At 42.0% G+C, this 144,179-nt stretch overlaps 4 protein-coding genes and 1 non-coding gene across 11 annotated transcripts in view; 2 read left to right on the forward strand and 3 right to left on the reverse strand.

The window, feature by feature from the left end:
- Nucleotides 1–2,096: 2,096 nt before the first annotated feature.
- Nucleotides 2,097–5,290, reverse strand: LOC148687339 (uncharacterized). The gene has a single exon (XM_088661091.1). It carries the CDS (start codon nt 5,185–5,187, stop codon nt 4,435–4,437), a length of 753 nt encoding a protein of 250 aa, XP_088517217.1. The 5' UTR covers nt 5,188–5,290; the 3' UTR covers nt 2,097–4,434.
- A 4,328-nt stretch (nt 5,291–9,618) lies between these two features.
- SH3D19 (SH3 domain containing 19) lies at nt 9,619–81,412 on the forward strand. Of its 3 annotated transcripts, none has more exons than XM_035114009.3 (22): nt 9,949–10,335; nt 28,486–28,525; nt 36,990–37,030; nt 40,452–40,492; nt 41,617–41,659; nt 43,020–43,167; nt 43,360–43,567; nt 44,199–45,167; nt 50,664–50,771; nt 52,255–52,367; nt 54,094–54,152; nt 56,886–57,144; nt 57,576–57,644; nt 57,735–57,875; nt 58,615–58,687; nt 59,959–60,089; nt 70,220–70,278; nt 72,590–72,777; nt 73,043–73,086; nt 74,340–74,526; nt 76,220–76,317; nt 77,413–81,412. In XM_035114009.3, exons 4-22 carry the CDS (start codon nt 40,477–40,479, stop codon nt 77,527–77,529), a joined length of 3,030 nt encoding a protein of 1,009 aa, XP_034969900.1. In that variant the 5' UTR covers nt 9,949–10,335; nt 28,486–28,525; nt 36,990–37,030; nt 40,452–40,476; the 3' UTR covers nt 77,530–81,412. The 3 variants fall into 3 exon arrangements, with proteins under 3 accessions (XP_034969898.1, XP_034969900.1, XP_034969899.1); XM_035114008.3 differs by lacking the exon at nt 9,949–10,335 and adding an exon at nt 26,936–27,074; XM_035114007.3 differs by lacking the exon at nt 40,452–40,492 and having other exon boundaries at nt 9,619–10,335.
- A 1,209-nt stretch (nt 81,413–82,621) lies between these two features.
- Nucleotides 82,622–87,975, reverse strand: RPS3A (ribosomal protein S3A). Its single transcript, XM_035114013.3, has 6 exons — nt 87,906–87,975; nt 86,708–86,811; nt 86,147–86,334; nt 85,300–85,508; nt 83,081–83,190; nt 82,622–82,780 (listed from the first exon to the last, which is right to left on the reverse strand). The coding sequence occupies exons 1-6, from the start codon at nt 87,965–87,967 to the stop codon at nt 82,659–82,661; spliced, it is 795 nt and encodes a 264-aa protein (XP_034969904.1). The 5' UTR covers nt 87,968–87,975; the 3' UTR covers nt 82,622–82,658.
- Nucleotides 82,957–83,023, reverse strand: LOC118084590 (small nucleolar RNA SNORD73). The gene has a single exon (XR_004692512.1). It is a non-coding gene; the product is annotated as a small nucleolar RNA SNORD73 (small nucleolar RNA).
- A 19,477-nt stretch (nt 87,976–107,452) lies between the features above and the next one.
- LRBA (LPS responsive beige-like anchor protein) overlaps nt 107,453–144,179 on the forward strand; it is a 358,996-nt gene continuing 322,269 nt past the window's right edge. For 3 of the 5 annotated variants that reach the window (XM_035113955.3, XM_035113959.3, XM_035113958.3), the window contains exons 1-5: nt 107,453–107,816; nt 108,258–108,620; nt 141,641–141,872; nt 142,015–142,115; nt 142,725–142,820. In XM_035113955.3, coding sequence (XP_034969846.1) covers nt 108,381–108,620; nt 141,641–141,872; nt 142,015–142,115; nt 142,725–142,820 — 669 coding nt within the window. In that variant the 5' untranslated portion in view covers nt 107,453–107,816; nt 108,258–108,380. Of the gene's footprint in view, nt 108,046–108,257; nt 108,621–141,640; nt 141,873–142,014; nt 142,116–142,724; nt 142,821–144,179 lie in introns of all 5 variants that reach the window. The other 2 variants (XM_088661093.1, XM_088661092.1) reach the window with 2 other exon arrangements.

Genomic DNA, 144,179 nt, shown 5'->3' on the forward strand with positions numbered 1-144,179 from the left:
GTATTAACCCCTGTAGTGGAACAAGAAGGCACAGTCTCTCTTCAGTTCAAAATAAAAAACACTTTTTGTTATGTTGTGAGTTAGCAGTTTCATGCCAGAATTTCCCTTTGGAGTTCCTTTGCTCAAGGATGATACCTTAAAGTCAGTAACCTTGCATGTTCTGGTAGACTGAAATCTTCTACTGTTTCTGCATATTGCCAGTGCAGGTGCCAGATTTGTGATAACAGTATTGCTGGCACATTATAGCATGCATCACATAGGAAGTGCCTGGTGTAAACACTTAAGGTCACACCCAGGACTCTGCTAGACTGGTAAAGAAAAAGTGATTTATATGAGTTTCATGTGTGATAGATATAACATTGTGCCATCAGATGGCAACGTGGAATCCTGTTTTTCTCTACCTGTTTTCCCTGTTTAAATTTATACTTTAAATTGAAGCACTTCTTTGATGAGTATAGATCCAGTCCCACAATGTATATTTAAAGCATTCCTATAACATTTTAAGTTGTGGCTTCCTCCAAAGAATGATGGGAATGGTAGTTTCTTAAGGGTGCTGGGAATTGTAGCTTTGTGGGCACACTTAAGAGACTACAACTCCCATGATTCTTTGAGGAAAGTCACGACTGTCAACGTGGCGTAAGAGTGCTTTAAATGTATGGTGTGGATGACGTTCATACCTGCCAAGTTCCGGCCTAATAAATAAGGGACTGGACCAGAAGTAGCAGACCGGAAGTAGCGCTGCCGCCATTTTGGAACTGGGCGGAGCAGCATCAAAAGTCGCATCTGAGCATGCTCCGCCCAGTTCCAAAATGGCCGTCGCGCCAGAATAAACCAAGGAAAAACAAAAATAATCCGTTTTTTCGGCTGGGAACAGCTGGAAAAACGGGGGTTTCCCAGGGAATACGGGAGACTTGGCAGCTATGATGACGTTAGCTGTGAGCTTCTGTGCATAAGCTTCATGTAGAAAGTTATGCACAGAAGCTCACAGCTATGCATGTAGAAAGCTTCATGTAGAAAGTTGGGATTTGTAAGCAATAATGCAAAGGCATCCGTGTTGCATCACTGAGAATGAGAAGACTGATATACAACTTTTCCAAAATGGGGGGGGGGGGTTGCTTTAAAATACCAGATTGGTCTTTCCACTTGTAAGAACTGTACGAGCATTCCTATTAAGCCATCTTTCGAAATTATCATGTCAGGTCTTAAGGCCTAAACTTTGACTGAAACAAACAAATTTGTATGTTTAATACAAATAGTTTGTATATAAACGTTGTTCTAGCTCTTCTTGTCGCAATATATAGGAGAGTTACTCCCCGGTGCTTATTTGTACACTACTTTTTGTTTTGTATAAATTTAAAAAGTGGCACGCATCATTACTTGGGCACCTTGCACCAACCCAGACTTTCTTCCAGTTATTGAAATCATGATGTTATATGATCATATATGAAACCCATAAATTCTTGGTCTGTCTAGCTCAGGAGTGTCTGTTCCATTGATGGGGAAACTGTGCCTCCTCCCAGATGTTGTTGGACACCAACTTCCATCCACCCCAGTCAGCATGGCCAGTGCTCAGGGAGAATGAGTTGAAGTCCAATCTACACTGATTGGCATCAGTTCTCCAGGGTTTCAGACAGCCCTACCAGGAACTGAACCTGTATGCAAAACATGCACTCTATCATTGAATTAAGGCAGGGTTCCTCAACCTTGGCCCTCCAGATGTTTTGAGACTACAATTCCCAGCATCCCTGACCACTGGTCCTACTAGCTAGGGATCATGGGAGTTGTAGGCCAAAAACATCTGGAGGGCCGAGGTTGAGGAAGCCTGAATTAAGGTCTCTCCGTACTTATGCTGCTCAGAGTGTATGCTGCTTCTGAATGGAAACGAATCCATGTAGGAAATGTATCATATGAAATAGTTCTAATTTTCCTAACACATCAAACCCCCATCTCAAGGCCCGCTTCAAAGCCTTATTGTGGTGTTTCGCAAATCTGTAACTTGTCATAATACACAGGAATCCAGATGATGGAGGAGACAAGAAAAGGCTGAAGACTATGGATATGTCATTGTCAAGTTTGTTTGTTTTTATTAAATAAATAAAAAAGAGCCAACAGGCTCAGTGAACCCACTGAATCCAAACAAAAATTAAACCATCAGTGCTTGCCCTCACGGAACCAGAAGTTATTCATATTAGTTAATCTGCTGAACCAACCATTCTTCTGGACAAAGCCTTGTGTTTAATCAAGTAATATCATAATAGTATCAATATTATTGTCACATTCATAAGTAACATTTTCCATAATGGAAAGGCCCCTCTTATTTCTTGGCTTTTCTACTTTCTTAATCCATTAACCTTTTGTTCCTTTGTGTACAGGGATTTCCCTTCCACATTTTGATACATTAATTCTAGCTTTAGGCTGCCTTGGAGCCAGAAATTGATTTAATATTTAGGCTACGTAAGCAATTCTTAAAGGGTGGCAGCTCAACTCTTCCTGCCATCACTGCTAAAGAGACATTTTCAGAACTCTAGGTCAGCTTGTAGAAGTGCTATTATGTTTGCTAGCTCTCTCAAACAGAAGTAGAATCCTTATTTTACTAATTTCCAATTAAAAGTTTGAGGTGCGACTGCTTATACGGTTACGTAAAGTGCCACTACTGTATCGACAAAGGAAGCTCAAAAGAGTAAGTCTTAGTAGAACAACGAATCAGCAAAGTAACTATTTATACTTCTCAGACCACAGCTTTGTGCATTTTCCTTGTTCAGGTGATTGCAAGAACCATCAAAAAGTCCAGTCAATGGATGCTGGATGCCCTTTCTCAGAGGAAGAGAGAGCTGCTACAAAGCCATTCAGCACACAGTAATCTACATTAGCAATATAAGAAGACATACATCATTACTATCATTATTATCATTATTACTATTATTTATTAAAGTTCTGTACAGCCCTTCCTCCAAGGATCACAGGGCGGTGTACAATTAAAAATAAATACATATATACCATAATAACAAACGAAAACATAACGTTCCCCCCAGTTTCAAAGGCTATAGATGAATTAGACAAAGGCCTGGGAGAAGAGAAACATGTTTGCCTGGCACCTAAAGATATGCAGTGAAGGCGCCAGGCAAGCCTCCCTGGAGAGAGCATTCCACAAATGGGAAGCCACCATAGAAAAGACCCATTCTCATGTTGCCACCATCCAGACCTCTTGTGGAGGAGGCACAAGAAGGCCTCAGATTATGATTGCATGGGCCGGGCCAGTTCATATAGGGAGAGGCTGCCCTTGAGGTATTGCGGTCCTGAGCCATTTAAGGCTTTATAGCTAAAAACCAGCATTCTGAATTGAGCCAAGATACTAATTGGCAGCCACTGCAGTTAGGCCAGGACTGGTGTTATATCCTCAAACCATCTTGCCCTGATAAGCAACCTGGCTGCTGAATTCTGAACCTGCTGAAGTTTCCGAACAGTCTTCAGGGGCAGCCCCCCACATTTAACATGTAGTAATCTAAACCTAGAGGTTTCTAGAGCATAGGCAACAGAAATTAGGCTGTCCAGACAGGGGCACAGCTGGGTCACTAGCAGAAACTGATGGAAGGCACTCTGCACCAGCACCACTGAGGCCACCTGTACCTCAAGCAACATAGGAAGCTGCCATATATGGAGTCAGACAACTGGTCCATCTAGCTCAGTAATGTCTTTGCTGAGTAGCAGCCACTTCCAACTCTGTGCCAGTTTCTCCCATGGAATTGCCTGCCCTCTTTGGGCTGGCTCATCTACTTTCCTACAGTAGCACTAGAATTGGTAGCCCCTGCTCTACAAACAACAGCTGTGACCATGCAGTCAGCAAACCACTCCTTGTGGTTTTTATATTCATCCCTTTCCAGTGTTCCCTTTTTATTCGGGTCTTTATTTTATTATTCTTTTCTCTTGTTTTCTGCATTTGAAAACCGTTGTAGCTTTAAGAGACACCTGAACTAACAATTCCTATCTGAAGTACTGCGTAGTAGAAATTCTTAAGCGTAAAGGTTGGTCAAAGGATCAAAACCAGAATAAACAAATTCTGTTTTAACTCTCTGTCTTAGCTAAGTCCTGTAATAACATAAATAGAATTTATTTGCATTACTGCTACGGGTCCAGACAAAGAAAATAGTCTATGAAGGCTGAAGCATAAGGTTCCGTGACAATTATAAATGGGAAAGAGCAACTTTGACAATCTCTGCGATCAGTTCTTTTGTGTCACTTTTGAGATTTCTATGGCTTTTATGATTGACAATCTCTGGCATTAGAATTGTGTTAGAATTGTGTTTGAATTTGTTCCAGCTTGGCCAGCAAATGCATCAGCTTCTCTTCGTCCGGCTCTTTTTCGTCATCTGAAGTGTCCAAGTTCCTGACCTCCACCTCGTCGTCCTCTTCTTCATCCTCCTCATCATCTTCCTCCTACAACTCATTTATTTCGACATTGGGGGTCTCCACCTCACCTTGGAGTCTCTGAATCTCCGTGAAGATCTTGGTCTGCTGTGCACAGGCAAATCTCTCGTCTTCCAGCAACCCTGCTTGCAATTCGTGGGAATCCCCTTTATGCTTGAGGGCCACCTCCCGGATTTGTTCCAGCCTGGCCAGCAAACACATTAGCTTCTCTTCATCCGGCTCTTTTTCGTTGTCCGAAGTGTCCGAGTTCCTGACTTCCACCTCGTTGTCCTCTTCTTCATCTTCCTCCTCCTCATCTTCCTCCTCCAACTCGTTTATTTTGACATTGGGGATCTCCACCGCACCTTGGAGTCTCTGAATCTCCTTCGTGAAGATCTCGGTCTGCTGTGCACAGGCAAATCTCTCGTCTTCCAGCAACCCTGCTTGGAGCCTGGCCACCTCTTCGGAGGCGCAGGAGAGACGGTCGTCAAAGTGTAACACCACCAGCACCTTGGGGGCAGACTGGCTGTCCCCGATGCCCGGCCGCTTCATCTTGATCTCGGCCCGCAGGGCTGTGACCTCCATGTCGTACTCATCCTGGTCCCTCTGCACACTCTCCAGCTCGGCTTTCAGCAAGCAGATCTCCTCCTGCAGCCTGGCCACCTCGTTCTCGTGCAAGGCGGCAGTTTCCTCGGCGTCCAAGCGCAGGCTGTGGATCTCCTCATTGGCCTCCACAGCTTTCCCCTCCTGCAGCAAGTCATGCTCTTCCTTCAAGGAGCACATCTGAGCTTGCAATTCGTGGGAATCCTCTTCATGCTTGAGGACCACCTCCCACTGGACCGCTTGGAGTGCGAGCTGCGGGAAGCCAACGAGATCCACAGCCTGCGCTTGGACACCAAGGAAGCGGCCACCTTGCACGAGAAAATGCTATCCACCCTGCAAACTGCATTCCCAGTGAACTTTTGGCTGCCTTGGCCTGTAACTACTTCCAAGAAGAACAAGAGACATATCTGCATGCTACGTAATTAAGTGAACGTCATTATGGCCTTCTGAATCTTTTAACTCTACTAAATGAAAACCAAAGTAAACAAAACCTTACTGCTTCGGTAATCACAAGCTCTTGGAATTTTTATGGGTGTTAGAATCATTGCGTTCTTTAGTTTTATCTTAGGAATGTAGACTAAACTTCTACAAATTTGTTTTGCAAATCTATGAGTCTCTGGGTGTTGGCAGCTTCTGTGCTAGTTGTGGAGCAAGTGGTGAGACTGGGATTTATTTTGCTGTGTTTCCTGAGCCTTTTCTGATTTTCTTTATACAGTATGTCATCTTGTAGGTGTGTGCAGGTACCCGCAACAGTAAAGCTCACTTTGCCAAGACAAATGCTAATGGAAGCAAGATATGTGGATGTATAGAAAAATGAAATAGAAGCTTCTGTTTGCATTTCCTGGTAACTTCTTGTTATCACTGAATGGCTCTGGAGAATATCTCAGAAAATGCTACAGTTATCAAAAATTCATTTTTTGATGAGCCTCTTACAAAGATCAGGAACGCCAGACTGTAGCAACATGAAATGCAACTTGTCACCCTCTCAAAAATACTGTCTTCACCCAGTGGCACCTGCTGCCTACTAGACTTGGTGGAGCTGCCAGGAGGTTACAAGGATATGGCCAATGAGGTAATGGAGACATTGCCAAGTTGCTCTGGTTTTCTCCCCATCCATGGGCGTAGGCAGGGGGGGCGGGGGGGGCAGCTGCCCCCCCCTAGAAGCAAAAAAATTAATGTATTTTATAGACCATAACCAGCACTTTTCCCCTCCAAAAACTGAAGTGGAAAGGGCTTTGCTTTAGCAAGAGCAGCTAAGTCTCCGCTTGCTGGGGGGGGAGGGGACACAGCAGTAACAAAAACACATCAAATAAATAAAGCAAAGTGGCTACCAGTAGTTAAGCAGTTAAGACAATGGAGCATATATCCCCAGGCAAGATTCGATAGCTGACCATTTCACCCTATTGTTCTTAAGTGGGAGTTGTTAATGAGCATTCAGGAGCATTAAGAGTTCTATTGGCGATTTAATGAGGGTGCAGACTCAGAGGATTCAATTTGACTAAGGTGGCTCTGCAAGGCTAAAAAGAAGTGAATAAGAAAGGGGGGAGGCTGTAGCTTTGACAGACACAGTGATGTTTATAAAAAGCATTGGTGTTCCAGTCTGCCCCTCCTCCTGCAACTGTATACTGTAAATCAGGGGTGGCCACCTCCCAAGAGACTCTGATCTACTCAGAGTTTAAAACTGGGGGTGATCTACCCCCTTTTGGGGGGTTCAGGTCAAAGCTGTTGAGTTTTTTTTAAAGGAAGGGAAGCCCTGTTTTGGGGGGTTTAGGTCAAACCTGTTGAGCTTCTTTTAGGAGGGAGGGAGGCCCATTTTTGTTTAGGGCTTCAGGTCATAGTTCAACTTTTTTGAGGGAGGAGGAAAATTTTGGGTGAGCTTTTTTTAGGGGTGCCAGTGACCTACCAGTGATCTACCACAGACATCCAGTGATCTACTGGTAGATCACAATCTACCTGTTGGACGTGCCTGCTGTAAATCAAGCAGAGAGAAAGCTGCTTACAAGGCTCCTGTACATGCAGAGTTCCAGCATCACAGCGTCACCCAGAGGCACCCACAAATATGAGTTATCCCTCTCTCTATTTCTTCCTTCCTTCCCTCCCTCTTCCATCCTTAATAAAATACGGGGGGGGGGCAGATAAGCCCCACATAGAAAGCCCATCAACATGGGGGGGATGACTCTTTCAAATACGGTATTTACCAGTAATTGGGGGGGGCACCTAGGCCTCTAGGAGTTGGATGCTATGCCTAGGAGTAGGACAATTCAAGAAAGCAGAATGATGCATATGCTATGGTAATATATCAATAGAATCATAGAATTGTAGTCGGAAGGGACCACAAGGGTCATCTAGTCCAACCCCCTGCAATGCAGGATTTTTTTCCTAAGGTGGGGATTGAACCATGGTTGAAATATTATGCTGATATGCAGCAACGCCTCGGAGCCGTCGTGGCTGCGGCCGTGTCTTGCCTCGCCCTCGCCCGCCCTGCCACCCCCTCTCGCCTGCCCGACCCTCCCGTCCTCTCCAGCCAAGCAGGGTAGCCGCCAACGCTACCAGCCCCAGAAGCACAAGGTGGCCGCTGCTGCCACCGCCACGATGTCATCAGGCCCGCTGGCCCTTTAGCCCCGCCCACTTCATGGCCCCTCCCCTTCCATGCCTTGGCCCCGCCCCTGAACGACCATGGCTTGGCCCCCCCCCCTAGTTTTGATCCTGGCTACGCCCCTGTCCCCATCCTGCTCCCTTGCAAAAAAATTGTACAACTACTTGGCACCTACACTGAAAGGTATCTTACTTTGGTTCAGAAGGCATCTCTGCTGTCACAGTTGCTCCTCTGCTGGGAGAAAAGTTATAGGGTCTCCACCTCTTCTGGTTCTCTCCCTATCTTCCTCCTTTGCAAAGAAACAGTGGCTCCTTAAACATTTCCGTTTTATTAACACTTAACACCTAATATACCGTAAGTGTTTTTCCTCAGTTCATGAGGACTGTAATCTCATCCACATTATCCCAGGGAAAATGTATCAGTCTACTTAATTTGTATTTACTGTTCACTGGGACCAATACAGCCACAAATACCCATACCATGTTAACCATGGGCTGCTTATTCCTTTATCTTCCTTGCAGATATTGTGTCGGCTGCTGGGCTTTGCTTACTCATTTACCACTGGTAGAACTTCACAGTGTTAATGAGCTCATGACAGCCACCTCTCCTGCTTTGAATGGCGTCTGCCATACTGTAGATCAGGGGTAGGCAGAGAATTGGTCTACTGGTAGTTTTCTGGGTGAGTGAAAGTAGTTTGGCAAGTTTTTCTGACTCCCAAATATTTAACAATAGCAACAACAAAATAAGTATCCCACCACCTAATAAAGACAGTTTGGTGTAACAAGGAGCTGGTTTTTCTGTGAATGGACAGTGAGCTCAGTTCAGTTCAGGTACTTGAATATATATATATACCGGTATATATCAATCTCTGCACTCAGAAGCCACCATGCTTTTTAATTCTAAGTGCATGTTTTTTTCAAACCTGGCTGTAGTTGGCAGCTCTTCAGGGTCTAATAAAACAAAAAGCAAATTCCACAAGCCTGAAGTCTGCCTCTCCCTGCTCTGGATACTGGAGAATAAGTGGTAAAAGGGATAAGAAGCCTCATTGGAAGGAACTATATGTTGTTGGAATAAGCTAGAACTGGCGTGATGGCACAAAGAACCCTCTAGGGCACAAAGCCTCTAGGGCACCACCAGTATTTCTAGGTTCTGTGCTTTGCAGTTTAAGAATTACATTCCGGTTTTTCTTGCAGTGTTACACATATCTTCGCATTCCAAAAGATCCTGAGGCTGGAGTGGTGCACCTTTGTGGGGACATCAATGGGTTGTACTAACATGGTGGCAAGCAGGATGCCACTGGTGCTTCTTATGGGAAACTATGTTAATTAACTTTGGAGGGTTCTGGTTAACATCTCTTGGGTAGCAAATCCAGGGCACAACACTTGAAACATGTGAAGAGAGCTAGGAGACCATGCCATGAAATCCAGAAGCCTATTATGCCAGGCTTAACCACATTATAGCCAAATCATACCCTTCTGTAACCTCCTTAAAAACAATAACTGAGGGTTATTGAGCATTGACGTGTTGGCAGAGGTGGCTTTTGGTTAAATGTAAACAGCACAGGTGTTGATATGATGCCATGATTCCAAAACAGGTAAATTCCTGCTTGTGGGCTTCCCTTGGGCATCTGGTTGGTCACTGGGTCAGCATATTCACAATCAGTAAAGTGAAAAAAGTAACACAGTAATCGCACCCCTTCCTAGCCGGCTGATATGGTCTTGAAATAAAATTGTCAGCATAACTTTTGTGAAAATTATTTATATACTTACTTATTTATAAGACTTCAGTGATCCCCCCCCCGGGGGCGAGCACATTATCTGCCTGGCCCGGGCCTCTGCCTGGTTCTGCGAGGGCCTGACTGAGCAAGGGCCCTTCCCTAAGACTAAGAGCCTCTCAGGACAGGAGCCATTCACGATGGCAAGGCCCTGTTTTATTTCTTCAAGCGATTCAATCACTGCTAAGGAGTGCTGTTGTTTTTGCGTTGGGAGGAGCTTTCTGAAATGCCTTTGGGGAGCGCGCATTGCCAGAATCCAGAAGAGCGAGAGGGGGGAAGAGGGGGTCCCAGATTATACCATTAACTGGGGTGGGGTGGTGGGGATGCGCTTCAGAGACCACCTCTCGTTGTTGCCTCTTTCCCTCCCTGCCCACCTCAGCCACGAGGCCGCTCTCCCCTCGCATTCCGCCGCTCTGATTGCTGCTCGCTGCTCCAGGTACCTCCCCCTCTTCGCCTTTTGTTTTAGTGTCAGGCAGCAGCCCAGTTTCCTGTTGATACCGGAATGTTGTGAATGGCCAGGAAAACGCCACCTTCTTCTGCTTCCCTCTGCCTTTCTCTTTCTCTCCCGGCCACAGCTGGGAGAGCCTCTCTTGGCCAGCGCTCTCCCAGCTCTTGCAATTCCCTAGCCGAGACCAGAAAGAGAGAGAGGCCTTCGCAGCCTCCCCGCGAACGCGCTTGAAACTTTCGAGGAAGAGGAAAAGCAAGAAGCGGCGGCGGCGGCGGCGGCCGCGCAGGAAGGACGCTTTGCCTCTCCAGGCGGCGGGCGGCGGGAGAGGCAGGTGCAGGCGAAAGGGCAGCTCCAAGCCACGCCATGGAGGAGCAGACGGATGCCTAAGAAAGGGGTCGTCCTCTTTCTCCCTGTCGTCGATGGCTGAAGCCTGGAGGCTGGAAGAAGAAGAGGAGGAGCTGAAAGAGCTCGGCAGGAGGCACAGGAGACCCAGCTTGAACCCAGCAACAGGTAGGCGCGAGAGGGCAGGGAAGGTTGCGCCGAGGGAGCCCGGGAGGCGAATCCCGGGGCAGGGGTCCGAAGTGGGGAAGAGAGGCATGTGCTGGAGGGGTGGGGGAAGAATTCAACGCCTTCAGGAGTCAGGTTCACGCAATCCAACGAGCTGCAGAGTTTACTTCGATGCACGTTTTTAGGGGTTCGGATTGTCTCTGGTTGCCTTTCCCGACAGCATCTCCACATGCTTAAGTCTCTCTCTGGAAACTGAAGGGATTGCAATGTGACATGGCAAGGGGTTGGGGGACAGTCAAGGTGTCTCTGGTGATAGGATCAAGCATCCTTTCTGAGTCTGCCCTCCTGTTTCTGAATGTGCATTTAAACTCCTTGACATCTGTGGACGTGCAGTGCAGAGATCAGAACACACTTGTGGTCATGTGGGCCTGGCCCTCAAATCCAGTCAAGACATGGGCTATTACGTTGCACCTTAGCTGTGCCCCAGCAGCATACAGTTTGGACTCTGTCAGAAAGGAGTGCAGGCGCACTGTCTGGAATATATTTGGGGTTCCCCCCACCCCATTTCTCACTGCATGCAGCGGTTTGATCTAGGGATTGGTTTGAAATTACTGCCTTCCCTGTGGTGCCCTCCAGATGTTTTAGACAGACATCAGCTTCAAGCAGAATGGTCTGGCGTAATGGGAGTTGTAGTCCAAAATATCTGGAGGCTCCATTTGGGGAAAGGCTGCTGTAATAGATAGGCAGAAGTCTTGTGGATGGGCTCAGTATAAGTGTTTTGACTGTGGTGTTGCAAGCAACAGAGGGTTATGATGTCTGGGTCAGGGAATATCCCTCCCAGTTGGCTGTTAAAGGGGGGGAGGACGTTGTTAGGTCTTCATGGAAGAACGTTCTGGAACAACATATCTTATCTCATGGTGAGTCAGATGTAATTCATGGTAACTCATGGTTCAGTGAAAGGATCATATTCCAATACTGTACATTTTTTCTTCCTGGTTGGTGTAGTCTACTGTACACTTGAACTTTCCCTTTAGTTCTTTAGAATTCTGAACATTTATGGCACATCCAATGTATCTCTAGTCAACATTGCTAAGTTTTTCACCAAATATTTTTGTCCTTAACTATTTCTCTGTTTTAAGACCAGAATGTGGCTCTTATGTGAAATAGGTATTCCTCCTAATCTTAGCAGGAGAACACTTAGTGATATAGGACATGTTTTGCATGCAGAGAATTTCTGGTTTAGTTCCTGGGATGCAGGTTGGGCTAGGAATCTCCCCTGTCTCAAACCCTGCAGAGCCACCGCCACTTGGTATAGACTCTGAGAGTAATGAGCTAGATACGCCATTGGTGTATTTGTGTAAGCTTTCTATGTAACTGCATGCCTGAGCCAAGCCACACATAAAAGGAGAGGGAACACTGAAGGGTCATCTACTTTGCAATTTGGCATACTTCAAGGTTTGCACTCTGTTGACTTTGGACTGCTAGCTTTGCTGACTTCCCAGAATTATCAGTAGTTTCTGTGTTTGAACAGTGGTAGACTATTCCATACCCGAAAGGTGTTACTGTATTTTCTTTCCTCACCTCTTTGGCAGGGAACTTCCCTGTCTGATACCCTCAGAGGTATTTAAGAAACCTTCACTGATAGTTATACAGCTGTGGATTCTTATTAAGCTGGAGCAGCATAGTTGCAGAAATTCATGCTATAGATTGCAGACTTGTAAAGAGATTGTCAGATTTTTACACACACACGCACACACACACAGAGAGAGAGAGAGAGAGAGGGAGGGAGGGAGGGAGAAGGAGACCCCTCTGTCCATTCACTGGCTAGAAGACTGACTTGGGATCCTTTGTGTTTATGGTGGATCACAGGCAGAATCTATTTTATGCTCTTGTTGCCTACCGGTAATTAAACAGCCGCATTTGGAGCATTTTGCTGGAGCCACCTTGGGCTCTGTGTTGTAGAAGGGCAAATGCAACTTCAGCAAACAGTTTTAATTAATAAGCCTTCTACGCATACAGTTTACTTTCAGCTGTGGAATCTTGTTCCATCCAGACCATTCTCTGGGTTATTAGTGGCATGCCTTGAGGAAACAAAGTCAAGAATCTGTGCTAGAAAAAGGTACAATCCAGGAGCTACCTGTAAGTATCAGGTGGTCAGTGACTCATGCCACTATCAGTAGTAAGTGAAGAGTCAACTGGCAAGGAAGCAGGCCATGAGTAACTGCTATGCATTAAAACAGAACTATGTGTAATGCATGACTGGGAAAACTCAGGCCTAAGGCAGTTCTCGAGGCTGCTCTTCCAGATCCTAAGGACTTTCTTCAGACCGCTCCCCAGGTCACACCCCCTTATCCCAGACCACAACCCACACCGGACTTGCTCCATGTTCCTTCCCAGTAATTTTATCTAGCTGGAATGTGTCCTTGGACTGTGATACCGCCTCTTCCTTGCCTAGATGGATTGTGAATGTGTGTAAACCTCTGGCTTTTTGTATGGCCTACTTTAAGGGTCATGTTCATTGCTGTCTCAGTCTTCCCTCTGGCCCTGTCCACCGCTGATATGTGGCCTCCTGAAGATTGTGAGGAAATGTGGCTCTCAAGCTGGAAAAACGTTCCTCATGCCTCATGTAAAGCTGCCCCATGCTGTTTGTGCAGATGTTCCAGGCTGCGTTTCCACAGAAAATTTCCTCAGCATGATCATAACTGCTTGAATGTGTGCAGAATTGTTGCCTAAATGGTTGTAGTCCTAAGCATACTTACTAAGGAGTAAATCCTTTTGGCCTGGTATTTATTTATGAGTAAACATTCTTAGGATTGTGAAGTTAAATGTGTTGATGGATGCATCTGTTGTCGTTTGTTTAATGTCCTGGATTTAGCTCTGGCCTTGTGGTGTCTATGAATGTTGCAAAACAGGCACTTGCTGTGCTTATAAACCCCCTGTTTACATTATGCTGCTGTTCTAAGGCTGTTATTTTTAAAAAGTTATTCTTTATAAACTCATCAGTCACCTTTCTGTTGTTCAGTTTTGTAAGGGCTAGAAAACTGGCAAAATGTGTGCTTATAATTTGTGTCCAATTTCCTCTAAAGCAACATTCAGTTCATAGCAGCATTATTTTATCTTAGCTCCCACATCAAACTTGTTCTAACTTGATTTCTAAAATGCTAGCTGAGTCTTGGACAGCAAAACAAGATTATATCAGAGAAATTAACTCACCAGTCAAAATATAATCACAGAAATTGCACAGGTGATGGTAAGTTGGCTGAAGTGAAATCAGAGTTGGAATAGAATACAATTTTGAAAAGCAAATTTGCTCTATGTTTTAAGCTACTTGGTGGTGTATTATTCTAAGAAGAATCCTGAATTCTAGATATACGTATATTCCTGTGTATAAGACTACTTTTTAACCCAGGAAAATCTTCTCAAAAGTAGGGGGTCGTCTTATATGCCGGGTCATATTTCTTATACAGTGGTACCTCTACTTACAAATTTAATGCGTTCCAAACATTCCATTGAATTAATTAATGCGTTCATTGAAAATGCCTACAGTCCTTTGCACACTGGGCTATATGCTTGTGAAGATTTACAGAACTCTTAGTTTCTCTAGCATAATCCAAATAATGGAGCAAAATCACAAATGATAAAATTGCATGTAAAGAACCAGACTGGAAATCGGATATAGTTATAAAAACAATTGTTTACAAAGGTTTATTTGAACCATTTGGCAGTGAAAAGAACCTAATAACGTTCAAGTCTGAGAACTCATATAGATAATTAAACCAACCTATGGCAAGTTGTCTCACTTAGGGTTTGCTTGAATTATGTTTCCAAATGATCAGCGGCAGAGCTTCATGCTCCACCACCGGGGGCGGAGAGCAGGTGCGCTGCCCTCAGGGACATGGTGTGCGTTATGGGGTGGGGCGCAGCACGCGTTTTGGGGGCGGGGTGGGCAGCTGCAAGGGCGCGTTCTGGGCCCGCCCCCACCGCCCCTATCTTCCTACGCCCCTGCAAATGATAAATGAACTTTCTACAACCACCAGGAATGGAAGATTGCAAGATGCCCATTTGTAACAAACCAGAGCTGAATATAATAATGATTTTGAGTCCCATTCCCAACACCCACAGTTCCTCCAGAGCAGGGGTTGAGGAGCTGATGTGCCTGGTAGTAGCTTCTGTGGTGCCCGCAAAAGTGAATATCTTCTCAAATATACACAAAAGACTGTAACTCTTCCTGAGGTTCCTGTTTGAACAACCCCTCCTTAGACATGCCTACCTTGCGTTGGATGCCAGGATTGGACACCCACCCTCCATTTTTTCTGAACAGAGGGAAGGTGCAAAGACTTTCCTTCTGTGAGTAAATATGGCAGGGGCCATTGTTGATGCCTCCCTGTTTCTAATTGATGGGGGCTACTGGGGGACAAACCCATGCCATTTTGTGGTTCTGCCTCCTTTTATGGCCGCCTTTTTGTTTTACGCCACAATCCATGGCAGCTATTTTGTGACTAGAGCCTTTATCACTTCATCAAGTGCCCACTGGCCAAAAAAAGATGGCAGCTCTTCTCTGGAGCACCAGAACCTTCTTCTACCAAGGAATAGGGCAAGGTATTTTGCCAAATAATTTATTTGGGGCGGATTTTGCTTCTGCTTGGGATATGGCTGATGACAAGTCAGACAATGATTAGAGACTTTGTGCCTGTGTGCAGTGTGTTGTTGTTGTTGTTGTTGTTACATCTTCACCTCCAGCATGTGACTGAGCTATTTGGATTTGTTCTGCAGCAGTAATTAAAAAAAGATAGGATCAGAGAGTTGCAGAATACATGATGCACCCCACCTTCTTTGCTGCTTTGTAACTACCTTTCTGCATGGCACATGGTCCTTCCTCTTAACATTTATGTGATCCAGATTGTATGGGTTGATTTGTGAGGAGTTGCTTGGTAGATAACCTTCCTTTTAGGCAGAGGGTTAGATGATGTGTGCCTTTGATCCCTTTCAGCTCTTTGATTTCATGATTCACTCTTGGGTAGCAGTGATTATACATACGTACTGAATACCTGGCTGCATCTAAGCTAAAAGAATTATACTTGTGAGTCTGCTCCAGAATCCAAGGAAGTCAGTAGGAAGAATCCATTGAAGTCAACTGGCTGCAGACCAAGCACTGTTGGAATAAATTAAGGATGGTAACAGAGGCTCTTTTGCTGTTATCTGTTTGCAGCTTGTCCTTGGAAATGAACCAACATCACTAAGCATAAAGTCTGTTTTTATTTTACAGAAAAGCACTTGTCTGCTGACATTTGTACCAGGGCGCAAATGGAACCATAAAAGTTGCATTTTTCAAGCATCTGTTAAAATAAAAAAAAAATCATGCTGAAAAATGAAATATTCTTTTTTTAAAAAAAAAGGTTAAAAACTTATTAACTAGGAGAAAGCTATCTTTTTAAAAAGAAAATAAACGCAAATCAAAGTTGGCCTCTCCTATATATAATGAAAAGTATCTTGTTTATCTGGGCAGAGTCAAATGAGTTGTCAGGTTGCCCTTTTGGAAAGTGTTGGACTATGAGGAGTATGACCGTGCTCCAGATAAAGTCTTGTTCACTCCACATGCGCACTCCAATAATTTACATTAGAACGCTCTTGCTTCTGTCCACAACAAGTATTTTAATGCTGAAGAGATAGCATGGAGTATTGAGAACATGGTTTATTGACGTATATTCACAAACAGATGCTGCAATATGAATAAAGGAGATATAAACAGTGGCATAGCGTGGGTTGCATTCTATTGCCTAACAGTGTCTACATCACCCAGGAGATCACAGCTGCAGAGATAAGAAAAGAGTTGTTCCGTTGTCTGGAGAGGTCATTTCCTAGTTTGCATGAATAAGCCATTTTCAATGGAGCCTAGAGACGGAAGTGCACAGCTGTATTGCAGCAGCACTGGGTGTTGAAATTTTGCACCCCTAAGAATTTTGCACCCAAGGCAACCGCCACTGTGGCTCCCCCGCATGCTGCACCCCTGGATATAAAAGCTCATGTAGAATTAATTCATCTTCCCCTTCTGAAGCAAGCCATCGGGTCTTGTGAAGGTGTTGGCTGTAATCTAACACTAACCCGGGCTTTCTTTCAACTGGGATCTCTGACCCTTGGACAGGCATTCAGCCAAACATGTAAATACTGCAAGTGTTCTTAGTTCCAACCTTGGCCTTCCCTGCTAGAACTGGAAGGGACTCCTAAGCATGTTTAGCTGAATGTGCTTAGAACCTTCGTTGCAATCTGGAACCTTGAGTACGGACCCATTGTGTATGGAACCATGCCAATTGCACTGTTTGTGCCCTCGTGCATTTGGCTGAATGCCTGATGTCTATTCCACTGTAGCCCCTTGTTATATTTAAAAACAGTTTGGGGAGGTTCATGCATGATATGGAAGAGGCTGATAGGAGTGAGCATGCAGTTGTGCATTTTAAGCCTGATCACCATGTGTATTAGATTTGGAATTTTTCTAGTTTCTGAGCTGGTTCAACCTTTGGTACATCACTTAGAGGTGCATTACTTACGACAATCAGCTAAATGCGCGTGAACTGCTTTTCTTGAAAAGCACTGTGTGTTTTATACTATGAGGTGATACGTTGGCCTTTTTCAACATGCAAGTTGAAGTTGCTGCCATTGTGTGTAATACTGCATAAACTTGGTGTTTCTTTTCCAGCGCCCCCCTCCCATATCACCTGCTCCATCATCACCTGCTTCTTGACAGGTGGTTTCAAGAAAGTAAATTATGAGGTGCTCCCTGGTTAAAAATACAGGGTGGATTTCTCTCCCCTTTCTGCCTGCTCCATGGGTTTGGTTGCCAGTTAGCAGCTCAACAGAGCAAGTTCCATGCCACTTCAGGAGAAGTCTTGTTAAATAGTTTATTTCAAAGCCTCAGATTGCCTGCTTTTAATAAACCCTTTAAGTGTGCGAACCTTCCTTGTTAATGCATGTTCATTTGAGATAGGTGGGAGATTAAGGATCCCTCGCAGCAAAAGCATAATGAATGAAAGGCTGTTAAAATAACTGTGCATTGTGGACTTGTGCAGCAGCTTTTTCAAAAGATCCCAACATTTTTAGTAGACTTCTTTATTTCTCCCTGCAGAAAGAAGTCTGCAATGGTTATTTCAGTATCTAAGTTTGCATACCTCTCTCTCTTTCTCTGTTTTTCTGAAATATTTTAAAAAGTATGTTTACATTTCTGAAGTTCTCTTGTGGTCAGAAAGATCAAGTTCAGTGTTTTATATAGGACTTTACAATTCACATTACCGTAAATTCAGTTGAAAACTGGTAAGTTGGTGTGTTAGGTGCAAGTTTCTAATGTTTCTTTCATAGTCTAGTGTAGGGGTGTCCAACGCCCAAGAGACTGTGATCTACTCCCACTATAAATAAACTGGCAGTGAGATATCTACCCATTGGATTGACCAGAGTTGTTGAGCTTTCTGGGGGGAGGCTTCGCCAAAGTTGTTGAGCTTTTTTTAGGGGGAGAGATCAGAGTTGTTGAGCTTTTTTTACAATAGTAAGTCAGTGGTTCTGAAAAGTAAAAAATTAAGGCATTTGTGTGGTTGTCTTCAGGGAGTTCCATTACTGATTGCTGGAAAAAACAGACAGGTGTTACATTATTCACTTCACAACTTAATCCTCTAGAAATATGGCAGACTATTGTAGCATTTGAACAGATGTAACAGCAGGTTTGTTTTTGTTTTGAATTTGCATGCTTGTTAAGTATAGCCTATGGCATTGTAACATAGACTGAAAAAAGAAAAGCTGTTAACAGAACACTTTCCTAGTTTTCCCCCCTCTTGGCAATATTGTAGCTTTACTGCAGGGGTCCCAAACTAAGGCCCGGGGGCCAGATGCGGCCCAATTGCCTTCTAAATCCAGCCCTCAGATGGTCCTGGAATCAGCATGTTTTTACATGAGTAGAATGTGTCCTTTTATTTAAAATGTATCTCTGGGTTATTTGTGGGGCATAGGAATTTGCTCATACAGTGGTACCTCGCAAGACGAAATTAATTCGTTCCACGAGTCGTTCCGTGTTGTGATCATTTCGTCTTGCGAAGCGCGGTTTCCCATAGGAATGCACTGAAATTTAATTCATGCGTTCCTAATGGGCCGGATGTTTTTCAGGGGAAGCAGGAGGAGAGCAAGGGAGAGGCTCCCTCCCTCCTTCCCCAGCAGCCGGAGCCTCGCGCCCAACCAGACAGACAGCCCGTTCGCGCGCAGGCAGGCAGACTTAAGGTGAGTGAGGGGGGACCCGGCTGCTGCGGAAGCCGGGCGATGACGGCGGCAGAAGCGCGAGGCGGCGGGCTCCGGGCCATGGCAGCGGCGGAAGCGCGAGGCAGGCAGGCTCCGGGCCATGGCAGCGGCAGAAGCACAAGGTAGGTGGGCTCTGGGTGATGGCGGCGGTGGAAGCGCAAGGTGGGCAGGCTCTCTGTCTGACTTTCTCCTCCTCGCGGCGCCCTGCTTCGTCTTGCGAAGTTTTCTATGGCACGGCCATAGAAAACTTCGTCTTGTGAGTCTGCCAAAAAAATTGCAAAACATTTTCGTCTTGCGATTTTTTTGTGCCGTGAGGCGTTTGTCTAGCGAGGTACCACTGTATTTTTTTTTTCAAAATATAGTCCGGCCCCCCCACAAGGTCTGAGGGACAGTGGACCGGCCCCCTGCTGAAAAAGTTTGCTGACCCCTACTTTACTGCTTCCATTATTGGCCTCTTTCACACATAAAGTAAACCATAATCAATATTTTACTGCAAATATACTGATCTTGTCCACTTTTCTCCTCCCTGCTTACACTGAGAACAAGCAAGCAACAACCCTTGGCTTAGCATAATGTCCAAACTACAGTTTGCGGTTTGTTTCACTCTCCAAAAACCACAATAGTTGATCCTTGGCTTGCTTATTCTCGTTCACTGGAGCAAAACAAACCATAGTCTGTGGCTTGGATGTAATGCTGAAGTAAGGATCATCAGCTTTCCCACCCCTAGTAAACTATGGTTTACTATTATGTGAGAAATGGACCATAGTGACTGTGGACTAATTCGCAAGATGCCTGGTGTGGGTGGTACTTTCCATTGTACTCATCACAAAGGAATGCCAACTAATGTAGCTACATAATACCATTGCCCATTTTGTCATGGTAAATAACACTGTTGGTCAGCAGCCATACTGAAGCAGATGTTTAGATATTCTGTGGAGGAGGCCCACGGAATGCCTGTTTGGGACTTTTAAAGGAATGCCATACTTTTCTTTGGTTTCCTGATGGGTAGGTTGCCAGCTTCTTGGAGGCAAAATAATTAGTAAACAATGGGCCTTGTTAGAGTGAGCTGTCACCATTCATTTAATTAAGGAGTCAAATTCAAAGATATAAGCTATGCTAAAGGTCAGTGTTGGATAGTTTCCTTGCTTTTTATATGTTTGGTAGAACATTTTCAGCAGTTCTGAGATAATGAGCAGTTTGTAATCCACAGCTCTATGCTACTTCGTTCTTATTACCGTAATTTGAGGGGAAACAGCAGTTGGTGCATCGTGCTAATAATTGTTCGAAACCTATCCTTTTATTCTCCTTCACCGTATTGTAGAATTTATTAAGAGGAAACTAAAGTTAATTGTGAACATTTTGCAGACTCACTTAAAATTGCATCTTAACTCCCTTCCTCCCCATCACCCAATATTCAAATAACTGTTGTAATAGAGTGCAGGAGTGTAAGTGATTTAGCTTAATTGGAAACCTGTGAGGTACTATAGCTCAGTGATGTAACTCTAGCACAAGTCCTGCTTATGGACAGTCCAGGTCCAGCAAAAACATTTAAGGTAGCAAACTTTGGAAAGATCTGAGGTCTGAGACCTTGGAACTGGAGCAGCTCCCCTATGATGAAAATTTACTGTACAACATTTTGGGCTTTTTAGTCTGGAATAGAGGAGGGATGTTGGTTATTATGCATGGTCTCGTCTAATGAAACTTGAATATAGGACAGACAAAAGGAACGTCGGGTAGTTAAGCTGTGGGATTTGCTGCCACGTGGTATAGCGATGGGCACAAACATGGATGGCTTTAAAAGGGGTTTAGAGAAATTCGTGGAGAATAATGCTGCCAATGGCTGCAAGTCAATATTGGAGGCAGTATACCTCTGAATACCAGTTGCAGGGGAGCATAAGTAGGAATGATGCTGTTGCCCATGGTTTTGGGCTTTCCATGTAAATCTGGTTGTACATTTTGAGAACAGGAAGCTGAAATAATGTGCCTTTGGTCTGATACAGCAAAGCTCTTCTTATATTCTTATGCAGGCAGTCAGCTGTCTACTCTTAGGCAATATTCAATGGGACTTGCGTACTTCTCAGTGGAAATGTATCACTGTGGAACCATGAAGTCCCCCACTCCAAGTCATGGTTGTGCTATAAACTCACCTGGTGAACATAGGCACCCTATCCTCTCTGTCTCCAAATCCCAATTCCCTGCCGCCAATAATAGCACAATATCATACGTGTGGCAAAATTTTCATACCTTACAACCACTATGTAATTAAATGCTAAGCCTGAAGTTTCCCCACCCTGGATTTAGAGTGCTGTCTGCACTATTAACTATGATGCTGTCTCTCCCTGACTGTGCTGCATTTTTCAGCAGAGTAACCCAATCCCTGATAGTGGTCCATCCAGGTATTAAGGGGCTACGTAAGAGAAGATGCATTTGGTGACCTTTAAGGGGGGAAAGATGGGGTCATGCTGCCCTCATAGGGCCAGTGCCATATGGGTGGGATCTAATTGGTCCTCACAGCACTGTTGCAGCAGCAGAGCCATCCATCCACTAACAGACGAGGCAAGGGGAATTTTTGCTCAATTTCCTCTACCTCTGTAGCTCCCCCTTCCCTGCAAGTCTTTTCTCTCCCTGCCTCCTTTGTCAACAGACACTTCTGCTGCGTCAAAATACCAATTGTTTATATAGCCCTGCGTCTGTGGAAACACAGTCCTTGTTAGTTTAAGGCAGGAATCGGAAAGTGTGGAAGGCAATACTTTCTTGAAACTTTCTTCTGAGAGATCTGCACTGGCTCCCAGTACGTTTCCAAGCACAATTCAAAGTGTTGGTACTGACCTTTAAAGCCCTAAACGGCCTCAGTCCTGTATACCTGAAGGAGCGTCTCCCCCCCCCATTGTTCTGCCCGGACACTGAGATCCAGCACCGAGGGCCTTCTGGCGGTTCCCTCATTGCGAGAAATGGGGTTACAGGGAACCAGACAGAGGGCCTTCTCGGTAGTGGCACCCTCCCTGTGGAACGCCCTCCCAGCAGATGTCAAGGGAATAAGCAACTATTTTACTTTTAAAAGACAACTGTTTAGGAAAGTTTTTGATGTTCGATGCTGTATTGTTTTTAATATTCAGTTGGAAGCCGTCCAGAGTGACTGGGGAAACCCAGCCAGATGGGCGGGGTATAAATAATAAATTATTATTATTATATATGTTGTGCTGCTGTCTGCTTCCCTGCAACATCTTGTTTCTTCACTGGGTGGACTGAATACAGGTAGGTAGCCGTGTTGGTCTGGATCGAAGTAAAATAAAAAAAAATTCCTTCAGTAGCACCTTAAAGACCAACTAAGTTTTTTATTTTGGTATGAGCTTTCGTGTGCATGCACACTTCTTCAGATACGGGTGGGCTGAACTAATCCTTGCTTGCAGCGAAGGAAGATGAGTGAGGGATGTGCCCTGGGCTTGCATGAGCTGGGCGTTTGGAAGAAGTAGATCTGGTCTCCAAAATCAGCCTTATGAAGATCTGTTCACACAGTGCCAAAATGTAACCTTTGTCCAGTTTTAGCAGGGTATGTTCTTAGTTGTCTCCTGAAAAAGGAACTGTTTTCATGTGATAACTGATTAAAGCCACTGTCCTATAGGGTATACTGTTTCCTATAGGGGGAGGGGAGAGAGAGAGTTTGCAAACATGTTATGGCAAAGCCTGGTTAAAGTACAGTGTACACAGCATGGTATCAGAAGCATTAGGGAAGTATGCTATAATGTTCCCTTCAGGGCAGGCTTTATCAAGGGTTGCAAATTAACTAATCCTGCCCACTGTTCAGGTTAAGATTTTGCAAAACCCCTGCTGGTACACAGCTTTCTAGTACAGTTTTGCTCTTGCAGTATACAGAAACTTACAGTTTCCCTCTCCTCCACATTAAGTTTTTAAAATGAAAGTGTTGTTACATACTAATCACCGTAAGACCAAAATGTGTAGATGAGCTATACAATTAGGATGCAGTTTGTTCCAGTTAATGTTGTGTATAATCTCTTATTATTTATTTCTCATAATTGCACCATCTTGCAGTTTGTTATATGTAGGCTTGTCCACTTCCATAACCAAACAGAAATAACTGGTGTCCAAGTTCCTTTTCTGTAAGTATGTAAATTAAGCAATCACTCCTAGGTTGCAGCATGCAACTTTAAAGAGACACCACAACACATACTTACAGTACTCGTTGGAGACTAAATGGGATTCATTTATGAGTAAACTTGCATAGGATTGCTCAGAACAGAAATTTCCAAAAGGATACAATGTACTTTAAACCATGGGCCAGATCTAGAGAACAACATGCTATCCCATCTACTTCTCCCCACTGAAGCCCTGCCCCACCTGAAAAGCCTCCTTGGAAGGTCAAATGCAATGTAAGATGGTGTACTGGTAACTACTGGTGGAAGGAGTAACTGACCAACATCACAGTAGAGGAACCGTGCATGAACAGCAATATAGAGACATAGAAAGCTGTTGTGCTGAGCCAGATCACTGGTTTGTCTGGCTCAGCCTATGATAACTTTCCAGAATTTCAGACAATAATCTCTCCCGGTCCTTCCTGGACATGCCAGTGATTGAAGCTGGGACCTTCTGCACGCAGAGCTGTTGCACTACCACTGAGCTACAGCCCAAACTTCTCCTACAAACTTCTTCCATCCTTTTGGACAATTTTCCACTGTCTCATCTTGCACTGTTCAGGAGTAGTATCAACCAACCTGCCAAAAATGAGTTTCAAGGGGGCTGCAAACTTAGCTTTCCCCACCTGCTTTACAGTTCTCATCACTGGACCAATTAGGGAAACAATGGATCATACTTGTACAGAACAACCTTATGCATGTTTTCTTGTAGAAAATCGTATTTAGATCCCAAGTAAGTGTGCATTGGATTGCAGCTTTAAGCAGCATGTTACAAGCCAAACTAAGTATATATGGTATTCAGTAATTTCTTTACAGAAAGTAAGATTAATTATTTTAATAAGATACTGGAAATAAATGCCGAACTTCCTTCTGCTCCAGGTTTTCTGGATCCAGCCCAATGTCAACAACAAAATGGACTTTGTTGTGAGCTGGCCTTGGAGTTTTATGAACTGAATGTTAACATACAATAACAGAACTACTGGGATCTGCTTTGTAGGTTGGCACCAGCCCCATCAATTTGCACAGGGAGAGTATTTCGTCTTTTATTAACTGCGTAGTCATTGTTTATATGCTCCATTTTTTAAAAAAAGTACTCAAAGAGGTGTACAAAAAATAACAGTATAAGTACAATAATAACTTACTACTTAATAAACTTTAGAATATTGGTAGAGCACTATCGGTTTGACAATTAATTTAAAACATGTCAAAGAAAATTAAGTGAGCATAAAGCTTACCAACAGGCTGTTTAATTTCCAAAGCTGTCTTAAAACTAATTACAGCAGTAGCCAGCAACCCACCCATTTTAAATACCTCCTAGACCATGGGTAGGCAAACTAAGGCCTGGGGGCTGGATCCGGCCCAATCACTTTCTAAATCCGGCCTGTGGACAGTCCGGGTATCAGCATGTTTTTAAATGAGTAGAATGTGTCATTTTATTTAAAATGCATCTCTGGGTTATTTGTGGGGCATAGGAATTCATTCATATCTTTTTTTTCAAAATATAGTCTGGCTCCCCCACAAGGTCTGAGGGACAGTGGACCGGCTCCCTGCTAAAAATGTTTGCTGACCCCTGACGTAGACTCAAAAGTCCAGAAACCCCCCCCCCCTCACAGCACTTCTGGCAGCTGTTCCCTTATCAAGGCTCCTGTAACAGGTAGATGAGGCATGACAGGTGTAAGCAGTATGTGTCAGGGGCTGGCAGGACACTGACAAGTGTGCACCAGGAGAAGGGGGGATGGAGTTTGACTCAGGAGATGAGGGCAGTGATCTGTGGGGGCCTGTATAAGCCAAGAGGCAGGAATCAGAGGCAGGGGAAGCTTCAGAGCTGGTGGAAGAGGAGGAAAAGGCAGGCCAGGCAAGTGAAGGACCGGGTGCTTCCCACCCTTCCCTGCACCGCTGTCTCTTCGAACCAGGAGAGAATTGAAGCAAGAAGATCAGAAGCAGCTTCCATGCAGGTGTTGTCTTCAACAATGTACAACACATACTATAATCATTTGCTAGGAATGGAAAGATAACATGTGATATGCTCTGCCAGAACTTACTGGCGTACTGCTAAGATTGGCACATGCCTGATAGAAAATCCTGAAGAATGTTTGCATACCATTGAGAAATTATTATTATTATTATTATTATTATTATTATTATTATTATTATTATTATTGTGGTGGTGTATCACCTCCATTGATGTGAAAAATGCCAACAAGAAACTGTTTGCAAAGTTGAAGGTGGCATGGTGGTTCCACTAATGGATGCTGCTGCAAAGCAGCATTTAAAGAGAGTAGCCTGTGAGAGGCTGGTCACACCTGGGGCCAGACAGGGCTTCCTTCATTCATTCTCCAACACACTGGGTCTGCACTCAGATGATGGGCCTTATAGAAATCAGTCCCTGAGGTTTCTCAGATTTGCTATGAGCTGCCCTCTTGTGGCCACACAAAAGGCTGTCAGAAGTGCTGCAAGAGGGGGGGGGGAGAGCTTTCCATGCACAGTTCTGCTCCCTTGTGAGGGAAAATGCTCCAGCAATTAAGTTCAGTAACCTGAAAACATTCAGCATAGATGCTTATTAAATTAAAATCTAATGTCGCCTTTTAAGTGCCAAAGTTTTACTTTATTTTTATGAACCGGTGCAGAATTATATATCCAGTTCACATGGGCATATTACCGTATTGCAATCAAATACTGTATCTGCAAATGACTATTGTTTGGTTGTTCAAAGATACCTTGGTGTGTTTTAACTATTTCAGGAACTGTGACCATATAGTCCTGCTTCATACATGAGTCACCCTGTGATATACCACACTCAGAGAGAGAAAATTATTTCAGTTGGCTGCACATGCACATACATATGTGATTCACGTTGTTGTTGTGGGCACACCTCTGTCTTGAGAGACAATGGAGTAAGCCTCCAGGGGTGAAGTGAAAACGCTGGGTTAGTAGCGCCAGTGCCTCCACAGGGTGCAAGCCTGGGCAGTGTGTATGAAGGTCCTGGGCTGACCAGACCACAAGATGCCCTGCATTCAGTCTCATGGATGTCGTCCAAAGGAAAGCGGAGCAACACATTTGGCCTAAGCTTGGCTGCAGGAGTTGCTGGAAAGAGGTGTAAAAGGCACCATCCAACCATTTTTGGGACTCCACTCCAGATTTGTGTAGGGTATTGGTCTCGTCTGCTCAATCCTCCGGAGCTCGTCGTCACGTGCAGGGGAAGTTCCTGATGGTTTGAAACTCGGCGGCTACCCTCACATGCACCATTGTAAATATATGTGGTGTATTTGTTGGTTTGCTATTTATGAAAGGTTTCCCGTACAATTTCACTTTATTGTATTGTCAGACCTATACTGACTCTCCAGAGCTGTAGTGCTGTCTCCTCTCAGCATGACCCAAAGCCACCAGGGGTGGAGAGCATAGCTGCCAAGTTATCCCTTTTTTTAAGGGATTTTCCCTTATGCTGAATAGGCTTCCTCGCGAGAAAAGGGGAAACTTGGCAGCTATGGTGGAGAGGCTGCCTATGTATTATGGTGTACATAGCAGTATCACTATCTAATCCTTTGGACTTGACTTTTGGCACCGTTGTCAAAAAACCTTGGCCGCTGCTACGCTTCTTGAAGAAGTACATTTGTTTTCCAGATATGGGAAATATTTCAGATTCCAATGTGTCAGACTCACATTTTTATGTGCCTGAGATTTATCTGTCCTCTTTCTGTATATATTAGCAGCAAGTTGTGGGACTAGTACAGCTATAAAAGTTTGGTTTTATAGAATGATTATCCTGTGTAAAACTGGAAATCTGTGTGACTTGCCTTTAAAAACAACATTCTTTCTTGCCAGAATCAAGTTAAGTAAAATGTATATGCATTGTTCTGAATGCATATACTGTAAGCTGCACAGATTTTTATTTCTTGAGTAATTCTCTTTTTTTAAACTCATTTTTTCTTTAAAAAAGAGTTTTGACACTGTTGTGTTTCACGTGCTGTCCGTCCTCCCGTTTTAAGCAGCAAATTGCAACTCCATCTGAACCATTTCCTGTTTAAACAAAGAATGAAAGGGGAAAGGGAATAACATTAACTTCCTGAATGACAGCATTCCAGTTCTGAGACTGGCCACGATGCAGCTGCCAATCAGAAACAGGCCTTGGAGGGAAGCTCTGGGATGCTGTTTACACGTTCTGTGATTTCTCCTTCTCGCTTCTGATGTCGTCCAACTTGGAAAGTTCTCTTGGTTTGTTGCTGTTACATGTCTGTGTAAACATCTAGGACTTTAATTCCCGCATCAAATGGAAATCAAACTAAAAGGAAAGGGCTGCTTGTACCTCTGTAGCTTCAGGTAAGATGATTGCCAGGTTAAATTGTTGTGATGAAAGAGAGAGCTTTTCCTGTGTCTCTGAGCAACTTTTTATGATTGTGGCTTGAAAAGTTGTCGTTAAGCAGTAATGTTAATTTTGATGAAATACAGTGAAAAGCATGTCAGAAATAAAAGGCAGAAGTGTCGTGTTGCTGTAGTATAGATGTAATATTGGTGTTTATAAACTGAAAATGTATTGGTTGCCTAGGAATAGGTGGTAAATCAAAATAGACAGACCAACTAGACTGAAAACTACAGCAGAACTAGAGGCAATATTTTGTCTGTGCAGTGTAGATGAATGTGCTTATATGTTGTCTTTGTGTGCATAGTGTCAACATTTATATTAATGCAAGATAGTCGGGTTTTTTTTAAAAAAAAAGAAACCTAATTTGGCATGAAATAAAAGAACTTTTTTGGTTAAGAATTTCATTAAGTTAGAAAAGCATTTTTAGAAGATTGGTTTTGATATAGAAAAGAGACATTGATTGGTATGCATCTATTTTTGTTGGATATATAAAATATAACATACTTATATAGCCTTCCAAAAAGGAACAGAGGGGAAAAATTGTGGGCTGATGGAAATAAAAGGCATTAAAAATAGATGAGCCTTTGTCAATAAACTGAGGGATCCAACCAATCGAATTTGTTGCAATAGAACATTGCGTAATTCTCTTGGGATTTACATACTGGGAAGAGTATCTCCCCAAAATCCCTATCACACTATAGTGATTGGGTGGGTCCAGTTATAATGAAATGAACTACATACCCGGTATTCCGTCGCCTGTGCGATGAAATCATTGTTTGGATTTCTGAAAATAAATTTTAAAATGCTTTGAACCACAGCATGCCTATAGAAGCAACAACGGTGCAAGTTAACTGGGCTTCATCCGAAGTCTTGTCAGACAAATTGGAAATGCCTGTTAATGGTGGCTGTCTGTGCAGAGATGTTTTTAAGAACATAAAAAAGGACTTCGGTTAAGGCAGTCTGTCTTTGCAGGAGTTTTAGCAGAGTCTGCCAGCTGTGATTCATGGAATGGTGTTTTTTTTTTTAATGTGCTGACTAATCCAGTGGTTTTCTTTTCCATTACTCCCTCGCTTTCTTTGCGAAACAAAAATCTGTTGCTTTTCATAACGGCAAATGTCGAGCACAAAAGGCAAAGTTGGTAAACATGGGCAAAGTTGCGTTCCAAAAGGCTGCGCTTAACAAATGCTGAGATCGCAGGCCTCTTCTTTGCTCTCAGGCAAACGGCTCTTAAAGAGGGCAAGCAATCTCTACCTTCTTCTTTACATTTTTTTAAAAAAAGAAATGTAAAGTGAATCATGATGGTGTGCTTTACTTAAGCAGTGCTAAATTTAAACTAACACATTTCCCTGTATGTCTTCTCTCTTCCAGATCGTTCTGAAAGAAATAAGCCCGACCACCGCTCTTCAGGGTGAGATCTCTGTTACTGCTTTTATTTCTTTTCAGTTGTACTTTTTGTGTGCTTTTGAATAGGATGGAAATCTGGAAAGTATATATATATATTTTAAAAATCAGTTTTCTGTTCTAGTTTTCTATTCTGTTCCAGTAATTTAAGTAAGTACAGACTGTCGCATTGAACCTTTTAATTTTTTTTATAAAAGACTAAATGTTTCATAGGGTCCAGATGTGTTCTCTTTGTACTTCCTGCCCCCATTTTGACTTTCTCATCACTGTACAGAAAAACACACATAAAGGCTTACTTTAAAAGGTGCACAGATTTAGCAGTTGGTGACCAAATATTTTTTGATAAGGTAAGAATTGAAATAACAAGTGGACTCCTCTTCCTTGGGGGTTTCAAAGCAGAGGTTTGATGGCCATCTGTCATGTATGATCTCATTGAGAATCCTGCATTGCAGGAAGTTGGGCTAGTTGACCCTCCGGGTGCCCTTTCCAACTCTGCATTTCTGTGATTGTAAGTTCTGTTTTTAAGCCAAAGAGTGAAACTAGGCAGTAATTATTGGGGTTCAGCATTAAGGTCCACCACAACCCCAAACCCAATATTTAAGCTATAAGAGGAGTGTGCACATCAATAACATCTCATAACTTTTGGATTCTCATTTGAGTTACTTGTTTACCTCAGAATAATTCAACTAATTGTTTTAAGACCTGAGGCTGTATCTAACGCTGCAACTCTGCAGGTACAAGGTACTTTTGTGTATACAGTGGAATTTTGACCCTTTGGGTTCCTTTCCAACCCTACAATTCTGTGATTCTTCTTCCTCTCCTCCCCACTCCAGACCTGAAACAGATTGGGGGGGGGAGCAGAGCTGGGGAGGAACGAAGCAGTGCAGCACTCTATACATTTATCCTAAATGATCATGTTCTTTCTTTTGCTCCTGCTTCTTACCGGTACTTTTTGTACAACATTGCACTTCCTTCCCCCTATTCATTTACCTCTTTTTTCATAGTCAAACTCTTCCTTTTTTGCAAGAGAGTAAATGAAACAGAATTAATATGGAACTGAGAAAGCTGCACTCACGCAATAGTCAGCTGACATCCTCTCCCTCAAGGCCTTTCCTCTACTAAATTCTGGGGCCGAGTTAAGTTTGGCTTCTTTCCAAAGTCTCCAGCAAATTCCTCTTGGTCAAATCTCACAGCCAGCACCCGTCTAAGCTATGGTGGACAAACAAATTGTGTATTTTAGGACAGGGCCGACCTTTAAAAAGTGCTAACAGGGTAATGATGCATGCTGTCACAGGTCTCTGTTGTTGGTGGCAATATTGTCAACGAAGCAGCTTGAGGTGGCAAGACTAGGAGGAATGTTAAAGCAGCAAAGAGATCTATGCCTGCTGCTTATTCTCCTGCTTTGTACTGCCCCTATCCCTCTCATCTTTAGGATTGGGTTTCCGTACGTATTCTGTGTCTTATAAATATTCATCCTGATCATGCAGATTTTAATATGGAAAAATGATGGAACACAGTGCGCCATGCTAGAATCACAGTGTTCGACTGAAAGAGCCAAGGATCTGTCTATTGCCATAGGCTTTTTAAAACCCCAAAGAGCAAAAACAGGTTGGGGTGATCTGGCTGGGGTGGGGATTTGTTTCTGTTTCCAGTAATGGTAGTTAACGAGGTTCTGAGTGTGATATGTGTGCTATTCACAGGAATGAATGCTAAACAGTTTTAATGTATTTATTGTAAGTCAGCTATGACACTTGTTGTTGACATCATCTCTCTCAGAAGACAGACAGGAAGAATGTGCCTTTGGGGGTAGAATCAAACCATTGGAGAGTTACAGTGCCTGCTGTGGCTATAGAGGAAAACATGTTTTGTTGCAGTGGGGGCAGATGAAGGCATCCAATTTTGCTGCTATTGGTGGTTTTTATCTCTGTGCGCCTCCCAACAGTTATTCCTCCTCTGGTTACTGCTGTGCATACATGACTTGACTGCCTGTCTCCAGGCACCACAATTGTCTACAAAGGATTCTCATACATCAGGGTTAATGTTGCCAGCATTCATGTCACGCTTGCAGACATAATTGTAACACAGAGTTGTTCTGCCAACAGACCTAGTGCCTGAAGCCAGCTCCCTGCAGAGCATGTCCTTGCTGTTCCTACCATCTTCTGTTCTGCATACATGACCAAGCTGGCATAGACATCACTGAGACAGAAGTGTGAACATGCTTGGAATGTGGGCTTGGGATAGAACAGCTTTGTTTGAGACTCTTTTATGTGATGTGAATCTTTCTGACGCAGCACATGTGGAAGGCATTGAGACCTCGCCTCCTGGCGGGTGTAGGTTGCCCATGTCTCACTTCCATAAAGCAGCATGCTCAACACACAAGCCTAGTAGACCTTGGTCTTGGCCATTAGTATAACATTCTCTCATATCCTTTTGTAGATACAATTTGTCTAGACAATTGGTTTGTGCTTGTAAAAGTTTCCGTCAAGGCAAGATACGGCTCATATTAGTGAGAACACCAAAGGCATAAATGGACAGTCTGCTTGTCTGGAGAAGAGGGTTGTTTTGGAATGTTTTTTGCACAATCTTATGTCTACATCTGTCAGCCGAAAAGCTAGAACCTTAAAGGAGGGCGTGGAATCCTGTAGGGAGAAACATAACCAAGCTATAAGGTGGTATTCAACTGAGTAGACCCACTGAAATGAATAAACATGACTAAGGTCCATTGATTTAAATAGATATATACTCTGAGTGAAAAAAGCCCTTAACAACTTGTGAGCAGTTTACCTATGAGATCATCTTACTACATGTGCCCACTCAACTGCTTCAGTTGCTGGAATAGGCACTACTATAAACCATTCCATTGTGTAATGTGGCAGAACCTTCACTTTGGAACGCCCTGCCTGTTGATATCAAGCAGATGCCTTCACAGTATTCTTTTCGGCACCTGCTAAAGAGACTCTTCTTCAGGCTGGTCTACCCAGATACTTATTGGGATACGGGTGGCACTGTGGGTTAAACCACAGAGCATAGGGCCTGCCGATCAGAAGGTTGGTGGTTCGAATCCCCGCAACGGGGTGAGCTCCCGTTGCTCGGTCCCAGCTCCTGCCATCCTAGCAGTTCGAAAGCACCTCAAAGTGCAAGTAGATAAATAGGTACCGCTCCGGCGGGAAGGTAAACGGCGTTTCCGTGTGCTGCTCTGGCTCGCCAGAAGCGGCTTAGTCATGCTGGCCACATGACCCGGAAGTTGTACGCCAGCTCCCTCGGCTAATAAAGCGAGATGAGTGCCGCAATCCCAGAGTCGGACACGACTGGACCTAATGGTCAAGGGTCCCTTTACCTTTACTTACACAGGCGCACGCTCCCCCGTCCTCCGGCCCGCTGCGCGATCGGCGCGGTGGGAACCGGCCCAAACGCCGGTAAGTCTGGGGACCCCTGACCTAAAGGATAAATGATGAATGAAGTGGGGGGAAATGAATGTGTTGACAAAGTGCAGACTTTCAGAATGTAATCTCTGTAATGGCTGCTCCTATTGTTAGGCATTCCCCCCCTCCTTTCTGAGGCAATGGGAAGTTCAGAGATATTGCTATGGGGTTTCTTGAGATATTACTGGAGACTGTGCCTTTTGTATCATGTGCTTATTTATAAGCATAAAAATCAGCATTGAAAATGGTCAAGCAGCATTGATTCCCCAGAGAGCATTCCCCTTTATGTCCTTCAGTCAGCCAAAAATCTCAGGCTGTGTCTATCTAGTTGGCTATTTTGCAACTCCACACTGCTTTTCTTTCTCTGCCGCATAAGCATTTGCTGCAGAACTTTGGCCTGTTCCCCCATCCTGCCTTGTAGTAATCTCAATCTTAATGTGCCATGTAGGAAACATTTTTGAGAGATAAGTGCTTTCTGAAGAAACATCATCAGTAAGCAAGTTAAAGCAAAGAGGCTTCCCTTTTCTGTCTCCTCTAATCCGTCCCCAAGAAAAAGTTTGTTCCAGAGGGTCTCCCAGTCCAGTTGGATACAACCCAGGGATTTGTACTTTTTAAACAGACACTTAAGCTTAGAACTAGAATCTGCTTGCCTTTTGCTTTTTAAACAAAATATATTTGAGTTCTTTTAAAGCTTAACATTTTAAGGATCCCCAAAAGTTTTTGTTTTGAAAAGTGTACTTTCAGAAATCACTTTGTTAAATATAATCTGTGGAGTACTGTATAATCTATGGAATTTTTTTAAAAAAATACAATATTTGTACCTATTAATCTTATTTAATGTTATTTTTAAAAAGCAATTGAGAGCTAAGAAATACGCAGGAAGGGTGACTTGAAATAATTTTCAGAAAATTCAGCTCCATTAAGAAGATGCATACTAAACAATACTGTATCCACTTTCCAGTTTGCTTTCAGCATATTATTAGAGATACATGATGTTTTCCAGGACAAAAAAGAATTGTGATTCCTTGCTTGGTATTTTACCTTATAGTACAGTACTGTATATTATTATCTAGTCCAGATGACTTTCAAATAACTGGAGTTTTGTTTGAAAAGCATCGCTAAAATGAATGGAGAGCTGTAATTTAGGAATGCAGACATTGGAACAGAAAGAGAAGCAAATTTCCAAGTCAGATTATTTGATGACCTCCTGACACCATAGAATAGAGGCCCTCTCATAGCTAACATTTTAGGAAATTGTTTACTGCAGGCAAAATTACTTTCTAAAGGCTGCATTGAAAGTACATTTAAGTGCCCAAGAGGCACCTCTGCTTTGTATATTTTGATACGTGCAATTAACATACCGTATTTTCCCGTGTACAAGACTAGATTTCCGCCCTAAAAATAATGTCAAAAATTAGGGGGTGTCTTATACATGGATATATCTCCCCCATTTTCTTAAATATTAGTCCCCCAAAATAGGGGGCATCTTATACATGGAGGCATCTTATAGACTGAAAAATACGGTAATTTGGCATTTCATTTCCATAACCACAGTAGGTATCAGATGCAGTTCAGGGACATGTTGTTGGTATATTGATCTTGAATAGTCGCTGGAGGGTAAGGAGATGAGTTGGGGGTGAAGGAAAACCAGTCTTTAAAACTGTCAGTATCAACTGGGAAATCAGCTTGGGCTTCTTGTATTTGCTTTTTGTTTCTGATTCTTTAGCAGCAGCATCCCTCCTTTCAAACATCTCTCTACGACCGTGTGCTGTCTGTTCAAAATTTGATGGTGGATTTTATGTTAGATGCTTTTTATGTTCTCCAACCAGGATGTTTGTAAGACCTGAGAATTCCCATGCCCCCCTTCCTCCTCCCAGACAGGTGCAACTGACGCTCATAGGGTTACTTCAGCCTAAATAATTTCTGGCTGTCCTGCTGTAAGTGGAAGTGGAGGAAAGATAGTCAACATTAACAGTTTTGGTGATTGCATTTCAAGTTGGGATGTAAGAGGGTTTTTGCTTTGTTAGAGGTATTTTTCTTTCTGGTGAAAATTCCTTTCTGGGGCATGGCATGGTAGAAATGTAGTCATGGAGAGTTAGCACAGCAAAGTTTGGCCTTTCATTAGTACAGCTCTGCATGCAATGTTGCTGCATCTGGAAAGGCAAGTTTAGAAGAGGTGTGGTTGTGTTACACTAATTTAGAATTTCTGAGCCAGGCGTCTTCTTCAAAGGTCACACGCTTACAAGTTTGTGTTTCTAATGTCATAAAGGGTGTAACTCAACTGAGTCTGCAGCTATTTGGAACAAGTTGTTACTGTGTGGAGAGACAACTTTTGCTTTTTGAAATACCGGTTCATCTTAAAGTATCACTGGTAACAGATTCCAGAAGGCTAGCTAGGTTAGTCTGTTGCAGCATAAACAGTGTCTCCTTTAAAGAGAAAATTCAAAGGCAAGAGGAACTGGTTGCTGGTTGGTTGATCTTGCAAGCTCATTTAGAGAACTCCTATTTGCACGTGACAAAGACATGTTGGGCTCTGGTGCACAAAACTATGCTGCATGGTATCATAAATCTGCCAACATTTTATAGTGCCATGGGACTTTGTTGCTAAAAATAATTTGTTTTTTTTCTTCTTTTTCTTTTCTATTACGTACAAATTGGGCGGAATACCATTTTTGTGTGTGTGATGTTGTTGTTTCTAAGACACATATGTGTTATTGTGGTGATGTTGGCGTGCAACACATGGTGTCTAATGTAAAGCTTTTATCCCAATGATTACTGTTATTGTTGCACGATGTTGAAATGGGTGAGGGCTTATGATTAATGTGAGCCTTTTAATAGTGTGCTGGAACCGCAAACGATTCAAGCCCTCTGCCCTCTGCTTGAACTAGTGTTTAAAAGCTAAACTAATCAGGGTAGACTGCAGCTAACACTCATGAAGGGCAATACATAATTATATACGCTCACAGGAATATTGGTATACAATGGAAACATCAACTGGAATATAGAAAGTAAAAAATGCTTACGGCCCTTCTTTGCAAACAAAAGTTTAACTGGAGTTATAGATTGAATTGTCCAAGAGATAAAGGGCCAAGAAACCACCCAATGACTCACTCCTGTGAAAGCCAACTCAAATCAATCACAGGGCTGCTTAACCCTCTCGTTCATAATGTGAACATCAGCAGATGTTTTGGCATAGTTTTCTCCCCTGTCGCTTGGGTCATGCTTGGAAAGGATCAGCTACGGTTTGCAAGGCTTGTGTGTGTTGCTGTTGAGGGGAAAGATCCTTTCGTCTGCATCACAGGATCTGATTTTTGCCTAGAGCTGGCAGACTGTACCATCTGTGATCGATGGTGAGAATACCATTTTTTGGGGTGTGTGGCAGGAGGGGAATCCTGTAAGAAAACAAGAAAACACTTAGCACACCTGATTCTAATATAGACTGCTGCCTGTCGTGCTACTTTTCTACTTGCAGGGAGTTGGGGGTTCATTAAAGGAGCATTCAAAAACGTCATCTACTTTCAATGTTCTACCTCCACTGTCAGAGGTAGTATGTTTCTGAATACCAGTTGCTGGAAACCACAGGAGGGGAGAACGTTGTTGCATTCTGCTCTCATTCTTCAGCAGAATGCTGGACTCAATTGGTCACTGGCCTGATCCAGCAGAACTCTTCTTATGTTCTTAAAATGTGCTACTGCACTTTCAATCTGAAGTGTTGCATTCCATTGTCCCATCTTAAGATTTCTACCATTCATTCTGCTGCATGAGAGAATAGTGATCTGGCAGACCTTCTGCGCACATTTAGAGCAGGAGGTTTTTTTTTATAAAAAAAATCTTCCCGTGTTTTGGAGTACAAAACTGAAGTTTATTTAAAAGGGAAGGCACTGACTGTCCCAGGCTCCGTTGCTCTTCACTCTGGGGACAAGGAAATTAAAATACATTTTGCTTGTGCATCAGTTGTACAGGGGAAGATGGTTAAAGTAAAGGAGGGTGTCCTTGGGATCTGTTATTATGTTTTGGATCCAGTTGCTTTTCTCCTCCTCGAAGCAAAGGAAATAAAAACTGAACCTAGTACTGAACAGGCCTAAAATAGGACTTTTATCCTTGTAAGATAGATATGGGATTTTAATTTTAAGTCCTTAAATGACTAGGGCATCAAGAACTCATAGGGGTGCAGAGGTAGAGCAGTGAAAGAAGGATTTTTTTATTGCCTTTCTTCTCCGTGTGAGGTCAGGGGGACCTGACACACCAAAAGTTGAGTAATTGTTATTGTAATAATGGGGGAAAGTAGCTCTGGTCCAAATTAAGTAAAGAGACTGAGGCTGCCTGTGCTCATTATCTCAGAGCAATCCCTGCTTTATTCCAAGGATTTATCCCTGAGTTTAATGTCTTGTTTCATGCTGTTGCATATCCCATTAAAATACTGGTTTTCCTGGAGCAGCAGGTTTTAAGATTGGATGCATACAGCTTTTCCAGTACCCAGTGGAACAATCACTACATATTTGCTGGGGCTTTCATAGGCAGTTTTGGTCAGTTTGTGAATTTCAGTCCCATAAACAGGTGTTGGCAAGCTTGAGCTCATAAAGGAGCCTTAGCACACGGGTATAGGGGAGATGGAGCCCATTATTTGAAAGAATAGTTCTACATAGTTCCATTTTTCCTTGCACCATACCCTCTAGATTTTCCATTGAATATTTTTTTTTAAATTTCCCATTAAAGGAATGCGGGCTTTTGAAGGAAGTAGTAAATGGAAAATGTCATATTAGCTGAAAAAATGACTTTGGACTGCAGTCAACCACACTTGTTAAAATTATCAGAAAGAGCTAAGATTGGTCTTCTTTTGGTAGTGTGCAATGATTCCACAGTGGTTTCCCTACTTTTACTTACTACAGTAAAAAAAAACCTAGAATTTCACTTCGCTACAAAATGAACATTTTTATAGGTAGTGATAATTAGGGATCTGTGTAGAAGAATTCCCCTGTTTTTCCATTACCTTTTTAGGACAATGGGTACTGACGTTTTGTTTTGTTTTGTTGTCTTGTCCTTTTCAAGCCAAGGCCCCCTGTCATCCATTAAAGCAGCAATCAAGAGAAGTAAGTATACTTTCAGACTGCTCCCTGAACTGAGCAGGTGTCTTTACTTTTATGACAACAAAAAATGACTGTAGCTTCATTAAGCAGATTGCAAATGCGTTTGTTTTGTCTTGTAGTTGTTGAGAAGTATTGCCGAACTAACATTTTTCTTACCTGTAACCATGGCTTGAAGTTGGCTTGCTTCCACAGTTAAGATAAATACACAAAGGACTCAGCCAGTTAGTCTGAACTGGAGACTAACACAAGCACAAAGTTTCCAAACTCCTTCTCACTGCTGTGCTAGAGAGGCAGGAGGAGGAGGGAGTGTACAAGTTCAGGGCTCATAAGAACCTAGGAGCCTAGCCAGACTGATCTTGTCTCACATTATTTACCCACTACGGCTAACCACTGTGCTTTTGAGAAGCTTAAAGGAGCACAGGCTGCTAGGTAAGTTAAAATGATTGAAAGGAAAGGTCTGTCCCTCTGTGCTAAGCAGAATGGTTGGCTGCTGTTGGGAATCCAAGAAGGCAAGGGTTGGGTGGTAGCTTGTCTAGGTAAGCTAATGGAAAGTCCTTACTTTCTCTCCCTGTCCTAAGTGGCTACATTAAAGGCCATTTTCTATTCTTCTCATGAGGGAAAGTGGGAGTGATGCTGCTCCACTTCGTTTTGGCTTGACATAAAACTATCCTCTTACTTTTCAGTCGATGTAGAACTACCTCAGGAGCACTGTTACATCAGTATTGCAAAAGGTCACTTACATACAGGCTAGACCTGTTTGTGGAGTTGGGAGAAGAAGGTTCTTCCAAAGAGAGCTTCCTCTCCTTTGAAGGAAGGAAGGAAGTTCTCTTAGTGCTTGCCTACCACCTCTTCCAGCTGTACAAACAGTACTCTGGCATGAGTAAAGATGAAGCAGCTTTGGCCTAGAAGATTGAAATATGGTCTGTGCCATCTTTGATATGTGGGATGGGATCACACCCTACTTTGATGAATGAACTGTAGGCTAACCCAAGTCTGGCCAAGTTTGAAATGAAACTATCCCACTTCCTTTCTCCCTTTTCAATCAACAATTCTGAATTCTCCCATTCTTTATATCAGTACTTCATTCTCTGTAACTAGCTGGAGTTCATGCTTACAAGGAATTACTTCCCTTGTTTCATTTGTTTTGTCTTGTACTAACCATATTTTGCATGTATCACAAATGTATTCCCCACGACTGTTTCCATAGAAGAACAATTTTTTCCAAACTTTTTTTTGCCTGTGTCCAAGAGTTACTCTAGTTTTTGGTCCCTATCATTACTCTTTAGATAGGTGGTGCTGTGGTCTAAACCACTGAGCCTCTTGGGCTTGCCGGTCATAAGGTTGGTGGTTCGAATCCCCGCAATGGGGTGAGCTCCTGTTGCTCAGTCCCAGCTCCTGCCAACCTAGCAATTCGAAAGCACGCCAAAAAGTGCAAGTAGATTAAAAGGTACCGCTCCAGCGGGAAGGTAAATGGTGTTTCCATGCGCTGCTCTGGTTTCAGTGTTCCATTGTGCCACAAGCGGCTTAGTCATGCTGGCCACATGACCCAGAAATAACTGTCTGCGGAGTGGACAAACGCCAGCTCCCTCGGCCTGTAAAGCGAGATGAGTGCCGTAACCCCAGAGTCGTATGCGACTGGACTTAACTGTCAGGGGTCCTTTACCTTTTTAGGTGAACTAAATACAGTTTCATAAAACTAGGTATTGAAATACCATATTAAGATGTATAGACAATTCAGTACGAAAAAATCTATGTTCTACAGGATTCCTGTTCTGGATATTGAATAAATTGGCCTGGAAAGAAAAATGTTTCACATTCCTTTTATCATGCACCAAAGTTCCTTTTCCCATGGATAATATTATGAACTGCCCTTGCAGTAGCAACTGATATTGGTAATACTGTACTTATATGCCACTTGCTTATAGACGACTTAATCCATATGCCATAGAAATCAAAGACTATACTGTGCTACTTTAATCTAAGATGTGGTTTGGCTTGTTATAAAGTATGTGTCTGAACCTAGTTTTCTGGGAGCAGGTTCAGCATTGATTTGAGAAGGTTTGAATCCAGGAAAAATTGCAAAGTACCTGCCCAGGTCTTAAGGCATACTCCGAACTCCCAGCCTTCATCTCTTGTATCATTGCCAACCAGGCCACAGAACAAAAACTAGAAAAGAACTTCTGCTTCAGAAATAAGAGTATTTATTATTTATTTGAATTCATATCCCACCCTTCCTGCCAAAGGAGCTCAGAAAACAGATCCACAACTTAAAACAAAAACAAAGCAAAATTACAAGGCACTTAAAGCATTCTAAAAATGGTTACAGCTAAAAACATTGCCCCATCCAGTGATGTTTGGGTTGTGAGGACCAGTATATTTCAGCCACCCAACACCTGGGTAAACAGAAATGGTTTCAAATACATCCTCAAAGTTAATAATGATGGCGGCAGAAGCACCTCACTAGAGATGGTATTCTGCTAATGGGGAACTACCAAAGGCCTTGCTGTGAGTCAATGTCAACTGGGCAGTGCCTCCAACAAGGCCTGATCTGCTGCTCATTGGGTCAATATGATTGATATTGGGGGAAGGTACTCTTTGGGCCGCAAGTCATTCAGGATTTCATATGCTAACACCTTGAATTAGGCCCAATAGCTCACTGGCAGCCAGTTCTCTACTTTATAAGTCAACAGGCTCCTAAATGGGTGATGTACATCCAGCATCACATAGTCCCATTGGTCAGTGAGTATAAGGGCGGCATAAAAGGAATGTTTTTAAATCCTCGTCTAAATCCAGAAAGGCTTCTATGAGACAAAAGGTCAGTAAGAGAAGGATCTAAGCATCTGTTGCTGATACCTGCTTGAAACAATCCTTTTATCTCCAGTGGCCTGTTGCCATTCTTCTGAATAGCAGAATCAAGCACAGCAATTTTGAATCATATTAGATAACTTTTTTTTTATTCTTGGGAACTCCAAAGCAAGGTCAGTTGAACCTGATGAATTATACTGTTAAACCAAATAGGAAGGTGCTGATCTCTTTTGAGGTGGAGAAAAAAGCCATACAGTATATTCCTGCGTATAAGACTACTTTTTAACCCAGGAAAATCTCCTCAAAAGTCAGGGGCCGTCTTATACACCAGGTCATATTTCTTATACGGCGACTATATCCCAAATTCTATATTTTAACTGGAAAAGTTGGGAGTCGTCTTATATGCCCAGTCGTCTTATACGCCGGAATATACGGGTACATATTATTATTTTTCTAAATTTTAAAATTGGCAAATGATTGCTGGAGTGTTCCTTGGAGGCAGGGGGAATATTACGGTGACGTCTTTGTGTGACTAACAGTAGAAACCCAGTGGATCTTTACTACCAGCATGTTTTATTCTTTCTTTCCTCTGCTGTAACCCCTTCTTTTTTTCCTTCAGCACTCATGAATAGTGCACATCAAATATGCCCCGTGGAAGAGGTATGTGTGCGCTGTCCTTTCCCAGCTGGTGCGTTGCTGATTTTTGCTGATCCATCTGCAGTGGCATAATTAGGCTGGCTTGCTTGTGCACAAGAAGACCAAACTTTCTCTCTTAAATTCTACTGCTGCAGAAGCATCCTCCTGGTTAATTCTTTGTTGTATTATTTATATATTAAGACGTATGCAAAAGGATGCATTCAAGTACGGTCAAAATAATGCAAATAAAAATAGGGTGAGGTGAGGCTATAGTGCAGAGATGCTTGGACTACACACATCTCTCAGCATCCTCACCATTGGCCATGATGATGGGGCTGGTGGAAGCTGTAGTCCAAAACATCTGCATGGTACTATATTGTACCTACTGTAGTGGAATTGTTTTACTTAATAAAAATGCATTAAAAACATAGCTATCATTAACTTTGTTTAATAATCGTGATAATGCCTGATATATAATAGAGCTGGAGTGACTGCCATGCTCCCTCTCTGTCTTTTGAGAAGAAGAGCATTAGGAGGAACTTCTGAAGAGTGGGACGAGTGTACAAAGCAAAACAGACTCTCTCTCTCTTTAAATTTAGAAGTCTGGATTAAAATGTAAGCACCCCAAATTCTGGTGATTTCTAAGGGGGAATTGTGAACTTCATACATATACCCTCCATTTAAAGCGTTCTCTCAATAATTTAAATGATGGAAAGCAGTTCTGGGCACACGTACTTTTGCAGTTAAAGATTTTCTGTCTGTCTGTCTGTCTCTTGGAAATTAATATGGCTTCCTGACTGGAGCATTCCTTCTGTGTTTTTTCATAATCTTGTTGTTCAAGCATGCTGCCTTGTCTTTTAATACCACATTATAAAACCAGTTTCAGATTTAACATTTTTATGTTGTTCTCAAAACCATGAGATGTGCTTTGTGAAAATTCTTTTCATTTCAGTCGCGATGCCATTCAAGGACTAGCCTTAACAAACATATTTTATGTTGAATTTAACAATCCCTGTGAACGATTCTTACTGATAAACAAATTTCACTACAATCAGTTTTTCCCCAGTAATTTGTCAAGAATTTGGGTATTGAAATATAAATGTTAACTGTTGACGTCTAAATTAACTGTTGACATCTTTTCAAACTAGCTTCTCGGACATCTGGCCACAGTGAACAGCAAAGAGAGAGAAGGTAGGATGTGATAATTGATATTTCATTCAGTTCTCCTGGTAATAAAATGTGTTTGAGAATGTATGTCTAATCCTGCTTTTGTTGTCAACTGGTCTCTCTTTCTCTCTAATCTGTGCTCGTGTTTCTTTATCACTCTCTCACAAACACATTTGCCCTGTAAAATTCTTCCAGTAGAGTATGCACTGGACTGAATTAACTGAAAGTATGCCTCAGTGTGAAAAGAGTTGGCCCTGTTTCCTATGCTGAGTTCCTTTGGAACTCCCAACTGCTCAGATTGTGTTGGCTGCTTCCTGATGCATGCTTCTACAACCTTTTGTTCCAGATTAATGACATGGAATTAACCAGGAAGAACTTCACCTGTTCCTAAACCTGCCACTTGGCAAACATGATTTTAAAAGGTTGTGGAAGATCATCTTTTTATCCATCTTTCTCATCTGCAAGTAGAAAAGTGTGCTAAGGGACAAATAATCTACATTTACATGTTTTGGTTTTGTATTCCTTGACTTCTCACATTTCCCCCTTTTCCTTTCCTTTTCTCTTCACTTACTACTTTCCTCCTGTTTTCTTACGACATAAAAACTTTTCATTGTAAAAATTGAGCTGTTTGATTGTTGCCTTAGCCTTTATAGCAAGTGCAGGTGGTTTTGTTTTGTTTTTTACATATGAGTTCATAGGAGGACTTACTGTACTATCAGTCAACCAATACTTTAAAGAACAATAATTTTTTAATATTCATAATAAATCATTTTTCTAGTGATAATATTTTAAGCTGCAGTGCAAAGTAATTCCTGTGTTCTTTAACCTGTTAATACCATTATCTGATGCTCTCTGTTTTCATCCTGTGGACTCCGTTACACTCCTCAAGTATGAAATATATAATTTGAAATGCAAATACTTAATATTAGCATGGGTGGTTTATTAGGAGATAAATACTCTGTATATTGCAGGGGTTCGTGTGCATGCAATGAGTGCCAATGTATGAAAAAAAGTACTGAAATCACCCTCCGGAGGCTCTCTTTTGGTAGTGTCTAGATGCATCATTGCAGTAACCACAAAATGGTTCTCCAAGTACCATAGCAACAGATGTCCTTAACCCCAGATAATTTGCTTTTAGAATTGTTATGGTCTTTCATAGGTGGACATATCAAAATGTATGGTAATCAAAATGACAGAGGGCAAAGATCTAAGAATTCTGTTGATATCTGTGGAGTTCTTGGTTATTTGCAGAAGGTAGGAAACTGTCGACTGATAGACTGGGTGCCCAGAGGGGTCCTGTTCTTGTCTGAAGATCTACATAATACGTCTCCAAATTACACGAATAGCCATTGGTTTAATCTTTCCTTTTTTTTACCTTTTTCAGGCGCCCTGAAATCACAATAGTTGCAGCTGAGCCGCTTGGGCCATCCTCCTGGTTTCCTGGTGGAAATCATGTCCCTCAGCAAGGGCTAGGTTTTCAGTCGTCTCACACCCAGGCCCCTTGGAGAACAAATGATCTTGTTTCAGCCGAGGTGAGGAAGTCGAGGGTTTCCCTCTAGGCTGATTTTAATATGGTGGCTACGGTACGGTGATATGACTTCAATATCAGAATTAATCATTATCCTCAGCACTTGGGGCATGGAACAGATTTGTATGCATGGGGAAATGCTCCATTTGCAAAACAAAACCATGCCATGTGGGATTTGCATGTGTTTCTTTTGCAGCCCCCTTCCTATGAGCAGGTAATCAAAGAGATCAATCGAGTGCAAGTCAACACCCCTAGCAACAATAATGCTGCCAGTGCTGTTCATGCAAGATGCACCGCTACATCTTCAACACAGACTGACTTTCCAGAACAGATAATCAGCAATTTGCCAGGAACAAATGTGAAAAGTAATCTGCAGGGTCTCTGTGAATGCGAAAGCACTCCAGGTATATAACTCTTACTTGTAGCTGAATTACGTTTGGAAGCAGCTGCGTGGGTTCAGCTGTATGAGGAAAACCCTATTATGAAGAGTTCCCTAAAGAGTGGTTGGGGATCCAGTTCAGACCAACAGAGCATCCCTCTCTTATTGTTTTATATGAGTGTGTTGCATTGCTGTGGTTGAGTTTTCACAACTGGAGCCCATTCACACAAATGACTTGCATGTGAACATGTGCCGACAAGAGCCAAACCACTGCTCACAAAAACGAATTAATGGCATCACAGGGGGGGAACGGGGCATAAATAAATGTGATTAGTTAAGATGTAGCAGAATTAGGGATGCCACACAACAAAAGAAATGTTAGCTGATTAATATGAATTTTTTAGTTTGTAGATTAAATTTGCATATAGGTGGAAAACTATTGTTCTGAAGGAACATACCTATTTATTTGTTTTTATGTCTGTGTTGTGTTAAGCATTTTCTTGAAAGAATACCCTTCCCTTCCATGTGAGAAAATGAAGAATGCCTCTTTTTAGATGGTGTTTGCAATCTGCAAGTTTAAAAAAAAAATAAGATCTTGTATCTTTTCCCCCTCTAAAATTTGTTCAATGAATTGGAGGTACCGTTTTGTTTTGCAGCTGTACCCATTCCTCGAAAGCCACCCAGACCTTCATCATCTCTGCTGATCAGCAATCCTCCCAAAAATGAGGAACTTCTAGTTGTGTTGGAAGAGGAGCAGGCATGTCAGGAGAAGCCTAATGCTGTAATATGTCCTGTTCCAAAACCAAGATCAAAAGGCAATCTGAAACCTGTTGCTAGAGATCCACAAAGCAACGCACAAGACAATCAGGAAGAAGAAAGCCAGTCAAGGACTGAAAAGGACACATCGGCAATTCAGCTGCTGTCCTTACTAGATGACAGCCTTTGGGACACTCCAATGGACAATATGGATAAAGATAAGAGCCAAAGTAGCATACTATCTCGGATTAAAGCTTTTGAATCGCAAACAAACACCGAAACAAAGAAGCCAGAAATATCTCCACGCTCCTTAGGCCCCAAACCCATAATAAGTGCAAAAAAGCCTGCGGTGGCCCCAAAGCCAGTGGCCAACAGAGCTTCGGGTGAGTGGGATTCGTGGACAGAAAGCAAACTAAAGGTCATTTCCCAGGAAAGGCAACCGCAACCTCAAGAAGCTGGGAGCAACATAGCCAAGCCTGAATTGCCAAAGAAACCAAAATCAGGCATTGTAAAAAGCAGTAGCAATGGACTGCTTAGTTCAACAAGCAAGTCAACTTCAGAAAATAGTAATGGACAGAGAAAATCTCCCATTCCTGCTCCTCGGCCACTTGTTCCCAAGAAGTCGGTTTCGTTTGAAAGTCCTGCCCTTCCCATGCTTCCACTAAAGCCAGTAAGTGCTACTCCTAGGCTCTCTGTAGCTACCCAGTCTAATGCCTTTCGATCCCTGGCGGAGCCCCCTGCAAGCAGCCTCTCAGCACCTCCAGGGCAGAGCAAGCCACCTGCGGAAGGAGACCTGATTAGCTTTGATGATGATGTTTTACCCCCTAACTCAGCTGGGACTCCTCAGGAACTTACGCCGTCAGAATCCGGTAAGATTTAAGAAGAGGAAAAGATATCCTATAAGAATGATTACAATTCTGAATATGCATGCCTATTTTTATCACAACATTGGTACTGTATGTTTGGGGAACTTATCAAATCAAGGTCAAAAATCATTCATTTGAGCTGTATACAGGTGAGTGTGTCTTCCTAGAATCTGGAATTAAAGTTTGATTCCATAAGCTTGCAGGCTTTTAAGGTAGTGGAACTGAAACATTACCAGTAAAATAATATTCCCCTAATGTATTTCAACTTCTTCTCAGGCAATGTAGATATGGGCTTGTTAAAACCGTGTGTTAAAACCATGTTTATGAAAGACAATCTTACTCGGCTACGAGTGATTGCCAAAGAAAAAGAAGAAGTGAGATATGCAGTACAGGAGAGTTCCGCAGTTAATAACAAAACCCCAAACCCTGTGGTGGCAAAAGCAAAAACAAAACAAAACCCAAAACACAGCCCAGTGAAGATTGAGCATGCTCAGAAGCCATTGAATGTTGAGTGTCAGCTGCAAAAGAAAAACAGGGAAACGGCCAGGGCTCAGAATGGAATGTGCTGCTTCTTCCTGTTACAGCAGTGGTGGAGAACCACCAATCCACAGCCCAGAGTCCTAATTTGACCCAGCAGTCTGTTTTCCCAAACCACACTCACCTGTATCACACTCGACATCAGGTATGGGACGGGTAAGGATGTGGCTGCGAAAGAACAATCAGGAGCTTAAAGTTAGTCACTTAGAGACCTTTTTTGTAGTAAATAACTAATAAGTCAAGTAGACAATAGTAGTAGCAGCAGTAGCAATAATATCTACCTTCCTAATAATAATAATAATAATAATAATAATAATAATAATATGCACTTCTAATTGTTTCTTGGGAAGTGGCGCTCTTTCTTATTTGAAGAAACATACAGGACAAGATCCTGTGTCACGCCAGCAAATGAGAACTTTCCCCACCTCCCAGTCTGCTTGGGAGGGTCCGCTAATGCTCTGCAGCAAACTTTAGGGTGCACGGGGGGGGGGGGGCAACAACATTCCATTTGCTGCAATAGGATCTTGCTCATAGGATCTTTGCTGCAATAGGCTCTTGCTCATAGTTTTCCAAATACTTTATAGGGGCCATATGGTGCCCCCCCCCCAATAATATTGTGTAGACTTCATGCAGAGAATCTATGTTTTCAAAACTGATGGGGGGAGGCTATTTTAGCTTCTTGCCTCATTTGCTACTAAATGCTTTCAGTTGTGTGGGTTGTAAATCTGCGCTGGTAATAGGGTATAGTTGTCACAAATGCGTCTGTATTAATGATGTTTAAGGATTGTGTGTTCTTATTATGTCCTGTGCAGTGAGTAAGTAGATGGAATTTTGATGTACTACAACTTCCTTTCCTTATTGCCTTAATGAGCCCTTGGCAGATTACAGCAGGAAATAAACTCTTGATGGTTTTTTTTGTATATACTTGAAACCGGTAACTTGAGTCTGATGGTGTTTTTTGTTTATTTTATTGCTGTACTTTTAAATCAGATTAAATATAGCTGGTCCACATTTCTTAGGAAAATGAAACATGCATCGCAGAGCAGTGTACTGAAGAAGAAAAGCCATATGCACCTCCTCTCATCGTAGTCAGCATATATTTTGCAGAGAGATGGTGACTAGAAGTCTTGGGTGCCATGGTTGTGAAAAGCTTATATTGTGATATAATAATTATTATTATAATAATACTGTGGGGTTATTGTTTCTGCTTGTTACTATGCAGAGGGCAGGGAGCTCAGTATGACTGGCTCAGCAGTGGCAAACATGTGGTCTTCCAGATATTGCTGGACTCAAACAGCCAGTAGCCCCAGCCAGCACTGCCAATGGTTGGAGATTATGAGAACTTTAATTCAACAACATCTAGAAGGCTACAGGTTTCTCCATTCCTGATCTAGATAATGGTGCCAAAATAGGAATAGAGCATGCTGAAAGATGGTAGGATATTCTGCATCTGTAGCTTGTAGGAAAGATAGGAAGCACCTTAATATCTTATAGAAATGTGGCAAAAAGCATTTGGGAAAAGCAGCTATTGTGTGTGGGCAGGGAAATACTTTTTAGGAAAATTCCATACTACCCCTTCTCAGACTTGCGCTAAGTGCTCTCAAAGCTTCATACAGTAATAACCCTTTGTTAGTAAAGGTAGTCAACTCCAACCTGTGTGAGGTTCACACTCCTAAATAGAATCAGATTATTGCTAGAGAAAAGAATTGATCTTTTGCTGGTTATCGCTGGATTGGAGAAGTCTTTAGCGAGTGCATTAAGCATTTTGCTTTCTCATTTTTATGGATTGTGCTCAAGATAGCACTGAGTATTTATAGGTTGCCAGCCCCCTTTGTTTGCAGCTGCATTCATCTCTCTAATAACACACTTAGATGATGAGTGCCAACAGGAATGAAGTTTAAAATGGATCCACTGAGAAATAAGGAGATAACAGCATGTTCAGAGAAATCCCAAAGTTTGCAGAAATAAACAAAACTTTAATTTAATTTTATTTATTTATTTAAAAAAACCATAAAGCTTAGTGGGTAGCTACCGTGTTTCCCCTTTTTTAAGACACCGTCTTATAACTTTTTTCCCTCAAAAAAACACAAGATGTCTTATTTTCAGGGGATGTCTTAATTTTTTATCAGATTTTTATTATGGACCCACCCTGGGGAGCAACTTCTTTTAAAAAGAGACAAGGGAAAAAGTGCCCTCTGTTTTGCAACACGCTGCCTAGGCTGCAGGAGGGAGGGCACTCTGTACCTGCCCAGAGACCACCACCATCACCCTCACTCCTAGCCACCAGAACGCCAGCCTTGCAAAATACATCCTCCCTGAGAGATGATGTTTATGTAAGGAGCATTCACCGTGCATGTCCAAAGGCAACCAGTGCAAAGGCAGTGGTGAGGGAGGCACTTTGTGCATGCTCAGAGACCACCCCATCCCGAGCTATAAACCCACTCCGGCTTTCCAAGATGCCTTTTCCCCGGCACTGGACTGGGGGATGGGAAGGGGGTGTCTCTCTGTGCATGCTCAGAGGCAGCCCCGTCCCGGCGTCGCTATGGAAGGGGAGGGCACCCAACCAACCACGATCCAGATCTCGGCCACAACGAGGTGCCGTGCGCCGGCAGTGGACTGAGCCGGAGCCCCTGGCGCAGGCCGGTGCAGGCCAGCGTGGAGCCCACTACTGGCCCCACCGAGCGCAGCCACGGGCCTATCGCCCAGCCCGCCTGCCTGCCTCCCGCTTCCCTGCCCACAAAATTCCGGCAGCGGCCATGCAGCCCACGATGCTCCAGCGCCGCGAAAGGGGCCAGCAGCGCTCCTGGTGCCGTCCGGCGCCCTGGCAGGGCCAGCGGGCCTCCCGCCGCCGCTCTGCCTTGGGCTGTGCAGCCCACAACGTTCCGGCAGCGCAGAAGGGCCAGCGGGCCTCCGGCCGCCGCTCTACCTTGGGCCACACAGCCCACAACGTTCCGGCGGTGCGGAAGGGCCAGCGAGCCTCCGGCCGCCGCTCTGCCTCGCCGCTCCGGCTGGGCACTCCGTCCGGCGCTGCAGAGCGCTCCACTCTGCAGCCGCCTGTTCTGGCGGCGGGGCAGCAGGCCGCCTCGGCCGGGCGAGGAAGACGTCAGGCCGCTGGCTGGGTGCTTCGCCTGGCGCTGCTGGGCGCTCCGAGCGCTCGGCTCTGCGGAGCGCTCCACTTTGCAGTCGCCTGTTCCGGCGGCGGGGCAGCAGGCCTCCTCGGCCGGGCGAGGAAGACGTCAGGCTGCTGGCTGGGTGCTTCGCCTGGCGCTGCTGGGCGCTCCGAGCGCTCGACGCTGCGGAGCGCTCCACTTTGCAGCCGCCTGTTCCGGCAGGTAGCTCGCCGCTGCAGCAGCCGGTTCCAGGCCCCGCTCGCTGGCTGGGTCCCGCTGTACACGGTATGGAGGTATGTCTTATTTCCGGGGGGTGTCTTAAATTTAGCAACTGCTACAAAATGCTGCCATGGCTTACTTTATGGCTACGTCTTAAAAAAGGGGAAACACGGTAGTAAAGATAGCCCAATGTTCCTTAGCCATGGATTGTTAGGTGTCAATTGGAAAAGGAAAACAGAAAGGCAGGGCAGTGGAAATTCTTCTTAGGACAGAAGCCCTGAGCATATTATTCATAATTAATTCAGTGTACATGCTTCCCTTCCTCCCAAAGGCTCTCAGGGTGATAGATCATGTAAGGGGGTGGGCTTACAGGGAACAGCCACCCTCATCAAATCCAGCTCTTCGAATGGCTCGGACAACAGCGGAGGGACAGGAGACAGGAAAGAGGAAGTGAGAGGAGCGGACCGGGGCTCAGACAGCATACAAGAGCCCTACCTGCAGCCTGTGATATCAGCAAGGAAGGAGGGGCCGGCAGAGAGTTCCAGCGGGGAAACAGCAGAGGGGCGTCCTTTCAAATTCACCCCGGAACTGAGGCGATCAGCGGCTCGCAAACGCGGGGGGGGGGAGATTTGGGGTCCCCAAACTACTCTGCTGGGGGAGGAGCCGAAAAGCGCCATTGGGAGAATCTGATAGTACTGAGTAGACATGTTTTCATGAAGCTCTTGCCTTGTAAATAGCTTTCACAATAAAAGCACTAAAGACAAGATGGTTTGGAGTGTCGTTGCTCGAGGGTAGCCAGCACCCGCCCTGACAGATCTCTTAGGAGGAGCCATAGCTCAGTGGCAGAGCACCTGCCTTGGATACAGGAGGCCCCAGGTTTAATTCCTGGCATCTTCAGGTCGAGCTGGGAGAAAACCCTGCCTGAAATCTTGCAAAGCTGCTGCCGGTCAGTTTAGGCAGTACTGAGCAAGATGAACTAGTGGTCTGACTCAGGGCCATGCAGAGCTTGTTCGAGACCCAGCCGGGGGCGGCAGGGTTGTAGGCTTGGTAGAATCAAGTTATAAACTCGAAACAAAAATGCAGCGGGTCCCTGGCAAGAGCTCCCAGCCAACTTAGCCCTCTGAGGCCTGGGGCAAGTATAGCCGGCTGCCTGCCCCCCTGCACGGGCCTGGTCTGGACCCACTATAAGACAGCCTCCTATGTTCAACATTTTGTTTTATTTGCAGTTGTTTACGAGCCAGTTTTTGTCACTAATCCAGTTCCGGAAATGGAATTGACAAAAGTAAATCAATTCGTTTTCCCCACAAAATCGTTTGATACAGCAACATACATTTACAGTAGTTCAAATGGGAGGGCAATAGGCGACCTTCAGCAAACATTCAGGAGCAAAGGGTAGGATTGTTTTCAGGGGTAACTCTCCCTCATACAAAAAAACTCTGCATGTCTCCACAGTCAAGATGGCTACAGAATTATTGTACAGTAAGGGTACCTCTCCCCCCAATTTCTGGCACACAAGTTTATCCTTGCAACAACATTTCCATAATGAATTAAGTTCATGGCATTTTTTCTGGAATCATGGCATTTTCTCTGGAACCGGAGCAAAATAACATGCTAAATTTTGTGTTTTCCCTAGATGTTGTCATTTTGCCCTCCAAACAAGAGCCTGCAAAAGAACAGGCAGTTCAACCAGCTGTTGTGCGCAAACCCACTGTGATCCGAATCCCAGCTAAACCAACAAAAGGTAATATCTGAGGGTGAAATCCAATTATATTTGTCTGTGAGCAGAACAGATTTTCTCTTCTCCTACAGGTGCCTGTGTTCCCTAAAAAATCTGCTCTGGAGGGTTGGGGACGACGACGACGACGACCATCCAGAGCAGAATTGAGTTGGGCACAGGAGGATTGCAGGTGGAAGAGAGAAGGAGAGGCTCTGCTGCACAAGTGGAAGTATTCTGACATGACATTGGATGCCACCCCTAGCGCTTAACATTTTCCTGCTGTATTATGCAATGGTTTAATTTAGGAATCCATTGTATGCCACTGGCATATGCTGAGACTTCTTACACAGTTCCTTGCACAATGCTAGTTTTCTAACACATGGAGAGATCATTGCTCAGTCACAGAGCACAAGCTTTGTATGCAAAAGGTCGTAGGTTCAATCTTTGGCATCTCCAGTTTAAGTTTACAGGAAAGACCCTCTCCTGAGACCTTTGAGAGCCACTGATTGTCAAAGGAGACAGTTCTGGGCCAGGAGGACAAATAGTCTGGCCTGACAAAAAGCAGCTTACTAAGAGCTGTGTGCCTCCTTTATTCTTTAGTGCACTGGTGTAAAGATTTAGCAAAAGCTTTCTCATAATGACAGAACAGTGAAAGGCTTCTGGGTAGAGATACCTTAAAACTTACCTATTCTGTCTTAGAGTTCATTCCATGCAGTGAGCTGTTGCTTAGCAACATACACATCTGCCTTCATTAGAACGATACCTCTATTTCTAGGGTCTTTAGAGTCACATTTAAACAAAACTGCATTGTTTTTTAAAGTTCAGGTTGACTGAACAACACTATGAATACTGAGTATTTTATTTCTATTTTTCATGTGTGTACCCTTGCTCTTTATCTAAAGAGTTCAAAGTCACTGCATATATTTGGTAACATACAAACAAAGTTTGAAAGTGGAATATTTGACCATGTGCCTATAATGTTTGTGGTTACATTTTCCTTTTTTTCCACAAGAGGAAAAATTCATCCTATATTTATCCCTTCAGATCTTGATGATCTACATTTCTTGCTATAGCTTTATGCCCCTCTTAGGACCTGTTAATATTCATTCTTTTCCCTATTTGCCATCCTCTGGCCCAATAAAACAGTCATGCTCCAAGAGGAAGCAGGCAGTTCATTTGTGAAAGACACACTCTTTATAGTTCTGAAATGGGAGGTGTGGAGTAGTATCTTTATGACCCTTTCCAGCATCTGATGAAAAGTCTGACATAATGCATCCTCACCAGGGCATCCGTATCCCTAGGGAAGAGGTCCATACCTTTTTGTACATGGGACATTGGTTTTGTTGTGGTGTTCATGTGTCATTTATTGAAAGGGTGAAACAACCTGGCCAGGATGAAGAGATTTTGTGATTCCATTTGATCGATCAGATCCACTGATGTTTATGTTTTTGAGTGTATCTGTATGATGTTTATGGCAATGTTTATAAAAGCACTCATGTTTTTTCAGCTTTAAATGAAGTTCCAGAGAGCCCTCCTCCACTTCCTACAGAAAAACCAATAGGGAACACATCTGGCGTTTCGGCTGGGAAACCCAATAACAACAAAGCAACAAAAAATGTGGTAACTCAGTCTTCTTTGTTTATAATCCTTGAATTATCCTTTTGTACATAAGGTGCCATTTTAAGAATTAAGACTAAATTGTTTTCTGTTGAACTAATGGAGAGAATTCTTAATCATAAGAGCAGTTCAACAATTAAACCAATTACTTAGAAAGGTGGTGGTGGACTCCTTCTTGCTGGGAGTCTTCAAGTAGAGGGTGAATAGCCATCTCTTGGAGTTGGCATAGCTCTGAAATTTGTCCATGGATATGTATGTGTGTATGTATGTATGTATGTATGTATGTATGTATGTATGTACCAGTATGTATGTATATCCTGTAGCTTACAGGATGACACACACAGCTCCATGATTCCATCTTGGTTTAATTTCTCTTTTACAACCCTGTTATGCTAGAGCATTAAGTCCCAAGCTGTGTGTCAGAGCACATTAATGTACTGGTGCGAGATCTTCTACTGTAGGGGTCACCAGCATAGAGGCCCTCCATATGTTGTTGGACTACAGTCCCATCCAACCCTGCCCTTTGTCCATGCTGGCAGGGGCTGATGGGAGTTGGTATGAGAATGAAGCCATCAACTATTTTTGCCTCAGAAAAGAAAGGATGCCTTCATGGAAACAACTGCTTTGATACAGAAGGCCATTCTCTGTGTTGGAAAAACACAGTTGTATCATCTGTAGTTTCTGTTTCCATTCTTCAGCGAAGGCTGTCCCCATATCCTACAGTAATGCACAAGATTCTACTAAGAATTTTTATCTCTAATGTGATTTCTTTGAACTAATTCCACGTACTCTTTTGAAAGTGCATCATATATCTTTAGAAAGAAAGATCTTCTGTCCACCCCCACCCCCTGCCCTGCCCCACTAAATATCACAAAGATGGAAACATATTAGTCTTTTCTTCACTAGGGAAGAATTTGGCAGTAGCTTTTCTTCAGTCACATTGGGTTATTGTTCAACATTAGACGCTCTTCTTCTTCTTCTTCTTCTTCTTCTTCTTCTTCTTCTTCTTCTTCTTCTTCTTCTTCTTCCTTCTGTCGTTTAGTCGTGTCCGACTCTTTGTGACCCCATGGACTATAGCACGCCAGGCACTCCTGTCTTCCACTGCCTCCCGCAGTTTGGTCAAATTCATGTTCGTAGCTTCGAGAACACTGTCCAACCATCTCGTCCTCTGTTGTCCCCTTCTCCTAGTGCCCTCAATCTTTCCCAACATCAGGGTCTTTTCCAGGGAGTCTTCTCTTCTCATGAGGTGGCCAAAGTATTGGAGCCTCAGCTTCAGGATCTGTCCTTCCAGTGAGCACTCAGGGCTGATTTCCTTCAGAATGGATAGGTTTGATCTTCTTGCAGTCCATGGGACTCCTCCAGCACCATAATTCAAAAGCATCAATTCTTCGGCATACTTAGAGACATACTTAGAGTAGACCAAATGAAATCAGTGGACTACTTGGACTGACATTGCCATTGTGTATTGAGGCCCCTAGTTTACAGTAAACGGGCTTTACTACACTTTATTCTCAAATAGTTGCCCTACATCTCTCAAAATACTAATAACACAAGTTGTGCTAATATTCACCAGGAAACAGTCCCGGGGGTGGGGGATGGGGGACGACACATGCAAATAATAAAATCTCTGTAGTGAAATCTTAATTTAAGTTTTCATTTGAAGTAATAATAATGTTCAACTTTCAAATCGTGTTGTCCAAATAATAATGCAGATTTTATATCCCAATAGGAATCTGAGCATTCTAGTTTGAAACAGTCATCAAAGAATGAACCCATAATGCCCCCAAGGTGAGTAAAGTATCAATTTGACCAATAACCATACAAAAAGGAGTAGAAAGAGATGGGGGAAAGTCTGGGTGTAGTACAGATGCTGCCGTGTGTGTGTGTGTGTGTGTGTGTGTGTGTGTGTGTAGTTCACACACTGGTCATGGTCACTGATCCCTCATAAGAACGCATTCAAATCTTTTTTCATACTGCAACAGTTTCATTTCCTTTTAACTGCAATGGGAATGAACCCTCTATACTGTTGACACTGCCTCTTGAGTGGAATATGAACTGCTTCTGTTACTCTCTCTTTTGTCCCCATACATTAGCAAAGTCAGAGCTATCCCAGGCTCCCTTGAAATGTATACGGGAATATTAGATGGAGAATACTGCATGCCCAACTGGTTTTGCTCAGGGGGACAGGAATAATTAAACTACCTTTGCCACAACCTCTGGTTCAAATGCAAAACTAAGTCAATATTCTGCAAAGGTGAAACTAAATTCTGGCAGTGTTATTCTCCTGGGGAGGAATGTCTATACCAGAGGCTTTGTTTGGGCATGTTCCAGTTCATGCACTAGCGCTAACCCATGGTTTAGCCTAATACACTTGCCTCTTTCTATAGCTAGGAATAGCAGCAGATTACTATTGGTCAAGTGTGAATTAGACAGCAATAGGAGTGCATCTAATAGTAAGTTGCTCAGTTTGAGAGCAACCCAGAAAAGAACACTCCGGTCATATATATTATTTAAAAAACAAATCGTATAAACACTGTTACACATGGGAAGCTGCTTGCCTGAAGCTGCTTCGAAACAAGATCCTCATGATTTCAGCCATGCCAGTGTGCAGTCCTTCTTTTTCATGAGCTCCCCACGAGGGGAGCTGCTTCCACACAAAGCAGAACAGCATTTATATGGTTCCACTTTCAAATTGGTAACATAGAGCTAGTGCAAGATAGGAATTGGGCCCTAGGGAAGCTTTTATGATGTTTAACTCTCTAGCAGATAACCTGTTCAGCCAGCTATTCCAAGCAAGGATACAGTAAATTAGAAAGTCTACCACGGCTCTTCTGACACGACTATCCTGGATTAGACAGCTTGAACCGATCATGGAACTGGATCAGTCCAGTCTTGCATAGCAAGAAGACAGAGCTGTCTTCCAGCTCTGAAATCTTAAGTTGCAGGAATGATGATAATAGGAGTAAACCCGAGAGCGTTGTTTCAGGAAGACTCAGCTAATCCCAAAGGAGATGAGTCATTGTTGCTGTTGATATAAGCATGGCTTTCTCCCTCTCTCTCTCTTTTGTCAGCTTTGGTTGTATTACTTGTTTAACCTGTTGCTTTTGTGTTTGTTAAGATCGTAATAAAAATATACTTTGCCTCTCTCCTTTCGGCTTAAACATTTTGTTTTTAAAATATGTTTAAGATGGTGGCGATGTTCTTTAAATATTTTTAGAGAAGTAGTTTTAAATGTTTTAAGGATTATAAGGATTTTTTTAATGATGTTGTGCAACTGCCCTGGTCAAATATAGAGAATTAGGCACAACAGGCATCATTATTGAAATGAACGCTGTAAAAATACGTATCAAAGCCCTGCCGCGTTTTTCTTATTTATTACTATTTTGACAACTTCCCATTAAGGTAAAGGTAAAGGGACCCCTGACCATTAGGTCCAGTCGTGACCGACTCTGGGGTTGCGCGCTCATCTCGCACTATTGGCCGAGGGAGCCGGCGTATAGCTTCCAGGTCATGTGGCCAGCATGACAAAGCCGCTTCTGGCAAACCAGAGCAGCACATGGAAACGCCGTTTACCTTCCCGCTGTAGCGGTTCCTATTTATCTACTTGCATTTTGATGTGCTTTCGAACTGCTAGGTTGGCAGGAGCTGGGACCAAGCAACGGGAGCTCACCCCATCACAGGGATTCGAACCGCCGACCTTCTGATCAGCAAGCCCTAGGCTCAGTGGTTTAACCACAGCGCCACCTGGGTCCCAGTAACTCACATCAATTGAATTGTTTAGTGGCCAGCAGAATGGCATTTGTGAGCTAAAAAAACTATTTGTTCCCGTGGTGTTTTAAATACTTCAGTAGATGGGAACATATTTACCAGTACAGTGGTATCTTGGTTCTCAAACTTAATCCGTTCTGGGTTCCACACAGTCACAAAAACAAAAAGACGCAAAATAAATAGCAAAAACAGACAGACTTCAGCATAACACTCAAAACAGAAGTATGGCACTCAAATTGGAAGCCTAACACTCAAAATAGAGCACGTTCGGATGCTGAAAACAGTTCGCAAACCGGAATACTTACTTCCAGGTTTGCAGTGTTTGGATTCCAAGTTGTTTGAGTGCCAAGGCGTTTGAGAACCAAGGTACCACTGTATGGTGTAAACATTCTTTCTAACTGTTGATAATCTGATATTCTGTCTAGCTGGTTCAGCAAGCTTGCACATGAGGCAGCTCAGACATGAGACAGCTCACTGCCCTCAGCAGCTTCAAACAAAGCTCTTTAATTATGGTCTGTCTTCCTGTATTAGCTGGTTGTCTGTAATCAAAACTGGTCAGCAGAAATTGAATTTTCTGTTTAAGAGACTAGGCTATTGGGGATAGTGCAATGATTGTCCACTGCCCCCTCAAAAAATGCTTCTTGCTTTTTTCTAGGAGTTTCAGATAATCCAGCCCTGCAGTATTCTTCTACATATCTAAATGAACTATACTTTCTGTTGCATGGTTTATATTCCTTGTTAATCACCTTCTAGGCCTGGTGATGGAAAAACCACGCCAGCTCGACCTCCTCCACCCAAGGGTGCCCCTGGAAGGCCACCACCACCAAAGTCCACCAAGGCCTCATCACAAAAGGGGAGGTTTTCTCGCTCCTCATCTGACGTGAACCTCCATAAACAACCAGGCAAATCAGGGCCAGGAGTCAAGAGAACAAAGAATGATACTGCTAAAAATCAAGATCCAGCTTTACCTCCTCGACCCAAGCCAGGCCATCCTCTCTACAGTAAATACATGGTGAGGAAAACAACAAAACTGGGGTTTGATAGAAGCCACCCTGTAGTTTTGTAACTTATGTAAATCATAATGTTGTCTGCTTTTAGGTTGTTTAATGGATTTGTGGGTTTTAAAATAAGTGTTATTGTTCCTCACTCTGAGATCTTATGATGAACAGCAGGATAGACACATTTTTAAGAAGCAAGCAAGCAAACAAACAAACAAACAAACAATGAATTAATACATTGCAGTTTTTGCACAGAAATTTGTGCTCCAAAAATATGGTTGATTCTGTATCTTTCAAATGCTTAATGCTTTTAAAATATTTTGTATATTTTATTTAAAATCCTTTAAATGTATTTTGATTTTCTTTCCAATGTAATAACATTAAATTGTGTAGCAAATTGACAGGAGCTATTTTTGACTGAAACGTTTGAGTTATTTGTCTTAAGCTTCCTGTGCCTCATGGAATCGCCAAGGAAGATATCTCTCCACAAGATCCCGGCCATCTCTCTTGCAAGGTAAAGCTCTTTCTTGTGGCTTATTCATGCATATGCACATGCTGCTTGCTGAATCGTGAACCATCTAACGGCCTTTTGTTAACTTTAAAGCGTGGAGATGTGCTTGTGCTGGTAGACCATGTTGACAACAGCAGCATTGAATGTCAAAAGGGCGAAGAAACTGGCAAAGTTCATTCATCCCAGATGCAGATAATAACTCCACTGGATGAGAGTTTGAAAAGCAGACAGAGGGTATGAATTTTAATATATATATCAAAAACTGCATAATTAGAAAAATATAGACAATTATAGAGAGCTGTTCTGCACAGGACCTATAGCTTCCTATACATTTCTGCAGATCCTAGCATGCTTTGTATTTAAAAATTTCTTACTCCAGGGCAACACTATTTCACTGGAACAGCAGTTGGTAAATCCTAATCCAAAACATAATTTTACTATCTTAGTATAGGATGTTAAGCATCTCGTGCTATTAGGCTACTCTTAGAAATATACCAGGAGGCCTTTATCTGTGGCTCTTAACAAATTAAAATGGATTTTGTGTTTTGAAACGGTCAGCATCTTTTGCTCATACTTCCCAAGGGGATTTACTGTTACTGTTGGTGCTGTGGAGTTAGCCTCTCCGAGAATTAGTTAGAAAACTTTGCAAATAAGGAAAAGGCTTAGACAGGCACACATCTCATTTACAGTAACAAAGCAGCTGCTTGCAATTTTCAGAGATGCGATTTTCTTTTCGCTGATGCATGTACTGCACTGGTTTAAGATCATTGATTTTCAATGAGATCAGGTGGTATTAAAATCCAGATTAAATGAGAAAAGAAGCAGGCCCCACATTTTATGTCTTAACAGCTAACAACATAAATCGGTGGAAGGTTATATTTAAATCAGTGATGGATGCTCCACACAGAAATTAGGTCTCCCCACAAATAACAAACACCAAGCATCACAATTTCCAAATCTACTGTGTTTTAAGGATTCGGACAATATGCGGAAGATTTCTGACCCACGTGTTCCTCATGCGATAGTGCTGCATGATTTTCTAGCAGGTAAGTGCAGTTCAGTGGTAGCAGTGTAAATGGAAACAGTTTAAATTTTGGGCTCTTCTTTCTTTTTGAATCATGTTTACAGATTTTAGTTTACTGGTCCTGCTGCATGCCAGAACATATTGACAGTGCTAGGCTGTAAACAGCAACATGCTTGAAGCAGATTCCATTCATAGTTTTCAGTTTATTGCTTATAAGCAAACACAACTAAAGTGATTGCTGCAAGGGACACAATGCAGTGGCTAAGTCAGAAAGTTTCAAGGGGATGAGGATGATGAAGAAGAAATTGAAAGGATACCTGTGTAAGGCAGAAAGTGTACACAGGTCTGCGATGCCTAGAGAGTCACTCACCTTTGTAGAAATGGCTAGATAACCATAAACATGGTTACAAACCTGGTTTGCCTGGGGGCATCGCAGGTTTGATAGGCTTCTGGGGTTCCTTTGTAGGCAGTTTTCAGAGGGACATGGTATCAGAGATATATGGGTATATGGGAGAACAGGGGAAGGAGGCCCAGTACGAATTACTGCAGCTTGCCTCTTGTGCACAGTTACTGTTTTGACATACAGTGGTACCTCGGTTTAAGTACACAATTGGTTCCAGAAGTCTGTACTTAACCTGAAGTGTACTTAACCTGAAGCAAACTTTCCCATTGAAAGTTATGGAAAGTGGATTAATCCGTTCCAGACGGGTCTGCGGAGTACTTAAACTGAAAGTACTCAAACTGAAGCGTACTTAAACCAAGGTATGACTGTACAACGTGGGTAGATGTGATGTTCTGGAACTGCCAACACAGAAATGGTCCATGGCTTAAATAAAACTGCACATTCTGTGGATTGCAAGAAGGTAAGTACAGAAGGACGTGCCCCCCAAATTTTCCAAACTCCACCTGCCTGCCTCCCCCATTTCCCCCCCTTTAAATGTAAATAATTGGCTTCATTTTGTTGATATTAATATGCCTAGGAGAATCTTGGGAGGAAATTTAGAATCATAGGATGACAGCCAAGTAAATTAGACCCATTGATTTAGCAGGCAGGTTTTATGTTCGTAGGGAAGATGTAACCCAGCCCCTCTCTCTGTGCCATTGTAAGGGGCTGTGCTGGCTCCAAACTCCATTATTTTCCCTTCTCCCAACCCTAAGTAGTTTCATGTTATAGTATTTTTCAAACTCTGGCTTGTTTTTGCATACAGTGTTTGTTTTAAATGAGGCTTTTCTTAGCAATATTCAATATACCAGGCTACAACATGAACAGGTATACTTTTTTGTTGTCCACAGAACATACTGATGATTTGGACCTCTATTCTGGGGAGACCGTTTATCTTCTGGAGAAAATAGATGACGAGTGGTACAGAGGAAAATGCAAGAATTGCACAGGGATCTTTCCTGCCAGCTTTGTCAAAGTTATTGTAAGTAGGCCACTTCTAGTGAAATATGGTGCATTCCATCTATGTACACATCCCAGCTCTAATTTAATTTCTCCCCTGTGCATTTTATTGAGCATGCCATATAGATAAATCTTGCTTGAGTGCACAAAACCAGATATCAAGTTGCTTGTGAGGTGCAGCAAATCTATTTAATCTCACAACTCTGCCTGGCAGTTTATGGGCATCATTTTCATGATAATTTCAAGTTAAGTGAGAACACATCCTTTACTTAATTCAAGTGTGCTCATAAATCACCCAAGAGCATATTGTGCAGTTTCTCACAACAGCAGCTATGTTACTTTAGGGCTTCTTCTTGGTACAGCAGATCAGATTGTCTTCCACTCCTACGCTTAAATAATATGGCCACCCATTACGGGCTTCAGTGTGTCTGTACATCTCCTAAAGAAGGAATGGGAATGTCAAAATCTTACAAAACCAGTTCTCTGCAGCTGATGCTGTGGTTGTAACAAGCTGGGTTCCAAAATATGCAGCACTGGGAGAAACAAGATGTACTGAAATTTAAGGGACTCTTGTTTGTGTTTGTTATTCATGCAACTATAAAGCAGGAGTGGCTAACCTGCGCTGTCATGTTCCTGCCTTTCAGTACCCTCAACCTCTTCCCCTATAGCACCGCCAGCTCTCCCTCCGGAGGCTACTGGGGCTGCTTGCTCTACCCGGGGAAGGGTCTGGCTATACCTCTATGGCTAGAACAGGGATTTTAAACACTTCTTTAACCGGTATCGCTGCCACCACCCGGGGGGTCCACTTAAAGACCACCGGGACAAAGTATACACGTTCTGCCTGGTAGGGGCAAAGCAGCCTAGGACTGGGTTTAGCAGTGCGACCAGGAAGGACCAAAATCCACAAGAAATCTCTTTTAACTATTTATTATAAAATAGCATAACAAAGTAACATGCAACAGTTCTCAAAACAAAGGGAATACAAAGATAAAACAAGAAAGCATAGCTAACTTACAAGTACAAACTTAGAATAAGGTTGATCCAAGACTGCATCTCTCCATCCGGCAAATTGCAGTCAAGAGCCACGCAGACCTCAGTCTTTCTCAGGCTCTTTGAAGATGAGCAGGACAGCAGTACCTTGCTGGGTCATTTTGCAAGACAAAAGAGGACAAAAACCCTCATCTCTAACAGACTTAAATCCCCACAACCCTTGAGGTGTTCCACGTGGGCTTATGGCTCATTATCCAATCTACGTTAGAGTTGAGGTTTGAATAATCCAATCAAAGAACCCACAACCGTTAGTCTTGTCAATCAAATAGAGGCTACACAGATGTCTTGTGTTTACCCATTAATCAACCTACAGGGCAATTAACGCCTTCAGTTCTCAGAGCGCACCGGGCAGTTTCCTCCCTAATTTCTTATCGCACAGGAATGGGAGATTTCACAGCTGCAAGGTTACACGGGATCAAAAGAACCAGAAATCTTTCTCTTTTAGAGTTCAGAAGTTTACTTTCCCAGGCCGTTCTTCCTCTCAAGAACCAAAGTCCCATGAATCTTCGCAGTTCCCATAATGCTCTGCACCTAAATCCATGACACCCCCTTCCCTAACGGAAATTTGGGGTCAAGGCGTCCCACATTTCCGCACACCCCTGTAAGGTAGGACACCCAGCCTGTGAGAATCATAATAAACATAACAGTTACTCAACAGACTGATACAAGCGACTGAGGGCATCCGCCACAACATTCTGCTTTCCAGGGATATGAACCACAGTAAAATTGTAATCCTGCAAAGCCAGACTCCACCGTAACAGTTTCTGATTGGAGTTTTTCATGCGTGATAGCCAACATAAAGGCGAGTGATCAGTCTGCACTTGAAACTCCGCCCCCCAAAGGTAAACTTTCAGCCGGGAGAGAGACCATAAAAGAGCATAACATTCTTTCTCCACGGTGGAATAATTTTGCTCACGGGGTAGTAACTTCTTACTCAGGTAAACCACTGGTCTCAGCTCCCCCTCGGGGTCTTTCTGCAACAGGACTGCTCCCAGTCCCGTATGACTAGCATCCGTTTGGACCACAAAGGGTTTCTGCTGGTCCGGGGCTAGCATCACCTTATTACTGGTCAGGGCTTGCTTCAACAACACAAAAGCCCGCTGACACTCTGGCGTCCAAGTTACTTTGGTAGGCAACGCCTTTTTACACAGATTAGTCAGGGGAGCGGCAATGGTGGCAAAATGTACAATAAATCTACGATAATAATTAGCCACTCCCAAAAAAGATAACACATCCCGCTTGGTCTTGGGTCGGGGCCAATCCTGGATCCCCTGGACTTTTGCTTCTAGGGCTTTAATATAGCCTGAGCCAACCTGAAAACCCAAATAAACCACTTCACCTTGGGCAAATTGACACTTCGCCATTTTTACAGTAAGATTGGCTTCTTTGAATCTAGTAAATACACTCTGCACATGCTCCAAGTGCTCCTTCCAGGTATTTGAAAAAATGGATACGTCATCCAGGTACGCACAGCAGTAGGCGCTCATATCTGCGATTAAAGAATTAATCAAGCGCTGAAATGTGGCAGGGGCATTCTTAAGTCCAAAAGGGAGGACTTTGAACTGATATAAACCCATATGGGTAACAAAGGCTGATTTCTCAGAAGCCTCAGGTGATAAGGGAATCTGCCAGTACCCCTTAGTCAGGTCAAAGACTGAGATGAACTTAGCCTGACCCAGTTTCTCAATTAGAGTATCCACTCTAGGCAGGGGGAAGACGTCTGGCGCCATCACCATATTAATTTTTTCTATAGTCCACACAGAACCTAACCTGCCCCTCCCCTTTCGGAACCAACACCACTGGGGAACACCAGGCGCTGGTGCTATGAACTATAACTCCCAATTCAAGCATTTCCTTGATCTCTGCCTCAATGCACTGAGCATGGGCTTCACTCACACGATATGGTCGTGAGGCAATGGGAGCAGCAGTACCAGTTTCAAAATGATGTTGGGCCAAATGAGTCCGACCTGGTTTTGTACTGAAAACGGACTCAAAGGGCAACAAAACTTCATATAGTTCCTGAGCCTGTTGGGCGTTCAGTGTATGGGATCTTAAAATATCCTCAAGGGAGCCAGCCTGCTTAAACTCCTGCAGCAGGTCCAAAGGCAAATGAGACTCCCCCCCATGCCCTCCAGCAATAGCCAAGACCCTCTTGGAGTCAGGTTCACAATACAATTTCATGGAGTTGGCATGATATTGTCGAGGAGATGGGTGTAGCTCTGGACATTCTACCACATACCTTACAGAGCTAAGTCTCTCTTTAACCACACCTGGACCACTCCACTTAGGCGACAACTTATGTGGACGTGTGGGTCTCAGTACCAGAACCTTATCTCCCACCTCAAAACATTTTTCCACAGCTTTCACATCATGTGTGCGGGTATACTCTTTACGTGCTTCTTCCAGGTTGGCTTTAGCTTGATCCCAAATCTCAGCCAACGTCTGGGTCAAAGCCTGAAAATGTTCAGCCACAGAGGGTAATTGGAGGCTATCCTCACTCTGGTCCCACTGCTTTCTAAGCATGGACAGAGGGCTGTTCAGCAATCTCCCATAAACCAATTGATTAGGAGCATACCCCAGACTTGCTTGGTAGGAATCATTATACGTAGCTACCACCAGGGGCAAGTCTTGATCCCAGCTAGACGCATGGATCAATGCACATTTCTTTAACATAGACGTCAGGGTGGACTGCACCCGCTCCACTAATCCATTCATACGATGTTCATAAGCCACCAAAGTGTGGTGATGTATTTCCATTAATTTCAGAACCTGTTGAACCACATCAGACAAAAGATTGGGTCCCAAATCACTCATCAAAACCTGGGGAATCCCCATGGAACAAAAGGCAGTAAACAGAAATTGTACTAGACCTGGGGCTCTGGTATTAGTAAGACTGGCAGCAAAACAATATCTAGTCGCATAATCAACAATCGTGGCTATATATTTTTTCCCCCTGGGGGTCCGAGGCAAAGGACCTACAAAATCTATAGCCCATTTAGCAAAGACTCCCGCTGTTAAGGGAATACTTTGAAGGGTGTGAGGCTGAGGGAAAGACACTATGCGGGTGGGGAAACTAGAGCAGCCAGTCCCCAAGGGGTTAAACCTTTGGAAGATTCTTGGGAACTGCGGAGGCGGCCCCCCCCTGCATATGAAAGAGAGAGGATGCCCCGGGCTGAAGCTTTACGAGTTGCCCAAGCAGAACTTCAGCGCAGACAAGCAAGAGGCCCCAGCTCTCTTCCTGCTCTAGAGTATTACGGTGATTGGCAAAGAGCTGCAGTGCCTAGACAGAGGGAACTGAGTCTCCAGGACATTAATCTCAAATATTTCCCGACTCACGACCCAAATATGGATGTCCTATCCTATTTAACCCTGTTTGAGACCACGTGTGAGGAAATGGCAGTTCCATATCGGTACTATATGCCGATCCTCAGGTCCCTTGTGAAAGGACCTCTTCAAGAGCTGATGGGGACGCTCTCACGAGAGCAGATGTTTAGTTATGAAACATATAAGCAATTGGTCGAACAAAGGTTTTCGTTGGACTCTCAGCATTATCAGCAGGCGTTTAGGAAGGCTGTTAAAGTGCCGCCGCAGGAGAAATTCCAGTTATTCGCTGCGAAATTAGAACAAAACTTTGGGCTGTGGTTAGCGGCTGAGAAAGTGCAGACTTTTGAACAACTGAGACAACTGGTGCTTTTAGAACAATTCCAGAGAAGTTTGCCATCTGAGATTGCAAGTTTGGTTGCGGATAGGCACCCTCAAAACCTGCAGGAATCGGCTACTGCCTGGTAGGGGCAAAGCAGCCTAGGACTGGGTTTAGCAGTGCGACCAGGAAGGACCAAAATCCACAAGAAATCTCTTTTAACTATTTATTATAAAATAGCATAACAAAGTAACATGCAACAGTTCTCAAAACAAAGGGAATACAAAGATAAAACAAGAAAGCATAGCTAACTTACAAGTACAAACTTAGAATAAGGTTGATCCAAGACTGCATCTCTCCATCCGGCAAATTGCAGTCAAGAGCCACGCAGACCTCAGTCTTTCTCAGGCTCTTTGAAGATGAGCAGGACAGCAGTACCTTGCTGGGTCATTTTGCAAGACAAAAGAGGACAAAAACCCTCATCTCTAACAGACTTAAATCCCCACAACCCTTGAGGTGTTCCACGTGGGCTTATGGCTCATTATCCAATCTACGTTAGAGTTGAGGTTTGAATAATCCAATCAAAGAACCCACAACCGTTAGTCTTGTCAATCAAATAGAGGCTACACAGATGTCTTGTGTTTACCCATTAATCAACCTACAGGGCAATTAACGCCTTCAGTTCTCAGAGCGCACCGGGCAGTTTCCTCCCTAATTTCTTATCGCACAGGAATGGGAGATTTCACAGCTGCAAGGTTACACGGGATCAAAAGAACCAGAAATCTTTCTCTTTTAGAGTTCAGAAGTTTACTTTCCCAGGCCGTTCTTCCTCTCAAGAACCAAAGTCCCATGAATCTTCGCAGTTCCCATAATGCTCTGCACCTAAATCCATGACATGCGCCCATCCAGATGTTACTGGACTCCGGCTTCCATCAGCTCCAGGAAGTTTGGTCAGTGGTCAGGGATAATAGGAGCTTGGAATATAAAAGCATCTGGAGGGATTCCAGGTTAGCCACTCCAGCTACAGGCAAAGGAATCCAGAATGACTGGTGGCCAGGGGAACAAAAGATTGCAGCTTGCAAGAGTCTTACGGCTGCTCTATGATTTATCAAGCATTCAGGGACAGTAAACTATTATTATTATTTATTTATTTATACCCCGCCCATCTGGCTGGGTTTCCCCCACCACTCTGGGCGGCTTCCAACAAATAGCAAAATACATTAAAATATCACAGATCAGGGCCGGCTCTATGTAGACCCCCGGTAGCGGAATGCGCGAGGGCGGGGGCGCCGGAGCGATCTCCGCCCCTCAGCACCAGGGCGCGCGACCTGCTTAAGACTGTCCTGTCACAGATTAAAAACTTCCCTAAACAGGGCTGCCTTTAGGTGTTTTCTAAATGTCAGGTAGTTGTTTATCTCCTTGACCTCCGATGGGAGGGCGTTCCACAGGGCAGGCGCCACTACCGAAAAGGCCCTATTAGCTCTTGCTCCACGATTCACCTTGTGCCTTACCACCATGGCCACACCTTATGAATCCATTGAAGGATTTAAGAACTTAAGAAACAAGAGAGGAACAGAAAAGTGTTTCATGTGTAGGGGAAGTATACTGAGCTGTGTGCCCTTGTCTACAACAATCTGTTTTTCAGGGTCCGTCCATCTGTCTCTGTGTCTGTCTGTCTTATCTATCAATCATTTGCTCTTGTGATGGTCTGAAAACAACGATAAATTGTAAAACTATGAGCGTAGAGTGACTTTATCTAATGTTCATAAATGTGTTTACTGAATGGTGGGGGGGAATATTTTGGGGGTGGGCGGAATGTTTTTAGAATCATAGTATTGTAGAGTTGGAAGGGCCCCTGAGGATCAGCTAGTCCAGCCCCCTGTAATGTAGGAATACGCAGCTGTCTCATATGGGGATTGAACCTGCAACCTTGGCATTATCAGCACCACAACCTCTAACCAACAGAGAATGGTAGATTTTAAATTAGAATATTTAACATCAGTCTCAGGATAGGGGTGGGGGTGGGAATACAGAGATTCTGTATTTCCAGCCTTAGAAACATTTGGTTTTAGTAAGTAGCAAGGGCCATAACCAAAATGATCCAAGGAGCTACGTGGGTCAGAAAAAACCCTGGCTCAACCCATCTGAGAACACTGGGATTCATTAGCCATATGCACTTGTTAGAATTCAGGAGCTAGAATTCAGGAGCTTTGGAGTGCATTTCAGAAATTCTTCTGTTTACACATTCTCCAGAATATTTTCACTTTTAACATATTTAACTCAATTTGAAATAGGAGTTCCATACAATTACTTTTTTTGGTAACTTGGGGTGCCTGCTATACAGGTACAGCAGATAAATAAAATAGTCATCTGGTTAGACATAAGAACTTCATACTATACATCATTTAGAAGCTTAGAGAAACAGCACTATATATTTAGGCTTTAACTCATGAACCCATTAAGCCATAATACACAGATTTAAGTCACTTTAGACCAGGCATCCCCAAACTTCGGCCCTCCAGATGTTTTGGACTACAATTCCCATCTTCCCTGACCACTGGTCCTGTTAGCTAGGGATCATGGGAGTTGTAGGCCAAAACATCTGGAGTTTGGGGGTGCCTGCTTTAGACCTTTTTGCCCCAGTCCTGTACCTGTGCAGAAGCGCCCATGTACCCAGAGAGTTTCTCCATTCACTTAAGTGGATTCCAGCAGGAGTTTGGTGGAGGCATCTGTGGTTCTAGGCCAGGCATCCCCAAACTTCGGGCCTCCAGATGTTTTGGACTACAATTCCCATCTTCCCCGACCACTGGTCCTGTTAGCTAGGGATCATGGGAGTTGTAGGCCAAAACATCTGGAGGGATGCAGTTTGGGTATGCCTGTTCTAGGCCATTAGCTTATATGGGATTAAATAGCTAAGATCCAAATACTTGAGCCTTCACAAGTTGGAAGACTGGGTTGTGCCTTGTGATGCAGACTGGGCATAGGGACACGGGTGGCGCTGTGGTCTAAACCACCAAGCCTCTTGGGCTTGCTGATCGGAAGGTTGGCAGTTCTAATCCCCGCAACGGGGTGAGCTCCCATTGCTCTGTCCCAGCTCCTGCCAGCCTAGCAGTTTGAAAGCATGCCAGTGCAAGTAGATAAATAGGTACCGCCGAGGTGGGAAGGTAAATGGTGTTTCCATGCGCTCTGGCTTCTGTCACGGTGTACCGTTGCACCAGAAGTGGTTTAGTCATGCTCGCCACATGACCCGGAAAGCTGCCTATGGACAAACACTGGCTCCCTCAGCCTGAAAGCGGGATGAGTGCCTCAACCCCATAGTCGCCTTTGACTGGACTTAACCGTCCAGGGGTCCTTTACCTTTACCTTTTTACCTGCAGACTGGGCATTCTGCCAAGACTCCTTCTGCTCTTCCAAAGACATCTGCAAGACATTTTGGTAGCCTCATGCCATTTATCTGGAACACCTTGTGGTACATCTGATGGTTCATTGTGTGGGCTGCTCTGGGCATATTTATGTATATTTTATTTGAAAGGTTTTTAGCCCTCCCTTCATCAGTAACCGATAACAGGTGAAGTACAACACAAAATAAGAACAACCCAAACAAATAAAAAGAAAAACAATTTTTAAAAACTGCCAACATTGAATGCTTAAAAACCGAGGTGAAAGTGTAAAATAGTCATTAACACACACACACACACACACACACACACACACACACACACATAAAAAAGGCTGAGTAATTGGGTACGTCCTTCACTTGGCAGCAAAAGGACGATGTCAGTGTTCTGATGTACCTGTTAAAAGGTAAAGGGTTGCGGCGCTCATCTCACATTATTGGCCGAGGGAGCCGGCGTACAGCTTCCAGGTCATGTGGCCAGCATGACAAATCCGCTTCTGGCGAACCAGAGCAGCACACGAAAATGCCGTTTACCTTCCCACTGTAGCGGTTCCTATTTATCTACTTGCACTTTGACGTGCTTTCGAACTGCTAGGTTGGCAGGAGCTGGGCCCGAGCAACGGGAGCTCACCCCGTCGCGGGGATTCGAACCGCCGACCTTCTGATCAGGAAGCCCTAGGCTCTGTGGTTTAGACCACAGCGCCACCCACGTCACAGATGTACCTGTTAAGGAACTGCATTCCACAAAAGAGCATTGCCACAAAGAAAGCTCTATCCCACATCACCACCAAAGGGGCCTCTCCTATCAGTGAAGACCCCCCTCTGCTGATCTTAAAGCACAGGCGGACTGATTAGTGCATTGAAAAGCGGCATAGAAATGAACCAATTTATAAATAATAAATAATGGTAGTTCCATAAATAATGGCATTGACCTCATGGAGCTGCTAATAAATCCATTTCCGTACAATATGTAGGCTTCCAACACAGGTTTTGAGGTAAATGGGTGAGATTTCAATGTGGACTGTTATGATGCCAGTGGAAGTCCTATATTCCTTTGTGTGTATGTCTAAATATGTATGTTATTTTCCATTTCCAACCATTTAGATTGAAACTGTTCAGGTGAAGATTCATTGGTAATTCCAAAATATTTCTATTAGGCAGGTGAATTCAAAACCAAAATGAACACAGATTTTACATAGATTTCCTGATGGACGTGGCGCGCGTTTTGGGGGCAGCGTGTGCCGCCTGTGGGGGCAGGCCGCCCAGCGCGGGCGGGGGGGCAGCCACGATGGTGCCCCCAAAATGTGTGCCCTCACCGCCCCCATCTTTCTACGCTACTGTGTGGCAGAAGAGATTGCAATTATGTCATCTATTAAGAAATAATTATTTCTGGAAGCAGTTATTGCTTTGCAGTAAAAGTTTACAACACTCACCCTAGGGTTTCTATAACTGTTTATAGCATATCTCCTTGAGTATAAAACCAAATGCATAGTGGGAGAGCCTCTGGATAATAGATTGTTTCATCCATCTTCTTAAAATTCTGCTTTTGTATGAATAAAGTAGTACGGTAGGCTTTGCGACATATGTTTATTTGTTTTGGCTTGCAGATGTTGAGATCTAGGAGATCAAAGTCCTGGAATGGATATGTCTGAATAATTATTCTGACTTTTGTGACGCGAACAAGCAGATAATAGACTGTAATATCAATTAGGAGAAGGAGCCAAAGGCAACAGCATGTAATTACTCTCAGTCCTGATTTCTGCCAGTTGTGTGTGCAGCCAAGAGAGGACTGTTGATACTGAAGTATGGTATTGGGAACAAAAAAAAAGTATAGAACATGGTGTGTCTACCAGAATATTGAATCAGAGACTGATCCTGCAAGAAATCCCTTCGGTTTTGATCTGTGACCAAAACATTCTAATAACTGAGCATTGCCACATGAAGGCTGCAGGTGGAACTGCAGTTTTGGCAAGCAAGTCTGTAATGTTAAGAATTCTGTTTTTTTTTTTAAGCAGAGCAAACCTCTGAAGCTGGACACTTACATTTTCCTACGTCTTCTTCCTAGGTTGATATTCCAGGAGAAAGCAACAGGAAAAAAGGGCACTTTTCATCATCAAGTATCGTGTAAGTTTTCACAGCAATATGCAGTAAATGTCTAGAGAACCACAAGCAGAGTTTTGCTTTGTCAACAACAACAACAAAGCAGCTGCAGCTCCACACACACACACACACACAACCCCTGCTATTCCTCTGCGTCATGGAATTATGTAGAATAATGTCTAACGTCTTATAGGCGACCACATCTGGAGATAGCAGTAAGAATCAGACACCCACATGAATAAAAATGCCTTTCACTCACACTAGGGTTTCTATGAAACCTGCAACCTGATTCTAAGATCTCATGCACCAGCACACAAGTTCCTTAAAATGCCACAATATTACAAAATAATGTAGCGGGACTCCAGGCTCTCTCATATTGTGTCAGAAGGTATGATTAGTGAGACAAATGATACAGTGGGAAATGTTCCACCTGACTTTGTGGTGCTTGATTCCTGCAAATTACCTTTTTTTTAAAAAAAAATCAGTATTGTTAATTCAAAATCAATTACAACGTAAGGTAAAGAACAAGATGCTTTTTGTGTGCAGAATATAAACATTAGTTTGATTTGCACTGATTAAAGGAACTGGCAGATGGCATCATCCCTCAAACGTGTTTTTCCAAGGATTGATGTTAATTTGTTCTAGATGTAGAGCCTGTACTTGCAGAAGATAGGCAATAAAATGTCTGAAAGTAAAAAACAGTAACCTATTTTGATCAAGATTCTCATTAAAGACTGAGTTATGTGAGGAAGGTAACAATTGCAAATTTCTTATGTATATGTGAGGTCCCTGCTAAATCAAAACATTTGCATATTTTCAGTGACACAGTGGATCTGTCATTTGAAATATCGTTACATAGCATTTTAGAATTGCAATTAAGGTGCTGGATTGATTACACTCAGTTGTAGAGTGCCTACTATAGGATTACTTTTTACAAGTCTTTCATTTTTAACTCTCAAGTTGTAATTTATTGTTCTTTGGTAGTTTGCGAAAATTTATTTATTGTGTACAATAATCATTCAGTGGGTTAATGGGAACATCTGTCTTTTTATTTATTATTAGAATTTTCACTATGGTAGGAAAATATTTAAGAAAGCTGGACATTTTACTTTATATTTCAGGCTATAAAAAGTTATTTGAATTATTTCCATGTGTTATCAAACTTGAGATAAACCACCAGCTGCTAATGTCATTAAAATAATATTTCAGTGTCATCTGCCCTCATCTCCAACATGGCTTTAACAATACTTTACTTTGAATTTACTGTGCTGTTAGTCTCCCCCCCCCCCCCGCCCTTTCACTTTGCAGATATCCTTTTTTGTTCAGCCAGTGATGAAAACAGAGACTGCAAATTGCATACAAACTAGAGATATCACTGAAACTTTTTTCATTTTCTGGCTTGGAAATCAATACCTCAGGGCTATAGCAGTCACTTAAAATATCAAACATTATGGCCCAATAATTATTTCCCACCTCAAATTTTATGAGCCAGAGAATTCATGTCCTTCCCAGCCAATCCATGAGTCCTTCCTGGCCACTTATCTGGCTGCTGGCTTGAATGAAGGCAGGAGCGCTTCCTTGGAACCCACCCCCACCCCCCGGCTCAGGTGCATTAATAGTAAATCATTTTTCCAGCCTGGTTATGACCCAAAGTGATGGGTTGTCCCTCTGCTCATAGTACTTGCTTTGCCAGCTGCGAATTGCAGAAGCAATGTTGATTTCCAGCATATCTGCACTTCCTGTTCTGAGCCAAATAACTGGACATGATACAAACTGTTTTCTTTGTTCGGGGCCACTTTGAAAATCTCACCTTTCCACACACATTGAGATCATGTAGGTTGGTTTGCAATCACATCCAGAAATGTTAAGTGTTAAGTTGAGCTGTGTATTGAGGTAGTTGCATCAATTCCTGCTGGCAATGTCTGTGCACTACCCAGATTACATAAATGGATTTATATGCAGCCATATAAATGGCTGCACCCATGATCCCAGCAAGAATTTGCATGATATAAACCAGCTGCTCAGGTCTGAGCATTACGGCCATCTTTACAACCTGGCCTCACCGAAGACTAGTTACTGCATTGCTTGACAGCTGTACCTACATAGTACCCGTTTGTGTCAGAGATGGGTAGAGGTTTCCTGGAATAAATGGAAAGAGGCAGACTGTTTTTTCAAGTCAGCACTCAGACCATACATGTGATGAAGGGGGCTCATTTAGAATAAAGCTGTTGCTCCATTCTCAATGTGGTTGATGGTTTGGAGCAAGAGTTCAGGGGGGGGAAAGGCTATTACTGCTGTTCCTTTCAGCTTTGTTTTGTTATCTTTGTTATTTTAGAGGCCCTAGATGTATAGCTCGATTTGAGTACATCGGAGATCAGAAAGATGAATTAAGCTTTTCAGAAGGTGAAATTATTACTTTGAAGGAATATGTCAATGAAGAATGGGCTAGAGGAGAGCTGAGAGGCACACCTGGAATTTTCCCCTTGAACTTTGTAGAAATTATTGAAGATCTCCCTGGACCAGGTAATGCAAAAAGCAATTCTAAGTGAGTAACATCACAGTCCAAACCCAAGGTTCACTGAGATGAGATGCTGGATTCGCGGAGCTTGGGCTTTCCTAGTAGAGCCAGGGCATAACTCCCTGATCCTGATTCGGCCAGTGGAATGTACACTGCTGCAAATCTTGGAGCAGGTACTGCCTTAACTCTTAATCTCTGTATAGGGCTTAGAAAAGTTTAGGTGATTTGTAAGTGATAAATAATATTTCTCTTTATCTCCCTCTTATGTAGATGGTGGAACATCACTGAATAAGAATTCTGTGTCTGTGTCACAGGTAATCCATTTAACATTGTCTCACACTAGCAGTAGGTATTATAGTTTCTGCTATTCACGTATGTTCAGTAAATATGCCAGTAGATATGCCTTTAATTAACATGGCTGGAATCCAGTTTTCATACTCTGAACAGAAGCAGAGGGTAGGGTCGCTAAAAGTGGAAGGGAGATAAAATGCCCTAGTACAGATGTGGGTTGGAGGTGGTGAAATGGGGTTTGAAGCATTGTGAAAATAGATGAGAGACATAGGGAAACCCACCCACCCCCATAACTCCTGACTGATTCAGTCCAGTTGCTTAGAAAGTTTTAAATTTCAAGGAAATAACAGATTTGCAATTAGCAAGAAAAATCCACACATTTTTTTCTGGTTTATTTTAAAACACTTTTGTTCCTCCAACAGTTCTTTGAGTTGCTTAATTTCCTCTTGATTTTCACTGGTAATTAGATTTTTGTTTCCGATACTGATAAAGATGCCCTAGGTGTGCTTGTAGAGAAGAGTAAAAGGCAGTGTCTCTTTGGTGACAACTGAGAATTTATAGCTGCACAGAAGCACTGGATAATTAATATAAAATGAACAGAACTCAGAGCTTGGCTTCTAAATCAACAAAACCATTAATAATAGCTTTTATCAAATGAACAAAATGTTATTTTTAGGGGGTGGAGAACCCTCATTATCATTTTGCAAAATAGAAAGCATTATTATTCCTGGGCGCTTCTTCATAGATTAATCCTCAACATGCTCATTTATAAGTAAAGCACACCAAATTCAACAGCTCTTTCTTCTGGCATATATGTTTAGGATTAAAAACCTGCAGTGATATTCTCAAATATGGCCAACATCTTCAGATGTGATCATAAAAGGAAAATGAGGTCAGAGAAGAAAGAAAGCAAGAGTTTCCTCTTGCTGTTGTGTGCCCAGGGGTCTTGGTTGGAAAGCAGTTATATTTTTGTACTCATTGGGCTTCCACTTTCTCCATGAAAGTCAATGAAATAAGATGTGTGTACTCAGAATGCCACATTACCTCCTGCCTTTTAGTGTAAGGAGCACACAGGGAAATAAGCTACTTAAACTGAGCTGAAAGATATGCTATCTTTTCTTTGTGCTTCACAGGCCAGGATTGATATAAAGCTTTTCTCACCAGTAATCTGCTTTAAGCCTATTAAATATTATGTACATAAGTAATGGGGGGCTGGGTTGCTTTCCATACAGTAGCAGAAAAGTTCTTGCATATGCACTCTCTTCCATTTTTGCAGCTGGAAGGACATGGTGGACAGTGGTGTGATGCACTCCATGATTTTATAGCGGAAACGCAGGAAGACTTGTCTTTTAAAAGGGGAGATCGCATCTTGATATTGGAACACTTGGACTCAGAGTGGTACAGAGGGAGGCTGAATGGAAAGGAAGGAATTTTCCCTGCAGTGTTTGTTCATGTTTGCTCAGGTACAGTGCCGAATGGAATGGAAAATTGGCATTTCAGGAAACCTATCTGTGCAACCTGCCATGTGTCCATTTATCTTAGTAGACCATGCAAATTACCCATGTCCTGAAGCCCCTTCCCATGTACCCGCTAAGACGTCAAAGGCCTAAAAGAACTATAAATCCTTCATGTTTGAATCCGCTTCGTACATTTCTAAAAATCTTAGAAGTTTACACAAACAAATCAAGAAAATCCCATTCTACGTTATGTAGTTTGCTGCCAATAAGCTTTCTTCAGCAAGATGCTGCCATTGAAAATTTTGATGCAGAAGCTCCAATACTTCCAAGGCAGATGAAATCCCTTTGAATTAATTTATAAATAAATAAATACTGCCACACTTTGTGCTGTTCTAGATCTCTACTATGCAGATGCTACACCTTAGGTAGCCACTTCAAAATGGAAGGCAGTTTCCCAACAGTCAAATGTGCTTCGTTGCAGTGAGTTTGCAGATAAGCTTATTATGGTAGCAATTAGACGGGGAGACAGCCTCAGCCTTGAAGCGTGACACATTCTGCCATGGATCTAACAATTAGTCCATCCCTGGGAGAGGCTTGGTTACATTTCTAAATAAATCATCACTCTCACACACAGGGCTTAGTATCACAAAAAAATAAAAATAAAATGCACTCTTAAGGGAAAACATTTGTTTAAACAGAGAAAGCGACTCGCTAAATTGACAGAGATGAAGAGTGTACCTTGGTGATGTACAATTGTCATACATTTCATGGTATTTTTGGTACCCAGATCCTGTTTAGGGAGGCTTTTAATGTTTAATAGACTATTGTGTTTTATTTTTCTGTTGGAAGCCGCTCAGAGTGGCTGGGGAAACCCAGCCAGATGGGCGGGGTATAAATAATAAATTATTATTTTATTATTATTATAAAGCTGCAGCATCATGTGGGATACAAGCAGCAGAGTCCCAACCTGTTGTGCTTATAAAAATCCCACTAACCTGCTGTTTGAGTGTCTTGGACAGTGCCAGTTACTGGCGCAATAGCACTGACACAGGCCACAGGTTTGGCATTAACTCAATGTTTTGGGTGCAGTCATACCTCGGTTTAAGTATGCCTCGGTTTGAGTATTTTCAGTTTAAGTCCTCCACGGACCTGTCTGGAACGGATTAATCCACTTTCCATTACTTTCCATGGGAAAGTTCGCTTCAGGTTAAGTACGCTTCAGTTTAAGTCCTCCACGGACCGTCTGGAACGGATTAATTCACTTTCCATTACTTTCAATGGGAAAGTTTGCTTCAGGTTAAGTACGCTTCAGGTTAAGTACAGACTTCCAGAACCAATTGTGTTTGTAAACCGAGGTACCACTGTACTATCATGCTCACGTCTCTTCAGCTAGGGGCCAATAGGGAAAGAGTGGTTCCTAACCTCACACAATGCCTCAACTTGACTTCAACTAACTCCGTGCTTTTAGAAACCCTGAACCGTTTCCAAAACTTCCACTCGTACTTGTGTTTTTGCTTGGAAAAAAAGATGGGGAAACAAACTTTTTTTCTTAGGTATACAATACGCATCCTGCTCTCCTCTCCCTTTCCACTCAATCAAATTTTAAACGAAAGTAAGAAATATGGTAGCTAATGGGAAACAGTATAATACAATTGCCATCTTTGGGATGAAAGAATAGTACTATCATTCTGTTTCACAGGAGGAACACAGTCATCACAACCTCCAGGTACTAAGAAACGAAAAGCCAAGGCTTTATATGACTTCCACGCTGAGAACGTAGATGAACTCTCCTTCAAGGTATCTTTTTAAACCCATCCCTTTTGTTTATTTGCCATACTGCAGTGCTAGAGGTGGTAGTGTGTAACTCTTAAAAATATTGATCTGCATCTCTTTTTCAGTTGATAAGTTGAATAAGTATATCCAGAACAATTCTCCACTTGATAGAGCTACTTCTGAAGTACCTGTATTATTGTTACATCTGAGCCTGGGAGCTGATTTAAGACTGAGTCAGAATATTGGTCTATCTAGCTTAGTATTGACAACCATAGCTGAAAGCTGCTCTCTAAGGTTTCAGTCTTTCATCTTGACCCGAGGGATTGAACCTAGGGTCTTTTCAACCACTAAGCTACGGCGCCTAAAATATGAGGTCATATACTTGCTGTTTATTGCTTAAATGTTTGGGCCTCCCTAAACTGATCCAGTGGCCATGGGCTAAGGGACATTAAGTGTGCATGCAGACAAGAAGCCTCAGATTTAGTCCCTAGCATATCTTCATAGGGTTGGGGAAAGACTCGTTTGAAACCCTAGAGCACCTCAGCTAATCAATGTACACAATGCTAAGCTAGATATACTGGTGGTCAAGGCAGTTCCTATAGTATGCTGAATACAGTGGTACCTCTACTTACGAATTTAATGCGTTCCGAACGCACATTTGTAAGTTGAAGAAATGTGTAAGTCGAATCCCATAGGAATGCATTGGGAGAAAAAATTCGGAAGTCGAAGCAACCCTATCTAAAAATTCGTAAGTAGAAAAAATCCTATCTAAACTGCATCCAAGATGGCGGACGGAGCTCCATTCGTAAGTAGAGTTATTCGTAAGTAGAGGTACCACTGTACAACTGAAGATAAGAGGTGCTGTTGAAATTGGTGCCACGATCAGCTCCTCTCAGTTGACAAAGAACATATTGGTAAACAAAATACCGCCTGCAATTTGGCTAGTCAAGGAAAGTCTTTATTTTCTGCAATAAGATTCATGTCATCCAACCTAAAGGAATGGCAAGTGAATACAGAACTTCAGCAGAATGCCACTAGGAGAAGACCATCTGTGGGAACTTGACAATACTGAAAAATGACACCCTTCCAGATTTATATTTACTTTAACTATTCCATCAGGTTGGTGATATCCTAACTGAACTGGAGTCTGTAGATGAAGAATGGATGACTGGAGAGCTACATGGCAAAACTGGAATATTCCCCAAAAACTTTGTCCAGATTATACATCCCTCCTGAAGATAAAACCCAGTTTTGGACATCTGCCTACAGAAGCCTATACAAGCAAATACCTTACTAGCACAAAAGCACATTACTGCAGGCAGCAAAGGTTGCCCTCTATGATCATATGATCTACTCTTTGACTATCAAATGCATTTTTGCACTATTTTTATAAAGGTATACTAGAATATACAATATTTTGTAGACTATACAATATTTTGTTTCACGTTTACACTTATTTAGAAGTCTTTGCTCACTCATTCTTCCAAGAAACGGAATTTGGTACAATACTTGACTGCTGGCAAGTTGCATTTTAGCAAATGCAGCTAAATATTCAAGCTGCGTTCTTCCTTTCCAATGCCATACTATACTTAAATCAGTAAACACTAAATAGCCACTGTGTGAAAACATTATCCCTGATGTACAGTCTGATCACGTTTGGTGGGTTGGGTTTTTTTGTTTCAGAAACCATGTTAAACTACTTATTGCTTACTCCATCACTTAGTGTTAAAGGATTAAAATATCATGAAACACGATTCTAGAAGAGTGTTTCTCAAACGTGGGTTTCCAGCTGCTGTTGGACCTCACCACTGATCCTGCTAGCTAAGGATGATGGGAGCTATAGTCCAAAAACAGCTGGAAACCCAAGTTTGAGGAAACGCTGGTCTAGGTGGTTACTCAGTTATATGAGCAGATGAAGGTTCTTATACCAACCATTGTTCTATTTAGCCTAGTACTATCTACTCTGACTGCCAGCGACTCCAAATGGGTTCAAGCAGTAGTGTTTTTTGGTTGCTATCTGATCTTAACTGGCTATATAAAGGATTGAATCCAGAACAATGTGTGTGCAGGGCACATGCTCCACCACTACATTATGCAGACAAGTGGCTCAATATCTAGTAATTACAGTATAAAAATTTATCCTATTCAGAATGCTGCCTTCAATTCAACCTGGTGCTTTATACCCTTCATTCATTCATATTGTATTCAATTTTTAAAACCTTTTGCTGACTTCCCTTGTCATCTTTTCACCATATTTTCTTGAACTACCAGTAAGAGTACTTTTGTGTTCGAAATAATGTTGCATGTGAAAATATGCCTCAATGCTATAGGTGACATCCAACTAAGACATACTCATAGCAGATCTGCAGAAATCAATGACTTATTTCATTGAGTCTACGCTATGGCTTAGTTGGATACCACCCTATATGACCACTTCTTTATAACAAGTTAGACATAGTTTTGTTAAAAAATCTGTTGCTGCCCATGGATTTTGTCTTCCTGTGTGTCTCTAAAAAGTGTGTAACTTACATCTAAGCTGCATGGTGGTTTGTTCTTGCCTGCCTTTTTCAGAGTTCTAAGATGAATTTTGTTAAGATGATAAAGGAAAAATAGCAATTCCATGGTTGTATTATACTAATCCTACATCTGTAATGCAGGTCTGTGCTGAATAATTTTCATTACACCCTCCCCCCCCCAAAGTTAGTGTAGGAAACAGCACTTTATGCATATGCATTAAAAATCTGATTAAGCCACGGGCAACTAGACTGAATCTAAACTGATCAAGAAACCGTGAAACCGCAAAAGGAATTACATAAAGATTTAAGTCTTTATGTAACAGTCTTTCCCTGGGCCGTTCACAGACACTCCAAAATTGTATCTTCAAAAGAAGGAATCTTCCAATTGCATCCAGAGCAGGCACTAGGCATTTGAATTTTAGCAATGTTTTTCAGAGACTAGAACTTTTGACTACTTTTTCGTAACATCTTGCTCATAACAAGTTGAGTTCTTCATAAGTTAATGTCTTCACTTTCTTCCAGCCAATTTGGTAGTTTTATGACATAGGTACAAATAATTTATTTCTGCATGGGCAGTAGATGCCCAGTCTTCTTCAGATCCTTGCTATATTCAAATTCGAAAACCAAACCTTTGTTCAACATGAGGATACTGAAATTACAAATACCCTCCCCTGAACAATATGAAACAGAATTAACTGTGCCTGGAACTGCAGGTGGCTTGCTTCTCATCCAAGTACAGTGGTACCTCTACTTACGAATGTTTCTACTTACAAACGAAGCTCTGTCCGCCATCTTGGATGAGGTTTAGATAGGATTGTTTCTACTTACAAATTTTTAGATAGGGTTGCTCCCAATGCATTCCTATGGGATTTGACTTACAATTTTTTTTCGACTTACGAATGAATGTGCGTTTGGAACGCATTAAATTCGTAAGTAGATGCACCACTGTATACAGAAAGCTTCAAGCAGCTACAGGTTGCTTTTAATTGTAATTCTTTTGCAATCTGGTCAGTTGAGGACTGAGGTGATTAATGCTGATCAAGAACTTATTCAAATTGACTTTGTAGGTGGCTTTCTCCAAATTTTATCTCCTAATCCATTTCAAAGTTCCCCTTCAAAAACAAGTCAATTGTCAACTAGTCCTTTTACACAGGATTGCCCCTGGACCCAGGATAGTAAATCTTGTTGATGTTAGATGAACAGGTCTGGAGAAACCCTATACTGTATTCAGATTACCATAAATTTCTTCCCCCTTCCCTTGAATAAACCAGTAAGCTGAAGAACTGTTCATTCTGTTAGAGAAGTGACTTTAGGCTTAGCACTGTACTAGGAAAGGTAAGGTAGGCAATATTGTTTAATTGTACCTAATATGTCATGATTGACTTCTTTGGAAAATTTTATGTATGCTACCTAAAATGTTTGTTTCAAGAAAATTCTGGTTATCTAATCTTTATAAGAACAAACTTCCTCTGTGCCTTTCATATATGAGTCACACACACACACACACACCCAACTTGCTTTCAGTGCAAAATTTATATGGACTACCATACAAATTCCCACACCTAAAACAGTATATGGGGCTTTGCTAGTACAAAGACAATACAGTGGTACTTCGGTTTAAGAACAGGCCTGTTTACGAACAATTCGGTTTACGAACTCCGCAAAACCAGAAGTAGTGTTCCGGTTTGCGTCCGTCCGAGAATGGAATCCGACGGTGGAAGGGCACCGGCAGCAGGAGGCCTCATTAGGGAAAGCGCACCTCGGTTTAAGAATTGTTTTGGTTCAGTAACGGACTTCCGGAATGGATCAAGTTCATAAACCGAGGTACCACTATACCAGCCTTTCCATCCAGCTATTATGGATTCTATAATAACAATAATAATTTTATTATTTATACCCCACCCATCTGGATTCTAGTTGCTTTCATACTTTAGCAGAGCAGTATATGTCTTATAAAGCCACCTTTTTCACCATATAACCCTGGCTGTTTGATAGCAGTCATTAGCAGATCCTCATTCTATCAAAGTTGTATCCTGTGCAGTTACTAGCAGTTACTGAAGGTCACTTGAAGTGCCCACTGAAAATCAATTCCAGATTCAGGGCAATGTTTACTTATTTGTTGAAAATGCCTGCTTTTCTAATGATTTCAAAGAAATATTGCCAACAAGTAGAGATTTAAGTATTAAGGCAGTTGGGAATTGCTGACGTTTTTGGCCTCTTTAATAAAAATGCATTAATTGCTTTTTCCTAAATGGTTATTATATCTATTACCATCTGATTAATTTAAATAGACAACTGGCTGAGCGTTCTTTTATTCTCATTGTTCTGCATACCAAGATTGCCAAATGCAACAATCTCATCCCAACAGTGCCATCTAAGAGGGTCATAATACAGCTTTAATGATCAAAACTTATATATGCAATCATAAATGTAAACCAGTAACTGTTATGTAAGAGTATATTTTAAACCTGCAGGGATTTTAAACTTACAAAATCTGTACAATATACAAAAGCCACTTTACCTCTGGACATTCAGTGTAGTCCCCCTCCACTTTATGGTACACCATGTTTGTTTAAGCAATAAACTTTTCTGTTGGACTGAAACTGTGTAAAGTGAAGCAACTGACTGGACATGGTGAGCATCATGGGAAGTTTGGTTTCATAGATTTGTGGAGCTGGAAGGGACCAAGAGGATCATCTTTCTAATCCAACCCCCTGCAATGCAGGAATATGCAGCTGTCCCATACGGGGATCAAACCTGCAACCTTGGCGTTACCAACACCAAGCTCTAGCCAACTGAGCCATCCAGGCACAAGTAATCGTAAGTTCAGCTAATGTGGTCCAGAAGCTGCTACGATGAAGGCATTATTACAGAGTTAAGAGTGGGTTTATTTATACCAGTGGTGTCCAAACTTTTTTCAGGGGGCCAGATTTGATGCAGTGAAGGGCTGTGGGGGCCGACCAAAGTTGTTGAGCTTTGGACATACTTGATTTATATATTATTAAACCAACGAACTTTCCAATTGCAACATTTCTAATGTTAATAGTCATGCTTCTGAAAAAGCAAGTATTTAACTGTGCTTCAGTAAAACTGGTTTTGATAAACCTAGAAGTACAATCCTAAATCTTTCAGCGCATAGCCAACATGCCCTTTTGTTGCAATATGCTTACACACAAGAGACAGAATGTCTGCCTCTCTGTGTGGATACCAAGCAAAATCACTTGAGGAGTAATTGACCTTGTTTAAGTTACTACCTGAGCTCAACCTTTATATATTATGTTGGAAGCCACCCAGATTGTCTGGTTCAACCCAGTCAGGTGAGTGGGGTATTAACAATACTGAAAGTGGCTTGATTCACAGACTATTTGCCCAAGGTGTAGGGTAGGAATTTCAAATACAATAGTAAGTAGAAATTGCAAATTGGTTCTTAACATACACTGCAACCCTTTATAGCAGCATTTGATTGACAGTTCACAATTCAACTTGTTAACGTCCATATTTTCGTCCCAACTAGTTTGGTTGATCCAGACTAAACTAATTTCAATGGGACCTACAACCCACCTTACTGCCTTTAGAATCTTCCATGTCTCAAGTATTAATTGACAATATGCTTTCTAGATAAGAGAAGCAAACACTGAATAGTTGTACAAGCATTTTTCTTCAAGTGGTTTTATTTTATTCAACCAGATATTCACTTTGTTCAACTACTCCTACCTACAAATCACTCAAATATCTGCACTCCATCTTCTATACCTTGAAGTATGCCAATTGTGTTTATACAAAAGAAAGACACAAAGCCCATAACCATGCCATTTATATTAAATCTTTTTTTTATTTTTGTATCTGATTTTAGACAGACTCTTGCACAGGGGGCTCATACCCATCAGCTCGCTCTACCTTGGCACCAGTTTCATCACCTGATGGCTTTCCAGCACCACCACCTTCACCATGCAGCTCCATCAGCTTGCCCACTACAAATAATAATGCAACAGTTTGAATTAACAGAGAGACAATTTTATGCTAAGATTCTACCTTTAAAGTTAACTAAGTGCTTCTTAAGAATGAAGCCATGCTTAATATTAAATTGAATGGCTGCTCAATACACTTTTTGAAAACAATCAAGACTTGACCTTTTATGATTTATGGGAATGTCAGAATTTGAAAATAGTAATCACTGTTTCATCTGGGACCGAAACAAATTGTCATCATTCATTCCCAACAAATGAATATAACAAAAAAATATTCTTTTGATAAAAAACCAAAATGCTTACATTCAAACTTGGGCTTCTTAAGCATCTTGACTTTACGAACATAGACATCATGAAGAGGATAGATGGACTGACACGCTTTTTCTATGTCTTTCCCAATGCTGTCTGGGATCCTAGAATGGCAGGAAATAAAGTTTGACTTACTATGTTCAAATTAAAAATCACAGTATTGAATACCACCCCCCCCAAAAGAAGTGCCATTGTTTTTGGTGTCTACCTACAGTGGTACCTCTAGATACGAACGCTTCAACTTAAGTTTTTTTGGGTTACAAATGATTTTAACCCGGAAGTGAGTTTTTCGAGCTCTCCTAGGCCTTGCTACTGCCTGGAGCCAAGCCCGGACAACCACAGGGCCTACAGAGGCTCTGCTATCGGCCTCCAGCCGCAGCAGCTCTCCGAGGTCTCCGCGAATGCCAGAAGCCAAGTTCCGACATCCGCGGGGCCTGCGGAGGCTCTGCGACTGGGATCCAGCCGTGGGAGCTCTCAGGCTTCTGCAACTGCCCCGAGCCAACAATGAGTATAATCAGCACAGGCAAGGGGGGGGGGGAATCACATTTTCATTTTGTACTGTTTGATTGATTTCATTTTATGGATCAATGGCCTCATTAGGGTTTTGTTCTTAGTGGCTTTTTCGGTTTTTTGACTGTGGAGTGTTCTTCATTTTATGAGACTGACTTGTGACTTTGCTTTTGTGACATCATTTTTGTAACTGTGTGGAACCCAGTTCAGCTATTGGTTGACTGTGTGACTGCAGAAATGGATAAAAGCCCCCCATCCAAACTGACTATCATCAGTGCACATGAGGAAAAAAAATGTTAATTTTTTCATCTAAAATACTGTCTAATTTATAGTGCAGTACATTATTATCTTCATTTTATGGATCAGTGGTCTCATTACACAGTAAAATTCATATTAAATTGCTGTTTTAACGAGTGTTTTTCATCGTCTTGAATGGATCAATCCACCTTCCATTATTTTCAATGGGAAAGTGCACTTCAGGTTAAGAACGGACTTCTGGAACCAATTACGTACTTAACCTGAGGTACCGCTGTATTACATATCCCAGAAAGCAGCCATTCTTGTTAGAGTCTGAATGGAGATGACAGTCCTCCTCCACTGACTCTGCACAATGATAGAAAAGATTGCAACTGAACCTGTGACTCCACATTTGAGCCAAAAACTTAAAATGTTAGACCAAATGCCCACAGTAGCCATCCAAATGATTATGGGAAAGCAATAAGCAGGACATGAGCAAAGGAGCACTCTCCCACTCTGAAGAAGCCATACTGCAGGGGTCCCCAGACTTACCGCGCGGCGGGCCGGTGCCCGCCGCGCCGACCGCGCAGTGGGCCGGAGGGCAGGGGAGTGCGCGCGCAGCGGGCCGGAGGGCAGGGGAGTGCGCGCGCAGCGGGCCGGAGGGCGGGGGAGTGTGCGCCCGTGCGCATGCGCACACGCGCGGGGAAAAAATCGCCGAAAATCGCTTGTGCGCATGCGTATGGGCCTCCCCCGACCCGGAAGTGCACCAGAAATGACCTCTTCCGAGTCGGGAGAGGCCCATACGCATGCGCACAAAGGATTTTCGGCGATTTTTTGCCGGTTTTTTAGATCGTCGCTGCGCCGCACGCCGTGAGAGCGGGCGGCGGCAGCGGGCGTCGTCGCGGGCCGGATTGGAAGGCCGATTGGGCCGCATCCGGCCCGGGGGCCGTAGTTTGGGGACCCCTGCCATACTGCCTCTGATTATGGAGGCAGTGCATAGCCATCCTGACTGGCACATTGGCAGCATTATGCTCCATGAATTTGTCAGAAAGATCTCAGGAAGCAAAGTCACACTGCAACATACCTCCACAACAGGGTAAATCTGGTAAGGAATTTTATGGTGCCTGTCTCACAGACACTCCATCACAAACACATGAGATTGCTACACGTGACTAGCAAACAATTCAAGGAAATTCAATATATTTGCCTAATATTTGGATAATTTTGGATAAAATTTGATGATTTGGATAAAACAAATATTAAGAAAATTGGATAAATTATTGTACTGAGAATACTGTTTTTGTAATACAGAGGGGCTGACAGAACAACTCTCCCACCATAAACTGAAGCTGACAGGAACAGCTAAAATCTGTTGGAACATTTATATACAGTACACTGCTATGAAAATTAAAGCTAGATGGAATAAAAACTGTTTTCCTAAATATGGGACACAAATTTTAACCTACAGTTTATTGACGACTTCTTTCAGGTCATTTGTCTGCACTTCTCGTGTCATGATTTCCACCATCTTCTTGCGGATTTGGCGGACTTGCTGGTGTTGGGCATAGGAAGTCTTGCGAATCTGGTTAGTTCGCTTCTTGGTGAAGCCAACACAGAAAAGGCGCAGAAGATATCCATCTGTAGTTTTCACATCCACATGGGCTTCAATCATTGTCTGGAAAATATTAACAGTTGTTCAATCTACCAAAATAATGTACTTGAGTAAAAGTATCTACTATAAAACTTGGACCAAGCAAAAGAACCAGGTGTTCAATGTTCAGTGGAACAAAGGATTATGTCAGCACAGTCATCCAAGCAGCCACATCTACAAATCAACTCCCCACACACACCCAGTTACCGTGTTAGAAACAGAATGCCTGGTTTTTATTTTTGATCCAGACAGCTCAAAAGTTGCATTTTTCAAGACAACTTTAGTTCTTGAAATTCATTCCGATTGTGCAGATAAAATATAACTGATAGAATTCTACAGGATGTATCGCTAGTGTGTGAAAATCCCCAGGCATGCACCTCCAGATGGTGGAAACATCAGGCGCCAGCCAGCCTGGCGCCTGGGCACCTTCACTTGGTTGCAAGAGGCCAATAGCCAGGTGCAAGATGTGCCTGACAAATTTCGAATGCTGCCATTAGCTAGCAATCTTTCATGATTATTAAATTTCTAATCATGAATTTGACACTGTGGGTATGCTGTCAAATCTTTATTAATTATCCAGTACCTAAGATTTCCACCACCCTGCAACAGCAATGAAGTACAACATTTACAGATTAGCACAATTACACGCAAATATTACTAACCTGCCATTTTTTGACCATCGAACACATTTTGTCACGTGTGAGATCCATTCCATGAAAGTTTGTCAGACAGTTTTTCCCTTGCACATCTTCTGTAATCAGTTTGAATTTACGGAAGGCAACTTCGTCATTCTGCAGGTCAGCAAGACTTACTTCAAATACTCGACCCTTAAGTCCATCTGAGGCAATTTCTACAAACACAAAATAATGTTAATGTGTCTTTCATGCAGACTCATAATAAACTATTAATAGCTAGAAACAAAAGTGTTTTGCCAATTTATTTCCTCCAGGGAATATGCACAGGAGTGCAAGCTTTCCAAACAAACTGCCCTATAGACACTTTCAAGCAGTGTTGAATTCTTTTGATTTGCATTTCACAAAACTCCCAAGGCAGATAAGAATTCAACATCTCTGCCGTTAAAATTAGAAGGTTTGAGGCCTTGCTTTTAGAGCTGAAACATGGCACATACAACAATAAGTAGCAGCACCTATCGGCTCAGCATATTTTTACCTAGCAAGTCTTAGAATAAATCTTTTTTAAAAAATTATGTAGCAGTAACTTACTTGTTCCCTGAGTCCTGGTGACCAATGTCTTCCCAATGTTTCGAATATTGAACATTGCTGGGGCCTTGACATCATACCAGTCCTTCTTTGAAAAGGGATCAACCCTGATTTCCAGGAAAAGAGAGAAGCTTTGTCAGACCTGCAACTTCCAGAAACATTCCAGAAACATTTGGAATACAGGAAAAGAAATGTCTTAAACAGAATAAAGATTTCTGGGTCCATCTAGCGTTATCTGTTTACAGGTAGGTAGCCGTGTTGGTCTGAGTCGAAGCAAAATAAAAAAATTCCTTCAGTAGCACCTTAAAGACCAACAAAGTTTTTATTTTGGTATGAGCTTTCGTGTGCATGCACACGAAAGCTCATACCAAAATAAAAACTTAGTTGGTCTTTAAGGTGCTAGCGTTATCTGTATTTGGCAACAGCTCTCCAGGGTTTCAGGGGGAAGTCTTCACCAGCCCTACCTGGAAATTCTCACAACCAAGCCTGGGCCTTCTGCATGTGACTCCCTTGATATCCCAGCAAAACGCAGTTTTCACCCATCTACACTGTATGCACTGGGCCTGCAAGCAAGTCCCAATGCCAAAAACTTTGCTTTTCACCCTTCTGAGTTATATCAAGAAACGTGTAAACTGTGCTGAATTTATAGCACAGTCCTAACCATGTCTACCCAAAAGTAAGCTCAATTCAGTCGGGTTTACTGCCAAGTAAAAGTTGGGTGAGGCTAGCAGCATTAGTCAACTGCCACTTTACACCCCCGAACTACACTACGTGAGCTTTGGAGCCACCAGGGGAAAAGATCGCCCTTCTCTCTGAGAAGAGCAGCTGTACGAAAGGCAACTGCAGAAGCCACTGTAGGAGTCGACAAATTTCAAGCTCCATAAGCCCTGCAATGGAGGGAAAGGCCGGACGGCGCCCCCCAACTCAGGCCCCCAAAATCGGGGCTGCAGGCACGAGACTTGCAGCCCTGCCCTTCCCCGCCCCTGGGAAACTCGCACGTGCCCGTTCTAGAATGATTCCCGCGCGCTCCCCCGCCCGCCCGCTTCCCTTAGAGAGCCGCCATGTCAGCAGCGCTTTGCCTACAACCATCAACCGCTCTCCTCAATCCGACCAACATCGGAGGCATCCGACGTTTGCGGGCCGCGGCTCCTCCTCGGCCGCGATCCCGCTACCCCGAAGGTTCTGCCGCGGCCTGACTTACACTTTCTTCTTGGCGCCTTTCTTGCCTCCTTTGGTGAGGCGCTTGTTCTTGCCAACCGCCATAGTGCCGCGCCGGGAGAAAAAGAGGCCGGAAGCTCTACGCCACGCGAGATTATACGAGAACCAGGCTCGCGCGAGATCTAATGCTGCTTTCCGCGCGTATCGCGAGAAACGGAGGGTCTCGGAGGAGCAGCATGCGGCGGGAAGTCACAGCGGCCTCTGGCGGTAGGTTGTCTATTTCGCACTCTGAGCCGAGTTAAGGAAGTACGTACTGGACGCCTTTCCCTTGCTGAATCAACAGTGTCTTTTCCACGTGGTACAGGCTGATAATCCTCAAGGATTTATCCCTGATAAAGGCACGCGACACCCATGAAAAAAAGCTGTATCTCTCCCACAGAACTCCTCTCCAGCAAAAACCAGGAAATTCTTATAAAAAAATACAACCCACCACGGGAAGTTCGTTAGTACAGTCAGCGGCTTTTATGGCACAATGCTACTTTCGATTACAGTGGTACCTCAGGTTAAGTACAGTACTTAATTGGTTCTGGAAGTCCGTACTTAACCTGAAGCGAACTTTCCCATTGAAAGTAATGGAAAGTGGATTAATCCATTCCAGACGGGTCCGCGGAGTACTTAACTTGAAAGTACTCAACCTGAAGCGTACTTAACCCGAGGTATAACTATTCTCACAAGGTACCGGTATTTTATTCGGGGGGGAGGGGGAATTCCTTCCAGTAGCACCTTAGAGACCAACTAAGTTTGTCATTGGTGCACACTTCTTCAGATTTTATTGGTGCTTTTAACTACAGAGCAAAATGCCAGAAACTTGACCATAACAAAGGGAAGGGGGCATGTACGTTAATATTCACATTTGTTCAAATGTGTTTTTGAGTTGCACAGAGTGGAGGTTAAAGTAAGAACGGCTGGACATTAGCATGATGAAGTAGGGAAGGCTGAACATTGTCAGCCAAGCCTTGATTGTGATAGTTATTACAGTAGTCGTTAGAATCTGAGCTCCTCAGAAGCCCCCTTGAAGAATTTATATTGAGGGTTTACATGCAGGAGGAGGCAGGGAAGATGAATATGCTTGCTCCTCCACTAGTTGGTGTGGGCTGCTGTCTGAAGTGGGAATGCTTCTTGCCCTCTGACTCGGTGGATGATGCACCCTGATTTCCAGGGTTCTAGCTATACCATGAAGAGCAAGTACAGAAAGTTCCCCGCTTCACATGCTTTGTGGAGGGTGAGGAGAATCTTGCAAACCTACAAAAATTTACTCTAACTAAAAAATCAAGAGAAATGTCACTTAGGGGGAATTACATCATTTCCCCCAACTTTGTATGCTGCCCCCAACTTTTTTTCCTAACGAGATAATAGGTCTTCTTAATTTCATTACTATTTTTTTATTAAATATTTCCTTAGATAGCACTTCAAACACTGCTGCAAATTCCTAATCCAAGATTCAAAAGTTAATAACCCCTATTCACTCACTCGCTGGATCATCACCTTGCTGTGGTGAGTGGGCCTGCATGTTGAAAGACCACTTGAAGCGGGTTGTGCAGCCACACAGGCTTGCCTAGTCCCAGTCACATTGGGTTATCGTTCATCATTAGACGTACTTCTTCTTGTTGTTGTTGTTTAGTCGTTTAGTCGTGTCCGACTCTTCGTGACCGCATGGACCAGAGCACGCCAGGCACTCCTGTCTTCCACTGCCTCCCGCAGTTTGGTCAAACTCATGTTCGTAGCTTCGAGAACACTGTCCAACCATCTCGTCCTCTGTCGTCCCCTTCTCCTAGTGCCCTCCATCTTTACCAACATCAGGGTCTTTTCCAGAGAGTCTTCTCTTCTCATGAGGTGGCCAAAGTATTGGAGCCTCAGCTTCAGGATATGTCCTTCTAGTGAGCAATCAGGGCTGATTTCCTTCAGAATGGATAGGTTTGATCTTCTAGCAGTCCATGGGACTCTCAAGGGTCTCCTCCAGCACCATAATTCAAAAGCATCAATTCTTCGGCGATCAGCCTTCTTTATGGTCCAGCTCTCACTTCCATACATCACTACTGGGAAAACCATAGCTTTAACTATACGGACCTTTGTCGGCAAGGTGATGTCTCTGCTTTTTAAGATGCTGTCTCGGTTTGTCATTGCTTTTCTCCCAAGAAGCAGGCGTCTTTTAATTTCAGGACTGCTGTCACCATCTGCAGTGATCATGGAGCCCAAGAAAGTAAAATCACTCACTGCCTCCATTTCTTCCCCTTCTATTTGCTAGGAGGTGATAGGACCAGTGGCCATGATCTTGGTTTTTTTGATGTTGAGCTTCAGACCATATTTTGAGCTCTCCTCTTTCACCCTCATTAAAAGGTTCTTTGATTCCTCCTCACTTTCTGCCATCAATGTCTGCATATCTGAGGTTGTTGATATTTCTTCCGGCAATATCTGGCATATCTGGCATACAGTTGCATTAAAATTTCAAGTTAAGTAACTTGGAGGGAAGGTGTAATTTTGGCTCTCTTATGGACACCCAGCATTTAGTCCAAGCGCTTCAAATTATGTCACTTGAAGAAAAGGGAGAAATGGCCTGAGTTGTTGATCTGATAAGATTTTATCACTCGAGGAACCAGAATTTCCAGTAGGACTGGGGAGAAAACATGGCTAGTAATAATTCAGAAGTAGTAGCACTTTCGGTAGTGTTAAACATTATGGCTTCATGTGAATGGAATTTGGTTGATTTCAAAGAAACAGATTCCTTGCTGCCTTTGATCTCCATAATTCTTCACAATAAAGCTTCTTGTTTTATAATGTGTGGGTTCAAGTTTAAAATATTGGTGAGCTGTACTTAAAGGAGTTTCCTGAAATTAATGGTCTGTTTTTAGGACAAGAATGGGATAACCCATGATACATGTGAGCTTTATTGCTAAAACCTTTATAATGGTTTACATTCCAATGTACCGTAAACTTGTTCAAGTGAAACACCTACAGAAAACAACATGCTGCAACACTGCTGAATCAAAGCAAATGTTAATCATAGGAATGCAATCAGAACTCAGCTTCTTACCAGTCCCGTCCCACCCCAGCACCATTTGGGAGCCCAACAGTGGCACTGTGCTGCTGTAATTGCAATATAATTTTTTCTATATAATATGTCAGTATTATATAGAAAAATATTTATTAGATAGGGGGTCTTCTAAATTCTCAAATTACAAAACCAAATTCGCATATTCTTTCTTCATTCTTTAGAACAAAAAAAAAACCAGTTCAGTAGAGTGAAGGATAGACATTATTTTCCAAAATGGATTGGCTGCATTCAGTCATAGCAGACCTTTTTATCCCTGGGTGGGGTCTAAGCATATGCACCTGGACTGGGTGTCAGCTCTGTAGGCATTAAAAAAAAAGCTCTGGCTTTTAAAAAATGGATGATTCACAGCTATGAAACACCAGAATTCCAGTTCTGTTTGCTCAGCTTCTAACAAACTATATAGGCTTCCTTTTTCCGCACATTTCTTGAAAAAGAGCTGGACGCTGTGCTGTGTACATCTCAAAGGCTTAACTGACTGATTTTGGTGGATTAGTTCAGAGTGTGTTCTTATGTAAAAGCATTTGTCCTTGCAATGCTAAACAGTGCAAGTATTTTATATACCTCCAAGGCTTTGCAATCATGTAGCACTCAGTGCTTGAGTCTCTGCATGTACGGTATACTACTCAGAAATATAGTGTCCAGGTCAAGGAAAGTCACCACTCATTTTTGCCTTGGTCAAACCACACCTGGAGTACTCTGTCTGGTTCTAGGCATCACAATTTAAAAAGAATATTGACAAGTTGCAATGTGCGCAGAGGAGGGTGAGCAAAATGATCATGGTTCTGCAAACTAAGCCTAATGAGGAACAGTTGAGGGAGTTGGGCATGTTTCGCCTGGGAAAGAAGAGACTGAGATGAGATATGATAGCCATCTTCAAATATTTAAAGGGCTGTCAAATGGACGATGGAGCAAGCTTGTTTTCTCCTGCTCCAAAGAGTAGGACTTGAACTAAAGGGTTCAAGTTACAAGACAGGATATTCCAACTAACAGGAAGAACCTTCTGATCGTAAGAGGTGCTTGACAGTGGAACAGACTCCCTTGGGATGTGGTGGACTCTCATTCTTTGGAGGTTTTTAAGTTGGACGGCCAGAAAAGACAGCAAGATCAAGGAAATAGAAGAGAAAGAAACAGAAAGGTTAAAATGCTCTGAGTTACATGTTGCCAGGCAAAAAGAAGCAGTGGGTTCCCCAAGTGTCACAATGCCCCAGGAGTCTGGGGCCACAGCTGTATAGCAGGGATCTTGAAATGGCTACACATGGACACAAGACATAGCCTTCCCTTCAAAGTTTGCAGACTTTGCTTCATCCAGGAAACACTGTGTGGTAGAGAACTATGTTCTCTTCCGAAACCACTATAGGTGGTTTAAGGATGGAAAAGTTGCCTCATGGGAGAACGCATAACTTCATGTCCCCTTAAGGGCCTCAACTAACTTGGAGAAGCATACACAGAAAGAGAAGAGGCACGGGAAGAGAGTAGAGGAGCTACTAGGGTTTGAAATTGTTCTGGAGCCTCCCATTGAGATTGGGCAGTGATGGGGCCCTTGGGGACAAAAACCTAAAGCCCCAGTTTAATCAGAAGTGTGTGTGTGTGTGTGTGTGGAGGGGGTCCCTGAGACAAAACGTGAACATGATTGAGACTGAGGCTAAGGACGGAGGGGATTCAAAAACAAAAGGTGGTGAAGTAACTGGAGACCTGTTACCTTCAATTTTTTTGCGAGTGGATGGAAGCATAGGTGAGCCAATCCAGATACGTAGGTATAAATCGACAGAGACTGTACTTGACCTTGCATGTCAGGTGTTAAAGAGTGGTGCACCAATAGGGGTTGAGGTCCCTGTGGTTGATTTAACCAGAAGGGGCAGCGTTCATCAGGAACATATATTTCTTCAGGGGTGATTAATTGCCAAATAGAGGTTCGTGCCAAGTAGACCAGATGCAGAGTTGGGCATTTGCATGCGTCCAGAACCCTTGCTCCTCCTCTAGGGCTTGCCAGTCTTTTTGGGCCACTGGGCAGATTTGTAATATGCTTCTGAACTCACTCCCATTGGAGGCACTGATCACTGATGGCTTTCCATCACCTAATTAACAACACATCTGTTCTCCCAGGATTTCATGGGTTTTTGTTTAAGCTTGGTTTTAGGATTTCCTGCACTGTAATTACTGTTGCTGTTAATTTTTGATTATTTTAATTGCGCTCCTGGTTTTAAATGCTGTGTGATTTCATTATCTTGGGAACCACTTTATGACCAGTGTCATGAAACATGGTCTAAAGAATATTACTAAATAAATCAATAAAATGGGCAAGTGATTTAAAAATACATTTGGAATAAAACAATCCATTTTAAAAGATATGTAATAAATAAACTACAAATGCAGTCAAACTGATGACACCCCCCCCCCCTTGCTTTTGTTTCTGGAGCAGACATCGCATGCAGAGCATTAACACAACTGTGTTTGGATTTGCTTGCAGTTCAATATCTTACGTGCTCATGCTTTATCCATTGGTTTTTTTAAAAAAATGTATTTGAAAGGGTGCTCCCAGTGGGTACGGGTGGGGTGCTGCCTCCTTGTTACTTCTAAAGTAATTGCCTCTTGGCAAGCCAATGAAATGTATGTGGGTATTGCAGCTGGTGTAGATCAGACCATCTTTCAGAAATTCCAGTTCAGTGTCCTGTATGTTTACACATTCCTTCAAGAGGTTTTATAACATTGGGTAAACAATGCATAGCAATGTATTCATTTTCCTTTTGGCTATTGAACTGATAATTTATCATTTTATTAACCACACCACTTTTGTCAGCTCTGAACCAAGAGAGATTTTTCCTTTATTTTATTTTTGTACATGGTGTACTCACATTCTGGGTGCAGATTTCCCCAAAGGCAGAATAGCATGTCTTTTTTAAAGGACTCACTTGCTCTTGCAAATGTTATTATGCTTGAATTTGTTCTTTAAAACAGCCCAACTGTAAAAAGTGACACTATGAAAATGTCACACGGTGTGATATAGCACATTAGCAGCTGATTGTTTTGTTGTAAAGTGAACTTTTGTAAGCCAGATTGAAGTCACTATACTCAACCCATAAACTGCTTCACCTCCAAAGCTGCAATCCTGCCGTATATTCCGGCGTATAAGACGACCCCCAACTTTTCCAGTTAAAATATAGAGTTTGGGATAGACTCGCCTTATAAGAAATATGACCCGGCATATAAGACGACCCCCGACTTTTGAGAAGATTTTCCTGGGTTAAAAAGTAGTCTTATACGCAGGAATATACAGTATGTACAGAAAGTAAATTTCCAATGCATGGATCAGCTTTGATCTCCTTGCCGTGAAGAAGCTGTGTTATCAAAATGGAACTGTGTTATCTTAATTTTAATACGGAACACTTCCTCTTACATTCTTGCAAATAAGATAAAATGCTAAAAGGAACTTTTTACATATTTGTAGCTAAATCCTCAGAATGTTAACTCAGAAGCATATCATATTGCGCAGAGTAGGGGGTTACTATCACTATCAGAAGCATATCATATTGCGCAGAGTAGGGGGTTACTACTACTGCACATAACTGCAGCCTTAGTTGCTGTGCTATGAACTCCAAACTTTCAAAAACGTACATTACAAAATTACACACAGATCAAAATGGGTCCCCATATTCAATTGAAAACCCAACCGAAAAGCTCCATGGACACAGGAATGAGCTCACAAATTGATTTTTCATCTGTAGTTCATAGGGACCAGTGGTCCTCCATAGGTTGATGGACTACAACTCTTATACCTGAGCTTGGGCCATGGGAGCTGGAGTCTTATTTTTAAAAATGGTTTTTAATATTTGTTTTCAGCATACATAAACACAACAATGTGCATCAGTGCAATTTTTTGTGTGACCCCCCCCAAAAAACCCCTCAATTTAAACATTTTAACTGGCCACTCCCATGGATTCTCTGCTGTGATTCTGTGATCATTAAAGGTTTTATCTTTTTAATTATTTATTATTCCTTGTCTATACTAAATGATTAATGGTAATAAGTGGGCCATAGTGGTTTGAACCTGAAAAACACTACAGAATAGGTAAACTCTTTCCTTTATTCCAACAGACACATTTCCATAATCACTAATTCCATATAAAGGATTAAGTTTATGGTGGGCAGACATAGGTCTTCATCAAAGTTTGCCCGTCACCAATCACTAGTGGTTTTTCAACTCAGCAGGAAAGACTGAATTTTATAAAGGTTGACTTTAATCTTGTCATTGTTCATGTGAAAGTTCACTTGCATAACTATGCTGGATGTGACTGGGTTCAAAATTATTCTTGCTGCACTGCATTACTATATCGGCTTTGGAACAAAAATCCACCCTGGCAGTTTGTTAACACCTTCTTCTGCCTCTACCTCTGCCTTTAATGATCAAATTTTGTAAGGAAGCATTTATTTAGCTCTAAGAAATCAGCAGCAGATGATGCAATGAAAGCTGGCATTGCTGTCTGAAAAGGTAAACCGTATTAGATAGCTACTGAACTGTGAAGCTTGGAGGACTAGAGCACACTGAAAGCACCTGAACTACAATAAAGTCCTCTTTTTGTAAGACATTTTTATAGTTCCAGCTTTTAAAAACTTTTTTGAACAGTAATGATGGTGAGGTTTCATAGAAGCTCCATCACATGTTGGAAGCACGTGCTAGGGGGTTGTGTGGCTAATATGTCTTCTGCCCTGCTACACATGCTGGCCACAGAGCTTACTATTAGCTGCACATCTGGCAGCCATGAGACGCAGCCCTACACGTATTGGGTCCTCTGTATGAGGGGGAATGCTGATTGACCCAGGATTCCCTGTTGCACACATAGGCTTGCATCACATAGGGTGGATCTAGACGGGGGGGACACGCTATAAATAAGTCAGAAATTGGATTGTTATAACAAAAGAAAGAAATCCCTATGGAAAACAGCATTTTAAAATTTTCTGCTCTCTGGCGCCATCTGGTGTTGCATGTTTATAGCGCATTCAAATCGCTGTTTCCTTACTAATGTAGCTGAGTCCATAGTTGTATAATGCAGGGGTTGTCAACCTGGTCCCTACCACCCACTAGTGGGCGTTTCAGGATTCTAGGTGGGCGGTAGGGGGTTCTATGGCACAATCTGAATCCTCTTTCCATCGAGCACTGGTGGGCGGTAAGGAAATTTTCCCATCAAGAAAGATGCATTAGTGGGTGGTCGGTATAAAAAGGTTGACTACCCCTGGTCTAATGTGTGGCTGGCAGGGAGAGGGTGACCCTTCTGCAGTCGCCTCACTTCAGTGCATCAAGAGGCTTCTGTGAACCCCATTAAGAGATTATTTCAACACACACAAAAAGGAAGGACAGATCCTGAAGCTGAGGCTCCAATAATTTGGCCACCTCATGAGAAGAGAAGACTCCCTGGAAAAGACCCTCATGTTGGGAAAGATGGAGGGCACTAGGAGAAGGGGACGACAGAGGATGAGATGGTTGGACAGTGTTCTCGAAGCTACGAACATGAGTTTGACCAAACTGCGGGAGGCAGTGGAAGACAGGAGTGCCTGGCGTGCTCTGGTCCATGGGGTCACAAAGAGTTGGACACGACTAAACGACTAAACAACAACAACTTGGTCACTGAAATTTGCAACACACACGGCCCAACACATTACTGGAAAAGTTTGGAAAAAGTTATGTCTCCAGCCCATAATTTCTGACATGCAGTTTGCAATGTACCCTAAGGGCAACCAGGCCAATCTGGAAAACAAGACAAGCCTCACCTGCAGTACAATGTAAATGCTCCACACAAGGTCCTGGTCCATTCAGAGGCTCTTTACATATGCACATTCGTGCATGCATAGAGCCCCTTGTCATATGCAAAATAACAGGGAATATGGCTGGCCCCTGAGGTCTTCCTCACACATTCCTTGAATGCTGCTGCTGTTGCTGGTAATCTGGACTCCCATATTGTAAATTGGTTGGAAAGGCATGTGAATTTGCTGATGAAAGAGCAGAAGACAGCTGAAAGAGATTGGCTGTGTCCCAAATCCCTTACGGTAAATGAACCAAATGGAAACAAAGTTGTAAGAGAAAATATAAAACATTTAAAACATATAAATAGAAACATAAATCTGGGTGACCTTCCAATATTGAAATGTCAAGTGCACAAACCAGAGGGAAATCATATCAATTCTGTAGCTCTTGAAAAGCTAAGAATAGATAGAAAATTATGTTGTGCTTGAAGTTAGACATCTGTGTAATTTAGCTTACTAATACTGCTATTTGAGAGAAAATGAGTGAAATGTTTAGATTTGGATTTGATTACCAGATACAAACATATTCTTGATAGCAAATTCTAATTGGAGAATATTTATGAAAGTACATAAAGTACACATAGTTCTTCATAGTATTGCTGTGAGGGTTTTTTGTGTGTTTTTTGTGGGGGTTTTTTGGTGAGGTTAAGCGGTAAGCCTGGGTCCTTTCTAATTCCTGGAGCCAGCAAGGGTTAAAATCCAATAGAGGATTTCATTGCTTGAATAGCCAGGCCAGCTTCTTTGGAATGGCTCCCTAAGTATTGGTTATTAAAGTAACAAAGGTAGTGGCTCTGTGCTAGAGAGAAAATAGGTCCCCCAACTGTCTGGTATAGTTAGAAGGACAATAGACAGAGTTGAGGTGCGTGAGCTAGAACCTAGAACCTAGAAGCAAAGAAGCAGGCCAGGCAGTTAATAGACAGAGCCATAACTGATTTCTGCTGGGATCCAAGGCTGTGGCTGTGGAAGAAGCAAAACCCTGGGGTATTAATGCTGTGAATCCCTCCATTGCAGGCTCAGGTTGTATATATGCATAGATAAACCACACCTCCTAAAGACACCAGAGCGTCCACTGTCCCTCATTCTGAGAAATCAAACCTTGGGTAAGCACCTGGAATCTTGCACCACTTGGAGCTTAGGGTGACGTGCAACAGAATATATAGCCATCTGTGATCCGTGGGATACAATAGAACTTTTCAGAGATGCTGAACACTTAGCCACACTATTGCAACCACTGTATTTTGCAGCGTTTTGTCACCTAAAATGCATGTTTTGTGAAGTGTGAGAATCTGATACTGCACAATGAAGGAGTTTTACAGGAGGATGGGGACAGATGAAATTACAACCAGCAGAAAGTCACAGCAAGGCCAGAACGTCACTTTTAAACAAGGAAAGACACTGGCCCCATCCATAGCTTTATCTTTAATAATAAAGGCAGTTTTCATTGTCTTGGGCTGCTGCTATTGTTATAAGATGGTATGGGAAACTCTTAAAGTGCTATGGGTGCTGGATCCAGAGTAGCATGAGTGCACACTCTGGTCGTAAAATGGGGGTTCCCCACTCCTTCCCCAGATAAGTGTTGAAAAACAGCTCCTGAAAGGTGGTGGGCTTTCTGGAATGGCATAGGATGTGGTACAGAATGCTGTAATGGGAGAGGAGAATTGGTAGAACTGGGACCAGGCACCTGCTCCACCTGCCACTCCAGAAAGTCTCTGGACTGTTGGGACTCAGGAATGATTATTGGGGACCACAGGCAGCACAGTGGTTAGGGGAGAGAGGAAGAGTGCCATTGCACGAATGGTGTTCAAGCCCCACTCCTCTGGATCCATGGGCATAGCCAAGGGGGCAGCTGTCCCCCTAAATCAACCAAAAGCAACGCAAATCTGAGGTTGTGCCCCCCACCCCCAACAAAAGCTGGCTACACCCATGTCTGGATCCAAGCTTATCTTCTTGATTCTCCAACTATAAGTAGGAATATTGAGCATGATTCAGCTGAAGGAATTTTTGACCCAGTGATGCCTAGTGATAAAGGAAATTCAAAAAATCTATAGTCTGTATCTGGCAAAGTTTTCCCATCAACCTAACTATTAAAAATATACCCATTAAAGCTGTATGTTGAAAGTTTGCCCCCTTTTGTCCTATTTGTATAGTATATAATCACATACATAACAGAATGATTTCCCATACCTCAAAAGACTGCATCTACCTGTACAGTTTCAATATTGCATAGATTTATGGGTACAGCAAACACTATTTTATTTCCAAGGAGCAAGGTAATACAAGGGGTGGGAAGGTTATTTTTCAGGATCGAGCTCTTGATTTAAGAATCAACACAATAATACAACAAAGAAAGCATAAAGGCATAGAATAGTGAACAAGGGTAACAATAGACAGTGGTTAACTTTAGCAGTCTAAGAAATCATGTTAGACACAGTTCTGATTTTAAAGAGCAAAACTCAGAAAGAAAGCTACGTAAGTATGTTTATCCATAGGCCCACAGGAAACTGTCTGATTACTGTCCCATTTATCAAAGGCATCACACAGAGGGGAGTTCTGGGAAGAAACATTACAACTGCTGTAGAACAATACTATCTCAATATTGACGTGTCAAAGAACATAAAGTATGTCCAACACATAATAAGATCTGGACAGGGAAGATCTGGATAAATGAAACTATACTGCCTACACATACATTTTAAATCAGCCTTGCACGCTGGGAATCTCTTCACCAGGCTTTATGGGGAAAATTTATGTCAGACCTAAATAAAATTATGGCAAATTGTCAAAACAACAGCGCTTGTGGCACATTACTCCTGCCTCTAGAGTGAGAATGTATTTCCATATACACTGTTCGTCTTTCCACAGACACTATTTGAATTGCAGCTTCCTCATTTCCTATTCTCATGACAAATTCTGACTGCAGATGTACTAATCCAGACTTACCAAGCCTTGGAACTATTTATAGCTTCCAGATTTCTGCAATATAGTTTCTGCAAGAGGCTATGGACACTAGCACAGAGCCCTTTCTTCTACCCAGTGTCTTGATAAAAATATATTTTGCCATCGTAAGAGGTGAACGGGCAACTGTCATTTAGCTGTGACGGTTAGTCGTCACGCTTTGGTTTAGTTAAGCTGCTAATCGTACTAACCCATGGCTCGCAATATGCTGCATAAATCTTTGCTTGTTTCTAGATATACTATGCTTGACTTAACATATACCATGTTTCCCCCTTTTTAAGACACCGTCTTATAACTTTTTTTCCTCAAAAAAAACATGGTGTCTTATTTTCAGGGGATGTCTTATTGTTATTATGTTTTTATGGTATCTATGGTTCCGGGCGGTGGGGCGGCAGGCCTCCTCGGCTGGGCCATGAAGAGGCCAGGCCGCTGGCTAGGCGCTCCGCCCGGCGATGCCTTTGTCTCGGTTTTTAAATTCTTTCTTCTATTTCCCCCCTGCCAACCGCTCCAAGGTTCCTGCTACTTTATTTTTTTTGGGGGGGGGGTGTTTCGCATGAGGATGAGCAGGGCTGAGGGATCCCGCCCGGCCTTAGACAGGCCACCCGCGCGCCTTCAGAGCTTGGCCAGCCGAGCTTGGTGAGGCGGAAGGCCTCCGGGGAATGTGGGACCCGGGCAAGGCGGTACTGAGAGCCCCCACGGCCGCGCAGCCATCGCCCTTGTTGCTGTGTTCCTTTCAAGCCTCTCACTCAAAACGAGGCGCTCACTGCACTTGGAAGGAGCCGCGCGCCCACGGCTCATGCAGCAAGGGCCCTCCCGACTCCTTCCCAGGCGCCCCTTTCCCCTCCTCCTTGCCGGTTCTGGGCGGCGGGCGGCAGGCAGGAAGAGGCCAGGTCGCTAGCTCGGCGCTCCGCCTGATCGGGCGCCGGGGTGGCAGGCCTCCTTGCCGGGCGCTCTGGCGGCGCAGAAGGGGGCAGCAGCGCTCCCGCCGTGTGTCGCCCCAGTGGTGCGGAAGGGCCTGCGGGCCTCCCGTCACCACTCTGCCTTGGGCCATGCAGCCCATGACACTCCAGCGTCGCGGAAGGGGCCAGCAGCGCTCCCGCCGCCATCCATCACTCCAGCGGTGCGGAAGCACCCGCGGGCCTCCCGCCGCAGCTCAGCCTTGGGCCATGCAGCCCACAGGGGCGAGCAGCGACCTCGCCTCTGCCTGGCCCGGCAGCAGCAGCAGCAACAGCAGCGGGAGGACAAGGACGGCGCTGCTGCTGGGTCCCGCTGCCTCGAGGCAAGCGGCGCTGCTGCGCGGAGGTATGGCTTATTTTCAGGGGGTGTTTAATCTGCACAAATGCTTAAAAAGCCTGCTATGGCTTACTTTCTGACTACGTATTAAAAAGGGGGAAACACGGTACATCCAAGAATGTACTTTAAGCACAGCTAAGAATTAAACCAGGGATGAGCACAAAAAGCATACACTTGCCTGTTCAGAAGGAAATTGCATCAAAATAAACAGCATTTGACCATGATTGTGGTGCTTGTGTATTTATATGCAATAAAATGCTGCTGAAATAAACTGGGCCATTTCCAATTAAAAACAAAAGATGAATCTTCTCATGCAACACAGGCACTTTTATCCTCAGATCCCATAGAATCACAGTGCACCTTTAAAAATAATAATAATATATTTTTTATTAAAGATTTCTTGAATTACAAAGGTGTATGCAGTAATGTGGAGTTTTAATCCTTATAACAGGACCCATTATTCTACCTCTGGTTTCACAATCTTACAGCAAAAATAAAACAAATCCCTATTTGTTTTTCTACAAAAAAGCAAGTCACACCTTTTGAGACAATGTTTAAAATCTCCCCTAAACCAGTCATATTCTAGGAAATCCAGTTGATAGGCAACAAGATTATGCATATGAAGTGTTGGGGTTTTTAATGCCTCATTACAATTAACCACTATCAGACTATGAATCATAGGCTTCAGTTAACCCACTGTGCTAATGAAAGCCAGAGCAAGGGCTCCCACTAGTGCATTGTGACTTTTCCTCTTCTGCCCCTTCCCCAAATCTGCTCTTGTGGGTCAGGGGAAATCCCAGAATAGCACATAGGGGGAAAGAGGGGAAAACATTCCACCTGACAAGTAGAAATGATTGTGCTGACGCAATGAAAAGAAGAATACAACATTGAATATGGAGAGGACACCATTTGATACAGGTGACAGCATTGATTTGGTTTGTACCAGACAATACAGACAGGTAAATATGGTACATAAAGGCTTGGGGAAGAAATAGATTTAAGGCTGTAAAAGAAGTCAACAGAAGGCTCAAATGCAGATATATGTAAATCAATAGCAGCACCAGCTCTCAGGAAGGTCAAAACTGTGGCTCAGGAATGCTTCAAGATAACATTGAGATGAACCACAAAAAGTGCATTCCTTAATCTATTTTCTGATGTTTTCCAAGCATTCAGGAGACTACTGCAGAAGTTGGGAGGGAGAAAGTGTGACTTGCACTGCAGGAAGAAGAAAGGTCTCTTGTCCAGGAGTCAAGGTTTTGTATCTAGTTCTGGTATCAAGTGAATGAAATGAAATATGAAGCCAGCATTTGGTAAACTAGATGAAGAGCTTCCAATGGTCAGCATTTCTCTTTCTCTAAGGATTTCTATGGAAACAACTGAACACAAGAACCAAAGATTTTCTGTCACAGCATTCTATTCTCACAGTGGTCTTGGGAAGCCTGTGAGCAGAACCCGAGTGCAACAGCACTCTCTCAATTTATGACTCCCAGAAACTGGTATCCAGACGCATACTGCCTCCCAACAGTGGAGGTAGAACGTAGATATAAAGGCTAGTAGCAACTGAATACCCTCTACGAATCTGTCTAATCCTTTTAAAAAGCTATCTAAGTTGGTGACCGTCACCACCACTTGTGGCTGTGAATGCCATAGTTTTACTATGCACTGTGTGAAGAAGAACTTTGTTTTGTCTGTCCTGAAACTTCCAACATTGGCTGAAAAACTTCAAATGTTGTAACCTTTCCTCATAGGGGATTTGCACCAGCCCTTTGATCGTTTTTGCTTTCCAAAGGCAGCCAAAACCCTTTTCCAGCTTTTCCAGTATGGTGTCACCAGAGATTTGCATAACATTTGGATTCTGGCAATTTAGGAATTTGCTTGTTTCATAGTTGACGCATACTGACTCAACATCTCCATCAAGCTGTTCAATATAATTGCCTGGTCTTTTTCCTGGTCACTCACTGTTGTTTTAGACAATGTTTGTGTATATGTGGAATTTGTGAATGAATCCACGATATATGTGTTTCCTATCTCATGGTTTAGAGTTCAGCATATAATGCAGAGCCTATGATAAATGTAAACACACACCTCATACATCCAGGATTTAAATGTAAGGTAGGAGAAAAATGTATTACAGTGGTACCTCGGGTTAAGAACTTAATTCGTTCTGGAGGTCCGTTCTTAACCTAAAACTGTTCTTAACCTGAGGTACCACTTTAGCTAATGGGGCCTCCTGCTGCCGCTGCACGATTTCTGTTCTCATCCTGAAGCAAAGTTCTTAACCCGAGGTACTATTTCTGGGTTAGTGGAGTCTGTAACCTGAAGCGTTTGTAACCTGAAGCGTCCGTAACCTGAGGTACCACTGTACATGGATTATTTCATGGACCTTAAAATTTTTTATCAATACTGCTTTTGAAAACAAAACAAAAAAATCAATAATACAATAGCATTACTAATTTTCAACATGATAAAACCAGTAACACATAGGAAACTGCACAAAATAATCAGCTACAAAACAATAAAAAAAACTTGAAAGCAGCACTTAAGTTAGCCTCACTGATTATTAAAAACCTAGGCAGATAAATGATTTTAATGTGCCCAGAACTACAGTTTTTGGTGTCAGGTGAGTTTTCTCTGGGATGGGGTCCACAGTTGATATCACCACAGAAAAGGCCCTCTCTGTGTCACCTGCCCAACTTTCAAAGGCAAGGTGACCTAAAGAAAGATACTAACAAGCAGCAAACTCATATGGGTTTAAGCACCTAGGTCCCAATAATGGAGCTTTGAATTTTGCCCCAGAATGCTGAGGAAGACTGTGCTTTCTTTAACAACAGCAACGTAAGTTCCATGCATGTAGTTCATGAAAAACATTTGGTTGCCATATTCTGCACCAATTTAAGTTTCCATGTAGAATTCAAAGGCAGTCCTATATGTGACATGTTGCTGTAGTCTTACCTGGATGTTATCAGGGTATAGATAACCAGAGTATCCCTGTCTGGGGTGTGTGTGTGTGATCAATTAGTGCACCAGCCTTAGCTGGTGGAAAGCACTTTGAATCAGGGATGAACATAGCCTCTCTGGTCATACTGATCACCCGCAGGGTTGTGTAGGTTGACATCCGTCTGTCTGGAGAGACAATGGATGACTGCATTGTTGGGGATGAGGTCAAGATGTTGGAAGGTTGCAGTGCCTGCTGTGGCTAAATCTCGTTGGGATTAACATTCAGTTTATTTATCCTCAATGGGTTTATAACTTTCTGCCTTACCTACTTGACAGAGACCCAGAGAACAACTGTCTATTGATAATAAAAAGGTGAAGGTAAAGGACGCCTGTCAGTAAAGTCCAGTCGCAAACGACTCTGGGGTTGCGGGGCTCATCTCGCTTTACTGGCCGAGGGAGCCGACGTTTGTCTGCAGTTTTTCCCTTACCTAAAATCTCCAGATTGGTTTCTGTGGGGGTTTCATTAAGATGGTAAACAGAGTATTAGGACTTATCTTACATAGTAATGGTGATGATGTGGTAAAAACAAGTTCTGACACAGCTTATCTTTATCTTTTAATACATCAGTTCGTTCACACACCTAGTTTAGCTTCCAATACATAACTAGTGGGATACTACAGTATTAGAAGAGTTAGTCACTGATTGGTAAGACTGATAGACTTCCTTGTTTTTCATTTAAAAACCTGGACAAACATGCATAACTTGATTTACTAATATAATCCTCATTATAACATATAAAAGCAGACCTTGCATAGAAATAAATCAATTTAAAAGTCTCAGCACAGATGATATTTGCAAGTTCCTGCATATCGTGCTGAAGATCTGCAGACTTTTCAACACAGGAAAACAACAACAGGAAGTTCAAGGTGACAAGAAAAGGCAAGCTATGTGGTTTTGCACAGGCTTATAGTTTCCTCAAGATGTGCAATAGGAGTATGAATGATTACATTGGAATAAATGAATTATATACAAATATAGCTTTGCAGGTCACATAATTCCTTGCCATATTATAAAGAATATGCAGATAATAGTTTAAGTCTTAAATATTGACTGCATATTCTTTATATTTTTTTGTGAAGATTCTTAGGCAGGCCACTATAGTTTGTGATTCTGTTTGTCTAGAAAACTAACTTGAGCCTAAGTAGTATGTGGGTAAAAGACCTCAAGGGGGAAAATCAGGACCAACCCACCCATAAGGCAAGAGGAGGCAACTGCCTCAGGTGGCAGGATCCACAGGGGCAGCAAATCTGGCCTCCAATGAATGTGTCGCCCACTGCTTCTGCCGCAGTGGCAGGGAAAGCTGTGGTGCGGTCCTTGGAGGTTGGATCTGCTGCCACCTCGGCAGCCCCTCCCCGCCTCTACAGCAGCACTTCTGGTCTCCTCCCACCCTTGTTTCCAATGTAAAACTTTATTCTCCCCTTATTCCTGTTGTAGATCTTCACTCTCCCCTTCTTCCCTGATGGGGGGGGGGTTTCTTGTTTGCATCAGGTGTGAAAAAATAATACCAAAAGTTAATGATGATGAGACTGAAACAATCTTTGCATGGTGTAGAAAGGCTACTAATTTAGTAGGACAACTTTATTGCAGATGAAAGATACAACAAATTTATAATGCAAATAAGGATATGTTCAGATACAGTAGTAATAAACATGTTTTAGTATTTGCAACCACAACATTTTATTGCAGCTCGTTTGACTTAATATTGGGTCGTTTGTACTGCAAGCAGCTACACTGAACAGATAAACCATTGCAACTATTGCAAAAATAATAATTTGTTATCTTCTCTTTCTCCGTTAAGTATTTTCCCTATTACAATTAAGGGGGCAGGGGGATAGAAAATCAATTCTATAGAAATCTGCAATGATATGAACCATAGAATTGTAAAGTTGGAAGGGGCCACAAGGGTCATTATTACTATTATTATTTATTGAATTTATATATCACCCTATACCTTGAGGTCTCAGAACATATATTACAACCCCCTGCAATGCAGGAATTGTTTTGCCCAACATGGGACTTGAACCCACCAACCTTGAAATTAAGAGTGTCATGCTCTACCAACTGAGCTGCTCATACTGATTTTGTGGATTCTGGTAGCTGTAACTTTTTATTATTTCAAGTGCACATGTATTGGGAATTAGACCAGAAGTAGCCAACGTGGTGCTCTCCAGATGTTGTTGGCCTCCCAACTTCCATGAGTCCAAGCCAACATGCTTAGTGGTCAGGGTCCAGGGATGGTGTGAGTTGGCAGTGCAGTACCATGCTGGCTGTCAGGTGTTGATGGCAACATGCTCCTTGGCATACAAGCATCATTGGAATGTGTGTTGTCTTATAAAAACTAAGAACAGTGAGTCAAAGTGTTGTGTTTTTAGTTTTTTCAAAACTATTGTTTGACAGGTATGCAACTTTACAGACAATGTGAACAAAGTATCAAAGTGGTGATAATAATCTAGCAATAAACCAAAACAAACCACCACAAACTGGCTACTAAATATAAAAGGGAATTTACTGGGATAACAACTGGACTAAAGATAGACTGGGACCCAGGTGGCGCTGTGGGTTAAACCACAGAGTCTAGGGCTTGCTGATCAGAAGGTCTGCGGTTTGAATCCCTGCAACGGGCTGAGCTCCTGTTGCTCGGTCCCAGCTCCTGTCAACCTAGCAGTTCGAAAGCACATCAAAGTGCAAGTAGATAAATAGGTACCGCTACAGCGGGAAGGTAAATGGTGTTTCCATGCGCTGCTCTGGTTCACCAGAAGCAGCTTTGTCATGCTGGCCACATGACCCGGAAGCTGTCTGCGGACAAACGCTGGCTCCTTCGGCCTATAGAGCGAGATGAGCGCTGCAACCCCAGAGTTGACTGGACCTGGGGCCCCTTTACCTAAAGATAGACTAACGACCATTCAAACAAACAAAAACATGTTACAATGCCATGTACAGATCAATACTAGTTTTGCCAAAAACATGGAATGAATAATATGCTCAGTAAAACGTTCACTCCCCCCGCCGCCTCCATATCTCAATCTACACGGGGCCACGTTTCCCCAGAAGTCCTGAATTCGACACCTCAAGTCACCAGATGCCCATAGTGCGTGAACACACAACAAATATGTTGCCGCTAATTCCTTGCCGCTTAGGTTTCCTGGACCTATCTAAAAACGTAGGTATGCAGTTTCCTGAAACTGCGCTTGCCCTTCAGGTGCGAAACTAAAAGAAGAAAAGAGAGGAGATAACACACAGCTCCCCTTCGCAGCAGCAACGGCGCAGCATTTCCATTGCCTAGAGGAGAACAGACGGGAACCTTCTTTCGGGCTACGCCTGCGCCTCACCTGGGCACACCTGTGCTCACCTGAGCCTGCGCGGGCGCCTCCCCCCCCTCCGCCTCCAAGCCCGCTGCCCTCTCGCCTCCCTGCCCCGCCCGCTCTTGGCTGACGCGCAGGCGCACTTGCCGCTCGCCCGGCAACACTCCCGGGGCTCGGCTCAGCGCTGTCATGGCGGCAGAGAGTAGCAGCAGCAGCAGCCGCCGCCGTAGCAACTGCTAAGGCAGGCAGGAAGCGATGGAGGAGCTCATCGCGGCGTCGGCGGAGTGAAGGAGCTGCACAGGAAACTTCAAGCTGCTTGCCTGAGGTCGAAGTTCTTTCCCCTGCCCTCTTCCCTACCCCGGGCAGGTAGAAGCCAGGCTGTTGGTGGGGAAGCACCGGAGACACCTCCCGCCCCTGGCTGGAGCTGCCTGGTGTCGGGAGAGCCTCGTCCCTCCCTGCCGGCCCCGTCCGCGGCAGAGGCGAGGAGCTGCAGGGCTGGGTGAGTGGGAACTTCTTTGCCGGCCCTACTTTGTCCTTGCACCTGTGACTGTGCGTGAAGGGAGGAGCGGAGCTTGCAGTTACCTCAGCTGCTGGAACACAAGGACGGCGGAGGGAAGCACTGCAGAAACAGAGGGGCAGGGGAGAGGCGCGTCTCTAATAATAATAATAATAATAATAATAATCCAGAAGTAAATGCCTTCGGGAGTCCCACGCTCTCCTCCTTGCAGGCAAGTTTAGTGCCTGACAAAGAAAGGGGCTTACCTGCCTGATGCAGTTACACCTGCCCTCATTTTCTGGGCTGATGGGGGGGGGGGTGAGTGCAAAGAGAGAACAGCCTAGTGTTTCATGATTACCAGTAGTTAGATGACAGGCTTTTTCAAATGTTTTTGACAAGCTGCACCTTCTACTAATTTTTACTATAATTGTCTTTTTCTTTTAGTTTTCAGATTAAAGAGGCTGCTGTCCTTGTGCCGAGGAAAGGAAAACAAGATTATCTTAGCGCTCAGAAACTGGACCTGAGGCTACGGATTGAACTCTTTTATTTCTGGGTTGCTGGCTTGCTATGGCGAGTGAAGACAAACGGGTTTCTTCTCCTCAGCCAACAGGTGATGATGGAGGAGGGGGAGGTGGTGGTACCGGAGGAGGAAAAGAAGGAAATGCGGCCGAAATGGAGAGCAAGCTGCAGCCTTTGAATCCAGGAATCCCTATTCGTGGTATCAGGATGAAATTTGCTGTTCTGGCAGGACTGGTAGAAGTCGGAGAAGTATCCAACAGGGATATTGTGGAAACTGTGTTTAATCTGGTAAGGCAATCACCTTTCTAACTCTTTAAAGGAGAAGGGTGGCATGTGGTGAAACATAAGGAAAGCAATACATTCTACCCACATTCATATTACTTCATTCTTACAGTTAAGGCTGCCCGCCTACCTATTTGTCACAAGGTGGTGCATCTGATAAGCTATTCTCCCGGAAGGGATTCTTACTTAGGCCTTACTTTAGTAACCATGAGGCTGCAATACTTTTTCCACTCACAGTTGTTCTGTTTCCTTGCTTTCCCGAGATATAGGATATAAGCATATATTTTCCAAACATCACATATCATTATTTCACATCTTATACAATGTTTTGCTTTGGACTTCCATCAACCCTGCCTGATGATTTTCATTCTTCCTCATTTAATCATACATTTTATTAATTTCACTATTACTTTTAACAATCCATCACTAATTATCCTTTTCATATATTCTCCTTGTAATATAGTCCTCCTTACAAAACTTCTTGCAATCCTACTAGCGTGATCTGTTGTTTACAGTTGTTGTTCAAATACGTAGTTCACAAATTTACTCCAGTTTTCCAAGAACATCTGGTCCTGTCGGTTTCGAATTCTCCCTGTCATCTTGTCCAATTCTGCAAAGTCCATCAGTTTCAGGTATACGTTCTATCAGGGAACTTTCCTGCTATTTACACCTTCATAGAAGTCATTTGAAAGCGCTTAGGTTCTAAATAATTGTGCTGCTATATCTGTTTGCAATGCTTAAATGTATTTTGGGATTTTAGGCTAATTCACAGTTGAAATATACCATTGTTAACACACAATTGATGGTGCTGCAAATTTTAGGCCTCTGATGTAAGGCTTTGATTCTGCAGAGGTATGCCTCTTTTCTCCCATGTGAAAATTTTAAGCCCATTTTCAGTAACCATAGCAATATAACTCTTTGTAGATATTTCTACCGATTTGGGTAGAACTTGAAACATTGTGCATCAGTGTTACTTTTCTTGGGAGCACTCAACTTTTCCTAGTAATAAGAATTTCCTTGGAAAATGACAGATGCTACACCAGAACAGAAGGATTTGTTTAACGGTGAGATTATATTTGAATATCACAATTGTAATGGCACAGTAATTATGTGATATTCTGAATGGTGGTGCCTGTTCAATGTACATTTACATAAACATTAGATGAGGATAAGTTATATTGCTGTCTCAACCATAGGTAAGAATGGTTGAGTTGAGAAGGCTGTACTCTAACACTGCTTAAATGTAATCTGGCTTTAAAAAGTGGAATGGAAAGCTCAAAGGCACAGTGTATAGTGTTCCACAAGTGTGTAAGTATCTGGAGACAGAATTCTTGATCCTGCAAGAATTTAAGTTCTTTGGCAAATGATTTGTGGCCCTGCTGAGGGTTGGTTGATGCAAATAGAACTGATATCCCTTTAGAAGTTAAATGTAGGCAATGCCTTCACAATGTCCATACAATTTGGTTGGATAAGACTGCAGACTTTTATTTGACTTAAATATTGGTAATGTATAACTAGGGTGGAACGAAAACGCTCTGCTAAGGAAAACTGAGGTCTAGACCTGCTATGTAGAATAAATAGAAAGCAATTGCCATATTCTGACTAAATAGTGCAAAAACATATGTGCACTAGGCCTCTTGTCACTTTTTACAGCTGCCTGTAGCTTAAAAAGCAAAACAAAACTTTTACATGTTTCCCTGGCACAGAAGAAAAAACAAAGGAGTTGTGCCACATTAAACTGATCAAGAAGCTATAGACAACCAACTGTTTTATAATACAAAAATCTATTTAAGTCTCTGAAGCATTGCAGCATCTGTACAAAGTATTGCTAGCGTGTGTGATCAGGCATACTACAGAAGTGAGGTACTGCTCTGAAGTTTCCTGCCCACTCATTGCTCTCCTATGTGTAGTGAAATAACTATAAAATCTCTTTGTTTTAAAATCTGACTTCTGTAGATAAGTGCCGAAATGCTGTACATTGTGGAAGCTGCAGAAGAAATAGCTCCCATGTTTTGCACTGAAATAAGAATACAGTTTTTCTAGGAAATAGAAAGCTGTCTTCAAGAAATTCTGTGTGTGACCTAAATAACAGGATGTTCTGCAAATTTGATTTTACATCTGTCTGGAACCTGAGTAGAAAGATAGGAAGAACAGTTTCCTTTAGAACTGAGTTTCATTAAATACATCCACAACTTTATTAGAAAATTCTGCAGGATGTGTGGGTGTAGATGAACATACCAGGCTGCACTAAGTTGGACTGTTGATTTAACCAGTGCTGTCAACTCTGACTGAAAGTTGTTCTCCAAGGTGCCAGACAGAGTATGTGCCTCCCCCCCCCATCCCTGCTACTTCAGAACATTGTAATGGAAAAGGCCAGGGTTTGAAACTGGGGCCTTCTGCATGCAAAACATGTCCTCTGTCACTCATCTGTGGTTTGGATGTGGATAGCAGTGGCAATGTATGTCTTGTTTGCTACTCTCTTAAAATTCTCCACCCTATTTGTGGGTAGAAAACTGGGTGGACCATCTCACTATTTTTAAAAAAAGAATATTTCCAATATTTTCATGAGGGTTGGACTCCCTGTTAGTACATAGCTGCCAAGTATCCCGTTTTCCCCGGGAAACCCCCGTTTTTTCTTACCTTTTCCCGGCGGTCCCCCATATCACTTCGTCTCCCGTTATTCTCCCTTATACTCACCTGCCGGCAGCCAATTTTTTTCCTGATTTGCCCACCTGTGGGCACCGAAAATGGCCAGCGCCGGCTTCGAAAGTCGCATCTACGCATGTACGAAAGTGTGTAGACGCGACTTCCGGTGTCGGCGGCGCCCATTTTTGGTGCATATAGATGGGCAGAGGGACACCGGAAGTTGCGTCTATGCACTTCCGGACATGCGTAGACGCGACTTTCGAAGCCGGCGGCGGCCATTTTTGGTGCCCATAGATGGGCAAAGTGACAATGGAAGTTGTGTCTACGCAACTTCTGGTGTCAAGCGGCTGCCGGTCCCGGATTCTGCAGTCTGGGGCTTGGCAGGTATGCTGTTAGTAGTGGCTGTAGCACAACTTCTTTCTCCACCCCCCAAACTCCACCCCCTTCGAAAACCGTATTGTCAGCCTTGCAACCATTTTGCATTATGTACAATGCTCCTGACCCAGCATCATTCTGGAACAGGGTGTTGTGGGGTGAGGAAGGGGTGGCAGCCATCGTTAAAAAATTGAATAATACAGTGGTACCTCTGGTTATGAACTTAATTCATTCCGGAGGTCCGTTCTTAAATTAGCTGAAACCGTTCTTATTCTGAGGCGCGCTTTCGCTAATGGAGCCTCCCACTATGGCATGCAATTTCTGTTCACATCCTGGGGCAAAGTTTGCAACCAGGAGCAGCTGCTTCTGGGTTAGCGGAGCTCAGAACCTGAAGAGTTCGTAACCAGAGGTGTTCGTAACCAGAGGTACCACTGTGTTTCGATGTCTGGCAGGTGTTCTTTTTCTAGGGGAGGTGAGGGAAAAAAACCCTCCCTCTTTCTTTTGGAAAAAGTTTTCTGAGAAATGTCACCTCTGCTTTAGTTTGAGGAAGCAGACTTTGCATAGTTGCTGGTGATAGTAAAAATGGGTTGAACACATGTAGTGTTGAACTGGAATCCTATGGCTTTGACACCCAACTTTAGCCATAGCATTGTAAAACCGCAAAGGAAGAAAAAAGATCCCAAACATGTAGTAAGAAGCAAAATAAAAAAATTCCTTCAGTAGCACCTTAAAGACCAACTAAGTTTATATTTTGGTATGAGTTTTCGTGTGCATGCACACTTCTTCAGATACTATGTAGTAAGAAGTAAGCCTTACTGCATTGAAAGGGGCTTTCTCTTAGGTTTCAATCCTAACTTCATGTACCTGGGACTAAGCTCTGCTGATTCAATATGTTTTTTTTTCTTAGTGGACAAGGTTAGGACTGCAGTCTTGGACTTTTAGCCACTATGTTATGCTGAGCTGGCCACTAAAAAGTTACTTTTCAAATATGATTTAGTTTTGTGGGGGATAAAGTAAACAGGAGAAAGGTATAGTTGAGCCTCTGTTCCAGTAGTGTCACTTACTTTTTTTGAGGAAAAGCGAAGTGTTGCAATTCAGGAAAGTGTTACACTGGGAGATACACAGTGCCCCTGACCCTTGGTGCCTACAGATGAGTTAGGCACAAATTCATGGTGCCCCCACAAGACTTGTTGCAGTCCTTCCTCCTACACCTGTTTTGCCTAGTAGAAACTCCTCTTTGCATTTGCCATAACATAATTTTCGTGTTTGTGTATTTGGGTAGTTCCTGGAAATAGCTCTTGTGTTGCTCGTGTCACATTGCAAGTAATCATAGGGCAGGAATGGCCAGATATCACCATAAACAAAATGTTACAAGACTGATTCCAAAATTTACGTACATTTTTATTTTCGTGAATCTTAATAGATAGTCCTATGAGTACTCTCACTGCCTTTTTATAGCTAGTGCCTATTTAAAGTATTTTGATTTCATGCCATACGTATTCTCCAAAAGCAGGTTAATTACTCCAGCTTTTTTTTTTGAAGTGACATTTGGGTTGTGAAATTAGATGACTTTCACTTATAAAGTGACATAGAACTGAACCTATGGTCTTCTGAAAATAATATGTGATGCAAACCTTAATAATGACAAGTTCCTAAGTAAAGGTATGTTTGCTCTCTCATCAAGTACAAAGTGAGCATGGGAGGGATGGGGAGCCACACAGATCTGGACATGAAAGAATAGCAAACTTGACATATCTCAGATGTGGCTGTGTTTGGCTACACTATAATGGCAGATCTGCAAGCCTGTTATCTTCATGTCTCAATTATGTACAGGTGTGCTTGATAGAAATGAGCCAGCACCAGCTGAAGTGCAACTTACTGCTATTCAATGGCAGACATTGTTCTGCGTTTAGCCTCTTGCACAACTTCACCATTGCCTAAATGTAGATGGGAAGCTTTTGAGCAGGGATTGAAATTTTTTATTTGCACCTCTCTGCCAAGTTGTATAAGCTGCTTGCCAGAGCATGACTTAAGTAGGCTGTCTAGTTCCCTGGTTATGCCAGCGGTGTATTCAGTTGCATTGCAGGCTGCAGTAATGCCACACATTGCACCTAGGGTAAGAGTTTCTGATGGAAGACTCTCCAGAGTTAGCATCACAACTACTTGATGCATTCATATTGCACAATGTTGTACTGCAAATGAGGCAGTTCTGCCTGTACTTGGATTCAACCTCTTTAGCTAATCTTTCCCTTGTTCCAATCATGAAAATGTCAGTTATAAAAATATTATATGAGAAACCATTTTTATTTTTAAAAGTCCTCAATGAAAGGCTGCTATAAAAGACTAGATTTATACTAGACTTATAGTCCAGGCATCCCCAAACTTCAGCCCTCCAGATGTTTTGGACTACAATTCCCATCATCCCTGACTACTGGTCCTGTTAGCTAGGGATGCTGGGAGTTGTAGGCCAAAACATCTGGAGGGCCACAGTTTGGGGGTGCCTGCTCTAGTCCAAGGGTGGCCAGCTTCCAAGAGACTGCGAGTTTAGGTCAAAGTTGTTGAGCTTTTTTTAAGGAGGAAAAGCTCGTTTTTTGGGGGGGGGGGTTGGGTCAAAGTTGTAGAGCTTATTTGAGGTGAGCCAATGATCTACCAGTGATCTACCACAGACGTCCAGAGATCTACCAGTAGATCACAATCTACCTGTTGGATGTGCCTGCTCTAGTCTTTAAGATGAACTGAGAGAGTTCTGTAGATATCACTGTATATTTGAAGTAACACATGTACTTCAAAGTAATTTTCAAAAATTCTTTTGCTCCGAAATCCCTTCCCCAAAGGTCATGTCCAATGTAAAAGACTGGTCTTTTGCCAATACACTTTTGCCCTTTATCTTATCTTAATGGCCCATCCATTTCTTTGAAGTGATAGACTATGTGACTCAAGACTCTTTGCTCTTATAAGAATCGTGGTTAGAAAAAAGTATTTTTATCCCATTAAGAAAAGTGTAGCTTCAGATCAGTGCTATCATTCTCTGAGACATGTTAAGATTGGCTGATCCTAAATGACTGGCTGAACCTTAAATTAGTTCAGTATCCAAGAAGCAGATTGGGGGCAGGACCCTTAAACATAGCACTTCCTTCCTTCCTTAACCATCTCTTTGAAAGCAACCTTTTGCACCTTGCCATCATTACAGTGCAATAGCTATATAAACAAGCATTTTGGTTTCCCTGCGAGTGTCCCAGTCCTCAAACACTCTGCGCTTCAATTGGGAGAAAGCTGTGCTCATAGAGCAGGGTCAGCAAACTTTTTCAGCAGGGGGCCGGTCCACTGTCCCTCAGACCTTGTGGGGGGGGGACTATATTTTGAAAAATAATAATGAACGAATTCCAATGCCCCACAAATAACCCAGAGATCCATTTTAAATAAAAGCACATATTCTACTCATGTAAAAACACCAGGCAGGCCCCACAAATAACCCAGAGATGCATTTTAAATAAAAGGACACATTCTACTCATGTAAAAACATGCTGATTCCTGGGGGCCGGATTGAGAAGGCAATTGGGCCGCATCCGGGCCCCGGGCCTTAGTTTGGGGACCCTGTTGTAGAGCTCAGGTGATGCTGGATTTTGGCATCAGTGTCGGTCCTTGTGGAAATATAACTGCCCAGGTAGGAAAATAGGTTGACATTTTCCAGTGTTACACCATGGTTGGATTTGTGGTGCTGTGGAGGGGTTGTTTTTTGCTTGTTGGTGCAAAACTTTGGTTTTTTGGATATTGAGCTATAGGCCAAGCTTTTTGTAAGCTTCTGCAAGGATATTTAGGATGGTTTGGAGGTCATCCTCTGAGTATGTACACACTACGTTGTCATCAGCATATTGAAGCTCTATGAATATCACTAAGACAAATGAATATATAGGGAAGGTGTGGGGGGAGGAGGGAACTCATGCCCAGAGAAACTGTAAATGTTGGAGGGCTTGCCCAAGGCTGTAACTCCCAATCAGGTTGCTGTGATCATGATGTGAACAAAAAATTACAAGAACTCGGGCCAGAAAGGATAATTTCAAAAATTCTTCACAAAGTTTTATTCAGGATAACTTCCAGTGAACATCAACATCAGGACAAGGCCCTGTTTCGATGATTCTTCATCAGCGAGGTTTCTCAGGTCTAAGTGTACCAAGTATGTTTGCTTTGCTCCAAACATACTTGGTACACTTAGACCTGAGAAACCTCGCTGATGAAGAATCATCGAAACAGGGCCTTGTCCTGATGTTGATGTTCACTGGAAGTTATCCTGAATAAAACTTGGTGAAGAATTTTTGAAATTATCCTTTCTGGCCCGAGTTCTTGTAATTTTTGGTTTACTTCTGAACTTACCAAGAAATCCAATTTCTACTGTGATCATGATGTGGGCTGGTATAGATGGCCCAGGCTTTCAGCTTTTGTTACTCACCCTTCATCATATGGTGCCATGGAGGATTACATTGAAAAGATAATGTAATGCTATTAATAATAATAAATTCCAAAATACTATACCACATAAATACATATCTGTCACCAAACCAGATGATATATAGGGGAATAATAACAATAGTTCATCTGTCAGAAGTTATACGCATGAGCATGGCTTTAGCCCTTTACTGAAGTCTTCTCTCTAACCTTCGACATTGTTAGAGTAAGTACCATCAATAGCATGTGAAAGAAGCACAGGGGCAAGCTCCTGTGCCAATGTGATACTAAATGTAATACTAAGACTTTGTAGAAGAGTAGGGAGGTGAAGTTTTAACAAAAGAAAATTGCTGGACCTTTCTAGAACTTGGTCTGAATAATGACTTTTTGTGAAGTAAGGCGCATTCCTTACTAGAAGTCTGTTAAATAATTAACCCAGTAATTGTGCTTCACCTCTAAAATTTGATCTGGAGTGTATTCTTTGCATGTTCTGTGCATTGTTTTTCCTTGGAAATGTTTTACACTAGCCTTTTCAAAATGAGAAGCATTTTTTTGGTACTGTATCTTTAAATATTATGTGCAGTTTTCTAATTCTGTCTTAACTGTTTTCTATAAATAATTTAACCATTAGTTAATATAAGGTCTAAAATGCTATATCAAGTATATTTCTAATTGAAGCTGCAAGTCTGTGCACATTTACTTGGAAATAAGTCCTCATTGAACTAGATGGGCCTTACATCCGTGAAGATATGCATAGGAACATGAGCTCGCTTCTGGTTTACTCCACAGGTCTGAGGGGGAAAGTGGAGTGGGACTTAACTCCTGTTTTTGTGTCTCCTGCTCACTTACACCCCTCTCCAACCATGTGTTGAGGGCGTATCTATCAAGGTAAAGCTTGACAAATGCAGGGCTCTAGAACATGGAGAGAGTCTATGTTTGTTCAGCAGCCTTTCAGTCTGCTGGTATGCCCCCAACACCTAGATGAGAAGGGGGAAGGGTTGGCAGAAGATGCAATGCGTGTGTCACCTTGCGTGGCCATGCAATTGTAAATAATATAAAGGGGAATGTTTGAAATGTGCAGTACCTGTAGTCTAATTGCTGCAACATAAATCCGTCTACTTGTATTAACACTGTTTCTGCTAAACTACAACTTAAATTTTTAAAAAGTGAGAAGATGTACTTTAGCAGTGGAATGTGCAAGGGTGCTATGGAACGGTGTTTCACCTCTCAAAATGTTGTGGGTTGTGTGTGTGTGTGTGTGTTTTGCTATCCCAACTTTTAAAATAAATCCATACATTCTTTAGGATGCTATTGTACCTTTTCCATAAAACTTCTGTAAGTTATTCTTTTCATTGTGTTAACAAGACTTTCTAATGTTGGTGCTAAGTGAGGAGATCCAACTAGTATTTGGCCATCACTTCGTATTCAATGGAAGTGTGCATCGCTGTCATTACATAATCTCTTCTAGGTCATTGGTGAAGGCACCTCTAGCTCTGGTTATCCTAGTTCTGTCACTTCAGTCTATGTATTGTGCCCATGATAAAGTAACGCTGATCTGAGGTAGGTTTTGTTTCTTGAAAGAAATTATAGTGGGCTTAGTAAAGGGTCTGGTAGTGACTGACAGTTGTGGACACAAATTATTGCAGGAGTAAATGAGGAACACTACTGAATAAAGATGAATCTTCAAATCATCTAAAGGTTTCAGTGAATCCCCCCAAAATTTGAATCCTTTTTGTTAAGCAGTGTTAGTTTTGGGCAACATGATCGCTTCACTCTGGGCGGTTTCCAACAGAAAAATAAAATAAAATAATCTATTAAACATTAAAAGCCTCCCTAAACAGGGCAGCCTTCAGATGTCTTCTAAAAATCTGGTAGCTGTTTTTCTCTTTGACATCTGATGGGAGGGCGTTCCACAGGGCAGGCGCCACCACCGAGAAGCCCTCTGCCTGGTTCTCTGCAACTTGGCTTCTCGCAACGAGGGAACCGCCGGAAGGCCCTCGGTACTGGACCTCAGTGTCCGGACAGAATGATGGGGGTGGAGACGCTCCTTCAGGTATACTGGACCGAGGCCATTTAGGGCTTTAAAGGTCAGCACCAACACTTTGAATTGTGCTCGGAAATGTACTGGGAGATGTAGATCTTTCAAGACCCGTATTATGTGGTCTCGGCGGCCGCTCCCAGTCACCAGTCTAGCTGCCGCATTCTGGATTAGTTGTAGTTTCCGGGTCACCTTCAGGGTTCACCTGAAGACTGCATGGCAAGTCTTCAGAAAGCTATATGGGAAATCTTATTAACTGCTAAGCCTACTTTTTTTTTTGGGGGGGGGGAGCTTTATGAATAATCTGGTTTAGTTGTAACATTTCCTAACAAGTGATACTTTTTAATATCTACTTCTCCACTTTATATGTCTTACATTCCATACAGTCATCCTGTTTGTCTGCTTTTGTGACTCCCATCTTTGTATCTTTGTATCTTCTCTTGTATTGCTCTCCACCCATTTAATTGCTTTTTCTTCTTTTCAGGCCATTTTCCTATTCTTTGTGGAGTTTTCTTCTCAAAAATCCACTATATAAATTTGATAAATAATAATAAATATAAATACAACAACAACATGTGTGTGTGTGTGTGTGTGTATAATAATATTTACAGTAAAGATTTCCTTAATTTACTGGCTCTCATCCTGGATGCGTTGCCACTTCCTGGGTTATCCAGTCATGCCAATCTTAATGGCAAGCTCAGGTGGTTAAGCGCCCATGGGATTATTGGAGCCAGTAAAAGAAAATGGTCTTGACATATGCTGGTGAATCCAAGATTTTAGCAGAAGTACAAACAGACATTTTTAAAAATAATAAAAAACAACTTTCGGGGGACAACCACATTCAAACAACTCAGTAAGGATTCAGTATGCTTACCACCCATGGAGTGTTGAAAACAGAAAAACAGGAAATGCAGGGAGAATAATGGAATTGTCTGTTACTAAAGGACTGGCAGGAAAGAGCATGGGGGAAATACAGTGCAACATTTGTTGCATGTTCCACTTGTCTAATGTAAAGGTAAAGGGACCCCTGACCATTTGGTCCAGTCGTGACCGACTCTGGGGTTGTGGCGCTCATCTCGCGTTATTTGCCAAGGGAGCTGGCGTACAGCTTCCAGGTCATGTGGCCAGCATGACAAAGCCGCTTCTGGCAAACCAGAACAGCACACGGAAACGCCGTTAACCTTCCCGCTGCAGCGATACCTATTTATCTACTTGCACTTTGACGTGCTTTCGAACTGCTAGGTTGGCAGGAGCTGGAACTGAGCAACGGGAGTTCACCCCATCGCAGGGATTCGAACCGCCGACCTTCTGATCGGCAAGCCCTAGGCTCTGTGGTTTAACCCACAGTGCCACCCGCGTCCCTCTTGTCTAATGTAGATTGTCCTTTTTTGAGGAGAGCAGGAACCCTTTTTCGTTGCTATATGGTGCTTTGCATGCTCTTGGCATTAAAAACTTCTGGAAATCTTTAACTTTTAGCAATAGACAAATTAATATGATAATAAAATTGCAATTAACCAGCACAGGCAAGTTATGCATCCCTTAGTTCAAGAGTTCTTCTACTGTGTTTCGAGACGCAAGTCAGAAGTAGCAAATAGATCAGGACAGCTTTTCAGACCACATTTGTTTCTTCTGTGAAAGTAATGGATGTGATGCTATCTAAAAACCTTCTGAATATAATAAGGTTATATGACTCATTGTACTGATGGTTATATGCAAATAACTAAGTAAAAAAAATACAGATATAGCCAGGCTAATAAAGGATGGAAAGGCAGACAAAAAAATACTTGTCAGTGACGTACAAAATATTTTTACTTGTACTGAGGAAGTTTTTAGAGTTATTTCAGCAAACTTCATTAGGACGGCCTTGAACTCCAAAGTTTAATACATTTTGGCTTGAAACCATCGTACAAGTAAAATATATTGGGTATAGTTTTGCATTGTAAATCCTATCAAAGGGAACTCTGTCTACAAGTGAATTGTCTGCTTACATGGTTGAAGTTTAGAACTTTTGTGCAATGGGGCATGAAAGATTACTGATTTCCGTCTACTGTATTAAGATTGCAATAGTCCTGAAATCTTGCATAGCTTTAGTTATGCTTTTTATCTTGAGAATTTCCAGTTTGGGGCAAAATAAGTGGTGTTCCAGTGACTCTGAATACTTTTGTGAAAACTTGAGTATACTTTTTAAAGTTGAGATGTATAAAACAAAACATATTACTAGATATAATAAGAATTTGTATTCCTTGAACCTGCTGTGGATTAAATTCTTGCCTATGTTGTCATATATCTCCATCTCCATGACTTTTTTCATGCCCCTGGATTCTTTAAATGGAACTATTAAAATTGTGGATTACACCTTGTTCTAAATCTAGAGGGTGATGAGACTGGAAGGTAACAAAATAGTTTTTATCCCCTGATTGCCTTCATGTTTGCAGTATTTTAGAAACTTACTTCCTCAAGCTACTTGTCACTATCTGTGGTGCCATATGCAACAAATGTATGATACAGTATTAAGTTAGATCTTCACAGTAAACATACAAAAATAATAATGCTGTCATTAAGTGATGGCACATTTTCTTTTTTTTATTAGTTTCCTTTTTCCTACCCCAGTGGTAAAAATTGCTTAGGCTATGATCCGATCTATCCATTTCCACAATTTCTTGAAACCTATAAAGCCATGGTAATGACAAGGATGATTTAATTATTGGTTTTTTACAGTTTGTAAAAAAGCAGCTCACTCTTTCAATTTTTCTTGCGAAGTCTGTTCTTTCTGGAGTACACAGATGAAGCATAGATAATTGCTCTTATTATTAGCCTTTTACTCTAGTGTCCTAAAGAATTACAGTAGTCTCTTGAGTAAACCATATAAATGAGATCCATATACTTGTCCATGCTGAAAACGCGTTATAGTTATTTCAGAAATTAAACTAGCCTTGAGCACTTATTGTCATGAAACATTGATTAAAAAAGTATTAATTAGACTCTCTCTAGGCCTTATAACTAATCCTTTTTCCAGCAACCATGGGTTGCATCCAGTACTGCGCTAGTGGAATTCTGCTTGCACAGTGGGACTTGTCCTGCCTCTCCTTCCTGCACATGCCAACAACTGCTTCAGAGAATCTGTTCCTCTTGTGCAGTGACCATGTTGGATCCAACCTTATTGTTTTTAGACTGCAATCCTAGTTGATTTACTGCAGATCAAATCATATTGAGCAAAGGGTGAGTTACATCTGCATAAATATGTCTAGGGTTGTGCTGCTGGTGTCTGAGTGACAGGGCCGTCTTAAGCATATCCGGCGTGTCCCCCCCCCCGTTTCCCAGCACCCGCCGCGCAGCTGGCGCAGGTGTCGCAGCACGGCGTCACCCTGGCGGCCCGGCACCCTGGCGCCCTGCACCACCCAGCCTTGCCGTAGGGCCAGCCCTGCTGAGTGACTCCATACAAAGTGCACTAAGGCTGCAGTCTTATAACTGCTTATCTGGTAGTAAGACCTATGCTGAGTTCACTTGTATAAGATTGCATTGTAATGCTATCTGCTTTGTCCAACCTAGTGCTTTCTAGATGCTTTGGACTACAACTCCCATCAGCTTCTGCCAATATGACCAATGATCAGGGATGATGGCAATTGGAGTTAAAAATATCTGGAGAGCACCAGGTTGGGAATGGCTAGGCTAAACTATAGCAATTAGGAATTACTTTCCATTTTCTGATAGATATATTTGAGTCCTGTATATCCTAAACAGACACCAGTATTTTAGGGAAAGACACCTATTTTGCTGGGATGATTCTATAGGAGCATAAAAGCTGTATTTGTTTAAATATAATCGTATCAGTTGTTTAATAGTACAGTCATACCGCTAGTTATGTATGCTTCAGGTTGCGTACGACACGGGATGCGTAAGCACCGAACCCGGAAGTAACAGAACAGGTTACTTCTGGGTTCGGCAATTTGCGCATGTGCAGACGCGCCAAATGACGTCACGTGCGTGTGCAGAAGCGCCGAATCGCGCGGGGAGAATGCGCAGATTCGGCGCTTCAGGGTAAGTACTACTCTGGATGTGTACGGGGCTCCAGAATGGATCCCGTTTGTATCCAGAGGTATAAGCTAAGTTTTTCTCTGTCTTTAGTGAACTGGTTTAACAGACAGTCACATACGCCAAACACCAGTCAGCCTAGATGTGTGGGGCTGCACCAAGGTGTTATCTCTGATTTCCAGTTGTAGCAGCTCAGGTTGGATGTTAGCATGTACTCTGTCAACTTTACCTGAAGTTTCTATCTGCCCCACACATGGCATCACATACAAAGCCAAGTATGAGGTAGGTGGCTGTGGTTTGGGGCAAATGGCCTGGCAGACCAAATGGAGGCACCTGGAAGGTCAACTTGGGTCTGTGGACTAGTCTGTGCTGCTGCTATACAGGAGAACCAAACTTGCTTGGCATTCTACTGCCTATTTTTTGCTTTAGTTTCACAACAACACCTGCAAATGCCTTTTGAACACCAATAGGTCAGATTCATAACAAGCCCTCTCCATAAATGCTTCTACGTTAGGCTGTTGATAACTATACTAATATATTTAAAATAGTCGGTTAAGAATATGAAGTGTTACTGAAACAAAACTTTGCTAATTTGTCCTTATGCATATAGTTTAAATTTTGTTCTGGACTTTTCTCCAAGGAATAAATAGTCTGGTGTATTATCCATAGAAGATACACTCCAGTTCTCAAATACATTCCTACTAACTGTCATCAATATGGATAAGACATGTTTCCTGATTTTGTGTCTGCCACATCCATAAATACTTAAGTCATTGACAATTTATTCTGGGTGTGGAAATTTGATAGCATGCAATGAGCTCCTCTACCCAGACTGGCTTCCTCTTTGGTTTCAGTGGTTGACTTCTATCTGTATATTCCTTCTTATGAAATAATTTGAGTACTGTAATACTCTTGAAATATGTAAGTGCTACCATGGTAAAAAATTAAATAAATCACTAGGTCACTTTTTTATTTGCTGTTTTAATTTCAACTTATGGTGGATTCTTTGAAAATATTTAAATTAGATGACCACTGATTATTAAGTAAATACACTGCAAATGGCTATTAATTGCTACCATTATCAGTAGGGTACAGAACATTTTTTAATGTCATTGTGAGCCAATAGAACAGAAAATGATATGAGTTCTAGGTTTGTCTTGCATAAATTGCACCTCAAGGCATGGCATGGTCATGTATTGGGTTTGGGGAGGTTTCTGTGAGAGTGGAATATTTAACAAGCTATTTTATTTATTTATTTTGCATGGGTTGAGGGTTTTTCAAGCAGCAAGAGACCTAAAAAGGCAGTAGAACAGGTCACTTACTAATGACTTTCAGAATATCAGCTAGTTGCCACTTCCTTTGCCAAACTGAAGAAGTTACAGTCCCCACCTACTCTTTTTAGCACTACTGACTTTCTAGCTTGCAGCTAGTTTATCACCAGTCTTTAAGGGGCTACTGTATTGGTCATGATGTCACAAGATACTGCATTTTCACTATTAAAGCACAATGGACACCAGTATCTTACAGCAGTATGTCTCATTATACTAACAATTGTGTAAACCCAACCCTTGAAAACAAAATCCAAGATGACCTTATGTGTTATAAGGAAGACACAGAAGGCAGTATGATCTCAGACTAATACTACCCCACCCCCGATAAAACCTTACTCTAAATTTTGCAACCTGGTTTTTCCCAGTCTGAGTAAGGTTCAGTACAGACTGACATATTATGTTTCAAGGAAACATATTTTCGTGTATTTCCTGGAGTTTGTTTGTTACCAGTTTTCAATCCATTTTTTTTAATATAATTTTTATTAGATTTTAACAAGAAATACAGGAAAAAAGAAAAAGGCACAGAAAAGAAAAATACAACAATAAAAAAAAAGAAAAAAGACAGGAAAAAAAAACCAGATTCAGGCTTCCTCATTTCCCCTTCTTGAGTTCTTATTGTTAAAAATAGTTCTCGCATTTTCCCATTCTAACTTCACATTCTTTTTTCTAAGTTTCAACTTTTTCATTGCTATTATCCATTCTCCTTATACTTTGACCTCTTTTCTCTTAACATCCTCTCTCCAAAATTATTATTATCTAATCCCTAATCTCTTTCCCTTACCCAAAAATATATAAGATTCGCATCCAAATTTATTACCCATTTACTTCCACCCACACAACAAAGTTCCCGCCCCCCCCTCCCTGAAATCGAAGTCTCCAGATGTATCAGCCAGGTTCTTCATACAATCCTTAATACATTCCGAGATCAGACCATATTATTTCAGACAATACCAGATAATCCAGAACCCCTCAACCCACCCCTAGTCTGTCCCATACCAACTTTTGCCGAACTCTTGCCCCCCTCTTCTGTAATCCCATCACTTTATATCTTTGCACCTTTTCATCATCTTTCTGCCCCCCAACTGTTTGCATCCTCCCCTCTCTCACCGGGGCGCTGATTTTCCCAGCCTCTTTTTAATGCATTTTCTAGCTGTGCTGTAATCTTTGACACGGAAATAACAGTGATCTTATAATTTTATTGATACAAAATGGGCTCTTTGGCCAACTGTGAATGTTTGACACAATAATTGGATGGGTTCTTGATTATTCTTCTACTTCTTGTAACTATTTTCTGAGATGTATCAATGAATAAACAAAGCCTCGTCAAAATTGATTTGACTGTCTTGTAGCCTGTGCATCTGATCTCAATTAACCATTTTCAGAATAGTTTTTTCATGTTCTCTGTAAATTTCAAACCCTTTGCATGCTCTTCTGTTACAATTGTACGGACTAGGACAAGACATATTGTCAATAAATTGCACAGCTTTGTTGTAATGAAGTAGCTTGTAGTTATCAAAGACCTACTTAAACAGCTTAATTGTTCACAACGCTTTCTGCTAGAGCATTACTCCAAAAATGAGATGCCAGTCCTTTAAAATTGTACAAATTAGTGTTGTCTAATTAATTGTCTATCTTAGTCTGTACAGCTCAGCAATATTGTTGAAATAAGTACAGTACCATAAAGGTAATTGTAGGGAGTGGGTGGCGCTGTGGTCTAAACCACCAAGCCTCTTGGGCTTGCTGATCAGAAGGTTGGCAGTTCAAATCTGTGCAGCGTGGATTTTAGCATTGCACAGGGCACTGCTGGAAAGTTGAGACCCAAAGTCCTACCACTGCTACCACCACCCTAGCTATGCCTAGGGATATTTCCATTTTGCACTCTGAGAGACTCGTGTCTATTTAGTCTTTAAATGTGGAAGTCTCTTTAAATGTGGAAGCTGATTAAAACGTGTGTGCAAATTGCACCTTCATTCACTGGATATTTCACAATTTGTAAGTACTGTAGTTTGAATATCAGCCAAAACTAGGTATTGTTACAAATTTGTTCACAAAATTGTTTCCTTGTGAGTTCCAGGGGTGGAGTACTGACTCAGGCTTCCATGCCCTAATAGGCCTTGTTCACAACAGGGACAGGGAGGCTCTCAAAAAGGCTATCCCTTTATTAGGAAATAGTACTAACAAAACATACTAACACAAGCAACTATCACACTGGTAACAGACAGAGAACAGCTCACAGCTGCAACCAGTGAGACTAAACCAAACCTGGCAAGTAACAAAGGGGAATTGGGACTGTTGCATGACAGTAGGTATTAGCAAGCCTAAATTGTTGTTGACGCATGACAGCAATTGATTAAGCTGGTGGGAATCCCCTTTGGTAGATCAAATCCCTGCTTCTGTTGTAACATTGCATGTTCAAGTTTTACCCAGAGTAAATTTTACTCTGAGTAAAACTCAGTTGAATGCCAGTCATAGCACATGTTCTTTCATAGCCCTTTATAACTCCAATAACAAATCTAGAAAAGGAGTATTCTTTCATTTTCAACAGAATTTATTTTAGATTTGTTTTTGTTTGGTTAGTTTATAAATACAATTAAATCTCATTTAGACAACTTGAACATTGACTTGGTTTGCACATCACAGTAAGCCAAGCTGTAGCTTCCTGGGACCACACTGGGCCCTGGAGAGAAGCTTCCGGCTGCTTTGCTCCTATCTGTTCTTGTACTCCTGGGCTGCGCCCTAGGTTTTCAACTAACCCTCTGGATTACGGTATTTTTGGGGGGGGGGAGCATGGAGAGGAAGAAGTTCCATTGCACAGGCAGAAAACTATTTTGTTCCCTTAATGTGGCAGTTTGTGCCTCTTGAATTAACAACTTGAGTTAATTGAATTGTGCATACCAGCATTGGAGTAAGGCCGTGACCTTGCATAACAAGTATGTTCAAAATTGCATATTTCACCTTCCATTTATAATGCTCCAGGTTCCATGCTCTTGATTATTTAGTGAGCCATATGAAATGCTTTGGAGGTAGTGTTCCTCATTTTTAGTAGACAATCTGAATCTCTGTAAATTGCTTTGCATTCTGAATAAAGGAAAATGTTTTGTATGTCATATGGCTTTGAAAGGGAATCAGAGAAATTTATGGAGTATAAGTATTAGCCACAATGTCTATGCTGTACCTCCACTATGGGAGCTAGTATACCTCTTGACTACTGGCTGCTGAGAATTGCAAATGAGGAGGGTACTCAGGTCCTACTAGTTGGCTTCATATAAGCATCTGATGGACTGCAGAACTAGTTCATCCTTTGGCTGGATCCAGCAAGGCGTTTCCTACCTTCATACACCATAACTTACCGATTTCCCCCCTCTAAACTTTTAAAAATAATATAGAGCAAGAAGAACCCTCTCTGCATGTCATGTTCCTCTTAGGTCCATTCAGAGGCTGCTCACAATCAGGGCTTTTTTTCAGCCAGAACTCAGTTCCAGCATCTCTCAGGTGGGTTCAGGCACCTCACCATTGCCATTCTAAGAGAATGAGGTACGTGTCTGTAGTGAGTTCCGGCACCTGTTTTTTTAGAAAAAATAGCACTGCTCACAACACTGATGGCTTTAGTCCAAACATGTCCATTAAATTAAAGAGCTCTATTTGGAAGTGTGTAAAAATAGTTTTTACACACAGCTATGCATTCATGTTTAATTGTTAATTGTTGCAGTCTATTGTGAACATTTTCCTAGCATCAGAAGTTGATACAGTTTCCTTTTGTGAACACTTTCATTGAGGACAGACAGCACCAGTGTATAAACATGACATTGTTATAATAATTTCCTCTAAGAGTGTGTTGCCAAACTGTTACGGCAGTAGACAGGTGTTTGTAACTTGAACTGACACAGAAGCTGGTGTGGGACTTCTCTGAGTACTGCTATTACTGGGTAAAATTTCAGGTCAGTGGGTAACCGTACTGGAAGATATCAGTACTTAAATTAGTACACGTAAAACAGATAGCTTAAAGGAAATGAGCAAGGGCCGTTTTGGTGAAACAAGGAGTACTTTGATCAAATTTAATGGAATTAATTGTATTTTATGGTTTACTATTTTTCTATACTGTACAAAAATTAAGAAGGGTATTGTGAAGAAGCAGTATTAATTTACTTCCAAAGTAAAGTGTGCTTGATTAAATAAAGTGCGCTCTCTCTCTCTCTCTCTCTGTGTGTAACATATAGATATAGAAAGAGAGAGAAAAAATAAAAATAAAATAAAAGCAAAAGCCCACCATACATGGAATCATAGAAACACATTGTAGAGTTGGAAGAACCCTGAGGGTCATTTGGCCCAACTTCCTGCAATGCAGGAATCTCAACTAAAGCATTCATGACAGATGAACATCCAACCTCTGCTTAAAAACCTTTAAGGAAGGAAAGTCACCACCACCCAGGGGGAGTTCATTCCACTGTCTTAACAGCTCTTACTCTCTCAACCACTCCTCATAAGGTTTGGTTTCCAGACCCTTGACCATCTTGGTCCTCCTCCTCCTACCTCAGGTTAAGAACTTTGCTTCAGGATGAGAACACAAATCGTGCTCCGGTGGTGCGGCGGCGGGGGCAGCAGCAGCAGGAGGCCCCATTAGCTAAAGTGGTACCTCAGGTTAAGAACAGTTTCAGGTTAAGAACAGACCTCCAGAACAAATTAAGTTCTTAACCCGAGGTACCACTGTATCCTCCTTAAATTGTGGCACCCAGAACTGGACACAGTACCCAAGGCAGAATAGAGTGGGACTATTGCTTCCCTTGATCGGGACACAATACTTCTGTTGTTGCAGCCTAGAATAGCATTAGTTATTCTATACTAAATTAAGCTAAGCTTGACAAAAAAAAGTTACCCTGGCAGCTTCAGTGGTGTGTTCATATTTCCGCTCCCCCCCCAAAAAAAAATAACTAATAGCCTGCATTGCAGTCCTATGCATGTTTACATGAAGATAAATCTCACTCTGTTTACAGGTACTTCCAATAGGGGTTGTAGCTTTGGTAATCTAAAACCTGTAGAATATTTCCTATAGGATTTAATGGATTAAATTTTACATGTTACCAGTATATGTTTAGATTAATGGTAGGAAAGCCTTGTCAGTTCTTCTCTTAAATTACATTTTAAAAACCAGTTAAATTATTTGTATACTTTTGAAGAATTTTAGAGAATCAAGTGGATACTTTCACATATGAGTACAGTGCAGGAGACTTGCAAATATGTTTTTTCTTCTTTCATTACCTCCAATGCCCATGAGATGGTGCTCATCCCTTTTGCTTTTTATGTGGCAGATTCTTATGTTTATATGTTTGACACATATCATTTCATACATTTTAACTTAAACAAAGTTACATTGTTATGTTATATTAATAAAAGAATACCTGAAGACATTGTTTAATTGTGGAATAGTCTTAAGTAAACATGACCGAATAACTAGTTCAAAAATGCAGCAATACATTAGTTAACAGTGGTAATTAAAAGTATTGGACGATTTTCAAGAAATATCAGTACAGTATTGTTAAATTAATTAGAGTGTATTGTTGGGTCGTTGTGGACATACAATCGCACCAGAATACTGTTCAACAGCACGTATTCATAACAGGGCTTTCTTTAGCTATGTGTGTTACACTCTTTAATAGTAGTCACATATGAATTTAATTCGTTCTGTGAGTCAATTCGTTTTGCGAAAAATTCGTCTAGCGAATCCCATAGGAATGCATTGATTTTTTATTTGCCCATAGGAACACATTAATTGAATTTCAATGCATTCCTATGGGAAACCGCAATTCACTAGACGAATTTTTCACAAAACGAATTCGTCTTGCGAGGCAACCTCCGCTCGAAAAATCTCTTCGTTAAGCGAAAAAATTCGTCTTACAGGGCATTCGTCTAGCGAGGCACCATTGTACTCCAAAACCTCCCTGCTCACAATAGCCATTTTCTTGATTAAGTTGATGCAGAAACTGTGGTCGTTCTATATTTGTATTTTGAATGGCATGAGTGTACAGTATTGCATTACATCTACATGCATACTTTTAGGACCCAGATTATTTCTGTAATTGTAGATTGTTTTAAACTGTTTTTAATATTATATTTTATTTTTAATATTGTGTTTTAATTGCTGTAATGGGACCATATGGTGAAGGGCTGGTAGTAAATTGCAGTAGTAATTGTCCTCATCCTCATCCTTCATAATCTTTGAATGAAGGGCAGTATAGAAATCAATAATAATAATAATAATAATAATAATAATAATAATAATAATATAGAAACTGACAATAGGTTGGATCCAGAGTTGTTCTGAGTAGAAGTCCATTCGCAAAATAGGCTTTTCTTTCGCTTTCGTGCCCCCTATACCCTCCCCAAAAATATCCCTGAAGGAACCCAGCTACAGATCGTCTGAAAGAGAAAAGGCCTGACCTCTGCTCTTCAGGGTGAGATCTCTGTTCCTGTTTTTATTACTTTTCAGTTGTATTTTCTGCGTGCTTCTGAATAGAATGGAAATTTGGAAAATAAATTTAAAAATTTAAAAATCTGTTCTGGGAATTTTAAGTAATTATAGACTGCCACATTGGAGCTTTTTATTTTATTTTCTCTAATTGGCTAAATGCTTCATAGGGTCCAGATGTGTTATAGTTTTGCTTCCTGCCTCTATACTGTCTCTTCACTGTACAGAAAAAAAGAAAAGTCTTTCTCAAATGTAACAGTTTGTGACCAAAGAGTGATGAACTTAAATGACAAGTGGACTCTCCTTCTTTGGAGGTTTTTAAGCAGAAGTTAGATGGCCATCTGTCATGTATCATTTAGTTAAGATTCCTGCATTGCAGGAGGTTGGAGTAGATGACCCTTGGGGTCCATTCCAGCTGTATGGTTCTATGATTCTGTCCTGGAATAACTAAAGGAAATTGTCTAGTCTGGCATCCTAACTTAAAATACAATTGCCACAAACATCCACTGATACAAACAGGTCAGCACATCCTGTGATCTAGCACAATGTACTTGGTGTATAATTTCTTTCTTCGTTGGTTTCTGATGTCGTAGTCCTTTGGTCACATAATTGTGTACCTAGGGACAGGATCACTTGCACAAGTCATAGCTCTGCTGGCGTGTTGTAGCAAAAGCAAGTTTAGTAACACCTTCAAAGACCAAACAGATTTAATGTTAGTGAGCTAGAGTCTTAGGGTTATTATTTTTAAAAGCCATTTTATAGAAGTCTCCAGTTCTACTAGCTTTGTGCTGTTGTGCGTTGACAACCTGCAGCACTGACTTTCCAACATGTATCTCTGGAAGAAGGGAGTATGTGCCCACATATGGGCTGCACAGTATGTCATTTCCTGTATCTACTCAGAATCTGGCAGAAGGTTTGCTACTGTGTAGGATTTCAGTATACCAATGAGGTCATCAGTGCTATCTCCAAACAGAAGCATTTTTTAATTGCTCAAAGTAATTACGGTACTTTTTCGTGTATAAGTCAAGCCTTTTTTTTACTCAAAAATAATGTTAAAAGATTGGGGTCGTTTTATACACAGATAGTGCATAGGCGGGGACGGGTGATTGATTGCAGCCGTGAGCTGCAGCTTGTAAGCGGTAATTTGGTGGGTGATTGGTGGCTGCGTGAAGTGCTGCTGTGGATTGGCTGGCGCTGCGGCAATAGGGGATGCTGTGAGTGGGCAGACGCTGGTATGATTCTGTAACCCGAGCGATTGTGAGTGTTTGTCTGTCGGGTTAGTGACTTTCTGCATCCCCACCCGCAAAAGCTCCACAACTATGGGCAATCCTCAAAAGAAGCTCAACAACTTTGGGGAGGGCAATCCTCCCCAGAAAAAGCTCAACAACTCTGGGACATCTCCCCCCATTTTCTTAAATTTGAGTCCCCAAAAATAAGGGGCGTCTTATACATGGTGTGTGTGTGTGTGTGTGTGTGTGTGTGTTACACATGAAAAATACGGTGCATAAATAGTGGGGAAGGGTGCAGAAGCTGTAATTTTTTCAGGCAGTGGAAATCCTAAAATTAAGTTTACATTGTGTGCAAGACTTCTCACATATGCAAGGATGTGCTGACGGTGCATTGGTTTTGTGTTATATCATGGTTTATTTAGGGGTTACTGATAACTACTTCGGTCAGGAAGTATACTTACTAGGACATAAAAAATGTAAAATAAAAATAACATTTGAATAAACTCTGGACATAGTCTGATTGTGGTACATTTATAGCGAGGCAGAGTATTTTAACTTTTTGAAACCTATGCTACTTAAGAATAGGGTGTAAATTAGTTTTGAGGAAACAGTTATAAAGAAACAAGATAATGCAATTTTTTCACAGTTGTGAATTCTAGGATAAGAAAAAATTCGAGGAGACCTAAATTTAAACAATTAGCAGAGGAAACTTGACCTTTTAAATCTGTATTCTTAACTTAACATGTCATCTTAATGAAAATATTTTTGTGTTTAAATGGGAGGGAATGGTTCTCAAACTAAACTGTAAGGCTGTGTAATCTGTAATGCAGTGTACACACATAAACCTATAAGCAGTGTGTGTGTGTGTGTGTGTGTGTGTGTGTGTGAGAGAGAGAGAGAGAGAGAGAGAAGAATGAATGAGAAGAATTTTTCCACACAGTGATCTCAGATATTGCAGCTACAGCTGCAGCTTCTTCCTTTTTTGCCCACCCAATATCCTGTGTTGTATTATAGCCTAAGACAATTGTGCTGGCCCCTAATTCAGAATTACTAAACCTTACATTTTCTTGCCTTTGTTTATACTGGACCATATTTTGTGTGGCACTTAGTGGAGTACTTTCCACTGTATAGACTGCAGACAGTGACATGCCCTTATAATCTCTCCAGTCCTGTGCTAGTATTGGAACAGTATGCTGAGTAAAACATCCTGCACAGTATATTTCTTCTCTCTCTCTTTTTTTTGGCAATAGCTGAGCAAGTTTACTTTGTGCTAATATTGAATTGGGGAAAGGAGTAACCATTGCTTTGCTTGTTTATATACTAAACAAATATTGGCCATTCTGCTCATGATGGGCTCTTTTAAATCCTTTTTAATCCTGATGATCCCTTTTCAAATGACTGAGAGGTGCGCATCAAAGGCTCATCACCAGATACTCATCACCACTACTTCAGACCTTCCCATATTCAGTGCAAATGTCCAAAGGGTTTTTAAGCATGTTCCAGTGAATGTGCTTAGAATTCCTCTTCATAGCTTTGCAATGAAATAAGGAATCCCTGAAGTGCAGCTAGTATGGGGTGGGAAGTATATTGTATGTTGCAGGTTGCATGTGCATCCCACCCTCATTTTGCAGCCTACATGTCAGGCATTTGCTGCCGCCCCCCCACACTTGAAAATGACTTTTTGTCTTGTAAAGGAAGTCAAACAATATAAAAAGAAACACTAAATTCCAACCAAAATAATTTCAATCCCCAAATATTCTTTTGAGAAGTCATGTAACCAATGACTGTAACCAATATGTAGAGAGGCAGATTTTTTTTATATCTCCTCATCAACTCATTCTGAGGAGGCTGTGGAAATCTGGCTTGGATTGTGACAGATCTTGAAATTTACTCTGGACTAGGCAGAAGTCATCATGTTATTTCCTCATTGTACCAGCTGCATTGACAACTAGTGCTTAATTTAATGTGCTGTTGTTACTTTTAAAGCTCTAAGTGGTTTAGGATCCCAGTAGCTAAAGGACTGCTTCCCGATGTATAAATTAGCCCAATACTTTGGATTGTCTTCTAGTGAGACTTTCCTGGCATCTCTTTTATGGTTACACAGTGCAAAATATATTGAGAAGCACAGTCCACATCACCTTACTTTCTTTTTAATTTGGGGAAAATGTGCATTGAGTTCTGAGCCATCTACTATTGTTTGTATGCAAATAAACTAGGCAATTAAAAAATGTTGTGTACCTTTTTTAAAAAAGAATACATGGCAAAATGTTTTCCTTCTCTAGTTAGCTATGGACAACATAATCTAATTATACCTATAAATATGCTTTTTCTTTATTCCTTTGTTCCTTTGCAAAGCATTTGGGTGACAAATGCATGGACGTTAAACAAATGTGTCACATAACCAACTTGACTATTTGGTAAATAGTAGGTGACTGTGCAGATTACACAATTATCTACAGAAAAGTTCTGGTATCCCAAATAGTGGTAAATGTAAAAGAATGAAAGCTAGCAAAAGGAGCAGGTCTGAACAGCTTGTCACCCACAAAATGAAATGCAACCCACCAGCTATACATGGCTGTCACCAGGGGAACCTCAAGTTATTACTTCATTGCTGGCAGGGGGATTATCAATCACTTGGCAGGCCACAGTGCACAGCTAGCTAACTTTATTTGGCTTTGTGGGTCACAGTTTGTGAGTGTTTTGAGTACTTTGTTAAGGGCCTATCCAAAGCATACTTGTGGTGATCAATTGATATGTTCCACCTGCATTCCATTCCATTCTGTCTTTCTTATACAGTGGTACCTCTACTTACAAATAACTCTACTTATGAATGTTTCTACTTATGAACGGAGCTCCGTCCGCCATCTTGGATGCAGTTTAGATAGGATTTTTTCTACGTACAGATTTTTAGATAGGGTTGCTTCGACTTACGAATTTTTTCTCCCAATGTATTCCTATGGGATTCGACTTACGAATGTGCGTTCGGAATGCATTAAATTCGTAAGTAGAGGTACCACTGTACTCATTTGTGTGTGGGACCTTCAGAACATTGGTGTGAGAGAAAATGCACACCATGGAAGTGTGTAGATAGGTGGAGCCCTACTAAGTACCAGTGTTATGGTCCTTCCCAATTATTTTAGTGTATGCCATTTGTTGCCATGTAGCTTACACAAAACTAGAATTCTTGCACAAATGGTTTGCCCAAAGCTTGGCAAGTTGGAGTGTATGCAGTGATACCTCGTCCATCACAATGGAGCACAGGATGATAAAATAGTCATTAAAAACAAGCCATTCTCTGTATCCCTCTTAGAAAGAGCATTGGGGGAAATGTTACTGTAAGCTTCATCATTTGAGAAAACAAAACAAGGGAAGTTTGGAGAAGAAATACCTATTTGTTATTTAAAAATTCATAAAAGTGCCATTAATTCAGTGTAGATAGTGGCTGAAAAAAACACTTTAAACTTTTGTACCTTGAGGGGTTTTTTTAAATGAAAAAAAAAAACCACTCACAAATTTTAATGAATCTTTCCCATTTAAAGATTGAGGGAGATCTGTGTGTGAATTTTCAATTAAGTGGTTCGTCTAACTTCGCCAGTTATTTCATTCAAGCATCTCATGTGGCAGGTCTTTTTGAAGGTCATCCTCTTTCAGTAAAATCATCTTAGCTGGTCTTGGGTTTTATCCAGTTGTGCACTGGCAAGGTTCCACAGGTATAGCAGGAGTTCTATTTCCTCTCCTCCCCCTGGAGCTGATTTTGAGGTTGCATGGGATGGGAGGCTGGAGGGGACAGGAGAGGAAGAGGAAGGCTTGTGGCATGCATGGAAGCTTGTTGCAATAGGCAGAGCTGAGGGGTTGGATATGGCCCACAAACTTGAATAGAAATAGAAATTTTAAGGTCAATTTAGGGTAGCCCATTGGTTACCTCTTCTTCAGGAAAGTTGCTAAAAGAAATCATGACAGTTGTTATCTTGAGAAAATGTCCACTGTTTGCTTTCAGCCTTTGTTACTTCCAGGTTTGATATTCGTCATTCATTTCTAGGAGGAAATATTTTCTTTTTGTGTATTATTATGTTCCTAATGAAATGTTGAGAAACCTCTATGAGTAGGCCTGTAAATTGATGTGGTGTATTAACAAATAGCTTCCATATATTCCTAGAGTGAAATGAACAGTATGGAAACTAAAATAAGCAATACAGTACAGGGTGTTTTTTTTTTGTTTTTTTTTGCTATGTGACTTTCATGTTACACAGAGTTTAAATTTAGAGTAATGTAACTTGAACTGACTTTCTAGTAGATGTCATACAGTGATGGATTTCTGATTTTGAAAATATGTCACAACCATAAATCAGTAGTTTGCGAAGATTGCGCTAGCAAGCTATTAAAGAACATGGCGGTATTTACTATAGGTAAATGCAAATTTTTAAAGGACCTCTGTATCATAGTTTAAGTGATTTATTGGCTTTCAGTGCTCATGTATGAATCAGTGATGTAATGGATTTTGGAAATCTCATTTCCTATAGGAAGGCACATACTTTGCATATGACTTTAGGCAAGAATTTTACCTTGATGTACTTATGTCTAGATTAAACTAAGGTTACGAATTTGGTTATTTTGTGAGAGTGGGTTTTATATGTAGGGCGGTTCAGTGTGGAAATTTGAATAGAAGGATAATGGATATGTTTAATATATCAGCTTAACGTAGGATATTAAAATTACATTAAGTAGCTTTTACTTTGGTCTCTGTAGTTGACTTAAAGCCTAAGACATGGGAACAGAAGTGTGCTGCTGCAACATGGCTTCCTATTGCAGTCTCCTGCACCTTCTGAAAAACTCCTCTTAAAGACTGGGTGACCTTTGGGAACCACGTGATAGAGGGCACAGGGAATAGCACCATTTTTGGATCCAATTTCCAGAAGGATAGACACGTTCAATCTGCTGCAGCAAAATCATCGAAGAGTCTTGAGGTACCTTCAAAGACATGTCATAAGCTTTTATGAATGAGAGTTGGCTTCATCAGATAATGTTTAAAATAAATGTGACTATTGTGTTGTTTCAGACACTACATAAATGAATCTGTGTCTTACGCTCCCTTCTCTTGCCCACTAGTCTCACATACCCTGCTTTCCCCTCTTCATTTTGATTTTAACGAACCATGCATAGGCTGCTGTTATATCTGAAAAGTGGGCAAACCATGGTTTGGGCAAACCCTAGGGTGTCCGAAAGCTAGAGTTGCATGGTTTATTGGTGATAGTGAGAATTTTAATTGTTTCTATGGTTTGTTATTCTAACTCTGTTATTCCTTTGCTTTCTGTGTAAGATGATGGGGGAGGAGAAAGAAAACTGAGAGGAGAAATCAGAGTACATTAAGTTGAACAGAGCGCAATGTGCAGACTTCAATAATTTGTGTACTGCCAGACCATACTTTGTATTTAAGTCTGAGCCAGCTGGTATGAAAATTAACTTTCATTAACATCAGCTAAGTTGTCCCTTTTCTTTCTTTCTTTTAACTAGAGATTCTGCAGCTTGCAGTGGTTGCCTTGTATCTTGGATTAGGAAAGTTAAGATTGGCCAGCAGTCACAGATGCTAGTATTTATCATAGTGTATGCACCTTTTATGGTCTGAAACATTTGTATCTTCCAACATTTAAACCTGACATGAAAAACCCAATGAGCCTCAGGCATGTCTTGTCTTGCAGTTTACATAACTATGATCTGGGTAGCAATACATAATTTTTAATGCCAACCAGTCATTCGCTGTTTCATTCTAGTTTCAAGGTGAAATTTGACTCTGTGCATTATGCATACCTGTGTGAAAAGTAATGTATAAAGTTGTATTTAGAAAACATTTATGCATATTCTTTATTACCATTAAGGAAAAGTTTACAGTGTATAACATAGTACCTCTGCAGTGTTTTAAAATGCAGGGTGTTTTTTTAATTTTTTTAATAGAACTTGTATTTTCATAATGGTTTATTTCAGTGGGGTTTTCTTCTAGACAAGTATACTTAGAACATAGAATCATAGAATCATAGAGTTGGAAGAGACCACAAGGGCCATCCAGTCCAACCCCTTGCCAAGCAGGAAACACCATCAAAGCATTCCTGACAGATGGCTGTCAAGCCTCCGCTTAAAGACCTCCAAAGAAGGAGACTCCACCACACTCCTTGGCAGCAAATTCCACTGCCGAACAGCTCTTACTGTCAGGAAGTTCTTCCTAATGTTTAGGTGGAATCTTCTTTCTTGTAGCTTGAATCCACTGCTCCGTGTCCACTTCTCTGGAGCAGCAGAAAACAACCTTTCACCCTCTTCTATATGACATCCTTTTATATATTTGAACATGGCTATCATATCACCCCTTAACCTTCTCTTCTCCAGGCTAAACATACCCAGCTCCCTAAGCCGTTCCTCATAAGGCATTGTTTCCAGGCCTTTGACCATTTGGTTGCCCTCCTCTGGACACGTTCCAGCTTGTCAGTATCCTTCTTGAACTGTGGTGCCCAGAACTGGACACAGTATTCCAGGTGAGGTCTGACCAGAGCGGAATACAGTGGTACTATCACTTCCCTTGATCTAGATGCTATACTCCTATTGATGCAGCCCAGAATTGCATTGGCTTTTTAGCTGCTGCATCACACTGTTGACTCATGTCACAACAGTTGTACCTTCGTTCAGCTCATACCTTAAATATATCAAATAAATATGTCTTAGATTGATTGGCGTTCACTTTCAGACAGGTTTTTGTTTGTAAGGTGCATCAAATTAATGTCACATTATCACAGTAGCTGTCATTAATTTAAAATCCTGTGACTGATATTTTGAATCGTAAACTCTTAATTGATAATGTAGATAGATATTGGTTTCTAGCTCTTAACTTGCCTAAGTTTGCCTAAACATTATTTTGGTATATAATGATATTGGGTGTAAAGAAATCTCCCTGGATAGTAGAGATTTTGGAGGGGGTGGAATTGGGGCTGAGACCCATAATCTACAAATGTCAACTACAAAAGCTTGTCATTGCTTCTTGAATTCATGCAGGTATTGATATATTTATGACTTACTTAAATTTACGAATAGCCAAGGCAAATATTAAAATGAAATGTAAAACTTATGAAGATGTATTTGAATGCTTCAAATGTGTTGCTTTAAAATCACTGCTGTATGCTTACACATTATACCACAATCTAGAGAGAGAAAATATTATGCCACCCTGTGGGTTGTTATAAAGATTGTTTATGAAGTTGAGCCTAAGACTTAAAATACATTGAATCGGGGAGTTCTGAAAAATGAACTGCATGACACGGGAGACCAAATCATGCTAAAGTGCAGGGAAAGACTATACATCAGTTCAAAGGCTACATTATTCAAAAAAATACAACCATAAAAAAGGTAATAAGATTACATCCTCACACTTCATGGCTAGTAAGGTGCATTAGGCTGCTCAGATATTCATAACTTACTGTGACATTTCACGAGATTACATTTTGCTCTGCACAGCCATTACTGCAGCTCGGATAATAACTAGCCAGCGTACGGACCAGGATTACGATCCCTGTCTTTGGCAACAAATTTGTGTCTTGAAGGTTGATCAGTCTCAAATTGCCATTAGAAAGGGTTAATATGACATACTGCATAGGTGTGCACTTACGTGCATCTATAATATTTTTGCATATTAACAGTATATCAAATTCACTACAAATTGCATTTAACTGTTTCCCATATTTTCTTAAAGTAATTTCATAAAACACTTAAATGAGGGAGATTTAAGTCTAGTGTCTGGTCCTAGAAGTGTTCTACTTCTAATGCTGCTGAATTATTTGTGCTTTGCAGATTAGATAGGAAAACTAATTTGTCAACTTCTTGGATGGGTAGTTACTGACAATAGTACATGTAGCCAAAAGTGAAAGATAGGTAGTAGAGAATTGAGGTGAAGGTGAGGTCATTTTAGTTAACAGCAGAATGTATGGCCTGTAAAGTGTTGGCATGGTAGTTGATGGTCACTTAAAACAAAATACATTAACTCACAGAAATGAACTTTAAGAAGCTAGTGAGCCAGGGATTTTTTTCCTAACAACTTTGCACTGTGCTTGACATTGGCAGAAAAGCTGAATAATTCCATCGTTGGTTCATAAGCATAAAATCATACATGGCTTCCTTAAATTATTTGCTTTCAAGATGTTGGCAGTTCTTTGCATGACTCTGCCTTTCTACTGAGCCCAAATACTTGATTGTTGCTGTTGTATGCATAAAATGGTAAGGGTAGGTTTTCTAGCCAGAAAACCAACATTACTTTGTTATCACTTGTGACATGGCAGCAATATGTCAGTCAGGAGTTGCCCTCTGATCTGGGCACTGCAATGGGAGGTTGTGAAAGTAGTCCTTTAGTTTTACTGCAAACCCTCCTAGGATTTATAGGTAAAAAATAGTTTTAAATTGTGCCTGGACGCTGTTACATGATGTGTGTCTATTGACCATCGCTGCTAGGAATCTTCACTATCACCAGCTTTCAAACACACCCCTAGGACTGACCCTCTCACCACTAGGTCTAGCTAGCCGGCCACATTCCAATTCCATTCACTTGTTTGACATTCACCACTGCTGCTAATGGAGGCAGAAGAAAGTTATCACCTGCTAGAAGTTGTTACCTGTGCCATTCTTCCTTCATTTCATTAATGAAATAAGAGTGAAAGAGGAGAAATATTTAGAGTGCTATTTATTTATTTATTTATTCATTCATTCATTTCCATTATACGTGTATTCTGTTTAGGAATCTCAGATACACTCACTATAGTTTTCTAATCTTGAGGTGCATGACATCGTTGCTGATTTATGTTAAGAATGCTGAAAAATGTGCTTCCCCCCAACATGTATATCTTTAACACTTCAGATCTTGAGTAATGAGTGGGAGCTGCTGGGATTCAGGGAAAAGCCAGGAAGAGTGACTGTTTTGGCAAATCTTATATCTGAATGAATATATTTTTAATGAAAAAATCCTATCTGATTAGTTTCTGTTTAGTAATAGATCTCTGCTGCTAACCCTCATATACCCAGGGGGTGTCATTCACTGAATTAAATACAGCTCTTGTGTGATAAACCCTGTCATCAGACGAGCTGGCAGGTGACATTGCAGGCTGGGTATTATGATGATCTGTTGAAGAAACCACCAAGTGCTGTGTAAAAGAACATAGCTAAGCAAGCCACGAGTATAGATACACAGGCAGCAGTAGACTGGAGTTAGTACAGTGGGCAGTGAGAGCAGAAGAGCATTGCGTATAGGATTGTTGCATGTTTACTTGTCAGTAGAGTCCCACTCAGATCAGTGTGCATAGGATCGCAGCCTTAATCATGTTAGTCCCCTCAAAATAAGTGCGATGATCACTTTCCTATCCAATTCAATGGAACTTAAGTGTGGAGTAGCAACTGAGGAGTCTCATGTCAGCTTAACCACAATGGACAGCAACAAAACCAGGAACATGTGATCTTTCTAACTAAGGCCTCGTTTCATACAAAAATGTGATACAGTACTATTCTGAATTCCTAAACATTTTAAAAAGTACTCTGTTAATGCCAGTGCACATAAATTCCATCATTATTGTATCCAACTCTGAAGGTATAGTGCAGTGTTTTTAACTGGGTTTCAGTGGTGAGAGAAAAGACATTACAGCTGCACCAGGCAGATGGACAGCAGTCTACCCATAGAGAACAGATGGATGAACATACCCAGAATACAAGTTTATCAGAGCCAAGTCTACCCACAAATGATAGTCCTATTATCAGGTGCCATTTAGGTTTGTTTGTTTGTAGCATTCACTCTCTCACCCTCAAAATTCCTGTGGACACCTGTGGTAACCTACCGGTCATGTGTCAAAAGGAATGTTTCTAAAATTGCTCCTTGGAAAACAATATTTGGGTTCATAGTTCTTACTCTGACATTGGCTTCCTATATACATTGATCATATACACTGATGCCGGTTGCTAGATCGTTAACGTAAAATGATGGAAATGTGAGTGTAAGACCCATTGGACTCAATGAGTTGGATTCAAAACTAAGTGCATGTAATAGGGAGATTCCTGAAAACTGGCCAGAAGCAACTTCTTCAAGCAGGAGCTTCACTCATGGAAGGTGCCATGCCCAGTTTTTTTGTGGGGGGTGCTCACCTCATGTAGTAGAGCCCCAACCCCTCAGTGGAGCATTATTGAGGACCTGGGGAATCCTGTCATAGGGACAAGGGGTGGCTAGCTTCCACCCACCCCATTATGTGCATATAACTCTGGATTCCACCCAGTAACACTTATTTCTAATTCGGCCTGCACTTATTTGATGTGCAATCTAAAGTTTCTAGTGGTGTCTGCTCATATCCTTACTGTGTACCCTCAAGGAAGGAATGCTGCTATTGTATGTTGTAAATCTTTTAAACATATAATTCTGGAGATAGAGAAAATCACTAATGCCTATTCTTTTTAAATTGAAGCTTGTAGGAGGTCCCTTTGATCTGGAAATGAACTTTATTATACAAGATGGAGAGAGTATTACTTGCATGGTGGACTTGTTGGATAAATGTGAAGTCACTTGCCAGGCTGAGGTATGGAGCATGTTTACAGCCATCTTGAAGAAAAGTATACGAAATCTCCAAATTTGCACAGAAGTGGGTCTTGTTGAGCATGTGCTCCAGAGGATTGATAAAGCTGACAATATGATTGCAGGTATGAATTTCCAATCAGCCTAAAACTGGAAGTAACTGTGATAGTGTCTTTAATTGACACAGAATCCTTTTTATAACATTTTTTGCTGGTAAAATTTAAAAAGTTGGGTATTAATCTAAATCTAATAATTTGCGTTTCTTAGATCTCCTAGTTGATATGCTGGGAGTATTAGCAAGCTACAGTGTGACAGTTCGGGAGTTAAAGCTGTACTTCAGCAAACTTCAGGGAGACAAAGGAAAATGGGTAAGTAGAATACTGTACTTCACATTAGCCAAAAAGGAGAGAAAATATGTTTATTTCACTGAAACTGATTTCATTGACTTCATACATTGATTTCATACATAAGGTTAATGAAAAGACTTGAACCTAGATGGAAGGCTGTAACCAGGTCAGCATGTGGTTGTGTGACCTGTACTTGTTTGGAGTGTTGTTGTTGTTGTTAATTGAATATGCAGTTTAACATGTGCACTCAAGCGCCAAAATCCCTGGAAATGACAGCTCTTAAGGGCCCATACCCTTAACAGACACATTATTTAGGCAACATTCATATGCCATGGTATGGTGCCCTATCATGTGATTGGTTCACTACCTTGGTGCTGGATGGCAGAGGGGTGGGCATAATTCCCATATTTGACATTGTAAGAACTTAACTGGCAACCAATACCATCCACTCAGAATGATGGTTCTAGACATCCAAGGCAAATAGGATTTATGAGATAATTTATGTATGATAGCATTATGGTAATGTGCAAATCAGCAGAAGTGTTGTCGAAAGTTCATAGTTAATGTTCAATCGTTTTGCTGAATTTTATATTAAAATACTAAATACATGATAAATCGTTCTTTAAACAGCCACCACATGCTGGAAAGCTGTTGTCTGTGTTAAAGCACATGCCTCAGAAGTATGGTCCTGATGCCTTCTTCAACTTTCCAGGAAAAAGTGCTGCAGTAAGTAGTTATTTCCCCTATGTTTCTATTCTTTTCGCTTTAATTCATGTGTTTGGGTTGTTTTTCCTACATGCTTTCATTAGGCTCCTTTTATTCTAAGGACACTCAAATACAAGGCAGTAAAAATAGCACAGATCGTTTCTCTTTCAACCTGCCCTCCTTCCACTCTCAGGTTTTAGAAACTTGAACATACACACATGTACATGAATGTTAAATTTTAAATGTTCTTGATAAACATTTTATTGCTCAAGTATTTGTTTCTCTCTGATAGTGGTTTGCTAATACCATACAACTATAAGGGTTGCTGTCTATTACCTGATGAAAACTCAGTTTATTGTATTGAACTGTTTTAAATATAATGACTTATAAGAATCTCATGGGAGGTTTGCCTAATTAAATGAACCTCATTTCAAGCCTGAGTCTCAGTAAGCAATGCTTTGAAAACAGCATTGATGGGAATATTGCAACCATTGTTGTAGCTTTTTAAAATATTTTCAGAATGAGATTATTGTGCTGTACTGTCCTGTACTGGGCTGTGTGTGTGTGTGTTGCCTTTGCTGTTTCTTAGTGCTTCTTGATAACTTGATCAAGATAACTCTGCTTTGATGAGTAATATTTTTCTGGCCATTTTCCTAGGGAAGCTGCCACTTAACTCCAGGTGTTCTTAAAAAGAGCACGCTTTGCACTAGGTGCATTTTACACTTATTAGAGTAAGTGGCTTCTGTAGATAGTTTGCCAAGTTGCTATAGTGGTTCTCCTGCCACTATTTGATAACAGGTAGATCTTCAGTGCCTTTCAAAAGGCCTGGAATATGGTAGTCTGGAGGTCAAATGTTAATGAATTCTAGAACCATGGTATGTTTTGTGCTGCTTCCTTAATTACTTCATGGCTTTTTAAATCATAACAAAAAAAACTTATTAAAAAGTAAAAATAATAATTGTACATTAGTTATTTTTATCCTTATGGACTGACTTGGGGAACTTCGTGTATCACATTGAAATAAAGGAATAACAATATAAAAGCATTGTAAAATATATCGAACTGTAACATATAGATATTGTCTAATGTTTGATAGGTGTATAAATAAAACATAAAAAAACTGTTACTAAGGACGAAATATATTAAGGAATAATGTTTAGGTTCAAATGTTTTGCCCTCATGTTCTTCAAGGAATGTTTTCCTCAGACATATGAGTGGGTTACTGATATATCCTCTCTAGAAGATTTATGGCATTGTGTTTGGGCAGGAATAGCTACAGAGTTTAGCAATGTAATGCAAAGTCTGCTGACATTCAGGTTCTTTGATGTCTGTGTTCATTTGTATCAATAATGTCGTCAGCATCTTTAAACCACACAGTTA

Source organism: Zootoca vivipara, chromosome Z1 (genome assembly GCF_965207765.1).
Source record: "Zootoca vivipara chromosome Z1, rZooViv2.hap1.1, whole genome shotgun sequence".
Classification (NCBI taxonomy): Eukaryota; Metazoa; Chordata; class Lepidosauria; order Squamata; family Lacertidae; genus Zootoca; species Zootoca vivipara.

Bases quoted from the DNA above. Each gene is read 5' to 3' on its own strand.
- LOC148687339 (XM_088661091.1), bottom strand. From the start codon at position 5,187: ATGTGCTCCTTGAAGGAAGAGCATGACTTGCTGCAGGAGGGGAAAGCT.
- SH3D19 (XM_035114007.3), top strand. From the start codon at position 10,245: ATGGCTGAAGCCTGGAGGCTGGAAGAAGAAGAGGAGGAGCTGAAAGAG. The intron at 54,153-56,885 runs GTGAGTAAAGTA...ATCACCTTCTAG, and splicing joins GAACCCATAATGCCCCCAAG to GCCTGGTGATGGAAAAACCA. The intron at 57,876-58,614 runs GTATGAATTTTA...CTGTGTTTTAAG, and splicing joins GTTTGAAAAGCAGACAGAGG to GATTCGGACAATATGCGGAA.
- RPS3A (XM_035114013.3), bottom strand. From the start codon at position 87,967: ATGGCGGTTGGCAAGAACAAGCGCCTCACCAAAGGAGGCAAGAAAGGC. The intron at 85,509-86,146 runs GTTAGTAATATT...AATATTTTCCAG, and splicing joins CGATGGTCAAAAAATGGCAG to ACAATGATTGAAGCCCATGT. The intron at 82,781-83,080 runs GTAAGCATTTTG...TATTATTTGTAG, and splicing joins TAAGAAGCCCAAGTTTGAAT to TGGGCAAGCTGATGGAGCTG.